Source organism: Cervus elaphus, chromosome 15, assembly GCF_910594005.1.
Source record: "Cervus elaphus chromosome 15, mCerEla1.1, whole genome shotgun sequence".
NCBI lineage: Eukaryota > Metazoa > Chordata > Mammalia > Artiodactyla > Cervidae > Cervus > Cervus elaphus.
Genome location: NC_057829.1, coordinates 79,262,762 through 79,395,549, shown reverse-complemented (window position 1 = coordinate 79,395,549; position 132,788 = coordinate 79,262,762). Strand labels below are relative to the sequence as shown.

The following is a 132,788-nucleotide window of genomic DNA, read 5'->3' as shown; positions in this document are numbered from 1 at the left end:
AGAATACTGGAATGGGTTACCATTTCCTTCTCTAATGCATGCACGCATGCTAAGTCACTTCAGTCGTGTCTGATTCTGTGCGACCCTATGGAGAGCAGCCCACCAGGCTCCTCTGTCCACAGGATTCTCTAGGCAAGAACACTGGAATGGGTTGCCATTTCCTTCTCCAATATACTGCTTAGTTCAGCCATAGAGAGTCTCTCTAGGAAGACAGGCGGAGTTCAAATCCCACGCCTCCCTCTTGCTTGCTGTGTGGCACTGTGTGTCCCTGGGGATGTCACTTCCCTTCTGAGCCTCAGTTCACTCATCTGTAAAATGGGGTCATAAGGGCCCTTTGCAGGTTTGATGATCATGGAGATATTGACGTGAAGGACTTTCACATTCTTGGCCGTGATGAGTACACTGTTGATGGCAGCAATTACTGTTATTGGCTTCTGGCCCAGCCCCTTAGGGGACCATTGCCAGACTTTCTGGAGGGCATGGATGAAGGGTGAATCAGCACTCAATCAGTCCACAAGATGGGAGGAAGGGGGCGGGGAATGCTGGAGTCCTCCAAAGAAGGAGCATGGGTGGGCAGAGTGGCTGGTAGGTGATAAGAAACTGTTAAGACAGAGGAGCCTGGAGGGGGTCAGTGGTGGAAAACTGGCTAAGGCGGTGGGGTCACCCGAGACCCCTGGGGAAGGAAGGCGAGAAGGACAGGGCATCAGAGTGACCTGGGTCATGGGCAGTGCCTCCAAGCAGCAGGCCAGGAGGCAGGGCTGGAGGAGTGGGGAGAAGGAGCTCAAGGCCTGAGTGAACTGCCCCGTGGAACCAGACCAGTGCCACGTGGATGAGACTCCAACCCCAGGGAGGAGCTTATTAGATGGGGGCCTCCGCCGGGTTTTCTGGTGGCAGGGGCTGAGGACACAGAGATCTCCTTCTTAATTCCCACTCTCCAGTATCTTCCTGCTAAGACCCTGCTTCAAAAGGCAAATCCCAACAAGGAGAGACCAAGGAGGGTACCATTGATGTTTCCTGTCCCACAGGGTCTCAGGCTGTGACAAGAGCTGATAAAAGCACAGTGACTGAGACTCACTCAAGAGTTTCTGGTTCTGTAGGTATACAGTGGGGCCAAAGCTTGCATTTCTAGTAAGTTCCCAAGTGATGTTTATGCTGCTGGGACCACATTTTGAGAAACACTGACCTAGGTCTTGGGCCAGTATCTTCTGGAATCCTCATAGCATTCTCTCCGCACACTCACCCCGACCCCACTTCATAGCTAATGACACTCAGATCAGAGAGGGTAAGTCGTCTGCCCAAGGTCACACAGCTGAATGGTGGTAGAGTCATCTTTTGCAGTTAGGTCTGCCAGAACCTAGCCCTCTGCTCTTTCACCATGATAGTGACCCTCATCCCTTGCACTGTAAATTCCTGAGGCTGGCCCATTTTGCAGCTTTGCCCTTATCCAGGGCCTGAGTCCAAATAGAGCTTAATCACTGTTAGCTGAGTTGAATTCCTTCCTGGAGTGGGTCAGTAAGAACCAATTTCTCAGGCTGTAATTAATGACTGTTGGCTGAGGTACCCTCTGAGGGCTCGGATGGGGTGTAAGGAGGTGGGTCAGAGTTGGTTTTTGGTTTACTTATTTATTATGAGCAGGGACAGGGAGCAAAGGCGAGGTTTAGAAGTGACAGAGAGAGGTGTCTCAGCTCCCTTCCTAGGAACCCACTGGGAGCAGAGAAAGCAACTCTCACTCACCAGACTGGCTCTGAGGGGCTTCCCCAGTGGCTCAATGGTAAAGAATCTGCCTGCCAATGCAGGAGATGCAGGTTCTATCCCTGGGTTGGGAAGATCCGCTGGAGGAGGACTTGACAACCCACTTGCCTGGGAAATCCCATGGACAGAGGAGCCTGGCAGGCTACAGTCCATGGGGTCGCAAAGAGTCAGCTACGACTGAGCCCAGAATGCAGGCATGCAGGCTGACTCTGAACAAGGCTCAGTGTCCAGGTCTCCTACCCTTCACAGGCCTGCTGGGCTAGTTTTGCCTGGGTGGGGGTGGGGAGGTAGGGGGGTGTCTCAGCCAGAGCTGAGGTTTTGAGAAGTAACATGCTGTTTGCTGTTTGTTGGGAGGCCTGCTTCTGTACCACTGCAGCTGCTCAGCTGAATGAACTTCTGTGCCTTGGCAAGGCCTCACATAGAGCCCAGGAGTTTGTCCTGCCCTTGAGAGAGGTGGGGGAAATACCCTGGGCCCGGGTGGGTCTGCTGTTGCCTTGCTGAGAGTTGGCTCTGCAGAGGAAAAGGAGAGAAGGACGGAGGGCCCACGGGGGCGGGTTCACAGCTCGTGGAGTCAACAGAAGCAGCTGGAACTGCAGGACGGGCATGGCCGGGGGTGGGGCTGCAGCCTCTGGAATGGCTGCCTGGACTAGTGCTGGCATCAGTGTGGACGTGAAGGGACCACCCCGCTCTCACAGGCCTCTCAGCTCTGTGTTTCTGGCCCCCAGGCTCCCGGGGACAGTCTCCCTTCACTATCATCACCCTCCCAACCTGGGGGCCCAGACCCTGTGACAAGCTCCGTTGACTGGGAGGGGCCCACCGTCCACTGCAGAGGGAAACTGCCTGTCTCCTTCTCTCCTCCCTCCCCCAGAACCCCTGTCAAACACGCTGGGCAGGCTGGGATTCCCCGCAATTGGATTCCTCCCCCAGAGCCCCCATCAAACATGCGGGGTGGCTGGGATTCCCCGTGCCCGGATTTCAAAACTGCAGCCCCACCCCTGTGGATTCACTCCTTCTGGAAATACCCTTGGTGGCCCCTCTGTCTAGGCCCTGGAAATGATTCAGACTACACTTTATGCCGGGGACCCACGTAGCTTAAAACCCTTTTTCTTCCATCATTTCCCATTTCAGCTTCCAGAGGATGCTGGCCCCTCCAGGCCTGACACTGACCTGACAGCAGGGCTCATCCCTAGTTTCCGGTCTGGGCCTCTGTCCCAAACAGCCATCAGGGCTTCTGTCCACCCTGCCCCCCTGCTTGGATGAGCAGGCCTTCCGAGTGAGCATCTAGTTTTATTTTCTCTATGAATCTGCCTCGGCTGAGAATATGTCAGTGGGGCGGCCCAGCCAGGTCCCCTGGGGGGACAAATTTCAGTAGCCTTTGACCTGTAGGAAAGGTCGTCACCTGTCCCGAGCCTGCATCCACCTGCCACTCCCCCTTGCATGCCCTGCTTTCCAGGAGCCCTGGGTTGGCTTACAGGCCCCTTGACCACACTTGAGAAGGCCCCGGTCTGCTTTCAGCTGCCCCCTCTCCCAGTATACACAGAGCCCGTGCAGAGAGGGAGCGTTCTTCCCTTTAAAAATGCAAATCTCACCCAGAGAGATTCCTGAGTGTCCTTAGAAAAGGCTTTCAGGCTGCTGGGGTGTTTGAAGAAGATTCAGAGAAGGTTGGTGAGAAGGGCAGTTGCCAGAGCAGCGCTGCTTGTTCTGGAAAACAGAGGCTGGTGGGGAGTGGGCACACGGAGTGAGGGGGAGGGGGAGAAACCTGGCGACACCCGGGCGGGCCAGGCGGGCCTTTAGGAGAATGGGACCCTCCAACATGCCAACTGTGGCTCCGAGGTGGGCCCCGGGGGGCTCTCACCATCTCTATCTGCCACCTGCTCCTCCCACCTGGCCCCAGGCACCTGTTCCACCCTCCCCCTTGCCTGTGGCCGCCCCACGCCACCCCCAGCCATGGGCCTCGTGGCTTTGAGCCATTCTGCCTCCTTCGTGAATTCACAAACCCGGAGAGGGCCTGTGACTGGTCCAGCCAGGGCTGTCCACGGGGAGCTGGCTGTCACGGGCACACAGGGTGGTCTCTGGACAGGACTCACCGCCCCCCACCCCCGCCCCGCCTGCTCCTGCCGCCTGTGTTGACAGTACTGCAGGCAGCTCTTCATCCTAGGATGTACTTTGAGCTTCGCCAGGAGGGCTCACCGGGGCCCACATAAGCCAAACTCTTAATAGCCATGTGAGAGCCAGGGGTCCTCGCTTGTTTTTTGGCAGCCGTGTGACCATGGACTAGTCACTGACCTCTCTGAGCCTCAGTTTCCTCCTTCACAAAGAGGGGATAACCGCACACCTTGTTCATCAGTCTCTTTTGAGGATTGAGTACCTGCACAGGACCACACAATAAAAGCAGTGGCTCCTCCCTGCTTGTTCACCTCTTTCTGAATGAGGTGGGGTGGAGGTCTGAGTTCAGCATCTCTCTGAGGCAGAGGAATGGCTTGAATGACCTCAGGACTCTGCGGCCACTGTCTCCCTTGCCTTTCTCCCCGCGAGCTGGCGCTGTCGGGACTGTAGTTGAGACGGAAGGAATTTTAAATCAAGGAGCTGAGGCCTGTGTTTGTTGTCTTCCCCCAGAGAACATTTTCTTTAAAAAGTTTGCTATGAAACCAAACCTTTGGGGAGTAAATGGGCTTCTTAGGTGATTTCTTTGTGTCTCCTCCTTTTGTCTTTGGAGCCCTGCTTTGTGCATCTCTGGCAGAGTCGATAACTGAATCAATAGCTGTTTTACTCTAATTTATCGAGCTCTATTGCCTAAACCTAATTAGCATGTTTCAGCGCCACGAATTGCTTCCGAGTCTTGGGCTTAGATGGGAGGATTGATTTCGAAGCTGGCCCGAGCCAGGCAAATCAGTGAAGAAGGGAGGAAGATCTTACCCAGAGCATCATTCCAAGTATAAGGAACAGCCAGACTGGAGACATGGCTCCTGAGGGCAAGTTGCTGGTGCTTTGGCCCCTGTAAGCCCCAGCCCCCACCATGGGAGGCCCCAAGTATCTATGTTGGAGACTCATACCTACTCTTGGTAGCTGGGTGACTTGACTTCCTCAAAGTCTCCGCTTCGTGGGCCAGAGCAAGGGACCAATGATAATGCTGTAGCAGGGAAGGAAGAAAAGATCTTTTAAAAGAAGTGACCCCTGAGGCCACACCTTACACCTCATGGTCCCGCATGGAGGGCCTGCCCTTTATGAAGATTGGTGGCTGGAGAAAGGCGGGCTGGGGGGCGGCTGGAGTGATGTCTGGGAAGAGGGGAGGCCCTGCTGGAGGCTGGGCCAAGAGACTTCCAGGGATAGAGACGTGGTGTGGTCTGATTTGTCTCTGCACTCTGCTGGATGTCACCCTCTCATCCTCCCCAAATCTGTCTGCTCCCCAGCAGCGGGGGTGTTTGGGGCAGGGAGGAACTAGGCAACATCTGTAGGTTGGGCCAGTGCAGAGGGGAGCCTGCATGTGGGAAGCAGAGGGCAGCGCAGGGACTTTCAAGACCATTTAGAGGAACAAGCTTGCCAGGAATATGGAGCAGTGCAAGGGTCAAAGTCAGGGTGACCCCAGAGCACTGCTTTCTTTAAAAAAAAAAAAAATTGAGGACTTCTGGTGGTCCAGTGGTTGAGAATCTGCCTTGCCATGTAGGGGACTTCAGTTCGACCCCCTGGTCCAGGAAGATCCCTCATCCTGGGAGCAACTAAACTCTTGTGCCACAACTACTGAGCCTGTGCTCTAGAACCCGCGCTCCAACACTAGAGAAGGCGCTGCAATGAGAAGCCCGGGTACCGAGACTAGAGAATAACTCCTGCTCGTCACAACTAGAGAAAGGCCATGTGCAGCAGCAAAGACCCACCACAGCCAAAAAAAGCAATAACAAATCTTAAAGAAAATTCAGGCATAATTCACAAAACATAAAGTTCACCAGTTTTAAGTAATACAGTTCAGTAGGATTTCAGAATTTTCTCTGTGTGGTGCAGTTATCACCACTGTCTAATTCCAGAACATTTCTTTCCATCATCCCGAAGAGAAACCTAGTATCTATTAGCAGCCAGTCCTATGCCCCTCCCCCAGCTCCAGGCAGTCATTAATCTGCTTTCTCTCCTAAGGATTTGCCTACTCTGGGCATTTCATGTAAATGGAATCATGCAATATTTATCCTTTGGTGTCTGGCTTCTTTCACTTAGCATATATTTTCAAGTTACATGCTGTAGCTCATGTCAGGCTTCATTCCTTTTTATTCCTGAATAACATTCCGCTGTACAGATAAACTACATCTTATTTATCCATTCATCAACTGATGGAATTTGGGTTGTTTTCACCTCTTGACTATTGTGAGTAGGGCTGCTATGAACATTCCTATGCTACTCATTGTGTGAAAATGCGTTTTTAGTGTACGTCTAGAAGCAGGCCTGCTGGGTCATTTGATAATTCTCAGCTTAACTTTTTAAGGAACTGCCAAACTGTCCCAGGACCGCTTGTCAGATACTGGGGTTAAAAGAGTTTAGAAGAGGTCATCACCCCCTATTGAAAGCGGATGATTAAGGAAAATTTCCAATTGTGGTGCTAGAGACGACTCTTGAGAGTCCCTGGGACAGCAAAGAGATCAAACCAGTCCATCCTAAAGGAAACCAACCCTGAATATTCATTGGAAGGACTGATGCTGAACTGAAGCTCCAACACTCTGGCCACCTGATGCGAAGAGCCGGCTCATTGGAAGAGACCCAGACGCTGGGAAAGATTGAGGGCAAGAGGAGAAGAGGGCAGCAGAAGATGAGATGGTTGGATAATGTCACTGACTCAATGAGCATGAGTTTGAGCAAACTCTGGGAGATGGAGAAGGACAGGGAAGCCTGGCGTGCTGCGGTTCTTGGGGTCGCAAAGAGTCGGACATGACTTAGCGACTGAAGAATGATAATAAGGAAAATGAAGCCCAGAGAAGCTGTCCCAGGACAGGGCAGAAGGAGAAGGGAATAACCTTGAGCTGGCTGAGCACAACTTCCTTAACAGACTTGAGCCCAGGCTGGCACAGAGCCCTGGGAGGTAAGGGTGACAGGAAGAGCAGTGCCCGTCAGCCCTCCCCGGGGGGCAGATTTCCGCCATCGTTGGTGGGGAAAGCATGCTGACACCGGACCTGGACCATGGGTGAGGGAGCAGTCAGAGCATCAGCCTCCTCCCCTGCAGCCCTCCAGCCCCTTCCAGCCTGTGAGGTCCACCTGGTCCCAGGCCCCTGTCCTCTGCTTGTCTCTGCAGCCTCCTTCCAAGGACCTGTCTCCTGGGCCCGTTTTCCCTCCAGGTCAATCATGAGATGAGGAGATGGCTCTGGAGCAGACACATTGGGCAGGGCACCACCCCCAGCCCCAGAGGCTGGCAGCCCCCTGCTCCCCACCCGAGTCCATCTCAGGGTCACAGATCTGGAGCAGATCTTGGCAGGTGTCCCTGGGGGCACTGCTGCTCTTCACTCCCTACCCAGTACGCTGTTGGCTGTCAGCCTGATGGATCTTTCTGGGGATGACTGGTGGAGGCAAACCTAGCATTTCCCTGGGGACCCACATTTGCCAACGTTTGCTTTTCCTTTTTAAGTCTCTGGCATATTATTTAAAGTGAGTCACACAATAAAATTACTAGCTTATTAAATTACAAGGAAAGACTAGGTGAGAGATGATTTCAACCAAAGATACGTGAATGGTGTCCCTTGCTCCTAGCAAGAATGATTTTGAAGAGAAACATGATTAAAACAAGGGGATTCCCCTGAGCCAGGCCAAGCTGATTGAATCTCAGGGAGGAAATGACAATCTGGGTTAATTTGTTATGCCGTTTCCAGGCATTCAAACCTCTGGGGGAGCTTTGGACTTTTATGTGAACGCCTCTGAAAGGGGGTCGAGCAGTCATGGTGAGGGGCTCAGGGATAGGGCAGCCTTGTCTGGAGACGTAGACTGGCAGAAAGCGTTCCTTTCTCACTAACAGGTCTTTAGATGCTGGGGTCTCAACAGAGGTGTCTGGAGGAGTTTTATGGAGTGGGGTGAATTCTAGCTGGGAGCACGGTTTGCCTTCTCCTGAGACCAGCAGCCATTTTGCTGCCAGGTAGAGTGAATGACCACCCTGGTCTACCCAGGACAAGGGGAGTTCCTGGGATGCAAGACTTTGCTTTTCAAACCAGGACAGTCCCAGGCAAACCAGGACAAGTTGGTCACCTTACACATTCAGAGTGGACATTAGTGATCAAGCCCAACTCTGGGTGTGGACAAGGGGTGGAGCAAGGAGGTAAGGAGGTGAACGGTGGGAAAAGAAGAGAGATGGACACAGCCAACGCGTGAGAGAGAGTGTGTACCCTTCATACAGGACCTGGTTGTGTGAATTATGGTCTGTTCATGCAATGGAATGACAAGCAGCTGCCAAAAGGAACGCAGCAGTTCTATAGGCCATGGAACAACGTCCAAGTACTGTGTTGCAGGAAGAAAAAACCAAAGGTGCATAACAGGGTATAGTGTATTCCCACTGGGTGAGAAAATGGAGAAGATACATGTGTATGTGCTTGTCTGTAGAGACACTAATGCTGCTGCTGCTAAGTCACTTCAGTCGTGTCTGACTCTGCGTGACCCCACAGCCGGCAGCCCACCAGGCTCCGCAGTCCCTGAGATTCTCCAGGCAAGAACACTGGAGTGGGTTGCCATTTCCTTCTCCAATGCATGAAAGTGAAAAGTGAAAGTGAAGACGCTCAGTCGTGTCCGACTCTTAGCGACCCCATGGACTGCAGCCTACCAGGCTCCTCCGTCCATGGGATTTTCCAGGCAAGAGTCCTGGAGTGGGGTGCCATTGCCTTCTCCAGGGACACTAATAGTCTCTCTTATAACAACTGTTAACCCTGGAGAACACGAAGACTTTATCTTGTAAGGCCGTCCTCTAGGGGGCGCTATCACCTATCTGGGAAAAGCTGGCTACTGGGGATCTCCTGATTTGCTAACATCTGGCTAACACGTCCTTCTCTTCATGCATGTTTCTTTTTCCCTTTCAACTTTTATAAAATTTGAATATCTTTTTCCCCCCAGTTTTATTGAGGTGTTTCCTGATCTGAGTCACGGCAGGAGCCACACTGCTCATAAGCACCTCACTGTCTGGGGGCTTCCCTGGTAGTTCAGATGGTGAAGAATCTGCCTGCCATGAGGGAGATCGAGATTTGATCCCTAGGTCGGGAAGATCCCCTGGAGGAGGGCATGGCAACCCACTCCAGTATTCTTGCCAGGAGAATCCCATGGACAGAGGAGCCTGGCAGGCTACAATCCATGGGGTCACAAAGAGTCGGACACAACTGAGTGACTAACATCATACAGCTTTATTGAGGTATAATTAGCATATAACATTGTGTATGTTTAAGGTGTACAACATAATTTAATGTTTTTATGTGAAGTAATTACTCTAATAAGCTTAGTTGGCACACCCCTTTTACTTGTTTTACTTAATGCTATGTATGCTGGAAATTGCTCCATGTCAATTCAAAGGTATTTTCTTCATTCATTTTTATGGCTGCACAGAATTTCTTTCAATGGATTACCATAGTTTCTATTCAGCTAATCTAGGAAGATCATTTGTATTGTTTTCATTATTTTGCAATTGCAAATAATACCAATTGCAAATTTTATATCATTGTTTCATCTGTGTAGGTAGATTCCTAGATGTGAGATTACTTGGTCAAGTTATAAATCCATATGTAGTTATGGCTTCCATAGGGTGGTGCCAACTGATGGATTTCCCCCAAAGTAGGTTATAATGGAATTCATCACTTCCTTGGCAGCCATAACAGAGGACATCTGATGAGTCTTGTGGGACTCAGCCTTGGCATTGAGCAAATCCTAACATTAACTCACACATATCCTCCAGTCGTAGATTTCCTTGTATGAACACCCCACTGGGGGATACCAGGAAGTGAGAGAGACTCATTGCTGAGTCCCTCCCAAAGCTCAATGGTCCTTTCAGAGTCATTTTCATGGTCCCATCAGTGGGTAGATCTTACCCATACTCTTTTTTTCCTTCCACAAAAGGCAGCTGTTCCCCCAGCTTTCATAATTCATGATTATTTTGGACAAAAATAAAACTTCAGTCTGTGCGGTCTTTACATCTGACTTTCTTGGGAGACCTCAAATGATCTTTTCTAATTGAGTTGAATCTCATAACCCAGAAAAGCTTTCAGTCTGGAGCATACTCTGTACACGAGGGAAAGAAAAATGCCCCTTTTGTGCTGGCCTGGAGGTGGCCCCAAGTTGGGACTGGGGCCAGCTATGTCTTTGCCCAGGGCCAAAGCCCCAAATGGAAGGTCCCTTGGCCCCACTCAACTGGGGGAAGTTCCACCCAGGTTCTGGGAAGCTGGGGTACTTTGGGCAGGGAAAGACTGGATCATAAAACACTACACAGACATATGTAACACACACTTGGAAAGAGTTCTGAAGAGCCCACTGGAGGAATGTCAGTAGTGGTTACTTCTAGGTGGTGTGTTCCAGGAGATTTTGATTTTCTTCTTTATGGTGATTTTGTTGGAAAATGTTTCATTGTGTCATTTGAGGACGTTTCATTTGCTGAAAGGTCATTGACTTTTCTTGGTCTACATATGCCATGAGATAGAAAAAAATAGATCCATTCAAATCAGCAAGTTTCCACCATGCATAAATTCAAGTGGAATTACTAAATTGGCAGTGCCACCCCTCCTAACAGCAGGATGTGTCTTTCTGTCCCCTGTCATCTCTGTCACCATCAGCAACAAAGCTTCTTTATGCCTCCACCCCATGCCTAGAGCTATGCTAAAGGTGACCAGGATACATTACTGTCCCTAAGTTGGTGGCATTTGAGTATGAGGCGCAAATGCACACAAATCACTGAATGTAAAGAGAGAAATGCCCTAGAGAGGGAAGGCTTAGCTTTGTCTGAGTTGGGGGCAAGGTGAGCGATACCCAGGGAAGAAGGGTGAGGGCCAGCTGAGTTTAAAAGAGGACTCTGATGTATGACAAAACCCACTGGAAAAAATAAATAAATAAATAAGAATGAAAAAAAAAAATCAAGGGAAAAAAAAAAATCAAGGGAAAAAAAAAAAAAAGGACTCTGGTGGGTCTTTCAGACAGTGTGAACATTTGAGAATATGAGATGCAGAGGATGTAGAGGAAGAGGGGTGAGATCCCGAGTGCCTTATGACTTCTGCTGTAAGGGGTAAAGAGGAAATCAAGATTTAAAGATTTAAAATAGAGGCAAGTCATGATCAGGTTTGCATTTTGGGAAATAAAAACATTTTGGCAGTCGCATAGAAAATGGATTTCAAGGGAGGGATTGGGACTAGAGGCTGGAAGCCCATTGACAGAGTTTAATCCCCAGAGAGATGGCAAGGGCCTGACCTGAGGAGGTGCTGAAGGGGAGTGAATGTGGGCATCTGTGGGGGTCTGGTGACCCCCAGCATGGAAAAGTGGGGCGGGGGAAGGGCCAGTTGCTTATCCTGCATCACAAACTCAGAGAGAGAGCTGAGCTTGTGTATTCAGAGCCCAGCGGCAGTGTCTGGCATATAGAGAAGGTCAGTTATATTTGCCTGCCTCTCTCCACTCTTATTTTCTCATATGCATGGCAGCCGCCTCCAACATCTTCTCTCCTCCCTTTCCAGATCTGCAAACTTCCTTCTTAGAGTCTGTTCTTTTTCTTTTTCCACCTTTACCTTTTAGATTGGGGCTGCTTTTTTCCTTTCCTTTTCTTAAAGTATTTATTTATTCATTATTTATTTCGTTTTGGCTGCGCTGGGTCTCGTTACCGTGTGCAGGCTTTCTCGAGTTGCAGTGATCAGGGGCTACTGTGTGTGCTTCTAATTGCAGTGGCTTCTCTTTTTCAGAGTATGGGCTCGAGGGTGTGGGCTCAGTAGTTGTGGCACAGGCTTAGTTGCCCTGCAGCATGTGGGATCTTAGTTCCTGGACCAGGGATCAAACCTGTGTCCCCTGCATTGGCAGGTGGATTCTTAACCACTGGGCCACCAGGGAAGTCCCTTCTTTTTCTTTTTAACTCCAGTGAGATTTATAGTTTTCTTTCTTACGTGCATCAGCTTGTCTCTGGCTTCTCAAGTTTTGTGTGTATGTGTGTGTGTATGATTTATGCTTTATCTCCATTAATACTGTAGAACATCAATACCAAGTACATACAAAGAAGCATCCTTTTAGAAGCAAGGAGAGGGGAAGACAATACACACTTACAATTTAATATCATTTATATAGTCATTTGGAGCCGATTTTGAGCCATGTTGAGCCATGTTAGGCAGCCAGCGCTGAGACATGTTTTTCCAACCCATCCTCTGTTTCTAGCCCACCTATCCCACTTCTACTGATTCAGTTTTAAAGAGTCATCTATTAATTTAATTCTGACTCTAAAGGAAAAAGATATTATCTGCTGAAAATGTGGGAGATGTATGTGAAAAAAAAACCACTCATAATCTTAGCATGTAGAGATCACCACTAGTAATGTGTTTTTTCTTCCAGTGATTTCAATGCACATGTAGTTGTTGTAGAGAGAGAAGTAGACCTACATTATTTGTATTTATCTGGATATGTGGATATGCTAGCATGACCATTCAATCTGTAATCAATAGCAACTGACATTTGTTGACACTTACTGCGTGCCAGTCACCTGTTCTATGCATGTATATTAACTCATTCAATCTTCACACCATTCCTATAAAGCAGGTTATTATCCTTCTTTTAGAGATGTAGAATCTGAGATGTCAAGAAATGCCAAAATCACACTGTAAGGTACCTAACCCAGGCCTCTTTTTTAAAAAATTTCTCTAAGTTTTTTCTTTGATGTGGAACATTTGTAAAGTCCCTGTTGAATTTGTTACAATATTGTTTTCCTTTTGTTTTTTGGCCAAGAGGTATGTGGGAATCTTAGCTCCCTGACCAGGGATTGAACCTGCACCCCCTGCACTAGAAGGCAAAGCCTTAATCATTGGATCACCAGGGAGGTCTTCAGGCCTCTGTTTTAACCTGTGACCTCTATTAGCTGCTATTCTTTCTTCCCAGTTTCAGCCTAAAGAACATTCTGTCTCTTAACGTGACTGTATTTATACAGCTTCATCCAGCATGTGTGGGCTTGCTGAGTCTCATTCTGGAGTCACCCTGTGCTGTGGAAGAGAAGGGTGTTTGGAGGGAGGTCAGGTGACCCCAGGGAGAGGAGCCTGGCTGTCCACACAGGTGCACTCAGCATGACCCTAGGTGAGAAGTTTCCTGTCTGGGGCCTGGTCCTCTCCCCATCACTCAGAACCCGGAAGGGTCAGCCCTCCTCCCAGGGGACTTCTTCTCCCAGGGAGGCTCCAGCTATTAACCCAGCTCAGGAACGAGGCGTAATCCAGGACCCCAAGGCGTCTGTTCACAGGAGGAGCCCGAGGAGTCCTGTGGACCTCCTTCCATTGGCTGATCAGCCCCTTCTGCGCCGGAGTGAATCAGAGAGTGACAGGGGCTGCTTGGTTATCAGCCTGAGCACTGTTGGGGTCCCAGGTCTTAAACTTAGCCTAGAACAAGTTATTTCATTTTTCTTGTGCCTCAGTGTACTCATTTGTAATAAGATAATATTGGTATCTTCCTCTGGGCTTGCTGGGAGAATAAGTGAATTAAACATAATTCACAATAACCCACATAATCCATATGACCCACAATAATCCACATAACCCCCCAATAATAATAATATAGAGAGTCTAGAACCAAGTCTGGAAACTCATTCATAAGCACTCAGTAAATATTAGCTTTTGATATTAGCATAACTTTATACCCAGAATATCCCAGCCTATATTCATTGGAAATTGCATTTTCTTGTTGTCTGTCTACTTGTAGACACTGTGGTTCCTCCAGGGCAGGGACTAGGTTTTCCCACTGTTGTATGGATCCTCAAGGCCTGGTACATACTAGGTCTTCGATATATGCTTGTTTTAGTGCACAAATGGGTGAATGAATGAGTGAATAAACCCCCAACATATAAATCTATGAACAATTCAAAATGATTAGCAAACCCTGAACATTTAGCAGATTCCCAATGGGGCATGTGACTCAGAACGAGCTGAGAGGTGGCCATAAGCCTTGGGCCAGGGGAGAGTAACCCCCCACTCTGCAGGGCCCTTGCCTGGGGGCCTCCAGCACCACGGCCAGCGAGCTCGGGGAAGGGCAGCGTTCTGAGCTCACTCCTGGGGCCTCAGAGGGCCTTTTGTGCGGACTGACATTTCGTGTCCAGATGTGAAATTCCTTGGCCCCAGCACAAGGTTGAATGTGTTGGCTCTAATGAAGTATTTGCTGGAGCTTGTTTGCTGTCTGAACTCACACACCCTCCGGTCAGCTTGTTTTGAGAACTGCAGTTTCAAGAAACAGCAACACTATTTAGGAACCAAATCAAATGGCGAGGGTTGGAGCAGAGATGGAGGCAGGGTGTGGTTCCTCTCCCCTCCCAGGAAGGGAGGGCTGTCTCAGGGCAGAATTTAGAGAAAGAGGGAGATAGAAAAGAAGGATAAAGCCATAAAGGAAATCTGAAAAGGACTAACGCCTCCCTCACTACCCATTCACTTAATAAAAGTGCTTGATTTTTCTGCATGCCAGGATCTGTCTGTTTTCAGGAATCATTTTAGTGGTTATAATCAGTATGTATATATGCTCTTTTTCACTTAATATTATATTGTGACATTGTCCCACGTTGCTACACCTTATATTTGTAATCTTATTCAATTGTACTCCTTGCATGAAAAATACATTCAATTACACTCCTTTAATTTAAAAATACACGGATAAATATGGGTTTTCCAGGTGGTTCAGTGATAAAGAATCCACCTGCCAATGCAGGAGCTGCAGGAGATGCAGATTGGATCCCTAGGTTGGGAAGATCCCATGGAGGAGGAAATGGCAACCTGCTGCAGTATTCTTGCCTGGAAAATCCTATGAAACAGAGGAGCCTGGCGGGCTACAGTCCAAGGGGTTTCGAAGAGTCGGACACGACTGAGCGACTGAGCATTGATAAAGTAGTTATTTTCTTTTGATGTAGAATACATCTCTATGAAGATTAATTGATTGAAGTGTTTTTAATGTTACCATAATAATTTTCTAAAGTACGAACCTACTTGGTGTATGATGGTACTATGTATGTATGTTTGTATGAAAGTATAGATTTTAACATAATCTCATCATTGTGTGTGTGTGTATATATATATATATATATATATATTATTCGTTCACAGTTTTATAATTTACCCCATGTTTAGTAAGTGTTTAACCATATACATGCATGCATGCTGAGTCGTTAAGTTGTGTCTGATTCTTTGTGACCCCTTGGACTGCAGCCTCCCAGACTCTCTGTCCATGGGATTCTCCAGGCAAGAATACTGGAGTGGGTTGCTATGCCCTCCTCCAGGGGATCTTCCCCATCCAGGGATTGAACCGGCGTCTCTTATGTCTCCTGCATTGGCAGTAGCGTTCTTTACCACTAGCACCACCTGGGAAGCCCTTAACCATATACATACATGTATAAATGACTGATGAGATTGATAACTTTCCATGTGTTTAGCTGTTTGCTTTCTCCTTGGGGATATGTTTTGGTGATATTTGCATATTTAGTTCTCGGACTTTAATAATCATACACACTGACTCTCCTATTAGATCACATGTAATGCCAACTATTTCCTCATCTTTTTTTCCCTACTAACCTCACTTTGTTTTGTTTCTGAAAAGCAGAAACAATTTTTTAGGTTTGATATTTTGTTTTTTGTTTTTTTTTTCCTTTAACTTCTTCTCTTGCTCTGAACATAGAAGCTTATCAGGACACAAGACAAAATGGAAAATGAAGAAAATAACAGACTTTTTAGAAGGTAAAATAGATAATATCTTCTTACTTTTACTCAGACCTTAGCACTTTCCATCCTCAGGGAGAGTTAGGGATTCAAGACAGTACATTTTCTCCTCACTTTATGGGTGAAGACTACCAAGGAACAGACTTGTTATGGGAGGAGCCTACTTCCTTCTCTGCCTTCTACCTCCTGCCAGCTTGGGAGGGCCTTCGGTGAGACAGTTTTAAGCCCTGGCTCTGTAGCCAGTGGGGACTGAATGGCATGTAGCTGACCCATGTAGGGGTTGTGGCAGAAAGAGACTGACCTGTGGACTCACCATATTGCCCAGGAAGGCTGTTCCAGTCCTGTGCATGAGGCCTGCTGTCCTGTGAAGGTGAAATGAAGTATCACAAGTCAAATGGTTGGCTTGGTGCTCAGCATAAAATAAGCAAACACACAAAGGAAGTGATGGGGAAACTCGGTGTGGTAGGCATTCCTTACCTTGGAGCATCCATTCTCTATCACCAAACTTTTACTATGTGGCAGCCCCAGCATGTGACACAGAGCTAAAGAATTCGCCTGCCGATGCAGGAGGTGCAGGAGTCCCAGGTTCGACCCCTGGGTCGGGAAGATCCCCTGGAGGAGGAAATGGCAATCCACTCCAGTATACCTGCCTGGAACATTTCATGGAGATGGACATACGTTCTGCCATGGTAGACAGGCTAGAGTCCATGGGGTTGCAAAGAGTCAGAGGACTGAGCACACACACACACACACACACACACACACACACACACATGGCCCCTGGGCCAAGCATTCTACACACATGCCCTCATTTAATCTTCTCAGCAGCACTAGGAGTGGATGCAGTCATTATACCCATTTCACAGATGGTGAAAGTAAGGCTTCGAGCAACAAAGGTCACAGAAGTGGCAAAACTGGGATTCCGTTCCAGGTCTGTGGCAGGCAGGATGAGATAGAAGTGATGATTTTTATGTGCTGTACAATTGGGGAGACTGGATATCAGAGAGCTTGGTGACCTGCCCAAAGCCACACAGGAAATATGTGCAGCCCCTGGTTCTTGGAGCTGGGGGTCCGGAGACCAGGTCTGGTGCTGTCTCATTGCTAACATGGGGTGACGACCTCTGCTGGCAAAGTGCATACCGTGTGTCTGGTATCCTGGAGTCTTCTTGGTCCTTATCAACCAAGGAGGAGATCCTGGAGAGAGGCTGGATGGGACCCAGGATGGCCTGAGTCTGAGGTTTTGGCTCTGGACACCCAGGCCTGCTGGTCATAGGTTTGCTTGTGGATTCATGGATGTGGGCCAGCGCTGGGCTGGGAAACATCACAGCATCCTTGTCCTTGCTCCACTGACCACCAGATTGTTCTTCTCACAAGTGGTTGACATCCTCGGCCAGCTGAGTAGGGAAGGCTGAGAAGTTTTTTGTTTTTTTTTTTTTAATTTTCCAAATATGCAGACTTTCTGAGGAGAGGCTGATTAAAAAAAAAAAATTCTACTGGGAACTGTGTATACTCTTCTAGAAAGATGCCTCATTCAGGCAAGGTGTGACTCATGACTGGGAACTGGTTCTAAGTAAAAGCCAGTTGTAATGGCCAACATTGATGGAAAGCTTCCTTTGTTGAAGAAACTGGGTTAAGTATTATCTAATGCATGCTCCAGTGGCTTAAGAGTATGTGGTTTTTTCAATTCTCTTTTACAAGTTGCTTAGAGAGGATAGGTGACTTACCCAAGGCCACACAGCTAGGAAAGGATGGAGCTGGAATCAAACCAGTGCACGTGGGCATGCTCAGTCATGTCTGACTCTTTGCAACCCTTTGGACTGTAGCCTGCCAGACTCCTCTGTCCAAGGAATTAATCCAGCTCCCAAATCCACACCCCTTAACCACTCTGCTCTCTGCCCACTGCCTTCCAGATCCCTGCTCCCTGATGGAGGAGACAGAGGGTAGATGAGGCCCAGAGCATATTCCTGATAAATTTTGCATGCCTGCGTACTAGTCAAGGTCTGCTTAAATTTTGGTTGTGCCTATCTGTTTCTCTCCTTTCCACTGATACTCAGAGCTCCTAGAGGGCTTGGTACATATCTGGTTGGACTTTGCATCCCAGCATGTGAGGGGTCTGCACGTGTCTGATGGAACTAGAGAATGAATAGGAAAGAAGGCAGGAAAAGATAAATGGATAGCCAGGTGTCTTCACTGATTGGCAGTGGGATGTTTTTGGAAATGGTGAGATTTTAATGGACACTTTAAAAGAAAGAGGGGATGGACCCATTTCCTTGACTTGTTTTAGAGCGTGTACTTTACTGCCAAGCAATGCTAGGCAGTTCTGGGTGACTCCTGGCTCTGCCCCTTCTAGCTCCAAGACTTTTGGCACGTGACTTGACTTCCCTCAATGTCCCCATCTGTAAATAGAGGCTGATGTTAATTTATACTTCTTAGCGGGAGGGCTGAGAACATTAAATGAGCATGTTTATATAAAACTGTAAATGACAGCTACTGTGATTTTTTCCTGGGACAGTCCATTTCACTCAAAGAGCTCATTTTTAAAAATTAAGTAATTTGGGTGATAGGTACTTGGGGGTTCATTATAACAGTCTCTCTACTTGTGTTGATGCTTGAAATAAGACATTTTAAAAACAAGTAATAGAAATTTGAGATTTTAGTTTTGTTTAGAAAACAAATGCAGATGTATCATTGAATAGAATGCAAAGTGTACATGCAGTTTTAAAATAAAACACAAAAATAAAGGAATGGCTTAAAGCAGCCCCTTAGAATTACAATCTCAGCGAAGGCTACTCCTGATCTCACCAGGCCATCAATTTTTTCATCTTAAAAATGTTGAGAATAGTGATGCCTCCTTCTGAGTGCTTTATGATTCAAGCGAGATATGAGGGTACTTTGTAAACTATAATTCTGCCTTCCACATTTGATGATTTGTTCATTCATTCAGCATTTCTTGAAACTCTGCTAGGTGCCAGGTGCCAGGCAAGGTGTGGGGACACTGCCCTGTTCAACTTTCCATGGGATTCAGGATAGACCCTGGTATTGTACTAAGCTCAGTCTGCTCAGGTACTAATTCTGACTCTGCTATTTACCCCTGGGTAACAGGGTATGCCTCAGTTTCCATGTTTGTAAAATGGGGACAATCACAGTATAGTTCCTTCTTCTGCATTACGGTGAAGTTTGAATGGGGCTATAGAAGTAAAGTGCCTAGCAGGGTCTAGCACAAAGCAAGTGCTTAATAAATGTTTATTATTACTACAGCCCACAGTGTGATTATAGCCTAGTGGAGCAGGCTATTAAAGTCATTGTCATTAATAAACAATGACTTTAAAGTATATGTGTGCTGGGGAGAAATGGTGTGGAGTGATAAGACATGGAGCAACAGATGAGGCCAGGGAGGGCCTCTCCAAGGAGCTGAACTTTAAGGCGAGTCAGTAAGATGATGTAAAACAGGGGCAGAGAGAGGGCAGAGGTCAGCAGAGGGTGAGGCAGGAAGAGCTAGGCCTGCTGAAAGGGTCACAGGAGGCTGGGCAGGTTGTGCCCTGATCAAAAATCCCAGGGACATCCTAGACGTTGTCTAGGTCTGCATGTTTTCTTCCCTGTATTTTTCAGCACATGAAATGAGTGTGTTATTTTGACCAAGTCAGGATATTATGCCGGTTTTCCAGCAGTTGGAAGTCAAGTGTCTTGAGAAAGAGGCTCCTTGTTCCAATTGTCACAAATGTGTCATCTGGGCTTAGAGGCCCAGGAACGGGAGAATGGGACAGAGCTGTGACCAAGGTGAGGCTGGCAGGGTGGGTGAGGCCATATCTGCAGGGCCTCATATACCCGGGAAACAGGTTTGGGTTTGACCCTAATTCCAATGGGAAGCCCTTTGCGGGGGGACACGGCCAGATGAGAAGTGGATCTCTACAAACTTCCCAGCCATCTGTCAGACGGCTTCAGGAAGATGAACAGAAGGGAGCACAAGAGTAGTGGCTGGAGGGCTGGGGGACCAAAGCTGATGAGAGAGGAAAGAGGTGGTCTGTGCCAGTGTGCTGATGCTGGCCGTGCAGAGCAGTGACGCTCATCACTCACTTGTTAACCAGGAAAATGGCCAAGGGAAAGTAAAAACCGAAGGGAGATGTGGAGACGAAGACAGGGCTTAAGACAGTTGATAGCCACAGCTTGTTTCTTTGTGAACCCCCAAAGTCCTCAACCACCTCCCTGTTCTCCATCTCCTCACTTAGGTCAAGATGCCTGTGCTCAGTTCCCACTTGGCCTGGAGCTTTGTCCAGATCGAAATTCCATCTCAAGCATGTGGATCTGGAATTCTCCAACAAAAGGAGTGGGGATGAACAAATCTCAGAGGCTGGGACTAGAGGGAGGTGCAAGCGGAAGGGCCAGTGTTGAGCAATGGCTTCACTTGTGTCAGCCCCAGCTGCTGCCTGGAGATGGTGGTGGTGTGTGAGGGGGGCACGTTGGCTCTGAGCCAGGCACTGTTTGAGTCCCCAACTGCACTCTGTCCAACAATCTTTCTGCCATGTGAGGTGCCATCACTGTCTACATTTTACAGGGAGGGGTGGAAGCTCTGAGAAGGTCTAACTTTCCCAGGGTCACCCAGGCTTGTCTGATGCCAGAGCCCTCACCAGCCAGTGGCATCACAGGCTGCTTCCCGGACAAGGCAGCCTCCTCCACACAGCCCACTTGTAGAAAAGCTGCCGTTTTGTTTCGTTGCTAGGCAGCAGAGGCTTTGGAGTTTGGCTATTAACCTGACATCTAGGGACCTTGGCTGAGCTTCAAGGTGCTGAGACCCTGAAGCTGTATGAGGGTAGGGGTGTGGGTGAATATTTGGGCATGGTTCTGGGGACACAACTCTCCCAAAAGGGTTTTGTGGCACCCTTTCACCCAAATAAAGATAAGAGACTCGCTTGCTGGCCAAGAGTATACATTTTGGCTGTTGTGTTTTCTCCAGGCCTAAAACAGTACCTGGTACATGGTAAAACCTCAATCAATATTTATGAAATGAGTAAATGAAGGTCTATGGCTTTCAGAGGGCCTCCCTGGTGGCTTAGATGGTAAAGAATCCTCCTGCAATGCAGGAGATCCCAGTTCAATCCCTGGGTTGGGAAGATCCCCTGGATGGCTATCCACTCCAGTATTCTTGCTTGGAGAATTCCATGGAGAGAGAAGGCTGGCAGGCTACAGTCCGTGGGGTCTCAAAGAGTCGGAGATGCCTGAATGACTTAACATTTTCACGGCTTTGAGAACTGAAGGATATCTTCTCAAGGGTTATTGGGAAAGACTTAAAAGTCACCTAATATAACCTCCCCACTTCACTGGTGAGAAAATCGAGGCTCAGCTCAGGGACTTGGTGAACCAAAGATGAATCTCCTTTCCTCTCAGCCCAGTGCTTCTCAGGTCCCTTTTCCAGGCAAATACTGTGATGATGAGTCTGCCACCAGGGAGAAAATGCACGATTGTGCAGACCCAGAGGGCACACCAGCCTGCCTCTATCTAGTGTAAATGCTCCTGGGATGGAGTTGAGCCATCTGGATAGGCGGCTGCTGGATCGTGGGTGACCAGGCAGCACCATGATTAGTGGAGACTTGGTTATTCCAGGGCTCTTCCTGGCATTTGAGACTGTAGGTGGCTGGATGCGCTCAGATTTATCTTTGCACTGTGCAGAGTGCTCTTTGCCCGTTACAGGATTCTAGAAAGTTAGAGAGGCAGGATCCTTGGGGTCAAGGTACCAAAGCATGGATATCATCATCCACACTGACAGACACTGTTAATCATTACTGAACTCCTTTGCACAGAGCTAGAAAGGGCCTCAGGAGAAGGCAATGGCACCCCACTCCAGTACTCTTGCCTGGAAAATCCCATGGATGGAGGAGCCTGGTAGGCTGCAGTCCATGGTGTCGCTAAGAGTTGGACACGACTGAGCAACTTCACTTTCACTTTTCACTTTCCTGCATTGGAGAAGGAAATGGCAACCCACTCCAGTGTTCTTGCCTGGAGAATCCCAGGGACGGGAAGCCCGGTGGGGTGCCGTCTATGGGGTCACACAGAGTCGGACACGACTGAAGCGACTTAGCAGCAGCAGCAGCAGCAGCAGAAAGGGCCTTGGTGCCTCTACCACAGTCCCAGTCCGTCATGACCAATCAATCAGAGTGAACCACTTCCTGCTGGGCCTTTTTAAAATTTATTTATTTATTTGGGTGCACCAAGTCTTCGTTGGGGCATGCAGGATCTTTTATTTGCAGCATGTGAACTCTTATTTGCAGCATGTGGGATCTAGTTTCCTCACCAGGGATTGAACCCAGGCCCCTTGCATTGGAAGTGCAGTGATTAGCCACTGGACTACCAGAGAAGTCCCTGGGCCTTTTGTAGAGGGGAACCCAGGGTGGGGTGGCGAGGTTGGGGTGGCAGTTGAGCTGAGCTTGGAGGCAGGGGGCTGGAGTCTGGCCCCAGCTCTGCCTCTAATTGTGTGACTTTGAACCAGAGATTTAGCATCTCGGAGCCCCAGTTTCCACTCCATTTTTTATTTACTTGACCATTTATTTATTACTTCAACAAATATTTATTGTACACCTACTGTTAGCCAGGCACTAGAATGTGAGCTAGAGAAGATGAAAGAAGTAGTTTTTCTCTGTAACAGGAAACCTGGCCCTAATAGTCTATATTTCCTTGCAGCTCTTGCAAAAGCTCTCCTGGCCATGCCATCATTTCAATTTCCCTTCCCTGAGCCTTGTTTCACCGTGCATTGTCCCCCTTGGGATGTGTCTTCCCGAATGTTCCATTTTATTATGAACCAGGAGCTTGCAGGACCAGGGTTTGAGCGGTTCTGAGAATGTTGCTGAGAGAGTAACTACAGACGTTTGTTCTCCTGTTTAAAATACTTACCCAAAATATTTGGATAACCCTTCATTACCTGAGCTGGCATTTCTAAAGTTTACATTGCAGGTTTGAGTGACTGTAATATCTTGAGAGATCATTTCCTCTGGCCCTTGAATTTCTCTCCTGCAAGAGTCATGCAGCAGCCCACATTGTATATGTGAAGTATGTTTTGGAATGTTAATGGAGGCACTGATTCACACCAGATGGGATGGAAATCCAAGGGAAAAGGATGTATAAACTGTACATGGTGATTCGACTATGAGGCAGGATTTTTAAAATGTACTAAAGGTCAGAGGTCAAGAACCTGACACATGTCCAGGCTTTCCCCGTGGGTTTCTATGTTGCCTTAGCTCATCTGACTCTTGCTCTTGTTATAAAGGAGTCACTTTTAGGATATTTAGCCTGTAGACAAAATTCTGGTGGCATATCATAAAATCCAAAGCAGCTTTTTACTGGAAACTTCCCACATAAAAGCTCAGATTTGGATGAGTGTCAGTGTTTCTCAAACTTTAAAAAAAAATTTTTTTTTTCGGATAAACATTAAAAAAAAAAAAAAAGCCACTCACCCCCGAATCTTCTGTATGTCTTTGCAAGCCAAGAAAATTTTGCTTAGATCCATTCTATAATTTATGATACACAAAGAAGAGGCATTTTTTGTAGTTCAGCTTTGCAGATTAAATAATGAGAATTCCTATTGACTGCAACAGATGTAGCCTGGACCTATGCTGAATGTTTTACATGTATTATCTCCCATAATTATCCTACCGATGATTATCAGCATTTTTACAGATGAAGAAACAGACTTAGGGAGGTGTGTCCCCAGGTCACCTGAAGTGGGCAGGAAGAGGCTCAGCCCACATTTGGACCCTGGTCTGGCAGACCCCTATGAACAATGCTATTCTCCACTCTGCTTCCTCCAGTTGTACATCCTCTGTCCTGGATCCCCATGAGCCCACAGGACCGGCACCCTCTGTGACAGGATCCATCAGCAAATGTTTTGTAGTCCTGTCTCAGCTGGGTGGGCCTGGAGCACTCAGCCACCACCCTCAGCCACCCACACCACACCTGCCCACGTGTCACGTCCTTTTCACAGTGGGCGGTGGGTGCAGGTGGCAAACAGGGTATTCTGACTGCCCGGTGGAGTGGTTAGCTAGGTGGGCCCCTGGGCTCCGGCTTCTACTTGCATGAGTTAATATTAAAGGAAGGAGGAAAAAAAAAAAAAAAAAAGGAAGGAGGGTATGTCTTTGTTTGAGTCAAAGAACAAAGAAGGAGGCTATGGGTGTGAGGTGTCTGTGGGTTGGTGAGTGAAAAGGATCTTGGAGAGGATGAGAAAGGTGAGGGCCTGAAGTTGAGGCTGTTTTTCTTCAAGATTCAACTGTCTTGAAGTGTCTGTTCCAGGCGCTATGCCAGAGTCTGGGGGATACAAGGCCTATCCCCAATAGTAGGCATGACCCACATATCCTTGGGTTGCCGCAGCTGGAGGGGGAAATGGGCAGCCTGAAGTTGGAAAAACCTGAATTCTCCTCTCAGAGTTATAGTCTCAGCTCAGGAGCTTCTTAATGAGGTGGCCTTTCTGGGCCTTGGTTTTGTCATCTATACAATGAGTCAATAACACTGAGCCCTGAGTTGTGACAAGTGCGAGGATAGGAAGGCTTGGGGATTCAGGTGCAGAAGACAGGGGAGGGCCTCATGCTGTCTTGGAAGGCTTCCTGGAAGAAGTGACATCTAAGCTGAGACCTGGAGGAGGAGAGGGGTTTGCCTAGCAAAATGAGTGGAGAATGGGCTCCCGGTGGAGACATTGGCTTTTTGGAAATCTGAGGACAGGTCCACATGGCTGGAGTGACCAGCATGAGGGTGCTGGAAGGCGGTAACTTGGCTCTGGCCAGGGTCTCTTTTTGGGACTCAAGTGTACAACTGAGACCTGAAATTGATATTGGTAGAATGGGGGCATCATCACTGCCCCAGTGGCCCCGAGGGTAGAGAATAAATCATATGGAGGCTGCTGTGGGAGGGGAGCTGGATGGGACTTGCTGCCGAGTTATTGTTATTGTTTAGTCACTAAGTTGTGTCTGACTCTTTGCAACCCCATGAACTGCAGCACACCAGGCTTCCCTGCCCTTCACTGTCTCCCAGAATTTGCTCAAACTCATGTTCATTGAGTTACTGATGCCATCCCACCGTCTCATCCTCTGTCACCCCCTTATCCTCCTGCCCTCAGTCTTTCCCAGCATCAGGGTCTTTTCCAATGAGTCAACTCTTCGAGTCAGGTGACCAGAGTATTGGAGTTTCAGCTTCAGCATCAGTCCTTCCAGTGAATATTCAGGGTTGATTTCCTTTAGGATGGACTGGTTTGATCTCCTTGCAGTCCAAGGGGCTCCATGCAGCCAAGTAACCTCTCATAAATCTGGGCATGCTCTGAAATGTCTGGGAAAGCCCCCAGGAGTCAGCGTAACATCCCAAAGGTGGGCTTGGTCCTTCCAGCCAGGCTCCGCCTGGCTTCACTGACTGAGTCAGTCCATCTACCGTCTAGAATTTGTTGAGTGCTCACCACGCCAGGCCCTGCTCTGGGCACTGGGATACGGAGGTGAGCACCTCGGTTCAACATCCTGTCTTCATGGAGCTGCCTTCCCTCCTAGTCAGGAGGAGGCAGCTGCTTACATGGAATGGGCTGGGAAGGTGGCAGTTCCCCCAAAGTCACTGACTGTGACTCTCTTGGGGAATGTGACCAAGGAGAGCAGAGGCCCTGAGGGGGGGCCAGATTTGGGGTGTTCAGATGGGTGGCGTGTGTTTTGGTTTGAGGGAAGAGAGAGCTGAAGGAGTGAGAGTCAAGAGGTGTTGGGAGGTCAGTTCCTGTCGGCTCTAGTGGCAACAGAAGGGTGATGGCTCTTGTTCTGGCAGCTGTTGGGGAAGAGACCATGGGTGTCAAGGGAGGACAGGGGGAGACCTTCCTGATGTCCGGTGACAAGAGATGGACCTGGTGGTCCAGTGGTTAAGACTTCACCTTCCAATGCAGGGGGTACGGGTTCCACCCCTGGCTGGGGAGCAAAGAGCCCACATGCCTCAGGGCCAAAACAACCACAACATAAAGCAGTATTGTTAACAAGTTCAATAAAGACTTTTAAAATGGTTCACATTAAAAAAAAAAAAAAAAGCCAGACTTGGCCTTGAATCCAGCTTTTCTGCTCACGGCCTGAGGAAGCCGAGCAGGTGCTTCAGCCTTTGTATGCTTCCATGTCCTCCTGGAAAACAGCGAGGGCCACCTCCACGATTAGGTGAGGTGGTGCATGTAGACCAGCCCAGCACCTGGCTTGCTAAGCGGGCTCACCAGGGCGATTCCTGATTACCGTGATGATTATTAAAGCCACGAGGGCAAGCCCAAGGCAGCGTGTGCCTTGCCTTTCGCGCTCCCTGAAAATCAAAACAGTCCGCTCTCTGCCCACAGCGTGGGCCTGCATGTCATCGGCCATCTTCCTCACAGCTGTCACTGCTGCTGGGGGTCAGCAGAGAGGGCGGATGGCGCCCAAGGCCTTTCCACAGCAGGGGACAGGAGGCTGGGAACTGGGGGCTGCCCGCTGCTTCTGACAGGTCGTTGTCTCAGCAAACAAGCTGCTTTAATAAAGAGAGGGTGCTCTCTGGGTTCAGACAGCTTGCTCATTGGAAAAGACCCTGATGCTGGGAAAGACTGAAGGCAGGAGAAGGAGGTGACAGGGGATGAGATGGCATCACCGACTCAAAGGGCATGGGTTTGAGCAAACTCTAGGAGATAGTGAAGGGCAGGGAAGCCTGGCGTGCTGCAGTTCCTGGGGTCACAAAGAGTTGGACACGACTTAGCAACTGAACAACAAGAAAATCCTAGCATAAGAGAGGCAGGGGTGAGTGGGAGGGATTGAAAGAAGTCACAGGAGAAAAAATGGAGCTGGAGAGGTGAGCAGGGCAAACCGGATTCCTGCAGAATGGACTGAGGGAGCAGGACAGGAGCTAGGGTTCCGACCAGTGAGGGGGCCCTGCAGGCCCATAGACAGTGAGAAATGATGGGTCCTGGACTAGGAGGTGGCCATGAGGACAGAGAGGAGATTTCCGAGGTCAACTAGGCAACACTTGACTTGGAGACTGAACAAACTTGGCTGGACGCAGAGGGAGCCGTGAAAACTGATGCCCAGGTGTGTGGCTTGGCGACTGGTGGGTGGTGCTGCCTTTACTGAGCCCCAGCACCCGGGAGGGAGGCAGCAGAGGATGAGTTGGGCTTTGGTTGAGTGGGAAGGGCCTGGAGACACCCTGGGGAGACCCTCAGGAGGTCTGGAACCCTGGAGGAAGGTACAGCCCTGTGTGTGGAGTTGGGAGTCAGGAGATAAACGGAGGAGCCTCCTGAGTGCTGAGCTGCGTGGGCAGCGGACAGTGTCGGACTCTGCGACCCCAGGGACTGTAGCCGGCCAGGCTCCTCTGTTCATGAGATTTCCTAGGCAAGAATACTGGAGTGGGTTGCCATTTCCTTCTCCAGGGGATCTTTCTGACTGAGGGATCAAACCTGAGTCTCCTGCATTGCAAGCGGATTCTTTACCACTGAGTGACCGGGGAAGCCCAGCAGACAGTGTAGATGGAGGGAAAAAGGAGAGGTGTGCATATGTAGAATACCACGGGAGCCTGGGGATGGAGGCTGTGTCCTAGCTTTCCTTGGACTGATGGCTTTGGACTGGGACCTTGAAGGATGTCTGGATACGTGCAGGTGGAGGAGGGAAGTGAAAGGGGTACCAAACATAGAGATAGAGGCAGCTTGTGACCGTGGCCGAGGAAGGCTGGTGGAGGAAAGTCTTTTGGGAAAGAGACTACTGAAGGGGAAGTTTGGTCTCCCTATGGTGAAAGGTGTTGAATGTCTCTCTCAAGAGTTAGGGTTTTTTTCCTATAGAAGAGGGGAGCCCAGCATGATTTTGAGCACAAGAGAGCCTCAGTCAGAACCCTGTTTAATAGAAAGCTCTTTCTGGCATCACTACACAGGCATGTGTCCATGTGACACTGATGTTCAGTGGACAGAGGGCTGGGGGCTGCCCTTGCCCTCTCATATTCTAACTCAAGTAGCCTCAGTCTGGCCATCTTTGTGAAAAGGGGACATATGAGTCGAAAGGGGAAGATGCAGGGCCAGTGGCAGCCCTTCCACTCTTCATCCTGAGCCTGATTGTCCAGGTTATCACCCTAACAGCTGCCTCAACCCTTCCTCTTGCCCGCATTTGGGTGCTACATACTCCTGGCCTCCAGATCATCTCTTGGGTCTGCCTCTGAGCTGGTGGGGCATAGTCTCAGCAAGCAAGCTGCCTTGGTAGGGAGAGAGTTCTCTGGGGGAAGACACTGTTCTCTACTCTGGGAGCCCCCTTCCGTATGCTCCTAACTGCCCACTGCCCTGCCCAACTGGCCATTGTCCACTTTTTAAAAATCTTCTGATTTAATAATATCTAATATTTACTGGACTGCTTATCATGTGCCAGACTCCAAGTGAAACATATTAAATGTATCATCTCATCTAGTCCTCTTCAGTCTTAGGAAGTGGGTTCTCCTGCCATACTCATTTCACAGATAAAAATACTGAGGCTCTGAGAGGTTAACTAACTTTCCTGTGGTTTCATACACAGCCAGAGACCATACATTTGGGTTTTTTAAAAATTAATTATTTACTTATTTATTGGCTGCATTGGGTCTTCATTGTTGCATGGTGACTAGGCAACTAGTTGCAGTGCTCTAGCTTCCCATTGCCGTGGCTTCTCGTTGCAGAGCACAGGTTCTAGGGCTTGCTGGCTCAATAGTTGTGGCACACAGGCTAAGTTGCCTCCTGACATGAGGGATCTTCCTGGACCAGGGATTGAACCTGTATCCCTTGCATTGGCAGGTGGATTCCCACCCACTGGACCACTAAGGAAGCCTGAGATTTTTAATGTATGCAGATAGATAACAAGTTCATCCTTTTAACTCATCACACTACCATTACTTTCTAAGTAGACCCTAGTCTCCAGGCTTTCCCTGTAGCCCTCTGCCCACCCCATCCTCCATCAATCGAGTGCAGGATGACTAAAGGCTAAGTGCCCTTTGGGAGCTGTGGCCCATCTCAGGGCGGAGAAGCTGGTGGTTTTGACCTGGGTGGGATTCCAGACTGGGCAGTTACTTGCTGTGTGTGTTCTTGGAATCATCATTTAACACCTTCAAATCTGTTTCCTTATCTGCAAAATGGGGATCTCTGGTCCCGACCTCTCAGAGTTTTCCAGAGAAAATGAGATAAGACTCTTAAGGGCTTAGCATAGTGTCAGGCACTAGGGGAAGGATCCAGTAACTGTGATCATTAGAATCTTATCATAGCCTCGTTGCCTCTTCGCATAGCGGACTCAAAAGCCACCTGGCCAGGATCAAACAGGTGCGGGTGGCGCGTGTGTGGTGGAGCCAGAGGAGAGGGAGAATGAATCACTGACTTCCAATCCCTGAATTATTAATGTCGTTATTCTCAGATTGTAAGGAGGGCCCGGCGGAGCCCATATATGGAAGATTCGGTTCAGCCTCCGCGGCAGGCGCCTCCCAGGTTCCGAGTTGCCATGGAGTCCGGCAGGTGGCCTGGAGGCTGATGCCCGCGGTGATGCCCAGAGCACGGCCCGCGCGCTGGTCCTCCGCCTGCGGCCTGAGCGCTGCGGCGCCGGGTTCCGCCTTCACGCGGATCCTTGACAGTTCCTCTGGGACCCTGGGGGAGCGGGCGTCCCCTGGAGAGTGGGGTGCCTGTGCGGTGCTTGGTGCAGGACTTCACACCCTTCCGTTCCAAAGGCCGGACGCGCCGCGGGGCCAAGGGGCCTGACATCCAGTCCCCACCGCTCGCCCATCAGAGCGCCCAGCGCGCGCCTGCGTCCGGCCAGCTACCGGGCCCGGGGCGCGCCCATCACCCCGGGCGCGGCCGCTTCAGGGGCGAGCCCCAGAAAGGAGGGGCCCGGCTAGGCGCGGCGGGTCGGGCGGGAGGACCCCGGCCTCTCGGGCTGGGCCGGACGCCGCGCCTTCTTTCCCCAACGGGCCGGCGGGGCGGGGCGGGGCGCGGGGCGCGGGGCGCGGGGCGGGCCCGGGAGGAGCGCGGGGAGGAGCTCGAGCTGCGGCGGCGGCCTCGTCAGAGCAGTGCTCCCGCTGCCCGGCGGCTCAGACCCGGCCCGAGCGCCGCCGAGAACACGGACCCGGACCTGCACGGGCTCGGACGCCGCGCCGGGGGCTCCTCTCGCGGGCGGGGGCTGCGCGACCATGGCGGACAAGGAAGCCGGCGGCGGCGACCCGGGGTCCCGAGGTGAGCGCGCGGCGCGGGGTCCTGCGGCGCGGCCGGGCGGGCCGGGGAGGGAGGGGGTGCGCTCGGCCGGGCGCTCCGCAGCCCCATCGCGGGCCGCGGGAAAGTAGGTGGCCCCATCCCGGCCTTCCCTTGTCCCCTTCCCTCTTAGGGCCGAGGGCAGCACCGCGGCGGGGCCGGGGATCCGGGGGACCGGGGGGACTAGAAGGTGGCCCGCCGGTCACGTGCTCCGCTCCCGGCTGGGGTGCGGGCACTGCGGCGAGGACCGCAGCCCCCTCCCGGACACCGCGCTGCCCCCGCCGCGGGATGTCGCCTCCTGCGGGGCCCAGTGAGAGTCTGGGAGAGCGTCGTCTCCCCTGGCCATCCCGAGTGCTCTGCTGGGGACGTCCGCGCTGGCCATTTAAACGGCCGGCCACGAGTAATACGGTGTTCCCGGCCGCTCGTTTTCGTGACTCAGCGAGGCGGGGGTGGGAGCCAGGGGGAGTCAGAGATTTGGACCTGTTTTCTCACCCCGCAGAGGCCGGGAGCGGCGCGCCCGGAGTGCGGGCTGTAGTTCCGGGCCCTGCTGCATCCCAGTCTCAATCGCCGCCCATCCCCCGGGGATTCTCAGGGCCGAGGAGAAGCGAAGCAGCGGGAGCCCCGCTGCCACCTCTCCCCGGGATTGCGGGGAGGAGACGGCGCCCGGTGCAGAGGACAGACGCTCGCATTTCGCAAATGTGCCAGGGCAGCTTTCTGGGGGGAAGCGTGGTTTGTGCTCAGAAAGTGGGGGGACGGAGGGCGGGTAAGGAGCGAGACGGGACCTGGAAGCAGGGGAAAGCAGAAGGGCAGCTCTTGGAGCCCAGAGCTATAAATCAGGGCTTCCCAGTAGAGGAGACGGGCTGGCCAGGATTGCGGGTCCCAAGTGGGGAAAGTTGGGCGCACGGAGGCTGCCGCGCGTCCCTGACCTGCAAAGCCTCGGCAGGAGCAGCTGCGGGATGGGGAGCGTAGCCCGGCGGCGGCTTCCGAAGCGACTAGGCAAGCCTCCTAGCGCGGATGAAATTGAAATGCCGGAGGCATAAGAGAAAATTCATCCAGCGGAGGAGCGCCCGGCTTTGCGGGGACCCCACTAGAGCCGGGGAAACTGAGTCAGATGGCAGCACAACCGCCCCAAGAAGTGTCCTCCCAGTCTTGGGGTCTGTGGCGGTGTCCCCCGCCCTCTGCTGCGCTCGGAGCCGCACCTGCCCCCTCCCCAGCCCATTGTTCCTGCGGATCTGGGAGGTGCCTCCCCACTCGGCACTGCAGTGGTGGGGGAGCGCTGGGGGGAGGGAGATCCTGACACCGCTCACTCCCGGGAGGGACGTGGAGAGTCCAGGCGGGGCCCAAACGCAGCATCCCGAATCTGCCCCCCTCCCCTCCCCTTGCTGGGGAGGAGGTGACAAACGCCCGCAGTGGCTGGAGGATGTCTTTTGTCTGAACATCACTCAGCAACTGGTTTGATTTATCTTTTCCCCACCCTTTTCCTTTAAATTGGAAAAAAAAAAAAAGGATGAAAAGGAGGGACATCAGAAAGGCTAAGGATTGCTGAAGCTTAAGTTAGGGAACCGGCTTCTTGCTTTTCCTGCTAGAAGAGTGAATGGCTGTACCCAATGCAAGGTGGGCCATAGGGCTTGTCAATCAGAGAGTGAGCAGAAATGTGCACTAACCTCCCCCAACCCCACTCTGGTAAAAATGGAATTTAGCACCCTTACCCTGCAGGTGGGCTTCCCAAGTGGAGGTAGAGGTAAAGAACCCACTTGCCAATGCAGAAGTAGTAAGAGACTCAGGGTTCCATCGATCTGGAGGAGGGCATGGCAACCCACTCCAGTATTCCTGGCTGGAGAATTCTACAGATGGAGGAGCCTGGTGGGCTACAGTGCATGGGGTCACAGAGAGTAGGGACACAATTGAAGTGACTTAGCACACACCCTGCACACACACACACACACACACACACACACACACACACACACACACACACACACACACACACACACACAGAGGCACTGTGTAGTTGTCTCTCCTCCCCATCCAGGATGTGGATACATGCTGGGTGTGCTGGGCCACCTGCCACTGCTGCCTGCCTGTTCTAGGGTATCTCTTCACTTTCAGGGCTCTGCGGTTCAAAGTGCACTGTGACAATTCCAGGCACATGGACTTGGGGTACAGAAAGAGCCCCTGGTAGCTCCCTGCTTCTCTCTGGCCTCCACCCCTTCATCTATAAAATGAGAGATATTAATATCTCATAAGAGCAAAGCCTGCTTAGCCACCACCTGACACATCTATTCCTAAGGCTTCCTCACTGCATATTCTGTGCTGGGCATGAACATGTATTACTTTATTTTTTGACGCTGCACCAGAAACCTGTGACCAGCATTGTCCTTTTACTGGGTAGGCAATCTAAGCCTAGGTGGAATGACTTATCCAAGGTCACACATCTAATAAGTATTGATTTGGACCCAGGCCGTCTGATTCCAGGGCTCCAGCCCTTTACCACCATCCTGTATAGCCCCTGTGGGCCAGTGATTACCATTCTATTAGGGACATAAAGATGACTGTCCTTCAGGGGATTATTTCAAGGTTTCTCTTGGTGCCAGAGGCATCAAAGTGGTTGGGACCTGTGAGCAGTGGGAACACCGGGTGATGGGGTATGCTGGAAGGGCTGGCCATAAAGCTTTTACCAATAAATCAAGTGGGAATGGCATTGGGGAGGTGCCTGTGAAACAAGAATATCAGGTTGGTAGTAATTGAAGCTGGGTAGTGGGTACATGACCGTTCATTACTATTCCGTTTGCTTTGTATGTGCTTGCAAATTTCCTTAATAGAACATTTAAATTAGTTAATTTGTAAAATCAGAAGGGCCACCCTTTAACCCTTGGAACTTTGGACCGAAAAGTCTGAGATGACTTTCAATCTTGCTCCTGCCAAGAGCTGAGCTGGTTGACACTTGGAGCCCTAGAAGGATGAGATGAGATGCAGCAGGGTTGGGGTGACTGAGGCTGGGCTAGCTCCTATGGTGACTGAGTCAGGCCTCGATGTGGTCAGTGGAAACCAGGTAGTTTGCTCCAGGGTCGGTGGGAGGGTGGGTAAGAAAATGCACAGTCAGCAGGGGTTTTGCCAGGATTGGGGGTGACTCTGGAGGTGGTGCTTTGGACTTTGGAGATGGGATTCTGACTCTTTGCAACCCCATGGACTGTAACCCACCAGACTCCTCTGTCCATGGGATTTCCCAGGCAAGAACACTGGAGTGGTTACCGTTCCCTTCTCCAGGATATCTTCCTGACCCAGGGATGGAATCCTGGTCTCCTGTATTGCAGGCAGATTCTTTAAGTCTGAGCCACCAGGGAATCCCACATCCTGACAGGTAATCATAATAAAAGTAACCATTTAAAATAATGACATTTACTGAGGACTTAGTTTATCCTAAAATCTGACAGTACTGAATTATCTTATTTAGCCCTGATCACATTTGTTATTGCTTCCCTGGTGGCGCAGTGGTAAAGAATCCGCCTGCCAGTGTAGGAGATGCAGGAGATCCAACTCAGGTTGGATCCCTGGGTTGGGAAGATCCCCTGGAGAAGGGAATGACTATCCACTCCAGTATTCTTGCCTGGGAAATTCCATGGACAGAGGAGCCCGGTGGATTCTAGTCCGTGAGGTGGTAAAGAGTCGGACACTGTATAGAGACAGTAACATGGAAACTTACATTACCATATGTAAAATAGATAGCTAATGGGAATTTGCTGTATGTTTCACGAAACTCAAACAGGGGCTCTGTATCAACCTAGGAGGGCAGGATAGGGAGGAAGATGGGAGGGAGGTTCAAAAGGGAGGGGATATTATGTATATCTATCACTGATTCATGTTGAGGTTTGACAGAAAACAACAAAATTCTGTAAAGCAATTATCCTTCAATTAAAAAATGAATGAAAAAAAAAGAGTCCCGACACAACTAAGGGATTGAGCATGCACACACATTTGTTATTGAGTGGATGAATCTTCGAGGGGGCCCTTTTACGCCCAGTTTGCTGAGGAGAAAGCTGCCAGGTTAGCGTGGCACAGCTGGAAATGGGCTGAGTGAGGGTTAGGAGGTAGTCTGCCAGCACATACGGGGCCCTCAGGGAATTGTACTGAGTGTCTGGGTGAGTGAGTATGTGACTAATAGAGCGTGACTAGTCGCCCCACTTTCCTGTGGCCACTAAGCTACAGGTGGATGTGGAAGGTGCTGGTTGTGGCTCCCAGAGGAGCGGAGAAAAGGCTGAAGTGATGCTCTGAGTGTCATTAGGTAGGGCTGTAGTCATGGGATTCACATCCATGTCCGTACCTGCCTGGAAGCTGGGTCCCCTGTCACTGTGATGTACCCCTTGTGCACAATTGCCACATCATCTCCTGCGTTTCCCAGAGCCCTGTCCTCTCCTTTGGCCCTCATGCAGTTCCTCCTGTCTGGAAAATCCTCACTTTCTCTAGCAAACTCCTGTTCATCCTTCAAAACTCAGTTCAGGTAGCACTTCTCAGGAAGCCTTCCTAGACTCCTCCGTCCAGATGAGATCCCAGCTGTGTGGTCCAGAGCCTTTGGTACTAGCCATTGGTGATCCCAGCTACTGTTCAGTTTTACATGTGAATATCCCACTGACTCCCCCAACAGCCCTATGTGTGTGTGCTAAGTCACTTCAGTCGTGTCCGACTCTTTGCGACACTATAGATTGTGTCCTGCCAGACTCCTCTGTCCATGGGATTCTCCAGGCAAGAATACTGGAGTGGGTTGCCATGCCCTCCTCCAGGGGATCTTCCCGACCCAGGGAAGCCCAACAGCCTTATGAGTTTGGAGAGTGTTATTATTAACCCATTTTGTTGATGAGGCAGTTGAGGCCTTTGAGGAACTTGGTATCTTGAATGCTAGAGTTGGGGTAGGGATCAATCCTAGAGCCTAAAAGCTTGTGCTGTTTCTTTCAATCCCTTTTCTCTCAACACGGGCAGGGACTATGCCTTTCATTTCCATACTCTTAGGAAGGGTTCCAGTCCCATCACTTCATGGCAAATAGATGGGGAAACAGTGGAAACAACAGTGGCTGATTTTATTTTGGGGGGCTCCAAAATCACAGCAGATGGTGACTGCAGCCATAAAATTAAAAGACGCTGACTGCTTGAAAGGAAAGTTATGACCAACCTAGTCAGCATATTAAAAAGCAGAGACATTACTTTGTCAACAAAGGTCCATCTAGTCAAGTCTATGGTTTTTCCAGTAGTCATATATGGATATGAGATTGGACTATAAAGAAAGCTGAGCGCCAAAGAATTGATGCTTTTTTGAACTGTGGTGTCAGAGAAGACTCTTGAGAGTCCCTTGGACTGCAAGGAGATCCAACCAGTCCATCCTAAAGGAAATCAGGCCTGGATATTCATTGGAAGGACTGATGTTGAAGCTGAAACTCCAATCCTTTGTCCACCTGGTACAAAGAATTGACTCATTTGAAAAGACCCTAATACTGGGAAAGAGTGAAGGTAGGAGGAGAAGGGAAGGACAGAGGATGAGATGGTTGGATGGCATCACCGACTCAATAGACGTGAATTTGAGTAAACTCTGGGAGTTGGTGATGGACAGGGAGGCCTGGCGTGCTGTGGTCCATGGGGTTGCAAAGAGTTGGACGTGACTGAGCGACTGGACTGAACTGAACTGAATTGAGGAAGGGCACACAGTAGGCGCTCAATAAATGTCCTACTGTGTGTCGAGTGCATCTCAGTCAGCAAGCTGTGAGGGAGCACCGCAGTAGGGAGTGGCATCTTCAGTCCTGCCCACTCCACAGGGCAGTGGGCGCTTCTAGAAACTCAGATGCTCAGCAGTGGGCGGAAGCTGGAGAGGGAGGCGGGTGGGGCTCCATCAACCCCTGAAGAGATGCGACTTTGATTCCAACAAGGCTGTGAGTGACGACTCAATCTTGTGGGGGCGAAATGCTCTCCTCACACAAATAGGCCTCTTTGGTGAGGGAGAAAGCGTCTTTATTATCGCGGCGCATAATTAGAATGGCAGAGAGGAACCAGGGCTTTAGTGAATGAGCAGCATGTGGCTGGGAGCGCTCGCCTCCCACCCAGGTCTGGGCCTCGCCAGGAGAGCAGGGTGGGCAAATGAGATGGCCAGGAAGAGCAAGCCCTGCTCAGAAACGACCCTGACCCCATCGCAAAGGACTGGACTCTGCAAATCCTCCTGCGTTCCTTTTGTTGCAAATAAGTCCCAGTCCCCACTGTTGGTCAGATGTACACTAGAGGTGCAGAGGGCTGGAGGAGCAAAGTAGCTTTGGAGCCCTAAGACTCCGGGTTGGTTCTACTCAGCTTTCCTTGCCTGGTCAGTGAAAGGGGCAAATGATGCCGGCTGGCTCTGTTGTGGAAATAGTAGAGATCATGGGTGGGCAGAAAGCTGTTTTGAATGCCTTTCAACACCTTTCTCAACACTGCAGATTGCACTGCTGGGGAACAAGAATGAAGCCAACTGTCCTCCAGGGCTGATCTGGAAGGGGTGATGCTGGGAGCCGCAGTTTTCGGCCGCTGGACACTCCCTGGTGTTAGAACCACTGTGGTTCTCTATCCAGGCTGCCTATTAGAAGTACTTGGGGAGTGTTTTAAAATTCCTGTTGCCCTGGTCCTGATGCCCATCCCAGAAACTATTCTATCCGGACCTCTTTGGGGGAGCAGACAAGTTTGAGAATCACTGAGTTTTCACATGTCTGCATTTCGGACTTGGGACTCCAGCACACGGTGGGTGGAGGGCAGGGAGCAGCTGACACGGTCCACTCCCCAGCGCTGGACTGTCTGAGTCAGCAGGGAGGTTTCAGCACCAGCCCTGTGTTAAACACTTCACTTTTACGTCTCATTTAATCCTCATAAATACTCCATTAAGTGGGTGATTTTACACAAGGGGAAACTGAGGCTGAACTGAATTAAGTGCATCCCTCCCACCCCGTGACCTTGCTTGTGGCGGTGTTGTTACTAGAAGAGAACTCAGACTCTCAGAAAAGCCTCCTCAAGCACCTCCTATCCTCAGGGAACTGTTTCTCAGTCTTCAGCCACTTGTGTGTGTTGTTGTGAGTGTGCATTCATTGGTGTCCAACTCTTTGCGACCCCATGGACTGTAGCCTGCCAGGCTCCTCTGTCCATGGGATTTCCCAGGCAAGAATACAGGAGTGGGTTGCCATTTTCTTCTCTATCGGCCACTTGAGGTTCCCCATTTTTTATTCCACCATGTATACCAACCACCCAAACTGTAATGTACTGTATGATTATTTTAAAAATTGACCTACTGTTTTTTTAACACACTTATTTTAAGAGTCTTATTTATATCACTTCCACAATAGAAAACTTGTATCACTTGCCATTCAGTTCAGTTCAGTTCAGTCACTCAGTCGTGTCTGACTCTTTGTGACCCCATGAACCACAGCACGCCACAGGCCTCCCTGTGCATCACCAACTCCCAGAGTCCACCCAAACCCATGTCCATCGAGTTGATGATGCCATCCAACCATCTCATCCTCTGTCGTCCCCTTCTCCTCCTGCCCTCAATCTTTTCCAGCTTCAGGGTCTTTTCCAATGAGTCAGCTCTTCGCATCAGGTGGCCAAAGTACTGGAGTTTCAGCTTCAACATCAGTCCTTCCAATGAACACCCAGGACTGTTCTCCTTTAGGATGGACTGGTTGGATCTCCTTGCAGTCCAAGGGACTCTCAAGAGCCTTCTCCAACACCATAGTTCAAAAAAGCATCAATTCTTCAGTGCTCAGCTTTCTTTATGGTCCAATTCTCACATCCATACATGACTACTGGAAAAACCATAGCCTTGACTAGACAGACCTTTGTTGGCAAAGTAATGTCTCTGCTTTTTAATATGCTATCTAGGTTGGCTATAACTTTTCTTCCAAAAAGTAAGCATCTTTTAATTTCATGGTTGCAATCACCATCTTCAGTGATTTTGGAGCTCAGAAAAATAAAATCAGCCACTGTTTCCACTGTTTCCCCATCTATCCACCGTGAAGTGATGGGACTGGATGCCATGATCTTAGTTTTCTGAATGTTGAATTTTAAGCCAACTTTTTCACTCTCCTCTTTCACTTTCATTGAGAGTCTCTTTAGTTCTTCTTCACTTTCTGCCATAAGGGTGGTGTCATCTGCATAACTGAGGTTATTGATATTTCTCCCGGCAATCTTGATTCCAGTTTGTGCTTCCTCCAGCTGGGAGAAGGTTTTTTGCTGAGGCTGTGCTCTGGGGGCAGAGGGAGACTAGAGAGTTTTACAGGCAGTCAAGAACATGAGATCATTAGACTGTTTGATAGAATCAGGCTCACGAGGAACTTGAACAGGATAAGAAAAGCTTTAGGAATCACCTGGGGAGGGGTCATTAGAATTCTCATTCCTGGATTTGCTGAAATTAGGCCCACCAGGGAAATGGGGCCTGGGGATATGTTTGCACAGCCCATCAGTGAGTCTTATAATTGGGTGAGAATTAGTGTGAAATGTGACTGCCAGGTCCCTGGCCACCAGGGAAATTGGGACCCTCCCTTGGGGTTGCGGGGGGGATGTCTCTGCATTGGAGTGTATGGCTCTGGGTTGGCCAGGTGGGGAAAAGAGAATGTTCCAGTGGGAATTTACAGGGGAAGTCACCTTGGATTCCAATCCTAGCTTCACTGTGTACCAGTAGTGGGATGCTGGGCAAGTTCCTTACTCCCCCTCCCACCTCAGTTTCCACATCTATAAAATGGGAATAACCTTTGTGCCTATTCTAGAGTGGGTTTTATTTACTCCTATAACCCTTGCTAAGTGCTGAGTATTCTTCCTGACTCACGGTGAGTGTTTGCTGTTGTCCACTGTTATTGTTCACTATTATGAATCCTGTGGATGGAGCTCGGGTAGTTATCAGAGGCTGAGTTTCGCCCAGGAGGCTCAGAGGAAAAGGAGGGCTGAGAAGCAGTACTGCCAAGATCTCAGTGCTGGGAAGGAGCAGACCCAGCCTCAGCCCCAGGCTGTGTGACTTCTTGTCCAGCAGGCCCACGACTTTGGAGGAGACTTTGGTGTCTCCACCACGACATTGGTGTCTCAGGATGCTGGCCCTGCTTGGCTTCCACTGAGTCCTTTGCCAAGGCTCTGAGCTCCACATGGGTTTCTGACTGGGGCACCTGTGAGGAATGAGGTCTCTTTGTATCCAGGACTCTAGCCAGGGCTCCCCAGCCTCCACCCTCAGATGGACTCCCAGACCACCATTGGACACACTTGGCCCACTGTGCTGATGCCACAAGTCTGGAGCTTTGCACATTCTGCTCTGGGCTCTGCCAGGACCACCCTCCTCTTCCAGCCTTGACCTAGTCTTGGTAGCTGTGATGTCAGGAAGGGTTAACAGCTGCTCCACAGCACCCCTTCTGGGGAACAGTGCTGGGGAACAACAGTGTATTTGCCTTGTTTTTAGTCCACTGATGCTTTCGATCTGTGGTGCTGGAGAAGACTCTTGAGAGTCCCCTGGACTACAAGGAGATCCAGCCGGTCAATCTTAAAGGAAATCAACCCTGAATACTCTTTGGAAGGACTAATGCTGAAGCTGAAGCTCTAATCCTTTGGCCACCTGATACGGAGAACTGACTCCTTGAAAAAGACCCTGATGCTGGAAAAGACTGAAGGCAGGAGAAGGGGACAACAGAGGATGACATGGTTGGATGGCATCACCGACTCGATGAACATGAGTTTGAGCAAACTCCGAGAGTTGATGATGAACAGGGAAGCCCAGAGTGCTACAGTTCATGGGGTCGCGAAGAGTCAGACATGACGTGATGACTGAACCAACAATAACAACAACGTCTTTAGGGTCGCCATGGTCCAGGTTTGCCGGGACAGTTCCTCTCTATGCCCCTTGTCAGTGACAGTATTAATAATGACTCCATTCACTTTCTGAGTATCTCAGTTTGGAAGATGAATTATATGGTTGTGTCACTTATCCTTGTCCTTTTCTCAGCCACCAGGGCCTCAAGTGGGATGAGGAACGCAGGAGGGTGTGTGGTTAAATCTGTGCTTTTGGCCTCTGACACTTGTGGGTTCAGATGTGTTTAACATCTGGGTGTCAAATTGTTGGGCCTCAGCTTCTTCTGCTGAAAACAAGGATGATTAATAATTCTGCTCCATTGGGGTGTGTGACAATTGAGAGATGATATGTCCAGGGCTGGGCATAAGCCTGGTACCTAGAGGGGGCTCAGGAAGTGGCTACAATTGATTATTATTATTGTTGGTTTGATTTTGGAGATGTAATGGCTAAACATGGGATCTGGAGCCTGACTGCCTGGTTTCATCTCTGGGCTATGTCCTTTACCTGTTGTGTGGCCCTAGCAAGTGGGGCTTCCCCGGTGGCTCAGATGGTAAAGAATCTGCCTCTAATACAGGAGACTTGGATTCGATCCCTGGGTCAGGAAGATCCCCTGGAGAAGGGAATGGATACCCACTCCAGTATTCTTGCCTGGAGAATTCCATGCATAGAGGAGGCTGCCAGGTTACAGTTCATGGGGTCACAAAGAGTCCAATGCAACTGAGTGACTAACACACACAGCAAGTTACGTAACCTCTTAAAAGCTCAGTTTTCTCATCTGTGAACTGTAGATTAACTTCATGTGGTTTTTGTAAGAATTAAATGAGTTTATACAAGAAAGGTACTTAAAGCCAACCACAAGCTAGACATTAAGTTAATATTAGCTATTATTATTAGCTGTTATTGTCATTATGAATAATAGTTCCAAGTTACATTCCTGTAGCCCAGAAGAATTATCCAATGTATTAGTTTCCTATTGCCGTAGTAAAAATGATCACAAAGACAGTGGCATAAAACAACACAAATGTATTATCTTATAGTCTGGAGACTGGAAGTCATTACAAAGTGGGTCTCATTGGTCTAAAATCAAGGTGTTGGCAGAGCTGTGTTCTTGTGGAGGCCCTAGGGGAGAATATGCTTCCTTGCGTTTTTTAGCTCTAGAGGTCACCTGCATTTTTGGCTTGTGGCCCCTTCTTCCATCTTTAAGTGCATCATCACTCCAGTCTGCTTCCCTTGTATGTCTTCTTCCTGACTCGGCCTCTCCTACCTCCTTCCTCTAAGGACCCTTGTACAAGGATCTCTTATTTAGGCCCATCTGGACAATCCCGGGTACTCCCCCTCTTCCAAGATCCTGAATTTCATCACATCAACAAAAGTCCTTTTTTTCCTATATTCACAGGCTCTAGGGATTAGAACATAGGCACATTTGGGGGACTGTCTACCGCAGTCCGAAAGATTTAGGTGCATTAGTTAGAGAGCCTTCAGCGTTGCCCAGGAGCAACGTGAATGTTGCAAACTTTTCCTCCTCTGGGTTGTATATCTGTCGGGTTCCTCTGGAACCTGCAGAACGATGCCCTCCTGGAGTTTGGGTTGTTGGTCAGCCCTTGGCTTTTTCTTTTAATTTAACATTTTAAAAAAATTTTATTTTTGGCTGCGTTGGTTTTCGCTGCTGTCTGCAGGCTTTCTCTAGTTGCACAAGTGGAGGCTGCTCTTCTTTCGGGGAGGCTTTCTTCTTCCTCTCACTGCCGTGGCCTCTTGTTGCAGTGTGTGGGCTGTAGGGTGCATGGGTTCAGTAGCTGTGGTGCAAGGGCTTAGTTGTCCTGCAGCATGTGGGATTTTCCTGGATCAGGGATCAAACCTGTGTCCCCTGCATTGGCAGGCAGATTCTTAACCACTGGACCACCAGGGAAGTCGAGCCCTTGGCTTCTAACAAATCCTGGTAGGGTCTTTGGAGACACTGCTATTCCGGGGGCTCAATTAGATCCTTCTCAGGAGCCTAAAGAAAGAATCATTGATACCTGAATGAAAGACTTATGCCCAAATGGGGAAAACTATTAAATTAACAACAAATTAATGAAATGTCTGCAAAATAAGTGGCTTCCTGAGGAGTCCTATAAAATCATTCTGCTGCATCCTAGTGCTGAAAGCAAGTCACCAGGCCAGCCAGATAGATGCAAGGAGTGGAGAAATAGACTCCAGCTCTTAGTAGGAGGTGCTGTGAAAAATTTGTGGCTGTTTTTAATATAACAGAGTCAGCTTGACTCAAATGTTAAAAGCACAAACCTTAAAAACTTGTACATTTTCAAGCAACTTGTTGGTTAGATTTTCTCACTTTTTAAGATGTCTGTCAGTCCATGCCAATTGTCCAGAAATGAGCCCTTTGTAAATCAGATGTTCAGTTCAGTTCAGTCGCTCAGTCATGTCCAATTCTTTGCAACCCCGTGGACTGCAGCACACCAGGCTTCCCTGTCCATCACCGACTCCTGGAGCCTACTCAGACTCATGTCCATTGAGTTGGTGATGCCATCCAACCATCTCATCCTCTATTGTCCCCTTTTCATCCTGCCTTCAATCTTTCCCAGCATCAGGGTCTTTTCCAGTGAGTCAGTTCTTCGCATCAGGTGGCCAAAGTATTGGAGTTTTAGCTTCAGCATCAGTCCTTCCAATGAATATTCAGGCCTTATTTCCTTTAGGATGGACAGGTTTGATCTCCTTGCAGTCCAAGGGACTCTCAAGAGTCTTCTCCAACACCACAGTTCAAAAACATCAATTTTTCAGTGCTCAGCTTTCTTTATAGTCCAACTCTCACATTCATAAATCAGATGTTACTCACAGTCAAATGATCTTAAAAGCCACTTCCAATTATCTTACTCTGGAAATTGTTACAGCATGTATTTCTATGGTTGACAACTGGGGAGATGATGTTGGTATAGATGCAAGTTGTGTTGGCTTGTTGGCAATTTTTCCCAGTGTGTTTATATTTTGGTAGATCAGGATGGGCTTTCTCATGATTAAAGATCAATCAGAATTAAGAAAAAATTGAAAATATATAGAGGCTCCTTCCTTTAGGGCAAGTCGCGGCCATTTTCATATCTTTCCATCCCCTTAAGCTGTATGGGGAAGCTCAGAGAGCAGATAAAGGAGCTGGAAGGCACTGTCCCTTTAAGAAGTCAGTGGTGCAGGTGGCCTTCTGGATGGGGCTTTTCGTTTTGATGAGCTCGCTCTCTGTAAGAAATGAGTGCCCCTGAGGTCCTTCATCTCAAAGGAGGAACAGGAGCCAATGACTTATTCACTGGGTGGTGTTGGGTTCAGGGCCCAGCGGCTGCTGGACCAGGATGTCCCTAGAACCCTGACTGGTTTTGGAGGGGCTCAGGTGCCAGGTTCTGTAGGTGTTAACTGGTATGCACCAGCCCTGTTTTCCCCCTGCAGCCTATTATTTTAAGTGTGCATTTTTGTCAAATGTGAAGATTTTTAAGAAAATACACGGCAGTGTAGCAGAAATGTCTGTGTTCATTTCTGCTGTGGAATGAGTGTCGATTTAATAATCTTGGCCCTGTGGTGGAGAGGGGTTCAAAGGAGTCAGCCAACAGGGAGAGCCTCTGGGCACTGCTTTCATTTTCACCTCATTGCTGAGCATATTAGGTCTTCCCAGGTGGCTCAGTGGTGAGGAATCCGCCGGCCAAGCAGGAAACATGGGTTCGATCCCTGGGCCGGGAAGAGCCCCTGGAGAAGGAAATGGCAACCCACTCCAGTATTCTTGCTTGGGAAAATCCCATGGACAGGGGAGCCTGGTGGGCTACAGTCTACGGGGTTGGAAAGGGTTGGAGTTGCACATGCATGCAATGGAGACTGTTTTACTTCCTGAAGGTTTTGACTACCTTTTGGGTAGTTTTGCCTACTGTGTTCCAATATGACCATCAGGAAAACCAAGGCTGTTTTTGGTAAACCAGACCCTCTGGTCCTGTTGGTTTCTCAGTGACTGGGAACAGTTTTCCGAACCCAGATCCTTGGTCCCATTTGGGACACAGAAGATGTGGGTGGTGAGCTGGAGCCTTCTGATGTGGAGGCCTCAGGCTGGCCTCTTTCTGTTTCTCCCCCAGGTTTCCGTGGGCAAAAGGCTGAATTCCTCTGGTCACTTCCTTCCTTTCTGTTCCTTTTCTCTTTGTCCTTGAGGAGCCCTCTCTGCCAGTTGGAATAGGAAACTGTTTACAGCACAAATGTCAGGAGTCCTGTTCCCAAAGCGGAGGTGAATGTTGTTGAGAAAACAGAGTTTTTAGGTGACTTCTGCAGCCTTTTGAGACCTGGGTTGTGAAATGACTGGGTTGGGCCTACACCCTTCATTTTGTAGGTGGGCAAAGGTCAGGGTGGGCTAAAGAGACTGCCCCCAAACACTTGGCAAAGCCAGGAGAAAAATCCAGATCACTCCCTCCATCTACACACTTCCCGACTGAACCTAGAGGTTGCCTCATAACCCTCCTGTTGACTGAAGAATATACACACTCCGGGCTTGAAGTCCGAAACATTTCGGCTGAATAAAACATGACTCTCTACTTTTAGGTTGCGTGTATGTTTTTCAGTTGACACTCCTCAACACAGCAGTCCAGCCAGCCTCTCTCCATCAGTCAGAGATGGCATGCCGATCTAAAACCTCTTTGCCATTAATAAATTATTGACTTGTCGCCACCCCCACAGCCTTTTCTCTTCCACTTTCTTGCATATTTTCTCAACTGACATTGGTAGCTGCCCATCCTTTGTGCCCTGGTCCTTGGCAGAGTGTTTGCTTTAAAGGTGTGTTGAGGAGGGCTTTTGGTTGCAGGTAACCAAACCTTTTCTCCCTAGAGGAAGTCGAAAAGGAGATTTTATAGAAAGGATGTTAGGATGGCTCCTGGAGCTTAGGACTGCTGCCAGGTATAGGAGCAAAAACGCTGGGAGCCTGGAGTTCTCCCCTCTCCCTCCCCCATCTCTTACTTCTGCTTTGCTCTGCATGTCATCCATGCTCCCTTCCCTGCAGGCCCACTTATGCCCTCCCCAGTTTGTCTTTCTCTCCCAAATCCAGGTTCCAAGAGGAGGTCCCTAGGTCCAGGCATGATTACTTGTTACCCCTGGCCAGGGGACGGGGCCTCCTTCTCTGTGGGGTGAGCTGGGGAACAGATGGTCAGAGAATGACCCTCATACAGGTAGTTATGGTGCTTGTAACCAAATAAGTCATCTGCAGGAGATGGTTTCTAGGTAAGGGCTGTACATCCATACAGGTGGAGAATAAATGTACACCCTACTAGAAATTTTACTCCTTTTTCTTTCATGGAGGAAATTGCTTTCTTCCATGTAAGTATTTCATAATGAGTAGAGTAGTTGTCTACTGGGTCTTTCCCATGAAATGAAGTGCAGACTCCTGGGGTGTTCTCCTGGTGCACACAGGGCCGTGGTTCAACCCCTCTGAAGGGACCGTGGGCATCAGGTCAAGCTGTGGTTTCCTGAGTTAGAATGTAGCAGAAGGAACACATCATTTGTCCAATGATGCCAAATACATCAACTGACGCATTTGCTCCAGCATCTGTTCTGTCTTAGGTACAAGGAATGATGTGAGGACCCTCTGGGGAGGCCTATTACTCAGCTGTGGGAAGGCCCATCAAGGATGTATCACTAAAAAAAATTAAAAATAAAAAGGATGTATCTGGCCAAATCCACAAAGGCCCGCTCGGGGGACACTGGAGCAGACTGGTTGAACGAGGCTGAGGCGTGACCTTTCCTCTCTGCACCAGCACAACCACATCAACACATAGAGTATTTTCAAGTAGGGGAGATTTTGTCATCCAGAAATTGTGCACACAGGATCCTTCTGGTTTGGGGGGCCCACCTTAGTTGGTGAGGACCCCAAGGTCCAGACCTTGCCTATTAAGGAAGGGACCCCCAAGGTCATCTCACTGACAGGACCCAAGCCTGTACCTTGGGGCTGTCACCTGCCCAGGGCTGTGGTGGGGCTTCAGTGGTCTTTCCCTGCTGGTTCCTCATTGGTTTTGAGAAGGGAGGGGGAACCTGCAGGGTACAGAGGTCAGACCTGGGTCTGGGCAGTGCTGCCAGGCAGAGGCTGACATGCCTACTCAAACTGAGGCAAAGGCCACATCTGTGTGAAGTGCCATGGCTGGTATGGCTTGGCCCAAAGTGAAGGTCCTATGGTCTTGCTTGCCAATGGCCATCTGTGCAGGGGTGTGTTGGTCCACGAGGCTCATTGGCTGGCACGTGAGATCATGAAGATTGGTCCCAGTGGTTTGAGGTTGGAGGAAGGTTCCACACCTGACCCTGGCCACAGTGCCTGGAGTTGCCACCATCTTCCTTTGGGTTAAGCATTTCTTCTCCCGTGTCGTCTTTCAAAAACTTCTTCTCTGAAGAGAAAACCCTTAGGTTAGCGATGGAAAGTAGACTTGAATTTTGTGTGCCCTTTCTGATCAGTTGGGAGGAATCTGGAATGCTGTGTTGAGAGACATTCTGAGGCCACCTCTGTCTAGTTGGAAAGAAGATGGTAATTGATAGATGCTGTGTTTTCCAAATACCAGCCTTTGGGCTGGAAATGGCTCTGATGCGTGAAGCCTAATGGGTCTGTGAGGAAGTTGCACAGTTGACTGTGTCATAGGTTTCCATGAGGCTAAATCTACTGCATAAGAGAATTTCTGATATGCCCTTATGATATTATAGATTGTTACATTAAGGGTAACCATGTCATTGCATAGTCTCCTCCTACTTTGACTGGGGGCTTGGCCAAGTGACTTGTTTTGGCCAAACAGACGTCAGCAAACATGAAGCCAGCAGAGATTTGATGAGCATCTGTGCGCTGGGACTCACCCGCCTGTTACATTGCTGTGTAGGAGACCTGGGCTGTCCCGCTGGAGAGGCCACATGGAGGGGAGCTGAGCCTCCCCACCCAGCAGCCCAGGAGAATATCAGACACAGTGAGTGAGGCTGTCTTGGATCATTTAGCCCCAGTTAAGCCTTCAAATGACTTTCATGCATGAGTTGACCCCAGGTGGGAAAAGCCCAAATTGCAGAGTTCTGTACAAACAAGTGATTGTCATTTTGAGCCACTAAATTTTTGGAGTTAAAAAGATTTTTTCTTAATAGCAATAGATAACTAGTATAGTCCTATTTTTCCTTTCTTTTATGGATTGAATATAATAGCAGATAATAGGTTTAATAAAAAAAGTTTTTATGTCTGTCCTTGGCAAAATAAAAACTTAACAATACTTTATTAGGCCCAAATAGGGGGATTTTTTTGCTTGGTAAATTAAGCTGTGGGGGAGCCAGAATTAGTGGAGATCTGGGGGAGGAGTTGCTGGGTCCTCAGGAACCATTAGCACTTAGTTAGTGTGACTTTGATGATCAAAGTGAGAAATGGTTAAAGCTGGAGGGTACAATAGGGCTTTCAGTACCTATGAGCTAACCTCTTCAGTTTTCCTGATAAAGAAACAGACTCCTCGAAAGTGGCAGCCACGTGAGGAGCAGATGGTGACCTAGTGGGAGGATAGCATCATGATGTCGCTCAAGGCAAGGGAAGGCTCTGCTTGTCTGGGCTGAGATATGAGGACCGGGAGGCTGAGGGTACAGACAGTGGGCTGGCAGCACCCAGCTTGGGCCCTGGAGGGGACTTGGGGGGAAGGGATGGTCTAGTCCCAAGGGGAATGGTGAACAGTGGTGCCAGAGACCCAGGAAAGACCTGATGTGCTGTGCTGTGCTTAGTCGCTCAGTTGTTTCTGAGTACTTCCAGACCTGTCTCAGGACAGGCTGCTGGGAGTGTGTGTGTGTGTGTGTGTGTGATCACACATAAGTATGTGTGTGCATGCAGGTATGGCAAGAGAGGAAGAGGGAACAACAGAGATGGAGGAGAGGGAAGGAGCGTGACAGAGACAGAGGAACAGAGAGACTGTGGAAGCTTCTGGTAGATCTTCCCTTGGGGTTGGTATGGTTCATTAAACATGAACCCACTAGCCAAAGGCTTGGCTAGTTGTGGACATTGATTTTGCCCCACCACTGCATTCCTTGGGTCTTTCCCGAACATTCACCAGTGATTCACCAGAGATCCCAAAGTGCTACATGCTGGGGTCAGAGCCCGAGGTTCTCAGGAAGGAAGATGAGCCCACAGGATGGGATGTACCAGGATGCAGTAGGAAAGTCGGAATTCACTTTCTCCTACTTATTTTTTGATCTAAGCCTTGTGCATTGAATGAATATTTATATGGAAAAAGCAGACTTCCTCACTGAATTATATATGTATATTACATATATATTTATCTATCTTATGAAATAGGCATGTATTCCTATAGAGTAAGACCTTAAGATAGAATATAGCATGCTGAAGAATGCAGGCGGGTCATGCTAACATTGCCCCTCAAAAATCTTAGTGGATGGGAGTGGGAAGAGTGAGGCCATTTTCTAGTAAAATACTGGCAATGAGATTGAAATAAGCAGCAAAACATAAACACAGAAGCCAAAAATATAATGACTGTGGTGGAGGGGTGGCCCAGCTCATCCTGTGACTCATGAGGGAGTTGTCAGGGCTTTCATGTCCCAAGATAGCAGACCCCCCCACCTCCTTCTGCCAGCAAAGCGTCTCCCTGTCCATACCTCTGCCCATGCTCACACCTACTTTTGCCGTTCACCCTCAGAAGAATTTGTGGGTTGGTTTCCATCTGTGAATATGCTTACCACTCAAGGTGACCCTCTCCTGCTCCCCCTGACCCCTAGCTGAACCCTCAGGGCCCAGAGCCCACGGGCAGCCGTATGGTCATCCCACGCACACTGCCACCTCCAGGCTTGTCCCCAAATGTGACAGCTGAACAGCAGGATCCTGACCCAGATGTGACTGATTAAAGCTGAGGGCAGTGCTGGGGGAAAAGTTGGAGCCCAGAGGACCTAGGAACCCAGGGTGGGGCCTGGGACCCAAGCAGGACGCCTGCCCCCTTACAGGGTGGCAAGATGTCTGTCTCAGCACTGAGGATGGCCCACTTCAGATAGGGGACATTTATTTGGGGACATGTTGGGGGTTAACTGGGGGTTACCCTGTGACTCAGCAGTAAAGAATCTGCCTGCAATGCAGGAGCCACCAGAGACTCAGGTTCCATCCCTGGATGGGGAAGTTCCCCTGGAGGAGGGCATGGCAACCCACTCCAGCATCCTTGCCTGGAGAATCCCATGGACAGAGGAGCCTAGTGGGCTTCAGTCCATGGGGGTTGCAAAGAGTTGGACACAACTGAAGCAACTTAGCACACACCCATGAACAGGGGGTTGACTATTAGTGCCAGAGCAATACCTATTGAAGTCCTGGGCCTGGAGGAGGCTGAAGTCAAGGCAGTTCAAGAGCTCCTTCCAGGCGGGTCCCTGCGCTGAGCCCTCAGCTGTGAGAGGAGGCAGTGTGGAATCATGGGACCAGCTCAAGTCCTAGGCTCGCTCTGTGGCAGACTCCTTGTGAACCTTGGGCAGGCCTGGAAACCTTCTTGCACTTCTGTCTCCTCATCTCTAGGGTGGAGCTGGGAGATAAAGCTTACCCCGTGGGGTCACTGGGGAGATTTGCTAGACAGAGAGTGGCCCTCAGAGTTTGGGAACTGGGTGATCACTGTGAGCTGATGGAGGCTGGGGTCCTGATGCAGGAAACAGGAGTAGGTGAGAATTCGTGCAGGAGTACCGAGTACCTTGCTGAGCAGCAGGGCGCCCCGGGTAGGCAGAAGCCAGCCTCGCACCCTGCTCACCCCCCTCACCCCCACCCCCACCCCCAACCTCAACATCTCCTCTGTCCTCATGATGTCTTTTGGAGAAGGCAATGGCAACCCGCTCCAGTACTCTTGCCTGGAAAATCCCATGGACGGAGGAGCCTGGTAGGCTGCAGTCCATGGGGTCGGAAGAGTCAGACATGACTGAGCGACTTCACTTTCACTTTTCAGTTTCATGCATTGGAGAAGGAAATGGCAGCCCACTCCAGTGTTCTTGCCTGGAGAATCCCAGGGATGGCGGAGCCTGGTGGGCTGCCGTCTATGGGGTCGCACAGAGTCGGACACGACTGAAGTGACTTAGCAGCAGCAGCAGCATGATATCTTGGGCAGGGACTGGGAAAAAAACTAAGATAACTTTGGTTCTCTTAACAAAAGCGTTACACGTTCATCATGGAAAATCGAATCCAAAGGATGAAAGGTGGAAACAGCCAGGACCACACGCCCACAGGCAGCGCCTGTTAACCCCTTGGTGCTAAGCCTTCCAGAGTTGCCAGTTCATGCAAGACAGAGCCAATAGATGAGCTTTCACAAAATCCAGCTCCGTGGGGAAGGGGTGTTATCCTCTTTTTATAGACGAGGACACAGAGGCTTGAAAGGATATGGCTCTTGGTTAAGGCTCCGTGGGGAGAGAGCGGGTGGTGGACCTGATGGTTTCTGAACTTGGATTTTTGTATTCTTCAAAAATCCTTGTCCTGGATAATTTCTCTAACACTCCCTCATGTGCTTTGCCTCCAGCCACCAGGAAGCCGCTCCAAAGACCCCTCAGGTCCCTTTCACCAGTCATCCAGGGAGCAAGAGGAGATGGGCATGCCCTGGTGAAGACTCTGCATGGGCATGAGGGGCAAGGGTTCTGGAAAAGTGACCGCGCTGTCTGTTCTTAGAGCCCAGGGCTGTGCTGCCTGAAGGGCCCGGGCTGTGGGTGGCTCAGCGGAGCTGTCTGAACCTGGACACAGGTGACCCGGAGCCCAGATAGCAAGGTGCTGTCAGGTGGGCATCAGGCAAAATGGCAAACACACCTGAGAGTCCTTCTTTCTGGGGGCGCCTTAGTGGCAGAAACAGCAGGGACCTCGGGAGTGGGGCCTCTTGTCCCGTCTGGAGTGTGTGTCCCCAGTGCAGGAGGCCTCGTGGGCTCCCTTTAGGAGCAGTCAGGTCCCTTCTCACAGAAGCAGGTTTGTGTCCGTCTGGCAGTTTCCCCGCAGGTGCCCACGCCCTGTAGATAGATCTAGGGGATGAGGCTGCAGCTTGCTGGTGAGACTTGAGGGGCAGTAGGAGGGGTACGGTGGGGTGTGCCAGGTGGCAGGCTGGAGGTTTGTGGACAAAGGTTTGCTCATTCATTTGAATTCATCGCCTGTAATTAAAATGAAGAGAGGGACTTCCCTGATGGTCCAGTGGCTAAGAATCCTCCTGCCAGTGCAGGGGACACAGGTTTGAGCCCTGTCTGGGAAGATCCCACCTGCTAAGCCCATGTGCCACAACTGTTGAGCCCGTGGAGCCCATGAGCTGCAACTGCTGAGTTCACTTATTGCAGCTCCTGAAGCCCCTCAGGCCCTGGAACCCATGCTCCGCAACAAGAGAAGCCACTGCAGTGAGAAGCTGGGGCACTGCAACTTGAGAGTCAGCCCACTTGCTGCAACTAGAGAAAGTCCGCATGCAGCAACAAAGACCTAGAGCAAACAAAAATAAATAAATAAATAAAATGTTGTAGAATGCATGAGAGATTTCACCTAGCCACCTGGGTTTCTGACTCTTCTGTTGGGTGCAGTTAAAGCATGGCTGACCCTCTGGACCGCACTTGGGGTCCCCAGTGTGGGCCTCCCATCACCTCTACAGTCCCTATCTTGAGTTTTCTTTTCTCACCCCACTCACCGTTGTTTTCCTTAGAGCAGAGTTAGGGGAATGTTCTCGTACCCACATATAAGTAAGAGGGGGTCATCAAAGGACAGCTGCTCCCCTTAGTTCCACCCTCTGGATCCCTGGGTGTCTTCAGTGACCTTGGAGGGCACGCAGAGCTTGCATTCAAGTGGGATTTGCCCTCTGCCAGCTGCAAGCAAAGTTTTCTGTCTCCTCATGCCTTGGTTTCTGGAAAGCAGTTGATAATGCAGGGCAGGTGTGAAGATTAAATGAGATGTTGCCGGCAATGCCATGCCCGGGACATAACACCCACAGCCCAGGTTACAGGTGTCCTTCTTGTATGCTGTTTATTTTTTTTATTGGTATAATTTACATACAGTAAGCCTACACATGTTAAGTGTGCAGTTCATGGGTTTTTACACACACACACACACACATATATATACACACACCATATACTTGTATGGTATACACAAGTAGTAGTCATGTATGGATGTGAGAGTTGGACTATAAAGAAAGCTGAGTGCCGAAGAATTGACGCTTTTGAATTGTGTGGGAGAAGACTCTTGAGAGTCCCTTGGACTGTAAGATCAAATCCATCAATCCTAAAGGAAATCAGTCCTGAATAGTCATTGGAAGGACTGATGCTGAAGCTGAAGCTCCAATACTTTGGCCACCTGTTGCCAGAACTGACCCACCTGAAATGACCCTGATGCTGGGAATGATTGAAGGTGGAAGGAGAAGGGGACGACAGAGGATGAAATGGTTGGATGGCATCTCTGACTCAATGGACATGAGTTTGAGCAAGCTCTGGGAGTTGGTGGTGGACAGGGAGCCCTGCATGCTACAGTCACAAAGAGTCAGGCATGACTGAGTGACTGAACTGAACTGATACTCCTGTGATGGGCCTAGTGATGGCCCTTCAAGATGTCCGTGTCCTACTCCCCTGGGACATTCACATATGGTACCTTGCACAGCCAAAGGGACTTTGCAGTTGTGATTCCATTAAGGGGTTTGAGAAGGAGAGATTGTCCTGGGTTATCAGGGTGGGCTCAGTGTAACCCCAAGGGTCCTTATACATAAAAAAGGAAGCAGGAGGGTCAGAGTCAGAGATTGAGAGGTACTATGCTTCTGGCTTTGAAGATGGAGGCAGGTATTCTCTAGAAGCTGGGGAAAGCAACGAAATGGATTTTCCCCTGGAGCCTTCAGAAGGAATGTAGTCCTGGCGACACTGATTTTAGCCCAGTGAGACCTGTGTCAGATTTCTGACCTCCAGCACTGTCTGGTTTGAAGTCGCTGAGTTTGTGATCATTTGTTACAGCAGCAATAGGGAGCAGATACACTGCATAACTGCCATGCTAGGCAAGACAGAGGACATCTTCATCATTCTAGAAAGTTCCCTTATGTCCCATTCCAGTCTCTGTCTATCTCTGCTGTGAGTTAACCATTGTTCTGATGACACCTTTCACCTTACATGTGCCTGAACTTCATATGATTGGAAACTTAGAGCATCTGTTCTTTCACATTCAAGGTCTTCCATTCAACACAGTGCTTCTGAGGTTTGTTCATGTTTCTGGGTGTGTTGGATTCTGCTCCCTTTTGATTGCTGAGTAGTATTTCACTGCACAGCCATACCATACTTTGTTCATCTGTTCTCCTGTGAATGGATGTTTGGATTGTTTCCGGGTTTTGGTGATGGTGAAAAACCTGCTGTGAACCTTCTGGAACAGATCTTTTGGTGGATGTGTACATAGACTCATTTCTCTCGGGTGGAGTCCCGGTGGTGGAGTTGCTGGGTCGCAGGGTGGGGATGGAGCACAAGCGCGTCTCAGCCCAGCCTGCCTTGGGGTCTGGGGGCTGATGGCCACCTCGCTTGCCTGCAGTGGTTTCTGGGCTGTGCGCATGGTGGGGGCGGGCCTCCTCTGGTCCAGGGCAGGAAGCTTAGTGGCTCTCAGGTGGAGATGCAGGTGGAAAACCTCAGCCAGCAGGTGTGTGCCCTGGCCCCGGGGATGATGGGTGTGCCTGTGCTTCTTGGGGCTTCCCAGGTGGCACTAGTGGTAAAGAATCCGTCTGCCAGTGCAGGAGACGTAAAAGACGTGGGTCCGATCCCTGGGTTGAGAATGATCCCCTGGAGGAGGGCATGGCAACCCCTTCCAGTGTTCTTGCCTGGAGAATCCCATGGACAGAGGAGCCTGGCGGGCTACAGTCCATGGGGTCGCAAAGGGTCAGGTAGGACTGAAGCGACTTAGCACACACGCACACCTGCTCCGCACGCAGCTTGGGGCTGGCGTTTTCTCACAGGCCTTCCCTAGTGGCCTCCACACAGCCCTGTGATGGGGGGTGGTCATTAGCCCAGGTTGCAGCTATGGAAACTGAGGCCCAGGCCAGAGTCCCGTCGGTGGCAGAGCTGGTGAGGGTGGAACCGGGTGTTCTTTTTCAGCCCAGCTAACTCTGTGAGCTTGATCCCGTCTCCCACCCCTGGAAGAGTAGCTCAAAGCTGTGCCTGGTTGGAGGGCAGCCACGAGGGTCAGCTCCTTCTAAAGGAAGGTTAGTGGGGACTTTTCTCCCTGCACACGGGTGCATAAGAGAGCGGGGGGAGGGGAATGGCAGATGGCTTCCCAGATGGCAGAGAACACAGCCCAGCTGGTGCAGGGGTTGTCTGGGGGCTGTCATGGTGGGGGAGGCAGTGATGATGGAGCTGTCTGATTGGTTAAAGAGTTAGGTCTGATATGAAGGGCGGAGGAGAGCCATGGCAGGTGCCTGAGGCTGGGAGTAACCTGATGAGATTGGTGGTTGTGATGCAATCCGGGGGAGGCAGCCTGGAGGCAGGGTCCAAGGCCTCTGGGAAGCTCTCTGCTGCTGTGTCATTGCTTGTGCTCTTCCTTCTGCCTAGAGCTCCCTCCCCCCATCTCATTCACTCAGCAAATTTGCCCTTCAAGAGGCCAGTCAAACCTCACTGTACTGGTCCTGCCCCCTCCGACCTCAGTCCCCCATGGCACTTACCATGGTGTCTAATAAAGAGTTTATGAGCAAGATAGAAGTTATAACCTTTAAATGGAAATCACTTGCTCTGTAGTGGCCTGAGAACTCATAGTCAGATCCTCACACATTAAATACTCCTGTGATGTGTAACCGCTGGATAAGACGAGTGGCAGCCCATTGGGGCTGGGGCAGGGGAGGGTGTGGGCAGACACAGGGGTCTGGGGCCCTTGTCTGCTCTGCTGATGGACTTGCCGGGATGCTGAAGTGATGCCCTGGGGCCCCTGCCAGCTTCCCTGCTGCACGTTTAATTTCCGCAAGTCTTCTCATTCACTAGTTCAGACTGTCCCCAGAGTTGTGGCCACACCTTGGGGATCTTCCTGGATTAGGTATGTGGAGAGAGAGGGGCAGGGAGACATGGCGGGATGGGGGGGTCACGGGCTGTGTGGATGTCCCCGTGACCAGCTGCCACTTTCCCCGCCCCAGGCATTCCTGTGGGCACCTCCCGGAGGTCACTGCCCTGTGCTCAGACATTCCAGCTCAGTGGGCGGGGATGTGCCGGGAGTGGGAGGCAGGCTGGTCACTCTGCATCTGGACCATTCTGCTCCGAAGAGGAGACGGCCGCTGATTAACTCAGTTCCAGACGGAGCTGTTAAAGATAACGATGAAGTCTGAAGCTGTCACGGCGTATGGTTAGACCTAGTGCAGCAAGCAGGTCCGGGTGCCTGCCGGGAGGGACAGACCCTCAGCGCAGCAGCAATGGAAAGCCGAGAAACGCCTCTCTGGGCTTATGGAGGGTGGGGCAGCTTCCTAAGCCTGAGGCTGGGCAACTGGCCATCCATAGGTAGCAGCCAGGGTGCAAAGTCCCATTCCTTAGCCCTTGGCTCTTGCCTGCCCAGGCACTAGAGACCGGAACGAGGGATTCTCGGAGGCCATGTGGCCCGAATACCATGCGTGCACCAAGGTGTGGGCACCCGAGATGGAGCTGAGTATTTTGGCATCCGGGGCCCTCTCTGTGGCCTCCTCATGGCCCCTAAACATAATATGTGTATTATTTCCTGGGATTCACATGGTTTCGAGGCTTGCTGTCCCCTCCTCAGCTCAGGAGAGGGTTTGGAAGGACTCACGTTTGCATTTCAACATGGTGGGGATGGGGGTGGGGGGGAATGGAGATTAGCAGGAGTTTGTGATGTGTTTCCTCCTACCCTGCTGTAGCGATTCACACCAGGAGTTTTATTGTTTTGTTTTCATTATAATTTGACTTGCTTTAAGTTCAGATGAGAAAATGGATCAAAGTTCCGTGGTCAGCACCTGCTCGGTCTGGGACAGGAGCTGGCTCTGGTGTCTCGGTGGGGAGGCTCTGCCAGGTCATTATAGCTGCTCGGCCTTATGTGGGTCATGGGGTGTTCTGGGGGACCCTCTGGGTTTCTGGGTGCTCAGCAGACCCATAGGGTTTCCTGCTGCTCTGTGGAGTAGCCTAAGGAAGTAAGTAAGCCTCGTTCTTGGTAAAAGTACCTAAAGATGGTCTTTATATTCTTTGGGAGAAGAATATTTATACTCTTTGTTCTTTATATTCTTCGGGGCTTCCCTGGTGGCTCAGATGGTAAAGAATCTGCCTATAGTGAAGGAGACCTGGGTTTGATCCCTGGGTCGGGAAGATCCCCCGGAGAAGGGAATAGCAACCTACTCCAGTATTCTTGCCTGGAGAATCCCATGGACAGAGGGGCCTGGTGGGGGACAGTTCATGCAGTCGCGAAGAGTCAGACACGACTGAGCAACTAACACACACTTATGAGCAAATTCTGTCCTGGGGGAATTGTCCACTAGTTTTTCGTTCTTCTTCTTCTTTTTTAATCTCCCATGACTGCTCTGGAAGTTAGATATTCTATTTTAACTCTTTTCAAGCATAGTTACTCTTGAAATTCTGCCATGTATACTTAATGTAGCAAAGTCCAAGTCCCAGTTTACTAATTCCATCTTTGTGAGAATGTCAATCCATCAGTGAAGGTTTTGTATAAAATAACAATTAGGGAGTTTACACTTAGTCTTAAAAAGTCTCTGGTAAGACTTTCTCTCCCTCCAACTGACATGAAGTCTTCGCCCAGCATGTGAGGAGTGGTCTGTGATGGGTGGGTGCCAGGCTGCCTGTGCTGGAGGGCATTTGGTTGCCTCCTTGAAAACCCTGCTTCAGGCTGCAGTGGATGGGCCATGCTGGACCTACCCAGGGGCTCTTTTGAGCCCATTTTGGTCTTTCTTTTCTCTTTTCCTTTACATTTTGGAAGCAGGAATTTCTCAGACAGTTCCCTGAGTACCGCTCCGCCCAGGCCCCAGGCCCAGGCCCCAGGCACTTGTGAATAGTTCACAGAAGACTGTTTTCACGCTGGTGCACTGGGCCCTCTTGCCAAGATGAGGCTGTGACTCCTCTCAAGGGTTAGTGTGGTGCAGGATATTGGGCACCTCTCCTGCTGTTTATTCTAGAATCCCTTGAAACTGCTTATCTGAGGGGAAGCATCGGCAAGCCCTCTGTCCGCAATTTTCTGTCAGAATGCTGGCCCTTGGGAGTCTGGCTAGCCGGCTTCAGAGCATCTAGGGGAAAAGTGAAGACACAGCTGGTGACCTGGGGCGCTGACCCCGCTCTGTGCCCACATTCTTAGGTTGCTAAAGAGCGGGGTGTCCGGGGACACACCAGTGTCAGCTGTTGCCCCTGGCCTGGCTGTAGTCAGCAGGCATCCCGGGAGAACTGCTGAACCCTGCCTTGTCAGAGAGGCTGGCCTCCGTCCAGGATGGGAGCAGTGGTCAGGGTGGCTGAAGCAGCGGATGGCCACCCCAGGAAGGAGGGTTGTGCTCTTGAGGGCAGGCTGGCTAGGGAACAGTTGTCCTTACAAGGTGGTTTCCTGCAGCTCTCTGATTTTTTTTTTTTTAACTGGGATATAATTCACACATTATAAAATCCGCCTTTAAAACAATTCAGTGGTTTTAGTATATTCACAAGGTTGTGCACCCATCCCCACTATCAAATTTCAGAGCATTTTCTTCACCCCCAAAAGAAACTCATGTGTGCATGCTCAGTCATTTCAGTTGTGTGCGACTCTGTGGACTGGAACCAGCCAAGCTCCTCTGTCCATGGGATTCTCCAGGCAAGAAGAGTGGAGTGGGTTGCCATTTCCTTCTCCAAGGGATCCTCCTGATCCAGGAATCGAACCCTTGTCTCTTAGGTCTCCTGCACTGGCACACAGGTTCTTTACCACTAGTACCATCTGGGAAGCCCAAAAGAAACTCATACCCATTAGCAATCCCTCCAAATTCCCACTCCCCACAGAGCTGTGAGTTTTCACTGCTCCTTGATGCAAGTTACCGATGGTACAGGTTTGGGCCAGTCCTGGGGTTGTGGACCCTCAGGACTGGAAGGAGGTGGAGAGAAGGAGCGTGGGCATTGGAGTCAGGTACTTACTAGCCGTGAGATCTGGGGGATATACTTACCCTCTCTCTACCTTGGTTTCCTCTGCTGGTAAATGGGACTACCTATTTCTTACCTCGCTGGGTTGTTTGTAAAGATAAAATGAGACACCATAAGGAATAATACCTGCACTTGTTAAGACCTTGACCTGCATTATTCTTATTGAATTCTCATTAATTCCAGGAAGTAAGAGTTATTATTATCTCTGTTTAATATGGAAGGAAAACTGAGCCACAGAGAAGTTTAGTAATTTGTTCAAGCTTGCACACTATGAATTGGTTTTTAGCTGCAAAGCATGAAAAACCTGACTTTATTTTGTTTCTAGAGGAGGAAATCATTTATCACCATGAATGTAAAATTCAGAAGTCTAGTGGGCTCCGAAGTAGGTATTCAGCAGCTCATAGACTCCCTCTGAAGGATAAATGGAGGTTCTTTCTATGCTGGCTGCATCTTGGGCTGGTGGGAAGATGGTGGCCACAGGTGCTGGCCTCTTGGGCTCACTTGAGGGTCAGGGCATTTCTTTCCCAGGAACCTCCTTCATGCTCCAGGCTTCATGCTTCAAGCAGACTTCCCTTAATTCTCCATCAGCCAGAATGGTGAGTCACAAACCCATTCCCACATCCATCACTGGAAGGGGAAGGGGGTCCCCATTGTTGGTTCAGACTACTCAGGATCTACCCTGGATCTGGGGAAGTCACTCCTCCCCCCAGTTATATAAAATTGGCGTTTAGTTAAGAAGGGAGAGGCTTCTCTGGTGCTTCAGTAGTAAAGAATCTGCCTGCAATGCAGGAGCCACAGGAGACACGGGTTCAATCCTTGGATAGGGAAGATCCCCTGGCAACCCACTCCAGTATTCTTGCCCGGAGAATCCCATTGACAGAGGAGCCTGGTGAGCTACAGTCCTAAGGTCACAAAGAGTCAGACACGACTGAATTGACTTAGCATGCTTGCAAGAAAGGAGAAATGGAATTGGGGGTGGATGCGGCAGTACACACAAGGTCAGTAAGTAACTGAGCTGGGATTTAAACCAGTCCCCGCAGGTCCAACACTCCTGAGCTTCACAACAGTGCCACGGAGCTTCTGCAGCTCCCGGCAGGTAATGAGTCCTGTGCTCAGGGAATCTTGGTTGAACACCTTAATCCATACAGCATGGTATCTGCTCCTCCCCAGTCCCACGTCCTTTTTCTTCTGACCCTCTGTTGCTCTTCTATGGAGAAATGGTTGTCTGGCTTCCACTTGAACTCCTCTGCTGCCGCTAAGTCGCTTCAGTCATGTCCGACTCTGTGCGACCCCATAGACGGCAGCCCACCAGGCTCCCCTGTCCCTGGGATTCTCCAGGCAAGAACACTGGAGTGGGTTGCCATTTCCTTCTCCAATGCATGAAAGTGAAAAGTGAAAATGAAGTCGCTCAGTCGTGTCCGACTCTTAGTGACCCCATGGACTGCAGCCCACCAGGCTCCTCCGTCCATGGGATTTTCCAGGCAAGAGTATTGGAGTGGGATGCCATTGCCTTCTCCGTGAACTCCTCTAGTGATGCAGAATTCAGTAACTTTCCAGGCATTTCCTTCCCTTTTTTGATAATAAAGTGCCATGGCTGCCTTTCATGAATTAGAAAAAGATCTACTCTGGGTGCAAAAATTAGAATAAGGTGTTCATTCTGGGCAGTATAGCTCTTCAGGGCAGGGCTTGGGAGGCTGCCTTTGCAGTAAGAAAATGGCACCTCTGCCCCAGGGTGGATGTAGTCCTGCTTGAGGGATGTCCCCCAAGGTGGGTGCCTTTGTGCAGGGCACAAACTGCACTGCTGTTTGGGGACATTTCTTCTTTCAAGACACTCTTTAGAGGGGTGTGTTAGGTGCATAAATCTCAGCTCTCAGACCCTGGCAGAGTGCATCAGTGCTTGGGTTCTGGTTTGGGGAGCAAGTGGGCTAAGGGCAACTCTCCCTGCCTGGAGATGGCACAGCTCTCCCACATCAGAGGGTTCAGCTGAAGGGCGTGAACCAGCTGTCTGTCTCTTCAACCCTTATTCCCTGTTCTGCTTCTCCCTTTTCTCCCCTCCCCAGGGACAGATGGTGAGTGTCTGAGAGGTGAATGATGCCCGTCCAGGGGAGACCAGCAGGCTGGAGTGCCGTTGCCCCTGGCTTTAGTCTCAGAGAGTCAGTGCCGGCTGTGCCGCGGCCTCTGTGGGCTGAGCTGTCCCAAGGCTCTTCACAATGGAAACTGGGGAAGTCTAAACCCTGGCCTTCCAGGTGCCCAGGCAAATGGAATCTTTTCCTTGGTGGCAGAGTGATTCTTTTTTTAACCTGGTTGGTTCAAAAATGTGCTTGTTGTATTAGGTTGGTTAAAAAGTTTGTTTGGGTTTCTCCGTGAGATGTCATGAAAAGTCCAAATGAAGTTTTTGGCCAACCCAACAGAGGCCAAGAAGGCCTGAGTTTAATTGCCCGGTGAAAAGGACCATGTGGCTCCAAAGTTCTCCTTGGTTATTCCGAAAGTGCCCCTCAGATGAGCAGATGGCCTGAGCGGGAAGTCAGGGCTAGACAGTCTCCCTCACCCATGGCAGCAGAGCCCTCATGTTTCCCATCATTACAAGCTTTCCTGAAGGTTCTGTTTGCCAAGTTTCTGTCTGGTGAGACATTTTATCCTTGATTAACAAGCCCAGAGAAGCCTGAGGTAAAGGAAATGCATTTGCTGCCCTTGTGCATAAGTGAGGGCTCTGCCCGTCCCCTGGTATAAACACATGGCTGTTTTTTGATGATGGTGGTGGAAAGGATAATAAATACCATCTAGGTAGGGCTTCCCTGATAGCTCAGTTGGTAAAGAATCTGCTTGCAATGCAGGACACCCCGGTTCGATTCCTGGGTCTGCTAGAGAAGGGACAGGCTACCCACTCCAGTATTCTTGGGCTTCTCTGGTGGCTCAGCTGGTAAAGAATCTGCCTGCAAGGCAGGAGACCTGAGTTTGACCCCTGGGTTGGGAAGATCCCCTGAAGAAGGGAAATGCTACCCACTCCAGTATTCTGACCCAGAGAATTTCATGGACTATATAGTCCATGGGGTCACAAAGAGTCGGACACGACTGAATGACTTTCACTTTTATAACTTGGGCGCATGCCATGCGCCAGGTTTTGTAGACATTATTTCATTTATTCATGTGTTATTTGGCAGTGATCCTCAAAATGTATCACCATCATCATGATCCCTCCCCTCTCCATTTTCCAGGTGAGAAAACTGAGGTTTGAAGAGGCTCAGTAGCTCATTTCAGGGCATGTCTCTGGGAAGCAGCTGTACTAGGACTTGAGGCCAGGCTTTCCTGACTCTGAACCTCTGTGTTATCATAGCTCTTCCCACCCTGGTATTTGGGTTTGAAGAATTATGACTTTTGAAGTGGAGAGCCCCCTGTGGCTATGGAGCCCAAGGAAGGGCAAGCCATGCAGTTTTCTGAGCCTGGAGTCAGAGACAGCTGCTGGTCCTTGGAGGTGCCCTGTGATTGTGACCCCCTGACTTCCCCTGCTTGTCTGTGAAATGGGGATTTAAGGTAACACCTCTCTCGTAGTTTCAGCTTTCAAGAGAAACAGTACCTGTGTGGGACCTGGTACTGGATTCAGTGCAGGGGTGGAGGCTCGGAGGTGGTGAGCTCTGAATTCATTTGGGCCGCATCTGAACAGTGTGGGCTTCTTTCTTAACCTTTTAGACCTTACTTAGTTTCTTATCCACTGAGTGGGAATGATAACAGTACCTCCAGCCCCCTAACAGCAGGCTTCCTCCATGCGTGTGTGCTAAGTTGCTTCAGTTGTGTCCAACTCTTTGTGGACCCCACTGACTGTAGCTAACCAGGCTCCTCTGTCCATGGGATTCTCCAGGCAAGAATACTAGAGTGGGTTGCCATGCCCTCCTCCAGGGGATCTGTCCCACCCAGGGATTGAACCCGCATTTTTTATGTCTCCTGCATTGGCAGGCAGGTTTGTTTGTTTTTTTTTTTAATCCCTTGGGAAGCCCAGGCTTCCTCCAGCCACACTTGTAAAGCTCTTAAGAGAAAGTCGCTCAGTCGTGTCCGACTCTTTGCAGCCTAGTGGACGATACAGCCCGTGGAATTCTCCAGGCGTGAATACTGGAGTGAGTAGCTGTTCCCTTCTCCAGGGGATCTTCCCAACTCAGGGATTGAGCCCAGGTCTCCTGCATTGCAGGCAGATTCTTTACCAGCTGAGCCACCAGGGAAGCCTAAGAATACTGGAGTGGGTAGCCTATCCCTTCTCCAGGGGATCTTCCCCACCAGGAATCGAACCGGGGTCTCCTGCATTGCAGGCAAATTCTTTACCAGCTGAGCTACAGAGAAGCCCATATAGTGAAAATGTTAGTCACAGTCGTGTCTGACTCTTTGCAACCCCATGGACTATAGCCCTCAAGGCTCTTCTGTCCATGCAGTTCTCCAGGCAAGGATACTGGAGTGGGTAGCCATTCCCTTCTCCAGGGGATCTTCCTGACCCAAGGATCAAACCCAGGGTCTCCTGCATTGCAGGCAGGTTCTTTACCATCTGAACCACGTTTAAAAACTGCTCTTAGCATGGCATGAAGCTCACATTCGGTGAGAGCTTTCCTAATAGATTTCTGAGTTTGTAGTCTAATAATTTCAAATTAATAATTTGAGTTTAATAAACTTGCAAAATAGCCTAAATTAAAAAATAAACAGACATAAATATCTGACTCCATGAAGGAATTCAGCTAATGGTGAGTGACGGTTGTTACCTATTTCCAAGAGTTTACCTCCTTTGTTCATTGAAATAATAGTGACAGAGGCCCTGAGTCTGAATTTCCCCTTCACAGAGAGGAGATGTGCCTGAGAGAGGTGAGGTAGCTTCTCCAGGCTCACAGGCCAGCGTCCAAGCTCTCCACCTGCTGCACCGTGTTCTGCATCCTCACCGGGAGCCTTTTTGTTTCCTTACTTTCCTCTGAGAACCGCGGCCAAGGAGCCGACTTCAGCGTTGCTCCTGTTCTCAAGCTGCCCTGATTCTGGGGAGACACGGCCCTCGAGCCTGTGGCCCAAGCTGACTGCTCTGCCTGAACATGGAGCACACTCTGCCTGCAGCCCATCCCCGCGGGACACCCCCTCCCTTTCTGGCATTTGTTCTTTTAGTACAAAGGGTCACAGGGTGACATCTGACATTGGCATTGCTGCTGGCCATTCCTCAGGCGGAGGGAGGAGATGCCAAGGCCTTCACGGAGGCTTGGGAGCCCAGTGAGTCTGAACACAGCTCAGAGGCTGTGTCCTGGGCTTGGAGAAACCCTGCCTGTCTACAGGGGTGGCTCTTGATGTCTCCGAGCATGGAGGGACCCGGAAGTGCGCAGGGGGCAGCCCCCTGCCTCCTCCGAGACCCTGAGTTTGCAGAACTTGTTTTAGTCTAGGAGGGCCTTGTATCTGAAGCTGGGCTGCAGCCCACTTCAGAGTGGGAGCCACTCAGCTGGTGGCCGGACGTCTGTTTTGCTACCTGCAAGGGGCTCTGGTGGCACCTGCTGAAATTCAGACTCCTTCAAGGGCTGTCCCCACAGCCCCAGCTCCTGAGAAACCATCTGGACCTGTATCCCTCACCCACTGGTGACCTGGGTCTGAAGCCTTCCTTGGCCTTTAAAGTCCACATACTTAGGTTTAAATGAACATATATTCTTGCTTGTTCATTCACTTGACATGTCTGGAGCACCTACTGTATATGGGCCAGGTGCTTTCCCTGATAACACAGCATAAGAAAAACATCAATCTCACCTTCTCAGCAGGAGGGAGATGGACATGAAACTGGTGTATGAAAACACCTACTCTTTTGTCAAAGTTTAAAGTGTACAAAAGGAGGGCAAATAATGTATTCAGTCCCCCACAAGTCTGCATCAGAGTCAGTCGTTATCAGTTTGTGGCCAATGTCGTTTAATCTCTGTCCCTCCCCTACCGTATTATTTTGATGAGCATCCCAGATATCGTGTTGTTTCATCTGTAAATATTTCAGAATAGTTCGCTAGTGGATAACTACTCTTAAAGATTACATAATTCCGCCATTAGCAGTAATTTCTTCATGTTATCAGTGTCTGGTCAGTCTTTACATTTCCAGCTGTCTTTTAAATTTTGTTGTTCATCCTAATCATGGTCCAGTAAAGCCCCAAGCATTGCAGTGACTGGAGTTGCTTTGTCTTTCTTTTAAGCTATGGCAGCCTATCTCTCTGGCTGATCCAGATGGCCTGCTGACTCATTAGAAATACCTTTACTCAGCATCTCCAGACCCACTGGAGTAAAAACTTTGAGGGGAGGGGGGTCTGTACATATGTTTTAATAAGTGCTCCAGGTGGTTCTAATGCACTTCAGAGTTTGAGACCCTCTGATCTATAGTTTCCCCGCCTTCCTTCCTGTGTATTTTCCTTCTAACTTATTTCCTGATGAAAACTGGCTGTTGTCCTTAGTGTGTCCACGAGTCTGGGTTTAGCGGGTCAGTCCCCAGGTGCTGATGAGCAAGCTCCTCTCTCCTCTGTTCGGAGAGAACAGAGAAATCTCTTCTCCCACAAACAGAGGGGACTGTCTTTCGGAGGGGGAGTTCCCAGGAGGATGGGGTGGAAGTGGGGTGCACTTCAGGCAGGGGAACGGTGTGTGCAAAGGTCGGAAGACTGGATAGAGCACACGTGTTTCAGAGTCTGTGAAAGGACTAGGTGGGGTCAGGGCTGAGGGCGATGGAGGGAGGTGAGGCTGCAGAGGGTGGTGGGGTGGACTTTTAAAGGCCCAGGTGTGAGCTGTTGTGCTAGATTTATCCTGGGGGGATGGGAACAGAAGGCCCTAGCCTGGTCAAATAGTGTGAGCAGACCTCAGCTCTGACCAGGTGCCTCTGACTGCAGGGAATCCTGACTTGGATGGAGAGACTCAGAGTGGGGAGACTGAGAGAGGTGGTGCGGGATGAGGGTCAGCAGGGTCTGGACCAACGTTGTGATGGTGAGGTTGCAGAGGAAGGATGAATGTGAGAGATGCTGAGAAGTAGGAATGACAGGGCTTGGGAGTGCGGTGAGAAGGAAAGGAGCAGTCTAGGAGATCTCCCTTCTGGGAGCTATGGTGGTTGCATTGACCAGAGGGGACATCTGAGGAGAGATGGATTTCATCACACATGCATACATGTATGCCTACGTTGTTGGAGGTAACTCAGCATGTTAATTACTAATATCCTGAGCCAGGGGAGGGGAGGGAATGTTTGATGCCTCAATTGGGAAAGACCTCGGTGACCCTCTAAGTCTATGGACAGTCACTGAGTCCACTTTTGGGCACACATAGAAATATCCACCCACCCATCCATCCACCCCTCTGTCTACCCACTCAAGCACCATCTATCCATCCATTCATCCATCCATCTACCCACACAACCACCCATCTATCCATCCATCCATCTACCAACCCAATCATCCATCTATCCATCCACCCACTCAGCCATCTACTCACCCATCGACCCACCTAACCACTCATCTACCCCCTAACCACCCACCCATCCATTCATCCATCCATTCTTCCATATGTCCATCTATCCAACCATTTATCCATCCAACATATACTGAGTGCCTGTGACAAGTCATGAACTGAGGAATCAGAGATAAAGAAGGCATGGTTTGCCCAGATGAGCCCAGAGTCTGTGAAAGAGAAGCCAAGTGGACAAAAGTATCTTAATACTGTGTATGGGGTGATCTGGTGGAGCCTCTCCAAATGCTGGGTTCCAGTGGACAAGGGCTGTGAGGTTGCTGCATATAATTCGTGAAAATTAATAGGAGAGCTTGTTGGTTTATAAGGCATTTCCTCACCTCCCCACAGCAGCTACCTGGACACACATATGCCTATGAACCTGTGGTTAAGAAAGAAATTCTGAACTGTGCCCACTCATGGTCTGAGGTTGCAGGAACTTGGGGATCTCACTGCCTCTGGGGAAACCTCACTGCCCAGTTCTCTCTCACTGGGGCATCTCATCTCCTAAACCATTTAGTGAGGGGGAGGATAACTGGAAAATGCTGCTCAGTGCTAGGATGGGTTGATGCAGGCCCCCTCTGCCTGATGCTGTTTTTTTCTGCCACTGTAAATGCTTATTTCTGTAATTATTATTCAGCATTTAGAGAGAAGCTATTTTACACTCAGTGTTCTTTGAAGCTCGGAGGGTCTCCTGGTTCACACCAATAAAATATCCATTTACTCTGAACATCAACTATGGTGATTAAAAAAAAAAACACCCATAAATTATTTACTGAAATGGAAGTTGAGTTTACGGTAATAATGCATTAGTTCAGCTAGCCATGCAGTCTGTTATAGGGTAATAAAAAATTTTTATTTTCCTTCTTAAAAGGTATTTGCCAGTAACCTACACATGACCTTGAACTGATCAATTTTCAAAGATGATACTACAGGGAGGGGAGAGAGAAAGGGAGAGCTTTTTTTCAAAGAGCCTGATTTTAGGCAATTGTCAGCAAATACCTGTTGACTCACTGTTATCAGGAGGAAAGAAATGAGCATATATATCGCATTTTTAGAAATCATAAGGACTAGATCTTAAAACTCCTTTGGAAATTCAGCATTTGTGTGATTGAACATAAATCTGAAAGCTAGCAAGGAGGCCTGTTTGAAAAATCTGGGGAGTCACCATTGTTTGAGACCACCTGTCATTTAGCATGAGCCTGGAGCCTTGTAAAATAATGTCAGCCCAATGGTTCTGTCTTCATCTTTTAAAATGTATTTATGGAGCAGGATCGATTTAATGTATCTCAGAAAGTCCACAGTTCTGCTCACGGCCATTTGCTGACTAATGTCTCCAGCAGAGAACAACAAGAAGCACATTCATGAATTATGGCTGTCCCTGAGGTTCTTTTGTCGACTATTTTTTATTTTAGGAGTGTCTGCTTTGATTAAAGCCATTAGAGCCAGGAGCAAATAAAAAGGTGTCTGGCTTCTACGTGTCTCGTGTTTTATGGCAGGAACTCTGATGAAGCCTGTATTTTCATTATTACACCGTTAAGGCAAGTGATGAGTATTAACCTCACAAGTTCAACTAGTTCCGCCTCTATTACCTGCTTTGGGGTCTAAAAAATCCTGTGGCAGGAGACTTGTTGGTTGAGTCCAATTTTTACGTATTGATATCCTCTACTTGGCTGCATAAATATTTTCACTTATCTATATATTCCTCTTTGCTGCAAAAATTATTTTTTAAATGACTTGGTTGAAGAATGTTTTGGGGGCTGAGTCACAAGTTAAGAGTGAACTTAGGAACACCTGTATTTATTTATTTAAAATGTTACAGATACTCTTTTATTATTTTTCTTTTTAAACAAAATTATTTTTAATTGGAGGGTAATTGTTTTACAATATTGTGTCGGTTCCTGCCATACATCAACATGAGTCAGCCATAGGTATGCATATGTCCCCTCCTTCCTGAACCTCCTTCCCACCTCCCACCCCATTCACCCCCTCCAGATTGTCCCAGAGCACCGGGTTGAGCTCCCTGTGTTATACGCAACTTCCCATTAGCTACCTACTTTATATATGGTAATGTATATATCAATATTTCAATGCTGCTCTCTCAATTCGTCCCACCCTCTCCTGCCCCTGCTCTGTCCATAAGTCCATTCTCTATGTCTGAGTCTCTATTCCTGCCCTGCAAATAGGTTTATCAGTACCATCTGTCTAGATTCCATATATACGCATTAATACATGATACTTGTTTTTCTCTTTCTGACTTGCCTCACTCTGCATAGCAAGCTCTAGAGGAAAACTCAGATTTATTTTTATATTCACTAAACCAGAAAAGATGCACAGTAAGTAAATGACCTAAGTAATGGTAAATCATCTATGACGAATGTCAAAAAGACCTGAGGATCATTTCCTGGTGGTAGAAAGCTTCTGGTCTCTTCCTCCTCTGCTTAATTCTGTGGCTGATACTTCGCATTCTTGAAATATTCTGTGTTCTTCTGATTCCATGATGTGAAATCATCAAATCCCTCTATGTTACTGCATTTCAGGGTACTTAGTGCTTGAAATGGAAGATGCTTTGAGGATCTGTTTAATCTAGTTGAAATAGCGGAGTAGGTATTTCTTATAACTCCCAGGTGCCTCGGCTCTGCCCTGGACCACACTTCTGGTAAAGCATTTTTTCTCTAATCTGATTTACCAGCCCCTATCCCTACCTCTGCAGATGGGCATCAGTTTTCTTTTTATCAGTTTCCTTTCTCTCTTCCAAGCCTGCACTCTAAAAATCTCTATTCTTGTCAGGCTTTTAGCATTGCCTTTCTCTTCTGCTCCTGAAATGCCCAAGTCACTCCGTGTGTACTAAACTGGAATATTATGTAGGTGGGAGTCGTCTCAGAGCAGATGTTATTATATAGGCTTTACAGAGAAGCATAAACAGGGTCACAATTAATGACAGTTGGTGTTTCTTACTGTAGATAATGGCCCAGGTTTAATTGGTAGCCAGAATACGCAGCACGTACCTTGCACATTAGACATTCCATGTTATCAACTCTCTCCTACTATTAGCTTAGATCTGCCAATTATCCACAGAAAAACAGATAATATTCCATTGACCCTGTTGTGTTTCTTTTTAATCACCTATTAAATGAAAGCTCTCAAGATTGGTTGGCATTGAAGCATAGGTAGCCAGTGGAAATTTGCTGTATGCCGCAGGGAGCTCAAACCCAGTGCTCTGTGTAAACATAAAGAGGTGGGATGCAGTGGGAGGTGAGAGGGAGGTTCTAGACGGAGGAGACATACTTATACCTATGGCTGATTCATGTTGATATATGGCAGAAATCCACATAACATTGTAAAGCAATTATCCTCAAATTAAAAAGAAATACATTAAAAAAAAAAAAAAGATTGGTTGGGATTATTAGCACACCAGAAAACTTAACACATCCCTCAGGGGCTAAAGTAGTCATTTCCATATTCTTTTCCCTAAGAATTTTTGAGCACCTCTTTGACATCTTAAATAGTTAAATAAAGAAATATTAGCTGGAGAACAAAGTCGTCACTGCAGACTCTGTATATTCCTGTGGCGGATTGATGCACATAAACTGGTGAATTATCGTTGATTTGGGATCTATAGAGCTACAGATATGGGCGTGCTTCATATGCAAATGCCTATAATGATCTTACTCCTCCATACCTTCCATGCAAATCAGTTTTAAATCATCACACAATGTAGCTGCATTTTAATTTCTAATGGAGAACAGCCGTGAAGTTCAATTGCCTCTAGGCCTGGCTGAGCGATCATGTCAAATGATTTATTTCCACTGAACCAGAGGGAGGGTGGGAGGGAGATAGAAGGAGGTACAGGGAGAACCAAAAAAATCCTTGATTCTTGTCCTCACATATCCTGGAGTCCTCCTGGGGCCCAAGGCATGTGTTCTGGGTGCAGCCCAACACATGCTCTTTTACAAGTCAGTGGGCCATGCTCTGAGAAGGGCTGAGTGATGGGATAATTAGAACCAAGCAGTCAGCGGGGTGGATAGTTTGTCTGCTGATAATAGCTTGTTTGCTAATTGTCAACACCAGATTTTCTGGGCAATTAGACATTTGGTTTCCTCCAAGACCTTCTGTGCAAATGTGGACACATGGCCCCAGGCCTTCCAGGTAGCAGGTGGAGAGAGGGTGGCTCCCGGTACAGGATGGCCTCTCTCTGATGCCACCTGCCCAAGGGGTGGTGGGGGCAGACGTCTCACTAGTGGAGATGCTGAACTTCCCCTGCTTTTATGGAAGGAGGGTACCCTGTGCTGGGTGATGAGCAAAGAAGCTGAAGTTTAGTGGGCTGGTCCAGGAGCCAGGCTTATGTCTCCATTTTGTTTTCAAGAGCATTGAGCCAGGGAGCTAGTAGAACCTGAAACTGCTTCCTCTCTCAGATGAGCAAGTTGATTTTTTTAAAAGAATTTTTTTTCATGGTGGTGAAGTATATATAACATAAAATGTTCCACTTTAACCATTTGAAGGTGTGCAAATCAGTGGCATCAGTTCATCCACAATGTTGTGTAACCATTACTACTCAAAAGCTTTTTCATCATCCAAAATGGAAATTTTGTATTCCCCATCCGTCTATGCTCCCTCAGCCCCTGATTTCCTCTAATCTACTGTCTGTCTCTATGAATTTGCCTATTCTGCTTTTGTATTGACTCTCTATATTTCATTTGCCTATTCTGGATATGAGGTAATATTTGTCCTCTTGTGTCCAGCTTATTTCACTTAGCATGATTTTTTCTAGTTCATCCATGGTGTATCATCTATAAGAATTTCATTCCTTTTTACAGCTGAATAATAATCCATTGAATGGATGTACCATATTTTTTTTATCCATTTATCTGTTGATGTATACTTGGGTTGTTTTTACTTTTTGGTTTTTGTAAATAATGCTGCAGTGAAGGTGCACATACAGGCATCCTTGTTTTCAATTCTTTTGAATAGATACTCAGGAGTGGAATTCCTAGGAAAGGAATTGGGTCTATGCTAAGACTACATCTCACTTTTTAAGAAACTACCAAACTGTTTATCACAGTGGCTGTACCATTTTGCATTCCCACAAGATATATACAGGGGGTTTCAATATTTCCACATCTTTGCCAGCATTTGTTATTTCCTTTAAAAAAAAATTATAGCCATCTTAGTGAGTGTGAAGCAGTATCTCATTGTGGTTTTGATTTCCCTATTGACTAATGAGTGCATTTGTCTAATGACTAATGAGTTAAGCATCTTTCACGTGCTTATTGACCATTAGCATATCTCCTCTGGAGAAATGTCTGTTTAAGTCCTTTCCCCCACAGATTGATTTTTGGTCTTTTTACTTAACTTGCTTCTGCGCCTTTCTCCCAAAGGTTGGAACTGAGCCTCATCGGGAGGAGAGGGAACAGATGCCTGCAGAGTGGGGAGGTGGCTGTGCAGATTCGAGGCTTCGCATCCCTCTTTCATGATTCCTTTTATTTCCTCAACTCGTTTGGCACCCACTGTAATGATGCTGTTTGAGTTCTCACCAAGCAGGAAAATAAATCAGTAAGCGTGTGGGATTAACCAAAGTGATTTGGCAGCAGACGCAGATGGAGCCGCTCCTGGTGCCTCCCTAGAAGCAGACAGGTCTTTCTCAGATACCTGGTTTGGTTCCCACGCTGCCCCAGATGGATATTGTGGGGCAGCTGTTCAAGGCATTTACACGTAGCCAGCCAGAGAGAAGTACCTAGAGGGAAGGGTAGGTTTAGGGACTGGGCAGCCTCTGTGATAAATGCTGAGAGATTGACTGCACTTACTGAGAGGCTTGGTGGTCACTGGGAGAAGAGGAGCGTCTCATTTGGTCAAGTTTTAAATACCAAATACGGGGCAACCAGATCAGACACCCTACCATTCTGGATGCACTTCAGCCTGGCCCCACATTAGCTGGCTTTCCAAGGGTTAGAACAGTCCCCGCAGGACCAAAGCCATGCAGTCCTCATTTCAGCTCTCCAGCTCAGCGCGCACCACCTCTAAGGATGCACTTGTCTTTCCTTTCAGAAACGGCCCCCACGTCTGCATATTCCTCTCCGGCCCGGAGCCTGGGGGACACAGGAATAACACCTCTGTCCCCTTCCCACATTGTGGTAAGAAATGTGTATGTGTGGGGGGGATGGGGGAAGGGGCGGGATGTGTGTGCTGGTTACCTTTGCTTCCTGAGTCGGCTTTCCCTGCTCTAGGTAGGAAGAGGCTTTCAGTGGTGTGGCTGGTACTTCTGCAGCTATTGATCTGGGTGTGGCTAACAGGAGCGGGCAGCGGGGAGCAGCTCTTTAAAGATTCAGGGCTCAGAGACTGCGGGGCACCCTCCTGGGAGGACGCAGCCACATCTGGCCAGTGGGCGAGTCAGTGGAAAGCAGTGGTTTTTCCAGGGCAATTAAGTGCTGTGACCAAAAGCAGTGGCTCTGGCTGCTCTGTACCAAGTTGCCCAGGAGAGGAGACCTGGGCGGTGTGGGGGGGTCAGGGGTGTCGGGGGCGGGGGCTGGAGGCTGGGCGTTGGTTCCCACGCTGCCCCAGATAGATATTGTGGGGCAGCTGTTCAAGGCGTTTACACATAGCCAACCAGAGAGAAGTACCTGGAGGGAAGGGTGGTTTTATATGAGCTGCTCATACCCACAAAGAAGACACTGCTGAGAACTTCAGAGCCATCACTAAGGAGGGATGCCAGCTTGTCCCAGTTTTCCCGGCACTGTCTTGGCTTCCATGGAAAGGCCTGCGTTCTGGAACTCCCTCAGGCTTGGGAAAACTGAGAGGCTTGGGCACCGAAGAGCCGGGTCCTGTGGTTTTCAAACTCTGTACCCTGAGGGTTCCCTGGAAAAGCTTCAGGGTCACCTAAGGGGATGGCGCGCAGTGTGACGAAAGGCCAGGTAGGTGGGGCTGTCACCCCGTGCTCTAACCAGTCAATACTCTTCAGATCCCAAGTTGATTGGTATAATTTGAAGTTCTGTGAGTGTTAAAAAGGAAGTCTATACTGCTTTAAAATTTTTGGGGGAAATCTAGAATGACTTGACCTACCCACCTGACAGATGAGGAAAGGCTCTGGGCCCCAAGGGTCACATGGCTGACTACGGCAGGACCAGGCAGGGTCCCTGGTCTGCTGAGCCCTACACCCCCGCCCCACACACCCAGGCAGATGGAGCGGTCACCTGGAGGTGCGCAGGGCACAACTGAGCAGGGTCTGGAGGTCTGTGTAGGGCCTGGGGAGGCCAGTGGGGGGAAGACTCTTGGGCTTCTGGTTCCAGTGGAAGTGTTTCTGTAATTTGCCGCACTCACATGTGGTTGATAAAGGCTGAGGTGCGCATGTGTAGACGGGTGCCCTCCCCAATGACCTGGCCCAGCCCTCCACTCAGGAGGACCCTCCATTTCTCTCTGAGTTCATGGGGCGCTGGAGGCAGGCCTGTCCTCTCCCCAGGGCTCACCACGTGGCAGACTTCAACCAAACGTGCAATGTCCTTCTGACTGCAGTGGGTGCACAGTGGAGCAGGGTGGAACCTTCCTGAAACCTGGGCTTGACTGCCCCCACCCACGCCCTGTACCCAACTTGTATCTGCAGAACGATGCTGACCCGAACGTCTCTGAGCAGCAGACGTTTCTCGTGGTGGTGGCCATTGACTTTGGGACCACGTCCAGCGGCTATGCCTACAGCTTCACCAAGGAGCCAGAATGCATCCACGTGATGAGGTGAGCCATCAGAGGGGCAGGGGCTAGTGCCAGTCACTTGTCACTATGGAGACTTGGGGGAGGGCTCTGGGGGAGGGGAGAGGGAATCGTCCAGTGAGCAGATGAATGGTACTCAGTAGGCAGGTCTTTTCTGGATTCTGGCCCTGCTTGGCCTAATCTCACCATGCCACTTTGGGCAAGCTGCTTCTGATCTCTGAGCTCCAGGTTCCTGGTCTGTAAAGGAATTGGTTTAATTCTGACTTAGTTGGTTTGGGGAAAGGCCTAGAGAGTGAGTCTGAAACTTCTAGCACGCCGCCTCGGCAAGAGGCAGACTTACAGGGTGTTTGTGATGGAGGAGATCCAGGTCTCTTACTGTGTGACCTCAGGCGATCGATGAACCTCCTAAAGCTCAGTTTCCTTATCTGTGAAATGGGGATAATGCAGTACCTGCTCCTCAGAGTGTGTGTGCAAATGCAGTGAGACTTCCAGTCAAGCGCTTTGTTATTGTTGTTTAGTTGCTAAGTCATGTCCAACTCTGTGATCCCATGGACTGTAGGCTCCTCTGTCCATGGGATTCTCCAGACAAGAATGCTGGAGTGGGTTGTCATTCCCTTCTCCAGGGTATCTTCCCGACCTAGGGATTAAACCTGCGCTGCAGGCAGATTCTTTACCATCTGAGTCACCAGGGAAGCCCCCATAAACTTGAATCAACATTTATCGGCTTCTGTATTGTTGTTTTAAAAAATTTATTTCTAAAGAGAGAGTCATGCAGTGAAAATTGACAAAAGAGAAAGGAGCAGAAATAACTTTGAACTTGCTGGGGAGGAATTCTTACAAAGCCTTCACAGAGTTCAGGGTCTCTAGGGGTGTTATCTTAGTAATTGTAGAGATTTTGGAGGAAGGTTCTACCTGAATTTTATTTCAGTCAGAACATATTAATATCACCTTGATCCAGACTGACAGAATTATGAATGAGAAAGTTAAGTTTTTTATATTTAAATAGGAATGAAGAATTGAATATTTGAAGGGCAAAATCTCTGGAAGTCCATTACCTACTGAAAATGTCAGTGTTCATAGTCCTGGAAAATCTGTTTCTGAAAGGTTGTGTGTGGAACGCATCCCTGGTCCAGGCACCAGTGTCTGCCTGGGACGGTGATCATCTCCGCAACTCAGCGGGGTCACCATGGGGACTTGGCTCCCTGGGTAGATGGGGCTTGACCGGGAAACCGGCCAGGGATGACTCTGGCCCCATCTGCATGGCAGGTCTAGGTGGAGGTTGGCTCTCCATCCGGACTGTGATGGCAGCAGCCGGTGTGAGCCCAGCCAGGAGAGCGGCCACCTCCCCCAGAGGGCAGGCTGGGGGGAAAGATGCTCTTCCCCTCGTGCACTGTCTCCCCCAGAGACTGCTTGTAGGGGTCGCGTGGCAGGGATGGAGCAACCTGCTGAGCTAGGACCTGGTGGAGGAGACAGCATCCTGTCCTTCTGGCAGCCAGGGCTTCTCTGCTGTGGCCCCAAGGAAGGGAGGAGCATCCAGTCACCTGTCATCTCCACTCTCTTTACTTTTCTCCTTCTTTCTGTCTGCGAGGAGGAAGGAAGCTTTTCTGGGGCTCAACCTACCCGCTGCTTGCTCCATCACACTTCCCATCAGTTCCAGGATCTAATCCCATCGCATCCTCCAGTCTGTCTGTACTCACCCCTCCTGGCTTCTGGCTCCTCTTCACCACACAGACACGCAGGGTATGGTCCCTTCCCTCCACCAGAGCCGTTCTGATGAGAGCCATTCCCGTCAGCGCTCTCATCTGTCTGCCACTGTGATTGTCACCCAAGGATGGGGGCGCCCGGGTCTATTTCTTGCCTGAATCTCTTCCTGGCTTGCACCTTCAAGCCCCTCCTGGGAGTTCAACGCCAGCACTTTCAAATAAAGCCCTCCATGGTTCCTCCTGCCTACTTCTTGGCCGGGATTGCTGGCATCTGTGAGGGGCACTCTCTCCTCCAGACTCCCCAGTTTGAAACCTGTGGGGCACCCTGGCACCTGCTCATCAGTGAGGCTGTTTGGCTCAGTTCTCCTTCTGGACGGTTCCTCCCCATCATCCCCTCTCTCTCTTCCCAGGGCTCTCTATCCTTGTACGAGCTCCTTCACCTTGAGACCTGAGCTCTCTTCTCAGCCTCCTGGCTTCCAGTCTCCTTCCCTTTAGTCCAGTTTGCTCTGGTCAATAACAGCTCTGATTCTGTCCTAGCCCTGCTCTAAAACCTTTAGTGGCTCCCTATTACTCACCGATTAAATCTCTCACTCCTCAGGATCCTCAGCACCTTTCCAGGCTCGTTTTCCCCACCCGAACACAATCACTCTCCTCATTTACATGCTTTCTCCAACCCACACAGTCACCTGGCTTTCCCCATACATGCCCCATGCTTGCCCACCTCTGAGCATCCTGCAGTGTCCATCCCTCTTTCAACATCCAGCTGTCTGTCCATCCTTCAAGTCTCTCCTGAACCCTGCATTCTTTCCAAGGCTCCTATCTCTGGTACCTCTGCCTCCTCTGACCTCTCTGGGCTATCTCCCCTTCACCTCCATCTGATGAGGCAGGTATTTCTGTGTGTGTTTCTTCCCTGCCTGTTTCAAAGAGGATACATCTGCTATTGAGTGCTTGCAGATTAAAAAGCCAAACTGCAAACCAAACACACACAGACACAGTTACCTACTATGTTGCGAGTAATTTGAAGGCAGAAATATAAATGTTTTATCTCTGTGTCAACAGCACCTGGCACAGAGTAGATGCTCAGTAAACTCTGAGTGAAAGGATAAAACAGACTTTGTTACTGAGCCATTGTCCCTTTCGTTTTGCTTGTTAACTCAAATTGTGTCTCTGGTCACCACTCAACCAGCTAAAATGATACTGCTCTGTAGCCATAGCCATTGTATAACCAAAAACTACCATCATTCCCCCCAAATAAATAAAAAATACTATTAAACTTAAGAAGGACCCACCAAAACTCAACACAATACCATAACCTGTACCTGTAGCAGCCACTGTGAGCACCCACCATCTGTACCAGCCATGCACACAGTAGGTGCTCACGTCATGCAAGAAGGCCCATAACCTCTGCCTTTCCTTGGCGGCAGGCGATGGGAGGGAGGCGACCCTGGGGTGTCCAACCAGAAGACTCCGACCACCATCCTGTTGACTCCAGAGAGGAAGTTCCACAGTTTCGGGTATGCCGCCAGGGACTTTTACCACGACCTGGATCCCAACGAGGCCAAGCAGTGGCTGTACCTGGAGAAGTTCAAGATGAAGCTGCACACGACTGGGGTGAGCCAACCTCTCCGGGGCCCCGAGTGCCCCGCATTGGAGAGCCAAGCTTCCTCCAGCCCTTTCGACCCTTGGGGGCCCTCAGGTTTCTCCCAAGCAGAAATGAACGTCCATTCACCTGGATTTTAGAAACAACCTGGAGCACGCCACACTTTTGTGGACCACACAGTACATTTTCTGATGCACACATGGACAGGGAAATGTTCAGAATATCTAGCAACTTGTTTGCTTCGGAAATCAGCCTGGCTGGATGGAGCACAGGCATAGGGGGTTGGGGGGTCCTGCTGTTCTGGGAGATCCCCCTTCAGTTGCTGGATTGTTGGAAGATCAAGGGGTCCTGAAGGAAGGACTTGGGGGCTGGGAGGCCTTTTGGGGGCTCAGGGTAGTGGCTATTAATGAACCCGTCTGGAAGCAACAACCTGTAACACCTAGCTCATTTAACCCTCTATGTGGGGAAGGAGGTGGCTTAGGAAATCAAGCCTCCCCGCAGTAATTCGAGATTCAGTGCCTGAAGCAATTTTGCTCCCTACTTTCCAGGCTTCAGTAAGATGGCCAAGTCGATTAGGACCCTCCCCTGAGCCTCATCGAAATGTTGGTCCATAGGATAGAATCTTTGCAGTATAAGCCTCTTATCCCTTAAATTTTCCTTAATGTGCACAGTTAGAGATGCAGGATGGTGATAGGGTTTAGGACCACAGACCCTGAAGCCAGATGGTCTGGGTTTAAATCCCACCTCTGCCACCTTTGAGATACTTAATCCAAGTCACCGAGCCTCTCCTGCTTTGCTTTACCTTATCTGTGAAATGGAGGCACTACTTATGCTTTTCTTATGGGGATGTTGTAAGGATTAAAGGAATCAAAATACACAAAGCACTTAGAACCATGCCAGCCCTTAGCAAGTTAAAGTCAACTGCTACCTTCTATTAGCATCGCTTTTATCTGTCTGCTGTTAAGGGTTTGCAGATGACAAAACAGATGTTACTGGTGAGATCCTGCAGCCAGCACCCGGCCTTCCAGGGCTCTGTGCTCATCCACATGGTGGTCTCTCTCTCAAGCAGACCAACGTCTGCTCGAAAAGTGTCCCTCCTGTTTCACCTGATGTGATTCGGTGCCTTATAGCAGTCTCGTGCAAGTGGAAGCCCAGAATTTCTTCAGTTTGAATTTTTCAGTTCCAAGCCCATGTCTTCCTGGTGGCTGGAAGTTGCCTGGGAGCCACCACCCCTAAGCTGGGGTGTCTTTGCTTAACCCCAGGTGTTGGAATAGTGAGCTTGTGCAGATGGGTTGAAATGATGGGCAGGTCCCACAAGGCCAGTTTAGCACTTGATACTCCTTCACGCTCCAAAGGCAAAGGCTAATTACCCAACCTGGATCAATCCAGAGGCCACACTGATTTTTTTCCCCCAGTGGTGATAAGCCTGCTGGTTCCAGGAGACTTAGGGGCTTCCTCCTGATGTTTGCTCTGCCCATTCCCACCCCCTGGGGACTATTTTCATCATTTTTTAATGACCTCAGTCCATCTGGCATCTCACGGAGCATCTTCCATCCGAGGACCACAAGCAGCAGCTGCTGTGGCTTTTGGCACGGGAAGAAGGCAGTGATGCTAGGCTCCCAGTGGATTAGACAGCACAAGTCTTAAAATAGGAGCCCTTCTATTTTTGTGACTTGGTTGGCAGCTCATCGGGTAGTGAAAGCTTCATGCCTGTTTAGCGCCATGCACATCAGTGAGTTGGCATGATTATCTAGGCTTCGATTAGGAGGGTTCCCAAGGGTGACCATGTGTGTCCATATGTGGAAATAGTATGTAAATTGCACCGGGAGTGGTGGCTGCTGCCTTTTCTTTCTTCCTGGGCTCTGTTGCTGCCCCGAGACCTCTGCTCCCAGAGGGTCCAGAAGAGGGAAGAAAAGAGGGAGGGAGGGAAGCAGTGGAGGTGGGGTTGGGGGGGCAGAGCCAGGGCCTCCTACATAGTGAGGGGGCGATGCTGCCAGCCCTGTCTGGGGGCAAGCCACCCTAGCCTGCGGGAAGCACAAACATGGTTCGCTGGGATTCCTGGGTCTCGTGGCAGTGCCTAAAGCCAGAAGGGAGGCTTTCTTCTTCTTCCTATCTCACTTCATTCTCCCCTCCAGGACCTCACCATGGATACAGACCTGACAGCAGCAAATGGCAAGAAAGTCAAAGCCCTTGAAATCTTTGCTTACGCCCTGCAGTACTTTAAGGAACAAGCACTGAAGGTCGGTACATACCAGAGCCTGTACTGTGGAGGGGCACCTGCCTGCTAGACAGTTTCTGGGGGGAGAATGTGGGCTTCGTATCTAGAAAGCAGGATGCACCCGTGTGCGCTGCTGGTGGGAAGGGAACGTGGGGCAACTGTTGTGGAGAACAGCCTGGCAGTTCCTCGAAAGGTTAAACACAGGGGCTTCCCTGGTGGCTCAGTGGTAAAGAATCTGCCTGCCAATGCAGGAGACGGGGGTTCGATCCCTGGTCCAGGAAGATTCCACATGCTGTAGAGCCACTAAAACCCATGTGTCACAACTGTTGAGCTTGTACTCTAGAGCCTGAGAGCTGAAACTACTGAAGCCTACGCCTCCTAGAGCCCATGATCCACAACAGGAGAGGCCACCGCAGTGAGAAGCCCACATACCACAAGAGAGTAGCCCCTGCTTACTGCAAGGAGCAAGAAAACCATGCAGCAGTGAAGACCCAGCACAGCCAAAAATAACTAACTAACTAAAAGAAAAAAGGTTAAACACAGAGTGAGCTGAAGGTTCCAATCCTAGGTGTGTACCAAGAGAAAAGAAAACATATATTCACATAAAAACTTGTGCATGAATGTTCATAGCAGCACCATTCATAATAATCAAAAAGGCAAAAAAAAAAAAATAATCAAAAAGGCAGAAACAACCGACACGTCCATCCGTGGATGAATGGGTAACTAAATGGGATCCACCCATACACTGAAATATTATTCAGCCTTAGAAAGGAATGAAGTACTGACATATGCCGTGACACAGATGAACCTTGACCACGTGATGCTAAGTGAAAGAAGCCAGATACAAAAGGCCACCTAGTGTAGGATTCCATTTGTAGAAAATGTCCCAAAGAGGCAAATCCATGGAGACAGAAAGTAGATGAGAGATTGCCAGAGCTGGGTGTGGGGGGAGTGCGTGTAGGAGTGAAGAGTGACTGCCAGGGGATATGGGTTTCTTTGGGGGGATGATGAAGTTAGACAGTGGGGATGTCACACCAGCTTGTGATATACTAACACCCACTGAACTGTACACTTTAAAGGTGAGTTTTATGGCGTGTGAATTATATCTCAGTAAAACAAACAAAAGAAAGAAAGATAGGAGACCCATGTCGCAACTGTGTGATCCTGGGCAAGGGGCTCAACCTCTCTGATACCCACATACCTAATGTGAAGAGGGAGGCAGGTAACTGCCTTGGGGGTCGTTTGATAACAAGTGAAGGATTGAATGTTATATGCCTCCCATGGGGTTCAGGACTGAGTAAACACTTGGCAAATAGTTGTTGCTGTTTGTCTCCATGGCTCCCAGCCCAGACCCCATGGAAGAAGCTGACCCGGTGAATCAGCCCCCCTTGGTTGGCCCTTCACAAAGGTTTGTTAAATGATGGCTCAGAATGAAGAAAACGGCTAGTTTCCCAGTGGAATATAGCCATCTGCTCAGAGTCCCCTCCCATGGGCATGGTGACGAGCGGGTGTAGATCCGGGGATTAAACAGCCTTATACTGAGCTCTGTCTCAAAAGGACTGGGAACCTCAGAAGCATTTGGTCTTATGGGATCACTAGAAGAAATTTCTGGGCAGCTCAGTGGTAAAGAATCCGCCTGCCAAAGCAGGAGACGTGAGTTCGATCCCTGGATCAGGAAGATCCACTGGAGAAGGACATGGCAACCCACTCCAGTATTCTTTCATGAAGAATCCCATGGACAGAGGAGCTACAGTCCATGGGGTGACAAGAGTCAGACACGACCTAGTGACTAAAATAGCAAAACAACAAACAAGAAATTTAGTGAATTCTGGAAATAGAATAGAATTCTAGAAATAGGACTGCGTACGTGCATGCTAAGTCGCTTCAGTTGTGTCCACGACCTTATGGACCATAGCCAGCCAGGCTCCTCTGTCCATGGGATTCCTCAGACAAGAATGCTGGAGTGGGTTCCCATGCCCTTCTCCAGGGTATCTTCCAGACCCAGGGATCAATCCTGCATTGCTTAAGTCTCCTGCATTGGCAGGTTATGTACCCCTAGCACCACTTGGGAAGTCCAGAAATAGAGCTAGCAAGAGCCAAAGCAGTGAGAACCTAACACTGCTTTCATCCGTTCAAGTACCTTTTGTTTTGAGTACTTCATGTGGGCGAGTACTTGTCCTGTGCGAGTTTTGGTTGGGTGGAAACAGTGCAATGGAGTATGCAGTCCCTGGGTGGGTGTTGGGATTCAGTGAAGGCAGGGATTCTACCCAAGAGCAGCAGCGAGGAATCCCCCTAGAGGAGAGGGTCTGGGGGCTTCTGACATCACAGCAGCTGGCAGGGCAGGTGTTTCACCTGGTGGAACGGCCCAGGAACAGCTCAGGGGAAGGAAAACAGCCAACCGCTGGGGGAAGCAGGCGGTTTGGAGCAGGCGAAGGGCGAGGCTGCAGAGAGAGTGGGAACCGTGAGCGGGGGACGAGATTGTGCAGTCTCAAATGCCAGGAGAAGGAATTCTTCCTGGGTCATGGGGAGCCCTCACAGGACTTTGCTCAGGGCAGTGAGTGGCCACGAGGATAGTGTTAGAGGAGGGGAGACCGCTGTGGTCCTCAAGGCCCGCACGGGGAGAAGAGTGACCTGTTGGCAGCTCTCTCAGACCCTGAAGCAGGTCCGAGGGCTGAGGGCGAGGCTGACACTCTACCTGCGGGCTCATCTGAGGAACGTGAAAACCAAGGAGATAAACAGGATGTGATGGAGGGAGGGAGTGGTTCCTTCTATGAAAGGAGGTGGGGAGAGGAATCTAAGGGAAGTAAGTGGGAGGGAGACAGAGGTGGGTTCGCTTTAGGAAGCAGGTGGTGACCAGCCAGAGGCAGGAGCAGGGAGGCCACTGGGGACCCACGGAAAGGGAGCCGCTGTGGGTCCAGTTCAGTTCAGTCACTCAGACGTGTCCGACTGTTTGAGACCCCATGAACTGCAGCACGCCAGGCCTCCTTGTCGAGCGCCAACTCCTGGAGTTTACTCAAACTCATGTCCATTGAGTCGGTGATGCCATCCAACCATCTCATCCTCTGTCATCCCCTTCTCCTCCCGTCTTCAATCTTGCCCAGCATCAGGGTCTTTTCCAATGAGTCAGTTCTTCTCATCAGGTGACCAAAATACTGGAGTTTCAGCTTCAGCATCAGTCCTTCCAATGAATATTCAGGACTGATTTCCTTTAGGATGGATTGGTTGGATCTCCTTGCAGTTCAAGGGACCCTCAAGAGTCTTCTCCAACACCACAGTTCAAAAGCATCAATTCTTCGGCACTCAGCTTTCTTTATGGTCCAACTCCCACATCCATACATGACTACTGGAAAAACCATAGCTTTGACTAGACGGACCTTTGTTGACAAAGTAACGTCTCTGCTTTTTAATATGCTGTCTAGGTTGGTCATAACTTTTCTTCCAAGGTGCAAGCGTCATTTAATTTCATGGCTGCAGTGAAAGGGAACCGCCGTGGGTCCAAGAAGGCCTCAAAGCAGGGGAGGAGGCGACCCTCTGTGGGCCTGAAGAGAGGAATCCCAAAGGGACTGACTGAGTGTCCAGAGGAAGATGCAGGCATGAGAGGAGGCCGGTGGGGGCAGGGTGTCTCCAGATTAAGACGAGGAGCCACAGGAACTCAGGGAAAATGTAGGACTTGAGAAAGTCCGTGACTTTGGAATGTGTTTCACGTTGACCCTGATGTGAGGACAGGCCTGAGCAGTCCAAGTCCATCTTTCAGGGGAGGCAGGAGGGGGAGGGGGCAGAGGTCATCGGGCACAATATGGGTGGGTGGGGGGTGGTTGTGTACCTGTCGGCTCAGGCAGAGCCTGCAGGAACTTTCTTCCAGCAGGGAACACGTTGTGAAGAAAAGCTGTCTGAGGAAATATAGGAACTGGGTCCTTCACAAGAGGCTGGCTGATGTTCAAGGGGCAGGTGGATTCAGAGTAGGGGACTGCTGCATGCTGGACTTGAATAAGCTTGAGTAGATTATCTCAGAAACCACATCCCTGGAGCGGTCTCCTGTTCACGAGGGACAGTCGGTGAAAGTGCCATGACGGGAAATGCCCAGTCAATGCCAGCTTCCTTCCCTTCCAAGCTGGTCTCCACCCTCTGGTGAGCAAACAGCCCAACCAGACAATTTTCCATACGGCTGGGAAAGCCCGTCATTCATCTTTGAGGCTTTTCCTGTTTAAAGAGTTTAAAATAGGCTGGATGGTTAATATAGGCGGCACCCTTAGCATCCCTCCCAACCCATCACAGTCTCACCTACTTTTACAGCCCAATGCAGACCTAAAAAGAAATAAGTTCAGTTCAATCCCACCGTCATGTCCGACTCTTTGTGACCCCATGGAATGCAGCACGCCAGGTTTCCCTGTCCATCACCAACTCCCGGAGCTTGTTCAAACTCATGTCCATCGAGTCAGTGATGCCATCCAACCATCTTATCCTCTGTTGTCCCTTTCTCCTGCCTTCAATCTTTCCCAGCATCAGGGTCTTTTCCAAGGAGTCAGTTCTTCACATCAGGTTGCCAAAATATTGGAGTTTCAGCTTCAGCATCAGTCCTTCCAATGAATATTCAGGCCTGATTTCCTTCAGGATTGACTGGTTTGATCTCCTTGCAGTCTAAGATTGCCATCTTGACCTCCTGTTAGAAAGTGAAAGTCACTAATCATGTCTGAGTCTTTGCAACCCCTTGGGCTATACAGTCCATGGAATTTTCCAGCCATAATACTGGAGTGGGCAGCCGTTCCCTTCTCTAGGGGATCTTCCCAACCCAGGGATCAAACCCAGGTCTTCCACACTGCAGGCGAATTTGTTACCAGCTGAGCCACCAGGGAAGCCCTCAAGGAAATAAAACATGATCAAAAAAATAAACACAAACATAGACACAAACAGAAAATGACTGTTTTACCAGCAATCCCACTCCTGGACATATATCCAGAAAAGATGAAAATATACATGCAAATTTTAAAAGATACATGCGCCCCAAGGTTCATAGGAGCATTATTTATTATACAATAACAAAGACATGTAAGTAACCTAAATGTCCATTGACTAGATGAATGGGTAAAGAAGATGTGGTACATATATATACAATGGAATATTACTCAGCCATTAAAAAGAATGAAATAATGTCATTTGCAGCAACATGGATGAACCTAGAGATTATCATGTAAGTGAAGTAAGTCAGAGACAAATATCATATATCACATATGTGTAGAATCTAAAAAAATGATACAAATGAACTTCTGTATAAAACAGAAGTAGATCCATAGACATAGAAAACATACTTATGGTTACCAAAAGGGAAAGGGGTTGGGAGGGATAAATTAGGAGTTTGGGATTAATAGACACTGTGCTGTGCTATGCTTAGTCGCTCAGTCATGTCTGATTCTGCAGCCCCATGGACTATAGCCTGTCAGGCTCCTCTGTCCATGGGGATTCTCCAGGCAAGAATACCAGAGTGGGTTGCCATGCCCTCCTCCAGGGGATCTTCCCAACCCAGGGATCGAACCCAGGTCTTCTGCATTGCAGAGGGATTCTTTACTGTCTGAGCCACCAGAGAAGCCCAAGAATACTGGAGTGGGTACCCTAATCCTTCTCCAGGGGATCTGCTCATCCCAGGAATCGAACTGAGGTATCCTGCCTTGCAGGCAGATTCTTTACCAGCTGGGCCACCAGAGAAGCCCTTAACAGACACTACTATGTATAAAATGGGAAAAAAAACAAGGACCTATATATAACACAGGGAATTGTATTCAGCGTCTTATAACCTATAATGGAAAAGAAGTTGAAGAAGTATGTATATATATATCTCTCTACATACATACATACATATATATGTATGTATATATTTCTGAGGTAGCTCAGTGGTGAAGAATCCGCCAGCCAAGCTGGAGACACGGGTTCCATCCCTGGGTCAGGAAGATCCCCTGGAGAAGGAAATGGCAACCCACTCCAGCATTCTTGCTTGAGAAATCCCAGGACAGAGGAGCCTGGAGGGTTATAGTCCATGAGGTCTCAAGAGTCAGACATGACTTGGCGACTAAACCACCACCACCAGGTTTGTTTTCAGATTTGCCTGGTGATTGTGGCAGCAGGAGGGCAGGGGCAGGTGTAATGAGCGTTGATCAGTGTGGTCTTCTCTGGGCTGGATGTTCCCCATGTCCTCTCATTTATTCTTGCCAGTAATGCTAGGGGTTACTGTTACTCTTCTCATTTTACCGGTTGGAATACTGAGTCAGAGAACTTTTCTAGAGACATATTTTATCTTCATGGGCCTGGTTGAGACCTCTAATGCTTCCACCCATCCTGTTTATCCAGGTGGGTCTCACTGATTTTTTTAAGTCTAGTTGATTTGCAATGTTATGCCAGTCTCTGCTGTACAGAGGAGTTATACACATATATACATTTAAAAAATATATTCTTTTCCATGATGGTTTATCCCAGGAGACTGGATATCGTCCCATGTGCTGCGCAGCGGGACCTTGTTGTTTATCCATTCTAAATGTAATAGTTTGCATCTACCAACCTTAAACTCCCAGTCCATCCCTCATCCTCTCCCTCTTCTCCTTGTCAACCACGAGTCTGATCTCTGTGTCTGTGAGCCTGTTTCCATGTGTAGATAGGTTTTACATTAACTGAAAGTCAAGGGTAGCACCATTCTTGCTAGGTCATGTTGTTCATACCCTTCCCATCCTGCTAGGAAACCCCCCTGATGTGCTGGGCTTGCAGTAAGGTGAGTGAGTGACAACTCTGATAACAAATGCCACCAGTTGCTAAAGATTCCTGTAGGCCAGGCACCGTTCTGATACAGGACCAAAAGTAACAATTTCTTTAAGACCTTCCTTGGCCTTTAGTGTCAAGATAGACCTGGGTCTGGGTGCAGAGTTTGGCTCTGCTCCTTTCTAGCTGGTCAGTCATCATAGAGATACTGAATACATCTAGGCCTTAGTTTGCCATCTATAGAAAAGGGGCCATGCCTACCTCTTCCAGACAGGATTCTCAAATGGGTTCATGGAGGTGAGGTATGGAAGGAGCTTAACAAGACTGACATGGCAGAGGAAGCTGTCAGGAAGTAGAGCTCTCAGAAAGTGATCAATCCTCCCAACAATGATATGATATGATATATTCCCAACAATGATATATTCCCATTGTGCAGATAAGGAAGCTGAGGCCTGAGAGGTGGTCACTTGCCCTAAGTCACAGGACTAGGAAGTGACCAAAGGCCTCAGATCTGCCCGCCTCCACCTACAGCCACATCCAGTGAATGAAGGAGCTGGCAGCTCCCTGTTTGCTGAAAATTCAGACAACAAACTCTTGTTCCTGACACTGGTTAAAGTTCAGGGGGCTGTGGAAGAGAGGCCCCAAGAGTTTGTGACCAAGAAACCTGGATTTTCAGGGAAGCTGCGAGAAGCCCAGTTCTGTTCCCTTGACCTGCTGCACTTTCTCTGGCTTCAGGAGCTGAGCGACCAGGCGGGTTCGGAGTTCGAGAACTCTGATGTCAGATGGGTCATCACAGTGCCCGCCATCTGGAAGCAGCCGGCCAAGCAGTTCATGAGACAAGCTGCCTACCAGGTGAGTGCGAGGCTGCGGGGGGGTGGGGGCCCAAAATGCACACGGTGGTGGCCGTCACCCCCTCAGCTGTCCCCCAGCATTCACAGGCCTCCTTGGGAGGCAGCGAGAGGTCGCCCACAGCCAGGAGGTCAGGAGCCTTCTCATTCCTCAGCTTCCTCCCGGGGGAGGCTAAGGGGTCTGATGGACTAGGGGAGGGGCTCACTCGGTTTTCTTTCTGGCTTTATTCATTTCCAGGTCTTGTTGTTCAGGCCTGTCTCTCTGAGGTCAAGGGCTGCCTCTCTGAGTAGGAAGCGGGGTAGGGGGAGAGGCCCCTTACACTGAGGAGGCCAAGGGGGATGCCAGGCTGTGGGGCAGGGGGGTGGTGTCCTCTGGGCTTTGGCACTTTGGGCAGTAGGAGCACCAGCAGCGCCGACGGCCAGCCCATCCTTCATGGGTGCTGGAGGGCATCACTGGTGCCACAAACCCTCATGGCCTCCACCCCTCACACTTGCAGACAACTTTTGCCGCAAAGGGGCTCCCGTGAGCGGCTGACTTCATGGCCGGAGTGGCTGGCCATACTGACCTGCTCTTATGATCCCGGGACAGTGCTTAGTCCCCTGGGTTAATAAGTGAGAGCTCACCCTGGGGCCTGGGAGTCAGCTTCCAGAACCTTCCACCTGAGCAGGCTGAGGAACATCACCCAGGTCATAGATGTCCTCTGCCATGCCTCCCGGAGTGAGCTGCCCTTCCCAGGAGACACACCCCTAATGCTGGATCTGTGACCACAGACTCAAAGGAAAGGATGGACCTTTCCTTTCAAAAACCTCAACTGAATCCACCCTGAGCACCAACCCTGGAGAAGGAAATGGCAACCCACTCCAGTATTCTTGCCTGGAAAATCACATGGATAGAGCCTGGCTGGCAACACTCCTTGGGGTCGCAAAGAGTCGGACACGACTGAGCAACTAACACACACACTGAGCACCAAACAGTCAGATGGCCCTGCTGCTGCTGCTGCTAAGTCGCTTCAGTCGTGTCTGACTCTGTGCGACCCCATAGACACAGCCCGCCAGGCTCCCCCACCCCTGGGATTCTCCAGGCAAGAACACTGGAGTGGGTTGCCATTGCCTTCTCCAATGCATGAAAGTGAAAAGTGAAAGTGAAGTCGCTCAGTCATGTCCGACTCTTCACCACCCCGTGGACTGCAGCCCACCAGGCTCCTGTGTCCATGGGATTTTCCAGGCAAGAACACTGGAGTGAGTTGCCATTGCCTTCTCCTCAGATGGCCCTGGGCACCTTCAATTGTCCTGCATGCCTGGGGCTTTACTCCAGTTCAGGGAGGAACAGTGTCCCCTCCTTACCCCACCCCCATTCCCCTCCTTCCCTCCACCGTCCCAGCCTGTCTCCTCTGCTCTCCCCTTCCTCTGTTCATCGTGAGAATCTGGTTCAGTCTATGCATCTGCCAAAAATAGATTTGTTTTTATAGGGATGAGGAAAGCGGGTGGAAGTTCCAGAAACAGACAACTTCTTTAAAGAGGAAGAGATCCAAGTGCAGTTTCACTGCCCACAGGAGCCCTGGGCATCAGGGAGCTCTTCCTAGGTGTCAGCCCTCAGGCAGTGTCCAAGGATCCAGAGACGGGACCCGGGGATCCGGGTGTCTGCTGAGACACTGTCCAGGGGCCTGAGTTTTCCCAGGAAGGATCCTCAGGATTCATGGTTTGGACTTTTTTCATTTTCCAGCCCTCAGGAAGACTTCAGCAGCAGACATGTGACCTGGAACCGGGACAGTTCTTATTTTTAGCCTGAAAAAGAAAGAGGTGCAGAGACTGGTAGATGCATCAGGGCTGTGGAGTCCTGGGCCGGCTCTTTAAGGGCTGCCTCTCTGGGTGGGTAGTGGGGGAGTGTAGGGAGAGACCCCTTACACTGAGGAGGCCAAGGGGGGAGCCAGGCTGGGGGGGTGGGGGGTGGTCCTCTGGGCTTTGGCACCTCGGGCAGTGGGAGGGCCAGCGACTCCTGGGCAGGGCCCAGGTGTCCAGCATGGGTGGAAGGGGTGGGGGGATTTGCTTCCTGAGGCCAGGAGATGCCCTGCCAATGGATCTGTCCTCTCCTTACCAGGTAACGTTTGTCCAGGGCCCTGTTAGTGCAGCTTAATTTGGGGCTCTTTTTGATACTCATGTTCAGTTTACAGTCACTGGACGGATTTGAAGACGGCAGGGACCATTTGTTCATTCATTCTTTGTTCACACTTTCATTTATTCATTAAACAAGCCTGCGCTAGCGGCCTTCTGTTTCAGGATGCAATAGGTGCTCAGGTCATGCAACAGGGGCCCTGCTCTCAAATCGCTCACATCCAAGTGGCTCATTGAAGTCATTTGTACTTCTGGGAAGGGGTCTGTAGCATGTTAGGGGCACCCTCGTCAGCCTATCTTCTGGAAGAGTCTTCAGGACAAAATGAATGGGGTTTGCTACTCTCCCAAGTTAGCATCTCTCCATCTCTTCCTTCCTCACCTCCCATTTATTATACAGAGTGAGAATGGTGACTGTTAATCTTATGTGTCAGCTTGACTGGGCCTAGGGGTACCCAGATATTTGGTCAAATATCATTCCAAGTATTGCCATGAGGGTGTTTCTGGATGAGATTAACATTTACATTGATTGACTAAATAGAGCAGATTGCCCTCCCTGAGGTGGGTGAGTCTCATCCAATCAGTTGAAGGCCTGATTTAGAACAAAAGTCTGAACCTTCCTGGGTAGAATCAGAGGGAAATCCTCCTGCCTGCCTGCCTTCAAACTTCAAAGGGGCATTGCTTCCCCTGATTTTGGACTCTAACTGGACTCTTCCTTGGTCTTGAGCCTGCTGGCAAGGGAATTGTACTGTCTGCCCTCCGGGGCCTCCAGTTTGCCGACTGAAGTCTTAGGATTTGTCAGTCTCCACAATCCTGTGAGCCAACTCCTTATAATAAACCCCTTTCTACCTATATAAACATTCTGCTGGTTCTGTTTCTCTGAAGAAATCTGACAAATACAGAACCTGAGCAAAAAGTACAGCTCCTGGCTCACCTAGCTTCTGAGACCTGAGCCTTCCCAGCAGCCCTTCCACCAGAAGTGCGGCCCATCGGCCTGGCTTCACGCAGATGAGCAGGCAGGGCAAGCAGGATGGTTTTCCATCAGGGCAGCTGGGAAACTGGTCAGCCCACCCTGCTTGCATGTGGCAAATGGAGCCCCTCCTTCCAGGCTCCTGGGTCCAAGTTCATGGCACTGACGTGGCTGAACGTCAACCTCCCCTCCACCTGGTGGAGGCGGAAGAGGCCTGGATGAAAAGAGAGACAGAAACAGGCCTGGGGAGAAGCAGGCTGGCAGGGGGTGGGCCTGGGGCCTGAACTTGCAGGTCTGTGATTCACAGCCAGTGAGGGCTGCCCAGCACTTGACGTGGGGGCAGCTTCATCTGTAAAACCCCCCAAACCCCTCTTGTGTCAAGTGATTGCTGAAGAAGTGGGTTAAAGCTCCATCTTTTATGATCCACCTTCTTGGGGCAGCTTTAGACCCTTTAAGAGCATTCACTGGAAAGATGGCAGCAGAAAGAACAGCTGATGCCTCTTCTGAGGCCCTCAGAAAAGAGCTAGAATAGGAGATAGTGCCACTCTGTCCTGCGTGAATCATGCATAGGAAGTAGTCTAGTGTCTTTCTAGATGAATTTTGCTTAAAATGTGTAGCTCTCATAGGTTCCAGAAACCTGTTAAATAAATTATATTGCCATACCCATGATGATCTCATCTAACACGGAACTTGCATTTGCCTCCCTTTCTGAACAAGCTGCAGTGGAAGATAATCACATCAAGAAAGAAACCCAACCCCGTGACACTCAGAAGCCCAGCAGCTGTAGCTCTTTGCAGCTCAATGCCAGGCCAGCCAAGCACTCAACTAGTCTGGCCCTTTTATGCAGCTGTGGACACAGCCCCTTGGCGGATTTTCCTGGCTGACTGCAGGGCCAAGGAGCAGAGAAGTTGGGGTGGTAACCGCCGTGTCCTTGGCCTCCCTGGAGTGTGGTTTTCTTACCCCGCCGCCCCTCCCAAGTGGAGCTTGTGACCAGGAAGCCAAGCTCTAAAAACTAATACTACGATGGAACTGTTGCTGGCCCAGATGTGGAGAGTCAGATGGAGTAGCCTGCTCTTGGTTCAGAGGCTTTCTGATTGTAGAATCCTCAGATCATGCCTGCAAAACTCTCTTGAGAGGTGGCCCGAAGATTGCAGAAAGGTTGACTGGAGGGATGGGTGATTCATTCATTTGGCAGCTACCCTCTCAGCACCTACTGTGTGCTTCGGGGCAAGAAGACCCGACGGCTGCCCTTAGAAAACACCGCTTCTTGCAGGAGAGGTTAGACAGGTCCGCATGGATTGACGGTGAGAGGCAGAACATGCCACGTGCTGGGCCGGGGGCCGAGCAGAGGGAGAGCTCACATCGAACAGAAACATGGCCTTGGGATACCAGCTCCAGGGGTAGAGTTACCAGAAGTGGAGAGCGAGCTGTTCCGCCCTGGTTGACCCTGACCCGATCCCAGGCAAAGACCCCTGGGGTCTCTTGTAGCCGCCAGGCCAGGGGGCTTCTGCTGAGAAGGACGGGGAGTGTTTTATAGAGAAACTAAGCTTACATTTCAGGGCACGGCATCCTTCTGCTCAGAAGGACATCTGGGCTTGTAAGAGGCTGGTGGAGATGTCTGCATTTCTTCCTTTTCTTGGAGTCTCCCTGGCAGCTCCGAGAAGCCTCCTGGGGAGACGGAATCTGTGTAGAGACAGCTGTCTTCTCTGGCCTCTCTTTTCGCCTGTGGCCTCCCTGAGCATTTGCTGGTGGGGACATGGCCCCTCGATCTCACTGGGGAGTGGGGACAGGGGCTGGTTCAAGCAGAGGAGTGTGGTTACTTGGTCCTGGGCCTCCCAGACACTGCCGGCCCCCTACCCCCCACTGACCTTGCCTTTCCCCCGCCTCCGGTTTGGGGTCCTCTTCACTCTGCTTCCATCTGCATCCTCACCCGGCTACCGTGGGGAACTCCTCACGGAAATGGGTCAAAGCTTTTGCTGTGGAGCTGAGCCCAGCCCAGCTGGGGAGGGACAGATGAATGGTCCCCCAAGGGGTGCAGCCCCAGCTCTTTGGGGGCAGATTCGGATCAGTCTGCTTGTCTTTCACATCTTCAGGATGTGGGAGCATCCCGGTGGGAGGTGGTCTCAGTTACACACCAGGGACCCTCGGACGCCCTTGAACTGTATCATTCTACTGAAGACTCCTCACTCCTCTGGACTTGATGTGATTTTCCATGGAGATATGTCACATGTAAGTCAGCCTGTTCAGAATTTCCCGGAAGGCCTGGAGAGGAACGAAGGTGGCTGTCTTCTCTGCTCCTTTGTCCCCTGCAGTCCCCATTGCCCCAGACAGGCCCTGGACCCAGCTGTTCTCACCAGCCACGTGGGCACCGCCTGGCCGGCGGACGGGACGCGGCAGCAGGAATGTGCCTCTCCTCCTTCACACCGAGCCCTGGGCACCACTCTGCTCTGCCCTCCCCAGCCTCCTCCCATCCTGAGCTTTGCAGGAGAGGCTCGTGTATCCCAGGCCCCCTGTTGCTTTGTTGTTCATCTTTCCTTCTTCCTCAGTCCACGTGGTGGGAGCCGGGCCTGTGAGCTCCTGGTCTAGAAGGGTCTTGGCTTTACGTACAAACCCACGAGGATGGAAGAACCAGGCCACGAGCACTGTGCCGTAGACAGGGCTCCTCCTGCTGGCACTCTGGAGTTTTTCTTCTGGGATCCTGGGGAGAAAAGTTCAGAGGTTCCCCTGTTCCTGGCAGCACTTGCCGTGGGTAACTTGTGGCATCTTTCATCAGGCATTTTAACCCTTGGCTGCCTTTCTACTGAGGATGTCTGATGAGATCCTGCGAGAAAGTGAGGCTGGGGGAGGGGGCACTTTAATCCCTTGGACTGGAATCTTGTCACACCCCTGCGTCAGGCACCCACTGACCCGTGTAAGCTCAGGGCAGACCTGGCCTCTTCGACCTGGGGACCCCGCCGATGGGCAACAGATCCTGCTTGTGTGGTTGGGCTCAACCCAGGGTACGAGGCAGGAAGGAGGCAGGTTTCCGGTGGAGGGTGAAGGCATGTGCGCTTCCATCTGGTTTTGTAAAGGACAGTCTTCCAGAAGGGTTCTGCCCTTGGCAGACATTTAGTTTTGGCAAAGTAGAGACTTTGTCACCTGCCAGCTGATGGTATCTCATTGAGACCTAATTGATTGGTTCATTTGAGATAATACGGTTATTCAGGAGAACAGATGGCAGCAGGTGTAGGCAGTCCTGTCCCAGACTAAATGAATGGAGATCACACCTTCAAACCAGTTCAGGAGGGGAGTGTTAGGGGCACCCAGGAGTTCTGTCAAAGCATGGAGGACTGGGCCCCACTTCAGTAACTGGAGTTACTAAGAGCAGGAGAGCTCGGAACCAGTTCAAGAGCTAGTCTGTCAGGCCTGGGCTGGCTCTGTCACTTCTGTTGGCTACCCTGGAGCCTAAGACTGTCCCGGTTTGGGCACTGAGAGATCAGTGTCCCGGGAAACCCAGGACAGTTGGTCACCCTACCTCTCCAAGCCTTGGTTTCTTTCTGCATAAAATGACGGAGTTGGACAAAAGGTGTCTGTAATTTTTAACCTCAACTCCCCTCCCTTCCTTGTCCAATAATTGACCCTCCAAAGCCCCTTCTGCTCATGACCCTAGGCTGACTCTTCCCCATGGGTCATTTACGAGTGTGATGTTAGGCAGACCTTTGTCCCTGGCTGACAAGATGAGTCTGTATCTCCTGGGGCCTGGGGAGAACTGGGGGCCTTCTCCAAAGTGGATTTTGCACTCGGGGAGCATCCCGGGTTCCCTCGGAGATGGCAGCAAAGACAGCAAACACAGCGGTGCCGGAACTAGCTACTTTTAGTTTCCCGTTGTGTTGGCAACCAAGGACATCCGTGCACATGGGCAGCTTCAACAAGCAAGCCACACCTCGTGCTCCAGGTCAAGGCCAAGCCAGTCTGTGTCTCTGCGCACCCTCAGAGGGGTGTTCCCGAAGCCCCCTGGCTGCCCTTCAAGAGGTCTGGAGGGGTTGTGGCTGGAGCAACCCAGGCATCACGGGGCAGAAGCACATCTTCTGTGAACAAGAGAGGGGCTTTGCACAGGATAACTGCCAGTGGGCTTTCCCCCACATCTAAGACCTGGGGACTCTGTGGATTCCAGGGCGGGGGTGAGGGGCTTTCTCCTGGAGCCCCCTTGGTGCTCTGGAGATAACAGGTCAGATGCCCACCTAGCAGATTGAGTCTCACACAGCTGAGGCCCAGCGATGGCCTTTCTGTTTCCCAGGCCACCGACCATTGGGGTTTGCTAGGCGTCGGTCCTACCATTTAGTTCTGGAACCAGAAACAGACCACCATCGGACTTCCATCCTGGGTTGGTTTTCTAAGTTTTGGGTCCTTTGCCCCTTTGGGCTTCTCAGCTGTGGGCCAAGCGGGCCAAACATGCAGGCGGCCTTGAGGCTCACAGAGCCTGGCACTTGCCAAGAATACTTGTACATTGGCAGCCCATTCCAGTACTCTTGCCTGGAAAATCCCATGGACAGGGAGCCTGGCAGGCTGCAGTCCATGGGGTCGCAAAGTGTTGGACATGACTGAGCGACTTCACTTTCACTTTCTTTCTCTCCTTTGCCCACTCTGTTATGTTTGGATATCTGGCTTAGGGTTCAGCACCCAGTCACCCCCGATTTTAGGCTCTGCAGGGGCCTGTGGAGGGAGTTTCCCTGACAAGCAGAGCGTGAGCACCCCTTCCTTGGGGGTGCTCACTCCCAAGGCGGGGGTGTCCTCGGAGGGGCCCCATCCAGGGAACCCGGGTCCCAGCCTTGCCTTCTGTCTTCCAGGCAGGCCTGGCCTCCCCAGAGAACTCGGAGCAGCTCATCATTGCCCTGGAGCCCGAGGCAGCCTCCATCTACTGCCGGAAGCTGCGGCTGCACCAGATGACTGATCTGAGCAGCAAGGCCGCGGTCAACGGGTACAGCTCCAGTGACACAGTAGGAGCTGGGTTTGCACAGGGTACCTGCTCTCTCTCTCCCCTCCCTGCCGTCCCCCTCCGGCCCCCTGCATGTGTCTCTGCCTCGGAGTTTGCAAAGGCACCCAGTGCCGTCAGGAGACCTCCAGATGCTTCTGGAGGAGGCTGGACTTAAGTACCTCTGGGTTCAGCAACCCTCCCCCCGACCTGGCCCCTCCAAGGACCCTGTAAACTCAGCAGTGGTTCCCCTAGTTCATCACCCACCCAAGTGCCTAAGGGGAGGACCCTTCTCTCCAAGAACGTGAGAGCAGTCCAAGAGTGGCTCTTGGCCATGCATTTTACTAGGCTTTTAAAGCTTTCCTATTAACTGATTCTTAATCTAATTCCACTGGCCTGTTATTAATGCCTCCATTAAGACTGTTGATTTATCGCTGACTCATTCATTGGGGCCGCTTTGATGCGCTCATTGTGAATCTTAACTATAAACCTGAGACAAGAGGTGAAAAGGGCAGACTTGCCCTGAGGGGTTGATGCTCATTTAGGAAGGGAGCCCTTCCTAAAATGAGCTCCCTGGAGCTCACCGTCCAGGGAGATCCAGGATGGGTGTTTTAAGGGCCTTTTTCTCTCCAATATTGGGTTGGCCAAAAAGTCTGTGACAATTTATGAAAAAACCTGATACACAAGTTGCTCATAAGCTTGCTCCTCAGAACTGCTTTCCCCTGGAATGCAGGGCTCTGTAGATCTGTTCAGGGCTATGGAGTCTGCAGAAACCTTGGGTCAGTCAGAGCCACGTGGGTGAACACGGGTGCTTAGGAGCTGTGGGGGGTGGCACTGTGCACCCCAGCTCTGAGCTCTCTGCCCAAGTGAGGACTTCAAGAGCAAACACCCTCCTCCCCACCACCCCCCATCACTCCAGCCCATCTCCATCCTGCCCCGGAAGGCCCAGGTCCTGGAGGAGGAGAGGGATGACATGAGTGAGGACTGTTACCCGTTGGTCCCGAGCTTTCCTTGTTGCCCATCTTGAAGCCTGTTTCTGCACTGCCTGGGGTGCTGGGCCCAAGGCTCACCTTTGGCGGGTGCACATTCCTGCCCAGACAGGGCTCTCTTCCTCTTTACTAGGTGACTCTGGCCCAGCGGCCACTGCTCTGCATTTTTAACCTAGGATGGAGGAGTCTGGGAACCTGAGCCTTGAGACAGTGGCAAGAAGTTCACTTGTCACCAGGCTGCTGCCCCCTCAGCCTGCCAGGGCCATGTGTTTGCCGCCCGGATCTGATTCACCCAGAATGAACGGAAACAGGCTTCCCTCCAAGTCTCGGGGCTCGATTTGCCTTTTTCTCACAAGGCTAGCCTCACTGCTAACTAAACCCAATGCATTCACGTTTTAAATATTCAGGATCGTTGTTTTAATTGGAAAAAAGAGGAATGTCTGACTGGGCTCTCTATTTCATATACTGATTCTTACTCAGTTGTTCATAGATAGCAGCTCATGCCACAATTAGCTGATTCAACACAGCTCTCCTTGACACTTCTTAAGTACAACATTCACATATGAGGGAACTGTTAGAATGCTTGCCTTTCCCAAGAGCTCAAGAGTTTTTGTTTCTCTTTCTTTTAACATATCCTGTCATGCCCACGCTGCCCCATGTCTGTGCCTTGTGGAATTTGCTGTTGTTTTCTGTGCTCAGAGGGGTGTCTTTGGTTTTTGAAATCCTCATGTTGTTGGCCACCACCCCTCAGAGGGTCGGTGAGGCAGGGGTTCCATCTTAACCTTGCTTTTTGGTGAGAACCTCCCTTCCAGAAGGACAGAGTGCTGTGTGGGAAGGCCTGGCAGACTGCTTAGTCAGGGGACCCAGGATGGCATCAGTAGCCTGAGCCCCCCCCGGCCATTCTCTGCCCTCTGATGCCCCTCCCTGATGGACGCCCAGTGGCCACCACTGAGGAGACCAGAGCTGCCACTCTGTCCCCAGCACTGCAGGGTTTCCTGTTGGTATTATTTGACTCCAAAAAGACTTAAGGACGTCAGTAAAGGCTCCATTTTTCACAATCGTGGGCATATGTGCCTGAAAAACAGGATTTTTTGAGAGCTCAGAATGTATTAGCCTCACTTGGCCGTTTTTTACACATGCCATTTTCTTAGCCACCTAGACTGTCTTAGAAAGTCAGTACCCACTGCAAAGTGTTCAATGTAAGTTCATCTGGAGCTGGGAATAGGGGAGACACCCTGAGTTCGGGGACCCCTCCCAGGCCTGCCGGAGCTCTTTAATCAGGGATGGCCTGAGGAACTTAAGGCTGGCCCGATGTTGATTTTTTGCCATTCTAATCCCCAGAGGAGATGTTCTTTTGTGAACACTGCGCTCCTTGCTGAAGGAGGCTGGAGGGTCAAGGGTCCTTTATTGGATAACAGGCAGCAGATGGATTTGTAGGGCTGAGGGACTAAAAATGTGGTGGGGGGCCGAGTGGTGGATTAGAGCCTTAGTCTGTAAAACCAGGATTGCTCTAAGCTGTTCATGGTAGGGGTCGTTTGTTGGGTTCCCTGTCTCATACTAGGTGCTTTGCTTTCCTCATCACCTACTGTGTGCCTGTTGTCACAGTGGGTGCTGACAACAAATCCGAGGGCCAGTCCCTGCTCAGCCTGCGTGGAACTTGAGTCAAGGAGTATCATCCCATTTTATGGATGAGGAAACTGAAGCCGAGAGAGGTTAAATGATTTGCCCCAATTCCCAGCGTGCCTGTGCTCTGGTGCTTCCCAGGCTCCCTCTCGCAGCATCTTTCCCTCGTTTTAACATTCGTGTTCGGCTTTTTCAGACTTCACTCTAAAGCGTTAAGTCTCAAAGGCAGGGGGTCCGCGGTCTGAGGCTTCATTTCAGGCCGCAAGACAGAGTCGTGGGAACGCCAAGTCCCTCGACCTCCCTGACCTGGATTCCTCGTCTGAACACAGGACGCTGATTTGGGCCCTGTCCGTCTCACGGGGCTGTCGGGAGCCAGCGGGAGATGAAATACCCATGCCAGGCATCACAGCCACGAACTACCCCAGCCACCCTTGGGCTGTCCCGCATTGTGCAGGGAAAAGGCGGCTCCGGCTTTGCTAGGTTCAGCCGCGCCACCTTGTGGCGGAAGAGCATATCGACTTCAACGGGGTCTGGAAAGGGCTCCTGGCCGGTTTATCCCAGATCCAGTTAGGAAAACATACCCCACATTCCATGTATCAGACCAAGTTCCTTGATGTGAAGTTATTTAACCAAGCGCACTGCAGGCCATTTGGCAGACAGCTTCCTCCCTGGGGCAGCAGAGCCAGGAAACTGACCTATTTTATTTCCATTCCCCTGAAACTGTTCCTGGAGGAAGGGAATCTCACCACGGTGAGCTTTTCAGCAGGGCACTGGCTATCTCCAGGCAGATGAATAGATGGAGGCTGGCGGCAATAGCTCCTTGCTGTGGAAGAGCTGGCTTTGTCATCCCCCATGTTGTATTTATGTAATCACTCTGATCAAGATCACCGAATGTTCTGTTCCCAAACCTCCCATGCTCTTTCACCTCCACTGACTTCAGGGACTGTGTCTCTTTCATGCTTTCTCACCCGTTGTTATTTTCTTTGTGTTGGCCGCTAGCTAAGGAACACATACGACGTAATCGGCAGAGTCGGACTTTTCTGGTGGAGAATGTCATAGGAGAAATCTGGTCCGAGCTGGAGGAAGGTAGTGTCCTTGAATGTTGTTTGCCCCTGCTGGATTTTATGTGTGTGTGTGTTGCCAAAAATGCATTCCTATTTGTTCCTTTTACACTTTTGGAAAATGTTCCAAATCGGTCTTACAGACCTGCTTCCCCAGGGAGAGCTCTTTTTGGAGCTGTAATTTTGCACGTTCTAAAACCATATAGGCGCTTCAGAAGAAAAGTAGGAGCTGGAACTCACCAGCTCCAGAGTAAGCCTTGTGTTAAACATCAGGTCATTCGATGGTGCTCTTACCTTGGCAGGAAGTTGGCGACTTGTACGTGCCAGGTATGCACTGTCGTGTGACATGAATGCTTTAGTCCTAAAGATTCATTCATCTGTGTTCACAGTCCATGCTAACCGGCACTTCTGGGCAGACATTATCTCATTCTCTTTAGTCATGAATCACTCGCTGTGCTGCTAATAAGCAAAACCATTGTATTAATGGGTGTTGATGGAGCTTAGCTGGGTACACCGTCATCACCTGCCAGATTGTTCCAGGCCACAGTGGACAAGCGGTCTGTATAAAGGATGGCTGTTTTGTACCAGGTGACAAGTATGTGGTGGTGGACAGTGGCGGTGGCACCGTAGACCTGACAGTCCATCAGATACGGCTACCAGAGGGACATCTGAAAGAACTGTACAAAGCAACAGGTGAGCCTGAGAAAATGAGGGAAATGGCTAATTTTCTCATACCTGAGCTGTTTTGCTCATTTCTGATTTCTCTCAGCATCTCATTCAATGCCATGAGCATGTGGGATTATGAGCAGTATGGATGTGTGAGACCAGAGACCAAAATGCCATTAAATGGCCTTTAAACACAAACCGCCATAACTTGGGTCCGGGCCTAAAGTGAGCCTGTTTCAGATCCTGGCCATGATCATCACCTGTGATTCGGTGCTGTGGCTAAGCTTTCCCGGGAGGTCCCAGGATGAGACCATCAAAACCAAAGAACGTGCTCGTCCTCTTAATGGGCATGGGAAGGATGAGTAATTAGTAGATCACAGGGACTTGGTGAGGTCTGCTGGCTTTCCAGACGCTGTCTGGAGATTTCTTGGGCAGGAATGCCATGATGCTTCTAATTAGTTAAATGCACTGATTTTATTTAAAATGTAAATAATTTTAAACTGATTGCTGACGAGTGATTTCTATAGGAAAGTTTTCCCATGTGGAATAAGAATAACCTAAGGGTTTTAAAGAATAAGTAAAAACACACAGCTGCGGTCTGCTGGCTAAGTGGGCCCATGTTTGAGCTACTGTCTTTGGCAAAACCCAGGGTAGGCTGCTTCTCAGACTTCGGATTCTGTTTCTAACAGAGTGGTCTCCCATTTTGTTCTTGATCCAGGTGGACCCTATGGATCTTTAGGAGTAGACTATGAATTCGAAAAGCTTCTGTGTAAAATATTCGGAGAGGATTTTATTGAGCAATTTAAAATCAAGCGTCCTGCAGCCTGGGTTGACTTAATGATTGCATTTGAGTCTCGAAAAAGAGCGGCTGCCCCGGACCGAACTAACCCACTGAACATCACCCTGCCCTTCTCCTTCATTGACTACTACAAGAAGTTCCGGGGACACAGCGTGGAGCACGCCTTGAGGAAGAGCAAGTGAGTCGGGCTCACGTTTAACTTAGGACAGGGGTAGAATATGTTGATGGGAGGGAGGAAGGGGGTGTGGACTCTGATTTCCAGTCCTACACACTTGCTGTGTGACCTTGGGCAAGTGACTCAACTTTTCTGGTCCTTAGTTTTTTCATCTGGAACATGGGCATGATAATTCCACTTAGCTCAAAGGATTGCTGTGAGGGTGAAATGAGTTCATATACGCTTAGCACAATGCCTGGGACCTAGAAAGTGCTATCCATGTGTTAGCTATGATTATGCACTAAAAAGTTAAGCTTTACGAAAGCAGGGAAGTTTGGCTCCTGCTTTGTCCCCAGTGTCCACAACAGAACCTGAGGCATAGGTAGTAGGTGCTCAGTAAATATTTGTTGAATGAATTATCACCCTGTCTTTTGCATGAGACTTTGGCTTTCACCTTATCAGGAGAGGGTTGGCCAGAGCCCAAAGTAAAGAGAAATGGAAGAGGTTGTGCCTTAGCTTTTAAGTTCCTAAGGGTCTAGATCCTGGTGGTTTAGGGTATTACTAAGGGGTCTTTGGACTTTCAGACCCCCTTGCCCCCTCAGACGTGATAGCTGTTCTGCCAGGGCCCGTGACTTGGGTATCCTTTCTACATTCTCACTCTCTCTCTGCCCGCCCCACAGTGTGGATTTTGTCAAGTGGTCCTCACAGGGGATGCTGAGGATGAGTCCAGACGCCATGAATGCCCTTTTTAAGCCGACCATCGACAGCATCATTGAGCATCTCCGTAAGTGATCAGCCAGGGCTTGGCCACTCCCTGGGGCAGAGCCAAGAATGGGGACTGGTGTTTCCAGCATCACCCACCAGTATATGTGAAATCAGGATGGCAGGGGGTGCAGAGTTTGGCGCCATGGGTCAGGGCCCCGGCAGGAGTGGGCAGGGCCTGGGCATGTACGAGGGCAGCTGCTGGGCCACAGGTACTGCAGAGCAGCCCAGAGGCCCTCCTCACCTGGGCTTTCTGTTTGGCTTCAAAAGTCAGGGAGCTGGGACCTCTAAAGCAATATTCTCATCGAGTGACAGGCCTTAGTGAATGGATGATCCTTGGTTTATCAGAATAAATTAGAAACCCTAACCTCTGCTGGGAAGGAGGAATGGTTGTGTAAACCAAAGAAAGGTCTATCCCCCGCAGCACCCCTCCAACACACACACCAGGGCCCTCTCTGGGGACACAGTAGACTCACCAGGGCCTCTTCCAGTATCCAGGGCCTTCACTTCCCACTCCGTACCTAGCCAATCATAACCCCCAGGGGCGGGGTGGGAATGTGATGAAAACCAAAGAATAGTATTTCTAACAGCCTGCCTTGACTCACTTCAGAGAACCGCAGGTTTGGAGAGGGTGATGGGGTATCCACTTACACCTAACAAAGAACTACCTAAACTGATCACCGTCTCGCTGTGAAAATGGGTTTCTGCTTAGCAGTAGCTTGAGTTTTTATTCCTGAGCATACTGATGTACAGACCTCCTTTCTTATTAATATATATTAAAAATAATATATATTTATTTTTGGGTGTGCTGGGTCTTGTTGCTGCCTGAAGGCCCTTCTCTGGTTGCAGCGAGTGGGGGCTACTCTCCAGCTGCAGCGCGCGTGCAGACTTCTCAGGCAGTGGCTTCTCTTGTTACCAAGCGCAAGCTCTAGAGTGTGCGGGCAGCTCTAGAGTGTGCAGGCTTTAGTAGTTGTGGCACATGGGCTTAGTTGCCCTGCGGCAGGTGGAATCTTCCTGGACCAGGGATCAAACTGGTGTCCGCTGCATTGAGAGGCGGATTCTTAACCACTAGACCACCAGGGAAGCCCATCAAACCTCCTTTCCTTAAAGGACTAGCTCTATGAAAGTATTCTGAGTTCAGACCAAAAGTGTCCTCCATTTGGTCCATTCCCCACATCCTCAGGCCACCCAGTCCCCCTTGGCTTTTGGTGACAGGTCGCTTGTCCCTTCCTCTTCCCTTTCAGGGGACCTGTTTCAGAAGCCGGAGGTGTCCACGGTCAAGTTCCTCTTCCTGGTGGGCGGCTTCGCCGAGGCGCCCCTCCTGCAGCAGGCGGTGCAGGCTGCCTTCGGCGACAAGTGCCGCGTCATTATCCCCCAGGACGTGGGCCTCACCATCCTCAAGGGCGCCGTCCTCTTCGGGCTGGACCCCGCGGTCATCAAGGTGCGCCGGTCCCCGCTCACCTACGGGGTGGGCGTGCTGAACCGCTACGTGGAGGGCAAGCACCCGCCCGAGAAGCTGCTGGTGAAGGACGGCACCCGCTGGTGCACCGACGTCTTCGACAAGTTCATCTCCGCCGACCAGTCCGTGGCCCTGGGCGAGCTGGTGAAGCGCAGCTACACCCCGGCCAAGCCCTCCCAGCTGGTCATCGTCATCAACATCTACAGCTCCGAGCTGGACGACGTGAGCTTCATCACCGACCCCGGGGTGAAGAAGTGCGGCACGCTGCGCCTGGATCTCACCGGGGCCAGCAGTGCCAACGTGCCCGCCCGCAGGGAGATCCAGACCCTCATGCAGTTTGGGGACACCGAGATCAAGGCCACGGCCGTTGATATAGCCACTTCCAAGAGTGTCAAGGTTGGGATCGACTTCTTAAATTACTAACCGACCATCCCTGCCGCCTTTCCCCGCCGTGGACTCGGCTCACCCGCATCTGCTGACCTCAACCCTGACTGTTCTTTCCTTGCCCTTGACCCTTGCCATCACCCATCTGAATTCCAGCGGGGAAGATGAGAACAGCCAGGGCTAGACATAATTAGGGGATGTTTCTGAGGGCACACTGGAGTCAGAAAAACTGTCGGCAGTGAAGATAGAGGTTGGGGAATTGGAAGTTTGAGCATCCTAGAAGAGCAGCTAGTGTTCACAGGTGAAAGTGGTGGAATGCCCGCCTGACAAGGGAATCAGTACATTTCTGCAGCAGTGATTGGGCTGGGGTTGAAAGAGATCTCCCTTCCGTAAACTTAGGATGCCCTATCACAACCTTTCCAGATTTGAAATATGATCTTTGAGCTAAGAGGAGACTCTTCATCTCTCGGAGACTTTTCTTTTTACATATTTTGGATGGCAGTCCATATAAAATGCCATCCATCTGCAGTTAATTCCTTTTCATCATCATGTGATTGGAAGTGGTGACTCAGTGGGAGCTTGGAGGGTTTTTTTAGCTGGTGGGAGAAGCCTGCCTACACTGGGCACTATTTTAGGTTCTCATAATTTAACTTCCAAATGGGTTCAGTGGAGAATAACTGCAGCTTCAGCTAATCCGCTAGGATTTGTGAGTGGGAGCGCTGACACCTCAGATTTTCAGCAGGTGAAAATTTGCTTCGAGGGAAATGGATATCAAGCTACTGACATACCCCAGGTTATTTATATGCTGGGAAAGAACTCCCCAAAGGCCAAATCCTGATTTCTGAATTCATAAGTAATTCAAGTTAACCTTGGTAGGATTCTGTGTGAGAAAATGAAGTCGCAGGTTGCCTTGTTCACATCACCAAGCCTGGGTGTGAACACGGGATCAGGCTTTGGAGCAGCCCCTTTCCTCAACTAGCACACATATTTTCAACTAATTCCCTCCTCCCAGCTCGCCCTCATCTCCCTAAGAGTTTTTGGCCATTTAATTCCACATTTTGGAAAGACTACATTAGTGATACACAGGCAGAGAATCTGTTCTACGAAATGTTTTGTTAAAATCTTCCATTTCTAAACTTGAACTGAAGATTTTACCTACAGGCATTCAGAGATCCGTACTGAATGAATGAAGCTGTTTTGTTTTTTTGTTTTTTTTTTTCCAAAGCAGATCTGCGGATCTCCCATGCAAGAACCGTCTGGGGGCTTCTTAAAAACAGGTTCTTGGATCCTCTCCCTTTTATGAACTTGAAAGGGAATCCGAATCTGCATTGTTTAGTAAATGCCAGAGGGGACTGTGGCTGAATTGGAATCTGAAAATTCCCAACTAGGTTTTTCGAAAGCTGGGGCACAGACTGAAGCCTCTGGTTAGGTTCCTTGAGGGAGAGGATCTACAAGTGAAGGGCCAGGAGCCCACCCCTTGCCCTCTGGGGAGTGGGGCTGGAGCTCCACCTGGCTTGGGGAGGCAGGGCCTGGGAGGAAAGAGATTGGAAGAAAGGCAGCCGAAGAATGGGGCAGATGAACCAACTGGTGTGTGTGCCTGCTCCCCATCCTTCCCCACTTGCAAAGCCAGTCTTCCACTTTCAGGAGCCAACTGCAGGAAAAGAATCCAGAACCTGACGCACAGCCCTTCTGATCTGTTCAAAGCTGTCTTTTCCACCTGCTGGAGTTCAGTCAGTTTTAAATCACTGAAGGCATGCATAATAAAAGAGGGGAAGATGGTTGAGCCATGCATAATAAAAGAGGGGAAGATGGTTGAGCCACGCATAATAAAAGAGGGGAAGATGGTTGAGCCACTAACTTTGAACGCAAGTCCGGATTCACAAACCCATTATCACAGCCCATTATCATATGCAGATTTTAAACAGTATTTCCAATTTCATTTTAACGCGTCTCCTTTTTCACATCGCTTGCTGCAGAATTCCCTACTAGAATGTGAAACACAAACACAGCAAAGAACTGGAAAATGCTAGTCACATCCTTAGGAGCCGGGTTTCGCATCCAGGCACAAAGGTGTGCGCGCTAGGGTCCTCTTGCTGCCTGCTCTGCTTCAAAAGCTTAATGTTCTGGGTCATTCTTTGGTGTTGCCAGCCATACTCTACAAACAAGACTTTTCAATTGAGTTATAATATAATTTTATGTACATATAATATTAGAAAATTGTACAGAATCTTGATTTCTACAATGTGCTTTTCTTGTTAAAAAAGAAAAAAGGGGAAAATGCTCATTGAATTTTGTTGATGACATTGCTGCCTTTAATTTTCCATGGCTTCATTTCTTGACCATGCTTAATTTGTACTGATGCTAAGCTATGGACTGTGTGTGTAGACTCAACAATAGACAGAGATGCCTAGGGTCAGAGTCCTCTAAGAAATAGACCAGATGGGTCGACAGCTTCATCAGAGCTTTCTACACATGCACATCCTTCCCAAAGGTTCACAGTTTATATTTAAAGAAGCATAATAATGTATTGATTCTCCTGTCCTGTCTTTGAGAGCTGAACCGTCTGGCTCTGTAAGCCACATGACTGTGCAGAGAAACCGCCAAAAAATGTGCCCTGCAGGGTTGTCAACCTCTCCTTTCCAGGCAACGCAATCACTCCGAGGGCAAAATGGTGATGTTTTCAGGACACCAGAATCAAAGGAAGGAATCGGGTAGTACACAAATTCAGCCTTCCTACTGGATTAAGTGTGAGTAATAGAGTCAAGTCCTTTTTGTAGCTAATGTAAGGCCTTTCCCGCCTTCTGTTAAGGATGTCTCCTTGTCCACTATTTCTCTTCAAGGAAATGGTTGAAATTTGCAATGTTGGCAAAAAGATAATGGAGAGGGGGTGATGATTTTACTGGATTTTCTTCTGTCCCCAGAGATGCAGTCCTAATAATCACACTTAGAATCCTCAAATCCATCCCTCCCCTCTCTTCCCCCCACCCCCAGAAATATTCTAGAGTAAAAGCACCGGATAGGTACACTTGGGGCACGTTTTCTAATCTTAGAAAGTTTCTAAAAGGCCTGTTGTCTTGACCCATTATTCAGTTGTCCCTGGCATATTATCTGAGGTTCAGGTTTCTTAGAAGAAGACCTGTCAAAGGATCTCCTTTGTACACAGCAGGCATTAATAAATGTTGAATGACAGACAAGTTACAGAGACATGATAGGAAAAAGGAGACATACAAGTGCTTTTGCAGATGGATGGCTAAGATGAGTCCAGATTACAGAGCCTGCCCTACCCCTAGAATGTTATTTAGATCAAGTTTAGTTTTTAGAGTCCAGGTCTGGTTAATTGCCAGGGTGGCAAAGAATCGCATGCACCAATATAAACAGGAGTCAAAATGCATTATTAGTCGAAGATCGAATCACACATGGTAGAGATGAAATAGCTGTGATTAAACTGCATATTTATGCTGGGAAACGGCTTAAGTGGATGACTAGTATAAAGTTGTTGGCCATAACATCACATCTCTCATCTGCTTGGAATATGGAACTGTATTCTAAAATATCAGCCATTGGGGTCTGTTCACTAAAGGATAAATTAAAACACAGAACTTTGCAGCAGTTCACAATTTGATTGTATCTGCAAACTTCTTCACAGATGTCTAATAAAGCAAAACTCTGGATCTCATATGGCCTGGACTTTTTTTTTCCCCACTAAATTTGTAAATGGAATTATAGATACATTACTGACCTTCCCCTCTACCCCATCTCTGGTGGAAATTAATTTTCAGGTCCTTTCTTAGGTGTTACAAGCTTTTTTAACTTTCACTCCAATAAGACAGGCTTTCCTGATGGCTCAGTGAGTAAAGAATCTGCCTGCAAAGCAGGAGACACAGGAGACATGCATTCGATCCCTGGGTCAGGAAGATCCTCTGGAGGAGGAAACAGAAACACACTCCAGTATTCTTGCCTGGAAAATTCCATGGGCAGAGGTCTGTTGTCTTGACCCATTAGTCAGTTGTCCCTGGCATGTTATCTGAGGTTCAAGTTTTTGAGAAGAACTGTCAAAGGATTTCCTTTGTACACAGCAGGCATTAATAAATGTTGAATGACAGACAGGTTAGGGATCCCATAGATGGTGGGCTACAGTCCATGGGGTCCCTCAGAGCTGGATACAGCTGAGTGACTAAGCACACACACCAATAAGACTGGCTCCTCTGTTTACTGGGAACCAAGCCTTCATCAACATCCATTGGCCCCCTTTCTCTTGAGGCCAAAGAAAGCAGCCCCACCAGAAAGAAGGCAGAAAAGCCACAGTGACCACTCACAACTCCACTGCACCTAAATGAAAGTCATGTAAAAAGAAAAGCAAGAGGCCAAGGATGGATGACTTGGCTTGTCCTCTGGTGTCCCAGCAGGCACACCTAGCTGGCTGCTGAATCTAGGGTTTTGTGTTTCTTCCAGACTCTAAGTCTGGGTCAACCTCCATCCAGAGGTGGCTCTAAAAACTTCTGGAGAGTCAGAGGTGAGCCCTAGGACCCTGCCGTTGTTGTTCAGTCACTAAGTTGTGCCCGACTCTTTGTGACCCCATGGACTGCAGCACGCCAGGCTTCCCTGTCCTTCACCATCTCCAGGAGCTTACTCAAACTCATGTCCATTGAGTCAGTGATGCCATCCAATCATCTCATTCTCTGTCGTCCCCTTCTCCTCCTGCCTTCAGTCTTTCCCAGCACCACGGTATGAGTTCTTCCTAAGGGGGTAGCTCCATTGAAGTTTCATCTGAAGTTCAATGCCCATGAGGAGAGGTGGGGAAGTCTGGGAGGTGGAGTGAAATGTGTATTGTGGAAGTAGGGCCATCAGGCCGTCGGGATGCAGTTTGCTCATCTGTAGAGGGGACAGCTGGAACTGGCAGTCTGTTCAGGCCATGCAATCCCTGATCCGGGTCACACAGTGGGCATCTTGCGTTCAGACCCATGTGAGAGTTCAGCTCCCATAAAATGAGGATGGTCAGAAGGAGTATGGTACTGCTGCCCAGCATCCTTCACTGGGTGCTCGGTCCCCTTCTCACGCTTACTGCCCTGGTCCACCTGGAGATTCTCCTAGTAAGGGACACCAGGCTGCAGGTGCAGGGGTGTGAGAAGCCCAGGGGAAGCCGCCTGGACAGAGCCTCCCCGTCCCTCCCAGGCTGCTCCCCCCAACCCTGCCGAGGCCTGTTCCCACCAATCCTCTCCCCCACAGCCCAGGCTCCCCGGTGTCCACATAAGAAAAGCTGGCTTTGAGCCGGATTCCTTAGTGCACGCCCCCACCCAATTTCCACACCCAGAAAGGCCTCACCTGCGGGAGACCATGTACCCTGAACAGAGAACAGCTTCGGAGGCAAAATCTTGCTGGGGAAATCCCTGGACTTCACCCCAAGAGCAGACGCTGAGCGAGTCTCCTCTGACTCCTGGGGGTGCTTCCAGTCGAGAGGCAGAAAGCTGAGGAAGGGGGAGGGGCAGGCGGCGGGGTGCGACTCCGCCCCCTTTCTCCTCCCTTCGTCCCGCGGGTGGGGTGAGCGCACAAAGGCCGGGGGAGGGGGGCGGCAGGTGGTCTGGTGGAGGCCAGGCGTGGGCAGGAGGCCTGTGGGGCCGTGATCCAGGCCGGCCCAGGTGAGGACCCTGGAGTGGGACAAGAGTGGGGCGGCGGGGTGTCCGCGCTTTCTGATTGGTTTTCCGGCCCCACCCCAGCATAGCTCCTCCCCAGCCTCTTCCCTGCAAGCCTCCTCCAGGCAGGCCTCAGGGCGTGGTGAGCAGCCCACCATCCACCCGCGCAGATCGCCGCCCTCTCCCCAACCACGCGCACTCACTCCTGTCCCCACCGGGTTTCCCAGGTGGCTCAGCGGTGAAGAATCCGCCCAGCACGCTGGAAACGTGGGTTGGATCCCTGGGTCGGGAAGAGCCCCTGGAGCAGGAAATGGCAACCCACTCCCATATTCTTGCCTGGGAAATCCCATGGACAGAGGAGCCTGGCAGGCTATAGTCCATAAGCAACTAAACCACCACCAATCCTGCGCCCAGAGTTTAGACGGTCTGACCTCCTTGGACGCAGAAATCTTCAAACAAATTGCTTAACCTCTCTGTGCCTTATTTTACCATCTGTAAAATGGAGACTGAAACAGAAATTAACCCTTAGGGCAGCGGTGATGATTTAACGAAGCTTCCCTTAGTGGCTCAGATGGTAAAGAATCTGCCTGCAGTACTGGAGACCAGGATTCCATCCCTGGTTGGGGAAGATCCCCTAGAGAAGGAAATCGCAGGAATGCAGTCCTGTCTTCAGCCGTGTGGTAGCAAGTGAATGTCTGAACTGTTAAAATTCCCATCACTGCTGAGTATACCGTGATGGAGACCCTCTCCTCTACCTCTGAGGCCATTTGTCCTGGCCACCAAGGCATCACTTTTGAGATGAACTGGCTGGGCAGGGTAGATGCCAGATGCAGGACCTGGCCTGTATTAAGGCAAATACAGGCCATCTCAGAAGGAGGAAGGGGTTCTGACTCTGGAGACAGCATCCATGTAAACTGATGCTGTGTGGTACCCCACCCTGCCACCCCCGCAACCTCAGCTTGTACTCCATGCCAACTTTAGAGACTTCTGATCTTTTCCAGCCTCAGCTTACTCTAATTCTTCATTATGTCCTGCACATTGAATGTTTAGTGGCATCCTTGGCCAATGCCGGTGCTTTCTCTCTGTCCCAATTCCCTGGCAAGGTTAGTCTTACTCCCAAGGGCTCTGGCACATGTGCAGTGAGTTCTCTAGGAAGGGACTTCTGATGAGATGATTTCATTTCCTCTTCCCTTCATTAACAGAGAGCAAAATAATGGAGTCTTCCAAGACCTTCATGAGACAGATGCCCATCACACCAGGCTACAGTGGTAAGTGGTGACGGGGCTGGCAGGGGGACCATCTCTGTCTCTTCCTTGCCCCATTGTCCATGTCTGACCGGTTTAATGGACCAGTACAGGCACTTTAGCATTTACGAGACTTGTTGAAAGTGCTCCACTGTTGAAGATGGCAGATCACTGAGTTCTGATAAACGGAGAAATATAATCTAGGGAGAATTCCATGGACTGTTCCATGGGGTCGCAAAGAGTCGGACACAACTGAGCAACTTTCCCTTTCACTTTCAAATCTCCCAGGACATGGCCTGGTATCCAGGAAGCACTTATCTCATGTCTCGTACATGCATTTGGACCTGCGTAGACACAGATGGGTAAACTGAGGCTCTGTTCCTCTTTCCAAGTTGTGCTGTTCTCAAGCACTAGGGCTGTCCTTACAGTCCCATGTCTTCCTGTGTCCCCTGGAGGGAGGGTGGCCAATTACTCTGGTTTGTTGGGAATGGTCACAGTTTTAGCACTGAAAGTCCTGCATCCCAGGAAACCCCTCAGCCCTTGGCAAGTCAGGAGAACTAGTCACTCTGTCCTAAGGCTTCTCCTTCTCAGCCTTCTGGGCTACTGAGAATTTACTAAATCACATCAAGGTGGGTGATGAACCTAGTGCTCCCCAGAAGCCCTCACATACAGGTATTCTCGGGAGGGGAGATTTATGGAGAATATTCCAAGGTTGCCCATCGTCACCCTGGTCCTACTGGTTGGTTAAGAGAATAAGCTTTGGGTTTTAATAAACTGGGATTCCAATCTCTTCCTGGCCATTATCTATGTGATTGTAAGCAGTTTACTTACCTCTGTATGGTAAGGAGAAATTTCTATAAAATGCTTGTATTCGTTTCCTAGGGCTGTTGTGTAAAACAGCAGATATTTATTCTTTCACAATTCTGGAGGCCAGGAGTCTGAAATGAGGTATGGGCAGGACCACACTCTTTGATGGCCCCTGGTTTTCCTTGTTTTGTGGCAGCATCTCTCCAGTCTCTGCCCCTATCTTCCCATGACTTTTCTTGTGGCCATCTGCTCAGTGTCTCTGTGTCTTTGTTTCTCAGACCTCCCTCTCCTTTCTTTTAGAAGGAAACTAGGCATTGGATTTGGGAGTCCATCCTAAATCTAAGATGATCTCATTTCCGAATCCTTAATTACATCTGCAAAGATTCTATTTCCTGATAGGTTCACCTTCACAGGTTTCAGGGGGTGGGACTTGAGTAGATCTATCGATTCAACCCACTATACAGGGTAGGGATAGATTCCTCATAAGATTATGGTGAAGATTAAAGGAACTTTGTTGTTGTTCAGTTGCTAAGTGGTGTCTGACTCTTTGCAACCCCGTGGACTGCAGTACACTAGGCTTCCCTGTCCTTCACTATCTCCTGGAGTTGGCTCAAATTCATGTCCATTGAGTGGGTGATGCTATCCAACCATCTCATCCTCTGTCTCCCCCTTCTCCTTTTGCCTTCACTCTTTCCCAGCATCAGGATGTTTTCTAAAGAGTTGGCTCTTCGAATCAGGTGGTCAAAGTATTGGAGCTTCGGCATCAGTCCTTCCAACCAATATTCAGGGTTGATTTCCTTTAAGAGTGACTGGTTTGATCTCCTTGCAGTCCAAGGGACTCTCAAGAGTTTTCTCCAGCACCCTAGCTCAAAAGTATCACTTCTTCGGCGCTCAGCTTTCTTTATAGTCCAACTCTCACATCCATACATGACTACTGGAAAAACCATAGCTTTGACTATATGGACCTTTGTCAGCAAAGTGATGTCTCTGCTTTTTATATGCTGTCTAGGTTTGTCATAGCTTTCTTTATAAAAAAGCAGGTGTCAATTTGATGGCTGCAGTCACCATCCACAGTGATCTTAAAGCCCAAGAAAATAAAATCTGTCTCTAAAGGAGCTGGCATACATTTGAAATATCTTGGCCCTTAACAAGACTCAATAAAGGTTGTTTGTATTTCTGTGTGTGTGTGTGTGTACACGTGTACATACATATATGCAATCAGGTAAAATCTATGCAGATCAAAGTGGACCCTGATGAAGAAGAACCACTGTGATAAGGTCCCTGGGTGTCTAGGGTCTCCTCCATGTTGTTAATGTATTTTTTAATTGTCTTTTAATTGTCCAGCATATCTTTTAATCTCCCAAGTCCAACTGGGAGCCTGGATAGTGGATGGAAGCCTTCCAGCACTGTCAAGAACAGTCTAATAATTCGCGTCTTCCAGAGCACATTTCTTGCCAGTACAGAGGGTGAGGGTTACTGTCTTCAACTCTGAGGCCAGCTTTTCTTACCTGGGGATAAGAGCAAAAATGTCGAGCTTCAATAATGAGACTTATATATTTATTTATTTATTTGCAATTTAAAGCTAAGCCTTAACCAGTTTTTTTTTTCCATTCTTTGTTCTTTTTAAAAATGGCCTTATTATGACAGCATTATAGTACTTAGGATTCAGCATCCAGTTTAAATAAATAGTTGTGTTTTACCCATACTAATTGTAATGATTATATGTTATTTTGTGGGAAATGCTGAAAAATTGTGCTCAGGGTGGGTCTCACAGATAATGAATTTACCTTTTTGTGTAATAGGTCTCAGCTTTTAATAAGCCCGCAATTTTCTGATGGTCCGACAAGAAAGATCCCAAATTGCATTTGGAAAGTGTCAAGGAAAATAAGCTTTCTCTCTAAAAAGATGAATAATTTCAATTACTCCTCAGACGATCATTTTGGCCCATTAAATGCTTTCCCCATTTGCCATTCGGGCTGACATCAGGGGCTTTGCTATCAAAGAACATTACTGTCATCGCCTTTGTGGAAACGGGCCTTCCCTCCCCACTCCAAGGTCATTTTTTGTGGCCTTGGGAGGACCCAGCAGCAGTGGAAACAATAGCACGGCTTGTATTCATGGCCTTTGGGGAAATGCAGTGTTGTTGGCCAAGGAAGAAATGGCCAGGGCTGGGCAGAGATTCGGGGGGTTTGGACAGGATCTGAATCTCTTGCTGAAGGTAGTGATTCCCTCCTCGACTCTTGCAGGCTTCGTGCCCTACCTGAGCTGCCAGGGCACCTCCAGCGAGGACAACATGGCCCACTGTCTGAAAATCTTCCAGGAGAACGCACAGCGGTATAAAGACCGGCTGGAGGAATTCCACTGCTCTGTGGCCGCTGCCCCAAAACTGAAACCTGTCCGCTCGGAAGGGACGGTCCTCCGGACACTGCACCAGTATTACCGGCAGTTCCATCCCTTGAGTCTGGGTACTGGCTTCTGGACACTGGCCCCCACTTCACGTTGGGCCCCATTGCAAGGCCTGGCTGGCTTGTTGAGCAGCCGCCGAGAGTACCGTTCCAGATCCCCAGGCATCTATGCAAAGTGGAGAGGCTCAGTTGCTTAGAAGGAGAAAGAAACATTTCCAGGGGGAGAGGGAGACAGCTGGGGAAGAGGGTGTTGGTACTCAGCTCCCTGGGTGGTCATCACGGAGGTTCCAAGAGCAGCTGTGGTCTCAGGGTGCATGTGTGCTAAGTCACTTCAGTCATGTCCGACCCTGAGACCCTGTGGACTGAAGCCCACCAGGCTCCTCTGTCCATGGGATTCTCCAGGCAAAAAATACTGGAGTGCATCACCACACCCTCCTCCAGGGGATCTTCCTGACCCAGGGATTGAATCCACATCTCTTATGTCTCCTGTATTGGCAGGCGGGTTCTCTACCACTAGCGCCACCTGGGAAGCCCCTGTGGCCTCAGTAGTTATGACTTTTTAGTTGCTTTCTCTGTGCCTGGCACCGTTATTTCATTAACCACCCATGACAGCCGTATGAAGTCGATACTATTATTCCCACTTGAGCATAGTGTCCCTTGTCTGAGGTCAGACCTGGGGTTTGAACCCAGCTCCTCCAGGTGCTAGCTGGGCAGGAAGGGCTTTTGCACTGAATAACAACCATAATAACAGTGAAAAAAACAACTGATGATATGACTGTATAATGTTAATCATCAAAACAGTGATTTATCCTAGCTGGTTTTTAAGGTCTAACATCCAACAGGAAAAGTAATGGACTGATTACCTTTATTATTATTACTGTATCTGGGGACTTTTTAACGCGTGCTAACTCACATGTTTGTCATGCCTTAGAAATTTCCCAGCCATTATAAGAAGCACCAGCCTAAGAGTTTGGGCTTTAGCCCAGCTCTGTGACTCTTTGCTGTGTGATGTAGGGCAGGTAGCTTCCCCTCTCCGGGTACAGTTCCTTCATCTAAGGCAGGGAAGGATGGACTAGAGTCTCCCTAGGCTGCCTTCCAACTTTGAGGTTCTGGGACTCTCTGGTCTAATTCAATTCTTACAGCAACTAGAGGAGACAGAGGCAGGCAGTTATCTTTTATCTCACAAATGTGAGATTGCCGAAGGTCAACCCTCCAGGCAGCCAGAGCTAGGTGTGAAGTGCCTTTTCCTGACCTCATGCTTCTCTTGTAGGTCAGCAGCAAATGCCTGAAGCTTCTGTGTTGTTGTTGTTAGTCAGAAAAGAGTGGGATCCGTTTAAGAGCAATAACTTGGGAATCAGAGAAACGCGGGTCTAAATCCTGGCCCTGTCACTTCCTTGCTATGTGACCTCGGCCAAGATTCTCTTCACCTCTCTGAGGCCTCAGTGTCCTGCTCCATGAAAGTGTTGGTGGTAATAGCACCGACTTCTTAGAGTTTGTAAGACAATGAGATGAGAGAGAGAGGAGGGCCTATGTAAAGCCCCACCAAATGCAGACACACAGAAGAAACCAACCAGTGGTAGCTGTCCTCATCACGTCTCGGAGCCTGGGGCTATCCCCAGGGCTGATTGTTGGGCTGCTGGCTGGCTTGGGAGCGCTGCCCACTGGATGGCTTCTCAAAGCCCTCAAGGAAGCATGGCATCTTTTTTATAGAATGCAAGAATATAAAGAAACCTCTCCATGAGCCCCCCATCCCCGGCTGGGCGGGCTACCTGCCAAGAGCCAGGGTCACTGAATTAGGCTGCGCCACGCGGTACACCGTCATGGCCAGAAACTGCTACAGGGACTTCCTGGACCTCATGGAGCGGGCCAAACAAGCACATCTGAAACCATATGAGGAGTAAGTCTGGCTTGGGTGGTAACTGCAGAGAGCGAGAACCAGGGGAAGAGCCCATCAGGGTTTCCAGTTGCCCCCAGCCCAAAGCTAGGACTGATTTTTGTGTGTGTCTGATTTGTTTTTGCAAGATGGCCATGTTTGTAATTGCAGGACCTTCCAAGTAGGCAGCCACGTCCTGCCCCCCAGCCCCCCACTTGCACCCAACAAGCTCCAGGAACCTTGCTTCTGGTCTTTGCTGGTTTACAGGGAGAGGCTGGGAGTAAAAACCAACAGGGCCCCCCTGTCTTGGCAGCAACCTGAGGCTCAAGGTTGCTGAGGAAAGGAGATGGTAGGACACTGCTGGGAGTGGGGTGCTTGCAGCCTCAGTTTTCTATTCTGTAAGATGGAGATGATGATCCTTGAGGGTAAATCGTCCGGATCAGAAATGAATATACCATGCTCGTATGGGATCTGCATAGATTATACTTATTTTTATCGTTAGTAAAAGGAATAACTAAGACTTTTGTTCTTACTTTAGAATATATGGAGTTAAGTCCACACCACCTCCTCCTACTCCTCCTCCAAAAGTTTTGTTGCATGAAGGGCTGCTGCCAAAATATCCAGATTTCTCTATTCCAGGTAAGGAGGGACTTTCTTTCCTGGCCTGCTGTTTTTAAAGTGGGACCGGATGTTTACAGTAGCCCCTCTGCTTCACTGGACCACCTTGCCTCAATGCACGGGGCTGGTTTCTCTTCCAGGTGCTAGGTGTCCTACCCTCAGCCGAGCCTTGATGGAGGACCCCAGGCCCCTGATGACGTGTGACTGTACTCAGAGGCCAAGTGTTTGGTGCGGCGGGAAGATTTATCTAGAGCCGTTATCTGCAGGAAAGGACATGGAAGGGTAGGAGTGGAGAGCTTCCTAAGGAGAGGCGGATGTTACCGGGGGATCAGAAGCTTCCCGTCCTCACACGAGAGTGCTTCACACACCCAACAGGCACAGGGGAAGGTTCCTAAGAATCCTTTTCACTGCCACCTGCATCCTGACCGTTGGGCAATAATATGTCATTCTTGATAAAGGCCTTTTATCATCGTGTGAGTATAAAGAGGAAACACCGCTCAGCCTTCTGAAGCTTTCTGTGGATTTTCTGCAGGTTGCATTGACCCTGATGGGTGGGACCATCTCTTCCTGACCCGAGGGTAACATTGTATGCGTGGTAACCTTGTGGCTGAAGCTCTAGCCCAGCCCTCTAATGATTCGGTCCCCATCAGTCACCTTGGGTCATGGTGTGGCAGTCCCCAACATGGGCACAGAACCATGCCCCCCCCCCCCAACCCTAGTGTTTCAGAACCCCAGGCCAGGAAAGCCATTGTGCTGGTTCCCTAAGACTGCTGCATGGGTACCACAAACCGGGTGGGATAAGACAGCAGAAATTTGTCTCATAGTTCTGGAAGCTAGAAGTCCACTTTCAAGGTGTTAGCAGGGTCATGCACCCTCTGAAACCTTGGGAGAGAATCACTCCTTGCTTTTCCTCACCTCCTGGTGGTGTGTGTGTGTGTGCGCACGCATGCACATGCGTATGCACACGTGCATGTGTGTGCTCAATAGTATGCAACTCTTTGCAATCCTAAGGACTGTAGCCTACCGTGCTCCTCTGTCCGTGGGATTCATCAGGCAAGAATACTGGAGTGGGTTGCCATTTCCTTCTCCAGGGGATCTTCCTGACCCAGGGATCAAACCCGAGACGCAGTCTCTTGCGTCTCCTGCATTGGTAGGTGGATTCTTTACCTCTGAGCTACCTGGGGAGCACACCTCCTGGGTGGGCTGTTAATCCTGGGTGATCTTTGGTGCATAATTCCAGTCTCTGTCATCGTGTGACTTCCCTGTGTCCCTGTGTCTTCACATGGCTGTTTCTAGTGAGGACACCAGTCATACTGCCTAAGGGCTACCCTTCTCCAGTATGCCCTCTTCTTGATTACAATTACACCTGCAACCATTGTATTTCCAAACAAGTCACATTCTGAAGTACTGTGATTAGGGCCTCAAATATATCCTTTTGGGGGAGGGTGGGAGCCAGGGGTCAGGGAGAGACACAATTCAACCCTTAACACTGGCTGAATTTTTATCACTGACAGGCACTCTCACTGACTTTACTCTGAAGCCGTTGGCACAAAAAAGAAATCAAAAGCAGTTCCTGGGGTTATGAGGCCATTGTTATTAATATCAAAAGATTCAAAACTGCCTGCCAGGCCAGGAACTTCCCCGGTTAAGACTTTGCCTTCCAGCACAGGGAGTGTGGGTTCAATCCCTGCCTGGGGAGCTAAGATCCTGTATGCCTCATTGCCAGAAAACCAAAACATAAGAACATAGCAACAATATTGCAACAAATTCAATAAAGACTTAAAAAAAAAAAACTGCTGGGGCAAAAGATGAACTGAGCCACTCTTGGGAGTTTTCCCCCAAGGTAGGAATTTTCACCTGGGCTCTCTGGATCCCCAAGTTTCCATGGGTAGAAATTAGTAATGTCTTTGACTCTGATAGGAAATAAAGAACTGGAATGAGAAAAAAGTTACACCTTTGTTTTCACTAGCCTCCAAGTGAAATATAATATTTCCTTTGTTGATGAATGTAGGCAACAAACCACAGCTGTACCTGTCACCTTGGCCCAATATAAATCCCAGATCTTTTCATATCATACGACATTTGTTGCAAACAGCTTGAAATAATGTTGATCAGTACTTGTAATTATAGTTGTTATTGAAGATACTGTATCTATTCTCTAACATTTTTCTTCACTGTACGTATAAGCAAACACTTATCACAAATTTTTTCTTTTCAGTTTCTTGATAGAATTTTGATATAATTAGTTTGCTAATTATATTTCTCATGTATTATACTTTATACATTAAAAAACATTGTTCTGAGAAGAGGTCCAAGGTTCACCAGACAGCCAGAGGGTGCAGGGCACAGAAATGGAAAGGAACCCTACCTGGGGAACAACTGAAGACATGTGTAAAAGATGAGTGTCATACAAAACAACACCCCAAACCCAATGGGGCGTGACATTACAATGCATCCTGTTAGTGAAAAATAATGTGGGACTTCCCTGGTAGTACAATAGATAAGACTCCACCTGCCAATGCAGGAGACACAGGTTCAGTCCCTGGTCCAGGAAGATTCCACATGCCGTGGGCAACTAAGCCCATGCACCACAACTCCTGAGCCTGCATGCTTCAAATACTGAGGCCCACATGCCCTAGAGCCTGTGCTCCACAACACGAGAAGCCATCATAATGAGAAGCCTGTGCCTCGCAATGAAGAGTACCCCTGTTTGTCAAAATTAGAGAGAGCCACAAAGATCTACAGCACAGCCAAAAATAAATCATTAATTTAAAAAGATAATGTGATAGAAGAATGCTATTGTGGAAAAATATTTATGGTAATAGTATGTGCAAAAAGCAGCAAACAACAAACCCATGAGGACACACACACGCACACACAACAATTCTGTTTTTCTGTTTAAACATGAGGTCGGAGGGGCAAAGGGAGCTAAACCATGATACTAACTGATTATTTGGCTGATGGTGTTATTGGTGTTTTTTACCTTCTTGTGTTTGTCCCAATTTTCTACAGCCAACTGGTATTGTTTTCACATTCAAGAAATGTTTTCCTTATTTGAATTGGTAAAATCCTCTTTTGAAGCGATTAATAAATCTTTTAGAGATTCCATGGTTAAAGGAAAAAGGCCACAACTCAATAGAAAGTAGCTGCATGATCTTTCAAGGGCTAGGGCCAAGTTCAGTGAATAGTTGGAGCTTTTCCAGCTTTTTTTTTTTTTTTTAAACACCCTGGGAGAGTGATCCCACAGTCCTGGGAAGGAGATCCATCCCTCATCTGCTTCAGGCTGGTGGTCCAGGCTGCTGCATGCATACCGGCCCCTCAGAAATGAAGAACACAGGAGGCAATTCTGCCTATTCCACTCTCCCTAACCTACAGAGTTTGCAGATGTCTGTTCTGGACCCAAAGTTTTGAAGTCTCTGCCCAGGGATCAGTTCAGTTCAGTCACTCAGTTGTGTCCAACTCTTTGTGACCCCATGGACCGCAGCATGCCAGGCTTCCCTGTCCATCACCAACTCCTGGAACTTGCTCAAACTCATGTCCATAGAGTTGGTGATGCCATCCAACTACCTCATCCTCTGTCGCCCCCTTCTCCTCCTGCCTTAAATCTTTCCCAGCATTAGGGTCTTTAACAATGAGTCAGTTCTTTACATCAGGTGGCCAAAGTATTGGAATTTCAGCTTCAGCTTCCAGTGAATATTCATCACTGATTTCCTTTAGGATTGACTGGTTTGATCTCCTTGCAGTCCAAGGGACTCTCAAGAGTCTTCTCCAACACCACAGTTCAAAAGCACCATTTCTTTAGTGTTCAACTTTCTTTATGGTCCAATTCTCACATCTATACCTGACTACTGGAAAAACCATAACTTTGACTAGATGGACCTTTGTCAGCAAAGTAATGTCTCTGCTTTTTAATATGCTGTCTGGGCTGGTCATGGCTTTTCTTACAAGGAGCAAGTGTCTTTTAATTTCATGGCTGCAGTCACCATCTGCAGTGATTTGGAGCCCAGAAAAATAGTCTCTCACTATTTCCATTGTTTCCCCATCTATTTGCCATGAAGTGATGGGATTGCATGCCATGATCTTAGTTTTTTGAAAGTTGAGTTTCTTTTAAATTAATTTATTTTAATTGGAGGCTAATTACTTTACAGTATTGTAGTGGCTCTTGCCATACATTGACATGAATCAGCCATGGGTGTACATGTGTCCCCCATCCTGAAGCCCCCCTAACCTCCCTCCCCATCCCATCCCTCAGGGTCATCCCAGTGCACCCACCCTGAGCGCCATGTCTCATGCATCAAACCTGGACAGGCGATCTGTTTCACATATGGTGATATACATGTTTCAGTGCTATTCTCTCAGATCATCCCACCCTCGCCTTCTCCCACAGAGTCCAAAAGTCTGTTCTATGCATCTGTGTCTATTTTTCTGTCTTGCATATAGGGTTATCGTTACCATCTTTCTAAGTCCCATATATATGTGTTAGTATACTGTATTTATGTTTATCTTTCTGGCTTACTTCACTCTGTATAATGGGCTCCAGTTTCATCCATCTCATTAGAACTGATTCAAATGTATTCTTTTTAATGGCTGAGTAATATTCCATTGTGTATATGTACATAGCTTTTTATCCATTCATCTGCTGATGGACATCTAGGTTGCTTCCATGTCCTGGCTATTATAAACAGTGCTGCGATGAACATTGGGGTACACGTGTCTCTTTCAGTTCTGGTTTCCTCGGTGTGTATGCCCAGGAGTGGGATTGCTGGGTCATATGGCAGTTTTATTTCCAGTTTTTGAAGGAATCTCCACACTGTTCTCCATAGTGGCTGTACTAGTTTGCATTCCCACCAACAGTGTAAGAGGGTTCCCTTTCCTCCACACCCTCTCCAGCATTTATTGCTTATAGACTTTTGGATAGCAGCCATCCTGACTGGCGTGTAATGGTACCTCATTGTGGTTTGATTTGCATTTTTCTGATAATGAGTGATGTTGAGCATCTTTTCATGTGTTTGTTAGCCATCTGTATGTCTTCTTTGGAGAAATGTCTGTTTAGATCTTTAGCCCATTTTTTGATTGGGTCATTTATTTTTCTGGAATTGAGCTGCAGGAGCTGCTTGTATATTTTTGAGATTAATCCTTTGTCTGTTGCTTCGTTTGCTATTATTTTCTCCCATTGTGAAGGCTGTCTTTTCACCTTGCTTATAGTTTCCTTTGTTGTACAAAAACTTTTAAGTTTAATTAGGTCCCATTTGTTTATTTTTGCTTTTATTTCCAATATTCTGGGAGGTGGGTCATAGAGGATCTTGCTGTGATTTATGTCAGAGAGTGTTTTGCCTATGTTCTCCTCTAGGGGTTTTATAGTTTCTGGTCTTACATTTACATCTTTAACCCATTTTGAGTTTATTTTTGTGTACGGTGTTAGAAAGTATTCTAGTTTCATTCTTTTACAAGTGGTTGACCAGTTTTCCCAGCACCACTTGTTAAAGAGGTTGTCTTTTTCCATTGTATATTCTTGCCTCCTTTGTCGAAGATAAGGTATCCATAGGTATGTGGATTTATCTCTGGGCTTTCTATTTTGTTCCATTGATCTATATTTCTGTCTTTGTGCCAGTACTATACTGTCTTGATGACTGTAGCTTTGTAGTGTAGTCTGAAGTCAGGTAGCTTGATTCCTCCAGTTTCATTCTTCTTTCTCAAGATTGCTTTGACTATTTGAGGTTTTTTGTATTTCCATACAATTTGTGAAATTATTTATTCTAGATCTCTGAAAAATACTATTGGTAGCTTGATAGGGATTGCATTGAATCTATGCATTGCTTTAGGTAGTATACTTATTTTTACTATATCAATTCTTCCAATCCATGAACATGGTATATTTCTCCATCTATTTGTGTCATCTTTGATTTCTTTCATCAGTGTTTTATAGTTTTCTATATATAGGCCTTTTGTTTCTTTAGGTATATTTATTCCTAAGTGTTTATTCTTTTCATTGCAATGGTGAATGGAATTGTTTCCTTAATTTCTCTTTCTGTTTTCTTATTGTTAGTGTATAGGAATGCAAGGGATTTCTGTGATTTAATTTTATATCCTGAAACTTTACTATATTCGTTGATTAGCTCTAGTAATTTTCTGGTGGTGTCTTTAGTGTTTTCTATATAGAGGATCAAGTCATCTACAAACAGAGTTTTACTTCTTCTTTTCCAATCTAGATTCCTTTTCTTTTTCTTTTCTGATTTCTGTGGCTAAAACTTCCAAAACTATGTTGAATAGTAGTGGTGAGAGTGGGCACCCTTGTCTTGTTCCTGACTATAGGGGAAATGCTTTCAAGTTTTTACCATTGAGCATAATGTTTGCTGTGGATTTATCACATATGGCTTTTAGCATGTTGAGGTATGTTCCTTCTATGCCTGCTTTCTGGAGGGTTTTTATCATAAAAGGATGTTGAATTTTGTCAAAGGCTTTTTCTGCATCTATTGAAATAATCATATGGTTTTATCTTTCAATTTGTTAACGTGGTGTATCACATTGATTGATTTGTGAGTATTGAAGAATCCTTGCATCCCTGGGATAAAGCCCACTTGATCATAATGAGGTATGATCTTTTTAATACGTTGTTGGATTCTGTTTGCTAGAATTTTGTTAAGGATTTTTTCATCTATGTTCATCAGTGACATTGGCCTGTAGTTTTCTTTTTTTGTGTGGCATCTTTGTCTGGTTTTGGTATTAGGGTGATGGTGGCCTCATAGAATGAGTTTGGCAGTTTACCTTCCTCTGCAATTTTCTGGAAGAGTTTGTGTAGGATAGGTGTTAGCTCTTCTCTAAATTTTTGGTAGAATTCACCTGTGAAGCCATCTGGTCCTGGGTTTTTGTTTGTTGGAAGATTTTTGATTACAGTTTTGATTTCCATGCTTGTGATGGGTCTGTTAGGATTTTCTGTTTCTTCCTGGTTCAATTTTGGAAGGTTATACTTTTCTAAGAATTCGTCCATTTCTTCCAAGTTGTCCATTTTATTGGCATATAGTTGCTGATAGTAGTACCTTATGATCCTTTGTATTTCTGTGTTGTCTGTTGTGATTTCTCCATTTTCATTTCTTATTTTGTTGATTTGCTTCTTCCTTTTTTTCTTGATTAGTCTGGCTAATGGCTTGTATATTTTATTTATCTTCTCAAAGAATCAGCTTTTAGTTTTGTTGAGTTTTGCTATAGTCTCCTTTGTTTCTTTTTCATTTATTTCTGCCCTAATTTTTATGATTTCTTTCCTTCTACTAACCCTGGAATTCTTCATTTCTTCTTTTTCTCGTTGCTTTAGGTATAAAGTTAGGTTATTTATTTGATTTTTCTCTTGTTTCTTGAGGTAAGCTTGTATTGCTGTGAACCTTCCCCTTAGCACTGCTTTTACTGAATCCCATAGGTTTTGGGTTACCGTGTTTTCATTTTCATTCATTTCTGTGCATATTTTGATTTCTTTTTGATTTCTTCTGTGATTTTTTGGTTATTCAGAAGCACGTTGTTTAGCCTCCATATGTTTGTATTTTTAATAGTTTTTTTTTTCCTGTATTGACATCTAATCTTACCGTGTTGTGATCAGAAAAGATGCTTGAAATTATGTCAATTCTTTTGAATTTACCAAGGCTAGATTAATGGCTCAGGATGTGATCTATCCTGGAGAAGGTTCTGTGTGCACTTGAGAAAAAGGTGAAATTGATTGTTTTGGGGTGAAATTTCCTATATATCAATTAGGTTTAACTGGTCCATTGTCTCATTTAAAGCTTGTGTTTCCTTGCTAATTTTCTTTTTAGTTGATCTATCCATAGGTGTAAGTGTGGTGTTAAAGTCTCCCACCATTATTGTGTTACTGTTAATTTCCCCTTTTGTACTTGTTAGCATTTGCCTTACATATTGCAGTGCTTCTATGTTGGGTGCATATATATTTATGATTATTATATCTTCTTCTTGGATTGATCCTTTGATCATTATGTAGTGTCATTCTTTGTCTCTTTTAATGGCCTTTATTTCAAATTCTATTTTATCTGATATGAGTATTGCAACTCCTGCTTTCTTTTGGTCTCCATTTGCATGAAATATCTTTTTCCAGCACTTCACTTTCAGTCTGTATGTGTCCCTTGTTTTGAGGTGGGGCATATATAGGAGTCTTGTTTTTGTATCCATTCAACCAGTCTTTGTCTTTCGGTTGGGGCATTCAACCCACTTACATTTAGGGTAATTATTGATAAGTATGATCCCATTGCCATTTACTTTGTTGTTTTGGGTTCGAGTTTATAAATCTTTTCTGTGTTTCCTGTCTAGAGAAGATCCTTTAACATTTGTTGAAGAGCTGGTTTGGTGGTGCTGAATTCTCTCAGCTTTTGCTTGTCTGTAAAGCCTTTGATTTCTCCTTCATAATTGAATGAGATCCTTGCTGGGTTGTAGGTTTTCTCTTTCATCACTTTAATTATGTCCTGCCATGCCCTTCTGGCCTGAAGACTTTCTATTGAAAGGTCAGCTGTTATCCTTATGGGAATCCCCTTGTGTGTTATTTGTTGCTTTTCCCTTGCTGCTTTTAATATTTGCTCTTTGTGTTTGATCTTCATTAATTTGATTAATATGTGTCTTGGGATGTTTAGCCTTGGGTTTATCCTGTTTGGGACCCTCTGGGTTTCTTGGACTTGGGTAGCTATTTCCTTCCCCATTTTAGGGAAGTTTTCAATTATTTATCTCCTCAAGTATTTTCTCATGGCCTTCTTTTTGTCTTCTTCTGGGACTCCTATGATTTGAATGCTGGGGTGTTTAACATTGTCCCAGAGGTCTCTGAGGTTGTCCTCATTTCTTTTAATTATTTTGTCTTTTTTCCTCTCTGCTTCATTTATTTACACCATTCTATCTTCCACCTCACTTATCCTATCTTATGCCTCAGTTATTCTACTGTTGGTTCCCAGAGTGCTTTTGATCTCTGTTATTGCATTATTCATTATTGATTGACTCTTTTTTATTTCTTCTAGGTCCTTGTTAAACATTTCTTGCATCTTCTCAATCCTTGTCTCTAGTCTATTTATCTGTAACTCCATTTTGTTTTCAAGATTTTGGATCATCTTTACTATCATTATTCTGAATTCTTTTTCAGGTAGACTCCCTATCTTCCCCTCTTTTGTTTGGTTTGGTGGGCATTTATCATGTTCCTTTACCTGCTGAATATTTCTCTGCCTTTTCATTTTGTTTAGATTGTTCTGTTTGGGGTGGCTTTTCTGTATGCTGGAAGTTTGTGGTTTCTCTTTATTGTGGAGGTTGCTCCCTGTGGGTGGGGTTGGATGAGTGGCTTGTCAAGGTTTCCTGGTTAGGGAAGCTTGTGTCTGTGTTCTGGTGGGTGGAGCTGGATCTCTTCTCTCTGGAGTGCAATGAAGTATCCAATAGTGAATTTTTGAGGTGTCTATGGGTTTGGTGTGACTTTGGGCACCCTGTATTTTAATGCTCAGGACTACGTTCCTGCGTTGCTGGAGAATTAGTGTGGTATGTCTTGCTCTGGAACTTCTTGGCTCTTGGATGGAGCTTGGTTTCAGTGTAGGTATGGAGGCTTTTGGATGAGTTCTTGTCTATTAATGTTCCCTGGAGTCAGGAGTTTTCTGGAGTTCTCAAGTTTTGGATTTAAGCCTCCTGCCTCTGGCTTTCAGTCTTATACTTAGAGTAGTCTCAAGACTTCTCCATCCATACAGCACTGATGATAAAACATCTAGGTTAATAGTAAAAAGATTCTCTACAGCGAGGGACACCCAGAGAGGTTCACAGAGTTACATGGAGAAGAGAAGAGGGAAGAGGGAGATGGAGGTGACCAGGAGGAGAAGAGAGGGAATCAAAAGGGGAGAGAACAATCTAGCCAATAATCAATTCCTTATGTGCTCTCCACAGTCTGGAACCCTCAGAGAGGTTCATGGAGTTGCACAGAGAAGAGAAGAGGGAGGAAGGAGATAGAGGTGACCAGGAGGAGAAGAGGCACAGTCAAAAGAGGAGAGACCAATCTAGCCAGTAATCAGTTCCCTAAGTGTTTTCCACACCCAGAGAGATTCAGAGTTAAGTAGAGAAGAGAAGGGGGAGGGAGGAGATAGAGGTGACCAGGGTGGGAATAGGGAGTGTCAAAAGGGGAGACAGCAATCAAGCCAGTAATCACACCCCTAAGTAAAAATGGGTACTGAAGATTAGATTCTTAAAGGTATAAAATTGATAAAAAATACCGAAAAGCAAAGATTAAAAATCTAGAGTAGAGGTTAGACTCTCAAAAGTACAATATTTAAAATACAAGACACAATCAATCCCAAAAACTACAAAAAATATATATGTGAAATTTGCTTTAAAAATAGGGTCTTTTTTTTTTTTTTTTTTTGCAAGGTAATAGTAGACTGTAAAAATGAAAATTTAAGGAGTAATAAAGAACTTAAAAATAAAAAAATTTAAAAATGACAATAGTAAAAATATACCTAGGAATTTCTCTGGAGCTGTTGAGGGCAATGTGGGGTCAGTTCAGTTTCAGATAGTTCCTTGTTCCAGCTTATACGTCTTCCCAAGGTCTATAGGCCCTTTCCAATGCTTAGTCAATGCTAACTACAGGGCTTTAATCTGTTGCACCTGTCACTCCCAGAGCGGCTCCCTCTTCTTTGTTTATTTTGGCTTCCTCTGTTTACAAGTCTCTTCAGTGTCTAATTTCCACCCTGACACAAGTGGGTGAAGGCAGTCACTTATTTAGGCTCACTTGTTCAGTTGTGCTATAGGAGGAAGGAACACTGGAAACAAATATCACTGGCGTGTGTGGGGAGTGCTCGCAGTGTATGGACCACACTGGGTTTGCCCCAGCTCACAGTGCCTGTGCTTTCCTGGTCTACACTGCTCAGGCTCCAGGTTGCTCTGCAGGGGAACTGTCCAAAGTGGGCCCTGGGTTGTGTGTACCTCCCAGGTCTAGCTGCTCAGGTTCAGGTCCTCAGGTACTCCACAAAGGCCCAGACTCAGTTGGGCTTGCGTTTTGTGCCCTCCCCAGGCTCAAGGAGCTCAAGCAACCAGTGTGCTTGGTGAGCGCACTATCCCAGGTGTGTGGTGCATCTTACCTCCCAGGTCCCAGTCGCTCGGTTTCCTGGGCGCGCCACAAGAGCGCCATCTCAGGTGTGCTGTGTGTCTCCTCTGGGGAGCTGATCTCAGGCTGCAACCCTCCTGGCAGATGTCAACCATCCAGGATCCCAGGAATACTTGGTTAGCAACTGGGAGCCTGCTCACAGTTAGATAGTGGATGCCATCTCTGGAGCCGAGATTGCCTCTCGCCTTCCAGCTCTGCTGTCGCCCGCCTGCCTCTCTGCCTCTGGCGGGGGGATGGGCCTGTCCACAGCCAGCTAGCTCTCCTTTGGTATTTGCTCAATCCTTTGTTCTGTGAGCCAGCCAGGCTGTGCCTTAGGTGAGAGCTTTTCACAGGAGAGTTCTCTCTTTCTTTTTTTTTTCTCTCACTCTCTGGCTGTCCCACAGTTTGGGTTGCTATCTCACTTTAGCTCCTTCAGATTGTCCTCAGGGCATTCAGGCCTGATCCTTACCCTAAGCATGCAATCCGTGCCTCCCCCACTGGCTGGTGGCAGACATGAGCGTTTGGGCTATTTCTCCGCTGGGAGTTGTGGTTAAGGCATGTATTCTGTGGGTTTTGTTTTGTTTTCCTTCCCGGTTATGTTGCCCTCTGAGATTCCAGAACTCCCCACAGACTTGCTGGTGAGAGGGTTTCCTGGTGTTTGGAAACTTCTCCTCCTTCACGACTCCCTCCCTGGAATGGGTCTCTGTTCCTAACTCTTTGGTCTCTTTATCTTTTATATTTTGTCCTACCTCCTTTCAAAGAGAATGGGCTGTCTTTCTGGGTGCCTGGTGTCCTCCACCAGCGTTCAAAAGTTGTTTTGTGGAAGTTGCTCAGAATTCATATGATCTTTTGATGAATTTGTGGGGGAGAAAGTGGTCTCACCATCCTATTCCTCCACCATTTTAGGACTGCCACCGAGTGTTGAGTTTTAAGCCAGCTTTTTCACTCTCCTCTTTCAATCTCATCAAGAGGCATTTTAGTTCCTCTTCACTTTCTGCCTTAAGGGTGGTGTCATCTGTGTATCTGTGGTTATTGATATTTCTCCTGGCAATCTTGACTCCAGCTTGTGCTTCTTCCAACCCAGCATTTCTCATGATGTACTCTGCATATAAGTTAAATAAGCAGGGTGACAATATGCAGCCTTGACGTACTCCTTTCCCAATTTGGAACCAGTCTGTTGTTCCATGTCAAGTTCTAACTGTTGCTTCTTGACCTGCACACAGATTTCTCAGGAGGCAGGTCAGGTGGTCTGGTATTCCCATGTCTTGAAGAATTTCCCACAGTTTGTTGTGATCCACACAGTCAAAGGCTTTGGCATAGTCAATAAAGCAGAAGTAATGGATCCACACAGTCAAAGGCTTTGGCATAGTCAATAAAGCAGATGTTTTTCTGGAACTCTCTTGTTTTTTCCATGACTCAACAGATGTTGGCAATTTGATGTCTGGTTCCTCTGCCTTTTCTAAATCCAGCTTGAACATCTGAAAGTTTATGGTTTATCTACTGTTGACGCCTGGCTTGGAGAATTTTGAACATTACTTTGCTGGCATGTGAGATGAGTGCAATTGTGCAGTAGTTTGAACATTCTATGGCATTGCCTTTCTTTGGGATTGGAATGAAAACTGACCTTTTCCAGTCCTGTGGCCAATGCTGAGCTTTCCAACTTTGCTGGCATATTGAGTGCAGCACTTTCACAGCATCATCTTTTAGGATTTGAAATAGCTCAACTGGAATTCCATCACCTCCACTAGCTTTGTTTATATTGATGCTTCCTAAGGCCCACTTGACTTCACATTCCAGGATGTCTGGCTCTAGATGAGTGATCACATCATTGTGGTTATCTGGGTCATGAAGATCTTTGTATAGTTCTTCTGTGTTACTCCAGGTATCTCTTGACTTCCTACCTTTGCATTCCAGGCCCCTATGATGAAAAGGACATCTTTTTTTGGGTGTTAGTTCTAGAAGGTCTTGTAGGTCTTCAGGGAACCTTTCAACTTCGGATTCTTCAGCATTACTGGTCGGGGCATAGACTTGGATTACTGTGATATTGAATGTTTTGCCTTGGAAATGAACAGAGATCATTCTGTTGTTTTTGAGATTGCACACAAGAACTGCATTTTGGACTCTCTTGTTGACTATGAATGATGGCTACTCCGTTTCCTCTAAGGGATTCTTGCCCATGGTAGTAGATATAATGGTCATCTGAATTAAATCCGCCCGTTCCAGTCCATTTTAGTTCACTGATTCCTAAAATGTCGATGTTCACTCTTGCCATCTCCTGTTTGACTACTTCCAATTTGTCTTGATTCATGGACCTAACATTCCAGGTTCCTATGCAATATTGCTCTTTATAGCATTGGACTTTACTTCCATCACCAGTCATATCCACAACTGGGCATTGTTTTTGCTCTGGCTCCATCTCTTCATTCTTTCTGGAATTATTTCTCCACTCTTCTCCAGTAACACATTGGGCACCTACTGACCTAGGGAGTTCATTTCAGTGTCATGTCTTTTTGCCTTTTCATACAGTTCATAGAGTTCTCAAGGCAAGAATACTGAAGTGGTTTGTCATTCCCTTCTCCAGCGGACCATGTTTTGTTAAAAATTAAGAAATACCAGGACCGAAATCTGGGGCATACCTGGTGGCTGGGGCTTCCCTGGTGGCTCAGATGGTAAGTAATTTGCCTGCAATGCAGGAGACTCAGTTTTAATCTCTTGGTCGGGAAGATCCCCTGGAGGAGGGCATGGCAACCCACTCCAGTATTCTTGCCTGAAGAATCCTATGGACAGAGGAGCCTGGTGGGCTACAGTCCATGGGGTCGCAAAGAGTCAGACACGACTGAGCAACTAACACTTTCAGGACCGAAACCACTTTGTGCAACAGCCCTCATCTTAATTTCACTCACGGGACCAAATCGTGTCAATATTGAAGTCACTAGCTAATTCATTTGGCACTGACCTTTAAAAATGACTTGAGCAGTAAAACAAAAACAAAAACCAACAACCCAATGGCAGAAATAACAAAATTGAACAAAGGCAATTAAAAGATTGTCTAATAGTATTTTTCTAATTCTTCTACAACTTCATGATTAAGATCACCAAGTTCAATATGCAAATCAAACTCCTTTTGTTTAAACAGTTCCGCATTGCAATTCTTTCCCTTAATCTTTATCCTTTCTGTTTCTCCCTAACCTATAATTTCTGGAGCGTCATCTGTCAGGGGAGGGAGAGGTGATTTTACTGCATAGCAAATTATCATTATTAGCACAAACTGCATCCGTAATGAGCTCACTCTTGCCGCCAAAAAACAATTCTATTACCTGATGAGACAAAATCCCTTGGATCTGGAAATGCTAAAGAAATGGAGGGTATGGGTTCATATGTTTTCTTATGATAACGGGGCCTTTTGTGGGGCTCATTTGAATTCTGTAGCAGTTACAGTGCTTCTTTGGGGTCCCTTCTCTCTCTTTCTGTGGGAGAATTGACTGTTTCTTTGTAGTCTGGATGTTGGGAGGGGATGCCTGGGTTTCCTGTCCCCGTCCCATGACTGGTGGCTCTAAACAGGATCTCAGCTATGGCTTTAACCTTGTTCCAGCATGGCTGCAAAGCATGTGTCCAGGAGTCAGAGGCTCCTTGAGTTCAGATCTCAACTGTTTTGTTTTGTTTTTTTTCCTGGCTGTGTAACTCTGGATATTTTCCTTAATCTCTGAGCTTCATATTTCTATCTAAAAACACTAATGATTTTATTTATTTTTTGGCTGTACTGGATCTTCATTGATGGGTGGGATATTCTCTAGTTTCAGTGAATGGAGGTTATTCTCTACTTGCAATGTGCTGGCTTCTCATTGCAGTGGCTTCTCTTGTTGCTGAGAACTTGGGCTTCAGTGTTTGTGACATGAGGGCTCAGTAGTTACCAACCCTAGGCTCTCGAGCACAGGTTCAATAGTCGTGGCCCACGGGCTTAGTTGCCTTGTGGCATGTGAGATCTTCCCGGACCAGGGAACAAACCTGTGCCTCCTGCATCGGCTGGCAGATTCTTTACGGCTGAGCCACCAGGGAAGCCCAGATTTCTATTTTGATAGAAACAGAAGATAACAGAAGATAACAGAAGAGCCAACCCAATTTCATGAGTTTGAAGAGATTAGGTATATAAACCTGGCCCACCTATGCTCAGTAAATATTATCCCTTACCTTTGGGGTAAGAGAACTTGGGGTACATTGCTAGAGCTGACATGGGTTGAGGGTGGGCAAATGATGAGTCACATACTGAGTTCTCAGTGGAAGAGGGTTCAGAACCTAGGGTTCCTGGCCCCTAATGAAGCGCTCTTTTCACTGCTGTACTTTTCTTCCAGGCATTCTAACCCTTCGAGGCAGGCAGAACAGATGTGATTGGCCAAAAATAAAACAGCAGCAGCCACCCCATTAATATGCTTGCTCACGTCAGATTCTGGTCCTTTACCTGGAATAGCTTATTTAATTAGTATTGTTGTCGTTGTTTAGTCGCTTAGTCAGACTCTTTGTTACCCCAATGGACTGTAGCCTGCCAGGCTACCTTGTCCATGGGATTTCCCAGGCAAGAATACTTAAGTGGGTTGCCATTTCCTCCTCCAGGGGATCTTCCTGACCCAGGGATTGAACCGCATCTCCTGCACTGGCAGCATTGGCAGGTGGGTTCTTTACTGTTGAGCCACCAGGGAAGCTCTTAATTAATACTACTTAGTATATATACTTTCATTTAACAGATGAGGAAACTGAGGTGCACAGAGGTTAAACAATTCACTCAGGGCCATTTTTCCCAGAAAAAAATGCCGGTGGCCATTCAAAGGCAGCTGATCCATCCCCAGTAAAAGTTGTATGTCAGTATTTGGATTCAAATTGGGCTTGTCTGGATTCTCCAAAGACTGAGAAGCATGTGCTTGTCCCCCCTTTCCTGACTAGCATAGGGAACAGGCATCAGGCACTCCATGACCTAGAGGAGTTGGTTACCCAGCCCCAGGGTCTTCAGGCCTTATTTCTCATTTGTGTTTCCCTGAAGGTCACACCAAAGGCAGCTTTTTCCCAGGTCTCTCTTGTCTGCGTTGGACACACTCCGCTGCCCTCCACACTCCCATACTCCAGCTTCAGTTGACCTCAAATCACTCCTATTTACTTAAGCTCAATCCAATTTTGGCAGGTGCTCTTAAATTAGTTTAAGAGCATTTCAGACTAATTTTATGATTTGTGTGCACATTTGTCATATCTGCAACCTTGTAACACTTTGTTTCCCTTGGTTGTCCTTTTCCTCCTTTTACCTACTTTTGAACATTTTGAAGACCTCTTAACCAGTGTCTTGGAGAAGGAAATGGCAACCCACTCCAGTATTCTTGCCTGAAGAATCCCATAGACAGAGGAGCCTGCTGGGCTATAGTCCATGAGGTCACAAAGAGTCAGACACGACTGACTGACTAATACTACTATTAACCAGTGTCTGAAAAAGCTTCCTATGAGGTTTATGGCCATGAATGTAGTGTTTTCTCTGATGCTACCTCAGCCTCCTGCTCTGAGGGTACTCATCCTTTCAATGAACAAAAATCACTGCAGCCCTTCCTTCTAAACCTGGGGGCTGAATACGTTTTTTGTAAAGGGCCAGATAGTCAATATTTTAGGCCATATGTTCTCTGCTGCAACTATTCAGTTCTGCTGTTTGCACAGGAAAGTCGAGATAGACAATATGTAAATGTATGTGTGGCTGTATTCCAATAAAACTTTATTTATAGACACTGAAATGTTAATCCCATATCATTTTCATGTATCAGGAAAGATTACTCTTTTGAATTAAAAAATTTTTTAAATGTGGAAATCATTCATAGCCAGCGGGCTGTACAAAACCAGGTGGCCCATGGCCCCAAGTCACTGACCCCTGCTCTAAACCAGAACTTAACCCAAAGGTTTGATGCTAGTCAGGATCAAGTTGTAAGTGCTTTCTTCAGTAAGCAGGATGGGTCAAGCAAGTGCCCTTCTGAGAGAGAGATCCCTCAGGAGGATCACAGATGGATCCCCTTGTGCCCCAGAAAACACAATGTAATTCAAACTCACTTCCTAGAGGGAGAGGACGGGGATGATGTCACTCTCAGATTAGTCAGGAGAAGGCTTGTAGTTGCTTGAGAGAAAAGGTAGAAATAAAAACCTGTAGAGGTTTTTCATACCCTGCATTAAAGTTAAAATCTAATTTAGATGAAAATGGATGCATAGAAATTAACCATGCATGCGAGGCTTTCGTCGTTAGGCTGTGTACCCTCCAACGATAGCTTTACCAAATTTATTCCCTTGGCTTGAAAATAAAGATGCTTTTTGAAATTTGATTTTGTTGTTTTACAAATCGTTTTAGCTTTGTGAATCGTGCAAACTCCATTTCTGATCTGCCTCAAACAAAAACAGAGCATTAAAGTGTTTAAGATTCAATCAAAGGCTCGCTGCGAGTGGCACAATATTAAAATAACAGAAAAATCAATTCAATTTTTATTTGGAACATGATTTGTCACAAATAGCATTCTAATAGATAACACTGATTATATGGTAGCAAATGTTATTTATATATACCGAGGTCTCTGCCTTTGTCAGAGTCATCATTAAGGAATTTGACACGTATGCAGGAGAACAATAAATGTCAACTGAAATATATACCATTTAGATATAAATGGGATGCTGAAATGAGTGATGCTGGCATATGCTATACTTACAAGTAATAATACACAGTCTAAAGTAGCTTGCATTTTCAAACAAGAACTCTTTTTACGTTGTCATTTAAAATATCTCATATTTCTGAAGGTCAGGAATAAATGGCACTATTAGCATTAAAAGCTAGTCAAAGAAAATGTAATTTGTTGTTCATTTAACGTACCATTTTGCAAAAGAGCTTTGTAAAGTATTCACATTTTTTCCCCCTACGTGAAGCTTAGAAGACAGGATGAAGATGCTGGTTCTTAATGGAGGGCTTTGTGCTGCATCTTTGTTGCTGTTAACATCCTGGTTCAGTGAGATCTTTGTAGAATTACAAGGTTTGTGCCTGCACTGGTAAATGCTAAGAAATAAAGCTGTTTACTTAAGCGTGGTCTTGGCTGGCTTCAGCAGGGTGCTGCCTGGGTGCTGGATGTGGTCCTCATCAGTAGTGCCACTGGCAAGGGGTGACAGCAGAACACTGAGGACAAGACTGTCCGAAGCTGATGATGCAGAGTTTTGGTGCAACAGACACAGGTCCCCAGGAGTAAGAGGAGAAAGGCTCTTGC

The 132,788-nt window shown here is 48.7% G+C and overlaps 2 protein-coding genes across 2 annotated transcripts; both read left to right on the top strand.

Moving 5' to 3' along the window:
• The first annotated feature begins 29,517 nt into the window (after positions 1 to 29,517).
• Positions 29,518 to 105,534, top strand: HSPA12A (heat shock protein family A (Hsp70) member 12A). Its single transcript, XM_043925261.1, has 12 exons — positions 29,518 to 29,775; positions 71,168 to 71,253; positions 72,717 to 72,844; positions 75,948 to 76,134; positions 78,259 to 78,363; positions 85,818 to 85,934; positions 93,836 to 94,007; positions 97,572 to 97,658; positions 98,222 to 98,326; positions 99,018 to 99,276; positions 99,933 to 100,036; positions 101,259 to 105,534. Exons 1-12 carry the CDS (start codon positions 29,733 to 29,735, stop codon positions 101,894 to 101,896), a joined length of 2,031 nt encoding a protein of 676 aa, XP_043781196.1. The 5' UTR covers positions 29,518 to 29,732; the 3' UTR covers positions 101,897 to 105,534.
• Positions 105,535 to 107,420: 1,886 nt separating this feature from the next.
• On the top strand, positions 107,421 to 114,829 carry C15H10orf82 (chromosome 15 C10orf82 homolog). The gene is made up of 6 exons (XM_043926893.1): positions 107,421 to 107,493; positions 108,690 to 108,755; positions 111,785 to 112,003; positions 113,654 to 113,840; positions 114,355 to 114,455; positions 114,575 to 114,829. Exons 2-6 carry the CDS (start codon positions 108,701 to 108,703, stop codon positions 114,718 to 114,720), a joined length of 708 nt encoding a protein of 235 aa, XP_043782828.1. The 5' UTR covers positions 107,421 to 107,493; positions 108,690 to 108,700; the 3' UTR covers positions 114,721 to 114,829.
• Positions 114,830 to 132,788: the final 17,959 nt, after the last annotated feature.

Excerpts from the sequence above, each read along its gene's own strand:
- HSPA12A (XM_043925261.1), top strand. The coding sequence starts at position 29,733 with ATGGCGGACAAGGAAGCCGGCGGCGGCGACCCGGGGTCCCGAG. Across the intron at positions 71,254-72,716 it reads TGTCCCCTTCCCACATTGTG|AACGATGCTGACCCGAACGT; the intron begins GTAAGAAATGTG and ends TTGTATCTGCAG. Across the intron at positions 76,135-78,258 it reads TGAAGCTGCACACGACTGGG|GACCTCACCATGGATACAGA; the intron begins GTGAGCCAACCT and ends TCTCCCCTCCAG.
- C15H10orf82 (XM_043926893.1), top strand. The coding sequence starts at position 108,701 with ATGGAGTCTTCCAAGACCTTCATGAGACAGATGCCCATCACACCAGGC. Across the intron at positions 108,756-111,784 it reads CATCACACCAGGCTACAGTG|GCTTCGTGCCCTACCTGAGC; the intron begins GTAAGTGGTGAC and ends CGACTCTTGCAG. Across the intron at positions 113,841-114,354 it reads CATCTGAAACCATATGAGGA|AATATATGGAGTTAAGTCCA; the intron begins GTAAGTCTGGCT and ends TTCTTACTTTAG.